Here is a 107,993-nt window from a genome sequence, read left to right on the forward strand (position 1 = left end):
GACAGCAGTTAAGTAGAGGCCGGGAGGGAGGGGCCTGAGAGCTGCCTGGCAGTTCCTAGGCTCCAGTGTTCTCTATTCATGAGAGAGCTGGCAAGCCTGAGAGGGCCCTAGCAGTTGGGACAAAGTGACACAGCTGTGAAAATCACTGTGGATCCCATGACCGGGGACCATATGGGGATGGGAGGCCTCATAGGATGCCAATGTGCAGGCATAACAATTACTGAGGGCCAGATCAGAATGTTCTCAGAGATGTCAATAGGAGCTGCTGATGTTTGAGGAACCCCACCTCCCTTTACACTAAAAGCTCTCATGGAAGGGGTAAGGAAGAAACCTCTGAACTGATGCCCAGAAATCTGAACCAATTCAGAAAACTCTGAAGTTCCTGAGAAAACCCCAGTTTGACTAAGATGGAAGTTTCTGTCACTAGGCTGAATGGGAATTTGAGATAGAAACTAAGTTGTTAGAGAAAAATAAAGTTCACGTTTTACACTCCTGAATCTGTGCTGAGAGTTGTGCTGCAACATATAAATGAAGATAATGATGTTGAGTCCAACATTCTCAGATTTAATTGCTATATTTTGGCTTTGGCTTAAGAGCAGCATTTAGAGTGATCTGAGAAACTACTGCCAGACCGGTGACATTCTTCTCTTGGCGTTGTGATCATAGAGGCAGAGCATGGGGGCCTCTGGGGGGGGGTCTGATTGACTTTCTCGGTTTGTTGCCATGAGCAAGTGTTACTAGGGCTGATCAGAGTTCTTGGGGTTATTATGAAGAACGTTTGTGTCATCAGTGGGCTTGTCATTAAAATCTGAATGGTAAACAAAGTTTATTTTATATTTTAATGAAGTGAAAAAAATAATTACAATATCAGTAATAATATTAACTAATATTTATTGATTGCTTACTATATGCTAGGCACCATGCTAAAGTACTTTACATACATCATCTCATTTAATTCACATAAGCGCTCTGAGGGGAAAGAATGATTATTACCTCTATTTTAGAGACAAAGAAGCTGGGGCTTAGTGAAGTTAAGGTTCCCTGCCTGTGGTCACCCAACTTGTAAGTGACTGGCTTGAACCCAGGTCTCTCTGTCTCCAGAGCCTGAATGCTCAGAAATATGCCATTTAACCACTTTAACCCCCTATGGGCAGATTCCCACTGCTGGAGGGATTTTAGGTATGGCATTTGGCAGGGAGAGTGCCAGGCTAATGTCCTGTGAGAGCTCTCGTGGAACACTTTCTTACCCCAGCAACTGGTAGGGGCTAATGACTGGGAGCTTGTTTTCCACAGAGTCAGCTGTGGATCTGGCTTCGGGAAGCTTTGGGGATAGGGATTGGGGGAACTTATGGATCCCTGGGGCTTACTTGGGCTTAGCTCATGGAGGTGGGGTAGGCAAGGATAGGCAAGGAGCTCAATAATACTGCCTTATATTAACCAGACTGACATTTTTTCAGTTTATATTGTCCATGAACTATTATAACATTATTATAACAGAAGCATTTTCTTAGAGATAAAGCTACATATAGCAATATTAATTACAGATACAGCTCATTGGATTCATGCAGTTCCTTCCCAACAATTTGAGGTGATTCTTGTGATCCTGGAATCTAAACATGGCATCACTATGACATTGTCCACCAGACATGTTGGTGTAGGAGGGATGCTAATCTTCTAGATGTCACATGATAGCAGCAGCGAGTAGGAGACCAAATATCTTATGGTTTTCATAAATAGGAGGGGACATGTTCACCTTATGCTCTTGAACACTTGAAGTTCTCTTCCCATTGTCAAGGTGCTGGGAAGCACTGATGATGTTCTGTCTTTCAGACTCTTAACTCTAGTGGTGGCCAGTCTGAACTTTTTTCACTCTGCACACTTTTGTGTCTGGGCCAGGCTGTCTGCAATGTTCAGGGCAGGCATTTCGGTGTTAAGAAAAAAAGAAGGGAATAGGTGGGTTACTAAAATCTTGGTTTTATATCTGGGTGGTTGGATGGGATAGAATGGAGGATGAGAACAGAGGAAGAGACATGAACAGCAAATCTGACTATGGTGATCTCAACACTCTGACATCTCCAACCACAGAAGGACACGGTTCTTTTTTTTTTCTTTTTAATTTTAGAGGGAACATTAGTCAATTCACTGTTATTTAAAGCAGTGCAACTAAATTTGAGGTGTTTGGCATGTCTTATTCCTCCTTCCACACACAGGGGAAAGGAGTCTGAGGCGATTCCTCATCCCTGTCAGAGAACATGATCCCAGGAATCCTCTCTGGATCCTCCCTGGACTGGCCACCTTCTTCCATTTTATGAATGCAGTATATTTTCTGTGACAGTGCTGCCACCACCACTGATGACAAAGCTTTGTGAACTGGACACTACAAGTGCTGGGGACATCTCTTCAGGGTCCTCCATCTCTGGTCGGAAGTCCCCGTCTACAGGCCCTTGAAGACCTCTCTCCTGGGCACTCAGTTCTGAGTCTGTCTCCCCGCACTGTAGTGGGAGTAATGCCTGGTGTCTGGTGAGGGTCTCATTGCTTTTCTGGGCCTCCAGGGAGTTCTGGTGCATAGAATTCCTGTGAGCCATGGCACTCTTCTGAGGCTCATCAAAGCTCAGTGAGAAGGTGACTGTGCCACTGCCGAAGATGACTTTCTGCTTGCATCTGGGCTGTGGCTGTGGCTGTGGCTGCTGCTGTAGGGACGAGGGCTGCTGTGGCTGCGGCTGCTGCTCTTGTTGGGTCAGGGCCAGTGGCTGCTGCTGCTTTTGCCTCTCGGGCTGTGGGAAGGGGTCTTCACTGTTGCTCTTACTGCTGATGGAGGAAGAGGGTGTGGATCCCGTGGAGCCCCCAAGGCTGCTGGACCGCTTGCGAGAGACGTTGCTGCGGCGCAGCGTGGCCCGGGCTGCTACTTTGAAAGCATGGGCAGCAGTGCTGCAGCGCACCTCCTCGATGGTGTTACGTGATGGCTTGAAGAGGATGATGTAGACCTTGTTGAAGAAGATGCAGGCCAGCAAGCCAAAGCTGGCTGCCAGGATGGCGATCACTTCCACGGCAGAGACAAACTTGCCATAGGTGCTGGCGTAGGCTGGGATGAAGGAGATCCAGACGATGAAGAAGATGAGCATGCTGAAGGTGATGAACTTGGCTTCATTGAAATTCTCTGGCAGCTTCCGGGACTTGAAGGCAAAGAAGAAGCAGATGGCAGCCAGTAGGCACGTGTAGCCAATTAAGAAGCCCAGTGCCATTAGCGAGCCCTCGTGGCATGTGATAAAGATGATCTCATCCTCCAGCTCGTGGTTGCGGTAGCTTGAGGGTGGTGCAGTGTAGAGCCAGATCACACAGATGACAATCTGCATGAAGGTGCAGAGGAAGACCAGCAGGAACTGCAGGTTGAGCCCCCACCACTTGCGGTGGAAGCTCGTGGGGATCTTGGCCTCAAACACCAGGAGGACACGGTTGGTTTTCACTAGGATGCATGATATGCAGAGCACAAAGCTGATGCCAAAGGCTGGCTGGCGCAGGCGGCATGTCCAGTCCTGCGGCTCACCAATGAAGAACAGGGAGCTGGAGAAGCAGCAGAGCAAGGAGAAGAGGAGGAGGTAGGAGAGCTCTCGATTGGTAGCCTTGACAATGGGTGTGTTACGGAACTTGAGGAAGACACCCAGCACGAAGGCTGTCAGGAAAATGCCCAGCACAGCAAAGAGAGTGAGTGCAATCCCAAAGGGCTCCGTCCAGGACAGAAACTCAATCTCCTTGGCAATGCAAGAAGTGTGGTTCTCATTGGACCAGAAGTCATCGGGGCACTTGTCACAGGCACTTGCATCTGTAAAATGTTTCAGGGAAGAGTTAGTCACTGTGGGGCATAGACTAAGACCTATGAGTGTAAACGTGTTGGTAAGGGTATACAGATTATTGGATGCGGTCACTTTAAACTTTCTTTGTTAGTGAAATGATCGAACTCTGACTTATGTTTATTAACATACTTATTTAATTTCATGTATTTTTAATAGTTCTGTTATTTTTTTCCTTTGTACATGGTGGGGGGTGGTGCTACCCCTATTAGCACTACTTGCTGATGGTCTTTAGCAGAGAATGATCAATCTTGCTGGGCAGGTGGCTGGCTGCCTACATACCAGGGGTCTAGCATAGTTTACCAACTTCTCACAGTATTCACACTCAGCCTGATTCATTTTGGATATATGGATGGACTTTGTGGACATGTCAGAGCAGACTTCCTCTTAGATCAAGGCAGAATATCCCACACAAACGACCTGTGCCTTCCTCACTCCACATTCATGGCTTTCCAATGAGGGAGGCTGCAGACGCATTCAGTCAGTAGACATTTATTAAGGCCCTACTATGTCCCAAACACCCTGCAGTTTTGGGGAGTTAAAGGAACTTGGGCTTTCAGTCAGAGATATGGATGGGAATCCTGGCTCTTCTGTTTACTAGCTGTTTGGTCAGGCTCCTTAACCTCTCTGAGCCTCAGTTTCAATCATCTATGCAAAGAAAGCAATAATCCCATTATTGTGGTAAGGATGAAATGAGATAATAACAGTAATAATAACAATTATAGTTAATATGTATAAAGCATCTCCAAATGCCAGTTAAGGTTTTTACTTAACATTTATCTAGAACTTAGCATGTGCTATAACAGTATTAACTCATTTAATTCCCCCAACTCTGTAAAATAGGTTTATTATTATTCCCACTTTGTAGATGAAGAAACTGAGGTACAGGAAAAGCGTAAGTAAGACAGCAAATACAATGCCAGGCACCCAACAGGCAATATATCATGGCCTATTAATTGTGTAGTGTGGAACAGACAGAACTTTGTCTATTTAGGGCTACTGAGCTGTAAGAAAAGGGATATAATATTGGAGAGTGGCATCAAAGTAAAACGAAAGATGTGTAACCTTTTATGGTATTATAAGGCATCCAATATTTCTTTTCTATCCCCCTCAATGCCCAGCCCAACGTGACTCTCAGACATACCTTGTTAAATGAGAAATTGTGCGAAGTACCTCCTCAGCCTACCCCTTCCAGGGACTTGGCTGACCCCAGTGCTCCAAAGTGAACTGAGCACTGCAGGAGGGCATGTTCCTTTACCTGTTTCATCACTGTACTCCCCATCAGGACATTCCACACACTCAAAGCAGCAGGTGGGCTCCCCCTCAATGATTCCTTTCCTGGTCCCTGCCAGGCAGTCTCGACTGCAGTTGGAGAAAGGTACCTAGAGAACCGAGAGCACAAAAGTGAAGGGCTGCAGCTGTGGGATCAATCTCCCCTTTTGACACAAGCATGGAAGAGGAGTTTGTGCACAAGGACCAGTACAACAGACTTCAGACTCATTCCAGACAGAGGAAGCCCCAGAGATCCTTGTTTTTATTATCAATGAAAGGGAGGTGGGAAAAAAAAAAGAAAGGGAGAGGTGTCCTTGGGCAAGTGCCTGCAGGTGTGTGCGCGTGCGCACACACACACACACACACACACACACATCCATGGGAGTCTGGGAAGATTAATTGTTGCCACTCTACATAGTGACCAAAATCCTCCTTAAATAACCCCCCATTCCATTCCCTCCAAGTCCCAGAATGGGACATCTGTTTGCTTTCCATGGAAACAAGAGTTTAAGGCAAGCTAAAAGATGCAGGGACACAGGTCTACATACATATAGAGGGATAATCACGAAGGGAGATGCTGAGATGAGAGGAAATTTGTTTAGAAAATGGGATTCTGAACTTTGCAGTGAATTGCAATTCCTGCAAGTTTATTTTAGGCTTTATAGGGTGACTTCTGAGATCCTTGAACCACTCAGCAAGGCAGGCAGGACAGGCATAGAAGAGCGAAAAGTAAATGGATCAGAAAAATATGTCAGGTAACTACTACCCAAAAGAAATCTGCAATAGTGATATTAATTTCAGGTAACATAGATTTTATTTATTTATTTCATTAGTGGACTTCAGGTGCATGGAATTTGATTAATCATAATCCTTGTTTTCCCATCATTACTTGTTCATATTTCAATCACTTTTAGCCAGTCATTTTTAATGACTACCCCAAAACAAAAGCTAGGACTAGAACAGTAACCTGCACTTAACTGTATGCTTTCCTCTAACCCCTTGCTTCCTTCCCTACTATATATTCATACCTGAGATGACCACCATTCTCTGTTTATCACAGGCAAATGACATTAAACATTCTTTCTTTTTTAAAAAAACACTAAACTTTCAAGGGACAGATGAATCTAATCTTATGTGAACTCTACCAGAGATTGGGGGGAAAAAAAGGGGAACATCTTCTAACTCATTCTTTTTTTTTTTTTTTAATTTTTTTTCAACGTTTATTTATTTTTGGGACAGAGAGAGACAGAGCATGAACGGGGGAGGAGCAGAGAGAGAGGGAGACACAGAATCGGAAACAGGCTCCAGGCTCTGAGCCATCAGCCCAGAGCCTGAGCGGGGCTCGAACTCACGGACTGTGAGATCGTGACCTGGCTGAAGTCGGACGCTTAACCGACTGCGCCACCCAGGCGCCCCTTCTAACTCATTCTTATATAAAGGCCAGTATAACTCTGATTCCAAAACCAGATGAGAACAGTATGAAAAATAAAAAAAAAAATTACAGGCCCATATCACTACTTTAAGTTGTCTTTAGAAGCAGACCTGAGTTGTGGATTTGTCTACAAGTGTTTGCAAGGAAAGTTCTCCCAAGAAACCAGGAAGAGAATGGAGCAAGTCAGACACAGAAGGGAAGAAGACAGCAAGGGTATGATCTTGAGCAAAGTCCCTCAGAGGGTAGCTTCTGCCTAATCCCATAGGGGAACTCTGGACTGTAAGTTATTCCTTAGAGCTGTCCTGACCTAAGGAAAAGGGAGCCAGGGTTTTTGTACTTCCACACCGCTCATTGTTAAGGATCTTTTTAGGGAAATGTAAATTTGTGGACTCTTCTGCCTTTCTGAGCCCTGTGGCAAAGTGGGTTCTATTAGCCCGCTGGTAGTTTTCTGAAAAAGTGTGGTGAGTTCTGTTGGAAGCAAAAATATATAGAAGTCCTGGAGGTATACTCAAAGTGTGAGGAATCTGAAAGGACCTGAGAAGAGTATAGCTACTTTTTATCACTTGAATATAGATGAAAACACTAAAACAATTAACAAACTCAAAGGACATAGGAAAGAATATGTAGCATGATCATGTTAGGTTTGTGCCAAGAATGCAAACAAGTTTAGTACTAGAAAATCTATACTGCATCTATATATATAAAATCCACTGCATTAATAAATTAATGGAGAAAAATCATGATCATCAGTAGATAAAGAAAAAGCATTTGATGAAATTCAACACAAAATAACAATTAAAAACTTACCTGAAAAAGGGAGATAGGAAGAAATATCTTTAACTTAAAAAGGGCAGTATAAAAACTTCTTAGGTAAACATCATTCTACATGAAAAAATAAAAGCATTTCTTTTAAAACAAGAATGCCTGGCACAAAAACAGACACACAGACCAATGGAATAGAATAGAAACCCCAGAACTAGACCCACAAACGTACGGCCAACTCATCTTTGACAAAGCAGGAAAGAACATCCAATGGAAAAAAGACAGTCTCTTTAACAAATGCTGCTGGGAGAACTGGACAGCAACATGCAGAAGGTTGAAACTAGACCACTTTCTCACACCATTTACAAAAATAAACTCAAAATGGATAAAGGACCTAAATGTGAGACAGGAAACCATCAAAACCTTAGAGGAGAAAGCAGGAAAAGACCTCTCTGACCTCAGCCGTAGCAATCTCTTACTCAACACATCCCCAAAGGCAAGGGAATTAAAAGCAAAAGTGAATTACTGGGACCTTATGAAGATAAAAAGCTTCTGCACAGCAAAGGAAACAACCAACAAAACTAAAAGGCAACCAACGGAATGGGAAAAGATATTTGCAAATGACATATCAGACAAAGGGCTAGTATCTAAAATCTATAAAGAGCTCACCAAACTCCACACCCGAAAAACAAATAACCCAGTGAAGAAATGGGCAGAAAACATGAATAGACACTTCTCTAAAGAAGACATCCAGATGGCCAACAGGCACATGAAAAGATGTTCAGCGTCGCTCCTTATCAGGGAAATACAAATCAAAACCACACTCAGGTATCACCTCACGCCAGTCAGAGTGGCCAAAATGAACAAATCAGGAGACTATAGATGCTGGAGAGGATGTGGAGAAACAGGAACCCTCTTGCACTGTTGGTGGGAATGCAAATTGGTGCAGCCGCTCTGGAAAGCAGTGTGGAGGTTCCTCAGAAAATTAAAAATAGACCTACCCTATGACCCAGCAATAGCACTGCTAGGAATTTATCCAAGGGATACAGGAGTACTGATGCATAGGGGCACTTGTACCCCAATGTTTATAGCAGCACTCTCAACAATAGCCAAATTATGGAAAGAGCCTAAATGTCCATCAACTGATGAATGGATAAAGAAATTGTGGTATATATACACAATGGAGTACTATGTGGCAATGAGAAAAAATGAAATATGGCCTTTTGTAGCAACGTGGATGGAACTGGAGAGTGTAATGCTAAGTGAAATAAGCCATACAGAGAAAGACAGATACCACATGGTTTCACTCTTATGTGGATCCTGAGAAACTAAACAGGAACCCATGGGGGAGGGGAAGGAAAAAAAAAAAAAAAAGAGGTTAGAGTGGGAGAGAGCCAAAGCATAAGAGACTCTTAAAAACTGAGAACAAACTGAGGGTTGATGGGGGGTGGGAGGGAGGGGAGGGTGGGTGATGGGTATTGAGGAGGGCACCTTTTGGGATGAGCACTGGGTGTTGTATGGAAACCAATTTGTCAATAAATTTCATATATAAAAAAAATAAATAAATAAAACAAGAATGCCCACTATAACCACTATTATTAAACATTGCAGAGTTCATAGCTAGTGGGATAAGGCAAGAAAAATAAGGGCATAAATATTGGAAAGAACTCAGTAAAACTTGTTATTTACAGATGATATGATTGTCCACGTAGAAAACTTAAAAGAATCAGCAACCAAATTATTAGAAATAATTGGGGAGCAGCCTCAGACTGCCACAGACTTTTCTTACTCAAGTTTCATTAGTCTTTCTTAGAAAGACACTTCAGCTTTTGTTTGCTTTGGTTGATTGCCAGATCCTTAAATGGTTGTTTTTGACAGTTTTGTCCAATTTATTGCTTTATTGTTTCAGAAGCTCTTCTTCTCATTCCATATGATCACGTCAAGTAACACAGAAGGGTGCATACTATTTCCAAAATGTTTCTTTTAAAAAAATTTTTTTAAATATTTATTTATTTATTTATTTTGAGAGAGAAATGGAGTGCAAGCAGGGGAGGTACAGAGAGAGAGGGAGACACAGAATCTGAAGCAGGCTCCAGGCTCTGAGCTGTCAGCACAGAGCATGATGCAGGGCTCAAACTCAAGGACCACAAGATCATGACCTGAGCCGAAATCAGACGCTTAACCGACTGAGCCACCGAGGCACCCCTCAAAATGTCTCTTTAATAAGACTCTTCCCTTCTCTCCCCACCTACCTGCTTGACTTGGAGACATCTTACAAAGTTAAACACATGGAAATCAACAAAGGAAATTTTTTACTATATCAGAAAAATAACTGGTTTGACAAGGATTTTTTAGAAAACTTGAAGAGAAAATAATTGGCATTATTTTCTAATGAAAGAGGGATATAAATGACAGTATTGGACCTGATGATTGCTAAGATTCTTGGGACCTTGGGAAGGAAAAGAAAGGAAAAGAACTAGTGAAGGACATTAGTACTTTCAACTATAGTAACACAGTACCCTCAGAGATGTTATCTTTCCCAAGTTACCAACCCATTTGATTTTCTAAGAAATTGTCCTTTTGATTTATAGGTCCTCCCGGAGCTATTTGGGTAACAGGGAACTACCTCTGTGTGAATTGTCCAGACCCTACCTTGAGTGATATTTCTGTTTGCTTAAATATTTCACTCTAGTTGGGGAAAGTTTTAGTCAAGGAAACTATTAGCCATTTAGCCAAAAGATCAGATTTGTAAAGAATAAGAATTTTCTGAGGATTATCATCTGTATACTAAACACTCGTGGATTTCATGGAGAACCTTGGCATTAGAGCTATATGACAAGAGCTAACAAGAGTTAGTGAGTTGAGGGAAGTGGTCTCATCATTTTGCAAGTCCAGTGGTGAAGCCTAAGGCCCTTCTGAAATCTAGCACAGTTTCCTGCCTGTGGTGGAGGCATCTGTGGTTCTGATGGACAGCACATACCTCCCTGGAGAATCCACTCCACAGGATTTTCTCCTCATTGATGAAGAGCCTTTCTCCTTTCTTGGCATAGACGTTGTAATATCCGACTTCCTTAAACACTATGGAGCCATCCTCTGGAGAGAGGTGCCAGTTGATGATGGAATAGTTCCCCACCAGGTCCCCACATTCATCGAAAGTCACCTGCTCCCCCATATTGTTGGTAAAGTTTAGGTGCCGTAGGTGCTTCAGGACCTAAAGAGGAACAGAGACTTTGAGTACAAGCCACAGGGCTACCACATATGTTTAAGTATGTTATGTACTGCATGAGGACAGTAAACTATCTTGTTCTAACAAAGTGGAAGGAACATAACTTTAGGAAGAGGCACCTTTTTCTAATTTACACTAAGGTAATTGTATGTGTTAGTAGTAGCCCTGGTAAGCCACAGGCTTTACTTGATACTCAAATTGTAACTGGGACGAAAACACCTTCTTGAAGTCAGGAAAGTAGACTGGGCACATCTCACCATGGCCCCTGGCCAAATCAAGTCTTCTTCAGGTACATCATCAACTGGTGGTGCCCCAAGAAGGGCAGGGTTTGTAACCCAGAGCCATTCCTGGTGTCTTCTGAGATGGGTTTTGGGGAAGGAGTGGAGGTATGAAGTACTTTTAAGATCTGCTCCATCTTTCTTTATGCTGCTGCCTCTGTGAAAGTGTCTTGCTGCCAAAAATCACGGAGTGGGGTGAGTGGAAGGAAGAAAGAAATGAGGCTGTCGGTGGAGCCCTCACCATCACTGTTGTAACAGTCATGGCCAATCCCTTAATCTTCGCAGGGTTTTATATGTCATATAACTCTTGTATAAAAAAGTAATGATAATAATTGTTAAACTTTATTGGTCATTTTACTACATTTTAGGCGCAAATGCTAAATGCCTTATATTTATTATCTAATCTTATCCTTACAACAAATAGTACTATCACCCCCATTTTACTGATGGGGAAAGTGAGGCATAGGAACAGTAGTATCTTGTTTAGGGTTACACAGTTAGCAAGTGGTGCAAAGCCTGCGCTCTTAATGGCTATGCTCTATTGTAGTATTGTTAGGCACCTGGCTTTGCTTCCTATGTGCCCCTGACATGGGTCAGGAGGAGACAGTGAACACTCAGCCCCTTCATGTGGGATGTGCCAGGGGTCCCAAGGCATCAAGAGAGAATAACACATGGTCCAGCCTGTGAATATAAGTGTTCTTGCTTCTACTGCACCTCACAAGTCACTGAGATTTTTCACCCTCCTCCAGCTCTGAGCATGTTTCCTCACCTTTGTAATGAGAGGGCTGGTCCAGAGAGGTTGCGGAATCTCTGCAAACTCTGGTATGGACTCTTCTCTCTGTTCTGTGGCTTCATGGTCCCTGAGGTACATCTAGAGGCACCTCTCCCTTTTATCATTATTTTTATCATTACCCCTAAAAAACCAACATCTAATCTGACACTGGGGAAAAGTTTGGGTTGAATCTGTCTAATGGATGGCTTTACTGAGGCCTTGCACCTATTATCCAGGTTAATATTCATGACAAACTAGGTGACTTAGCTAGGCCCCTTCAGGGCACCTTTAATATTCTACCCATTCCAGAGATGACACTGCTTTTTAAAACTATATATCTGTATTCACTTTACTTTCAAATAAACATTTATTGTAAGTAAAATTAAATAGGGAAAAGGAGTCACCTGAATTTGCTCATAAACAGCTCTGGGACAAGTTTGGGGACAGAGTCAATGGCAGACCATGTATGCACACAAACATACCACCCTGGGTGCCTCACCTAACCTTCTGTATGCAATTTACTGCTTTAGTGTCCTCACTGCTACCCTGGCAGACTCTGGCTGCCCTGACTTTTGCCCAGACTTATGGGGGAAGAGGGGGTGTCCTTCCCTTCCTGCTATCTGTTCTTCTGTTCTGCAGTCAGAACTGCTGAGCTATCCTCCAAAAATATGGAGAATGAATCCTACTGAGGATTCATGCTACTTGTGTTCTCCTGAGGCTTCCTTGATGGTCATCCATCCTATATTTTTTCCTCCATTTTTACTGAGCTTTTAAAACTGTCTGCAGAGCAGTACCCCAGATATGTTCCTTTTTTATACCTCCAGTTCTCCTTCCTTTTCCTCCATGCTCTTGGAATGACCTGGCCTCCTCCTATACAGAATGATGTACATTCTTTTGTTTGTACCCCAACACATCCTTGTCCTGACACAGCTTTTCTTCCCTGAGAGGAACATACAGTCCTTCTGCTCTGTACAGCTGAGCTTCTCTTGCAGCACTTAGAACCTCATTCCTTCCACCCACTCTGGAACCTCCATTCCATAGTCATGCTTTTCTTTTCCCACATCCTGCTGGGGATCTATCATGGCTCAAATGAAATATTCTTCAAACTTCTCTAGGTAGCTTCCAAAACCTTCCATACTTTGGTTTCATGTACCTACCATTACTTGTTAGTGCAAATGTTTTATCCTAGTCATACAGTTTCCACTGTCCTTTCCACAATCATGCTAACTCTGTCTTTGCTCTGATGTGTGTAAAAGGAGATGAGAAGAGTGGAGAGGTAGGGAACTACCTCTTATTTACACTTCCTATGTGCCAGGCATTGTACTAAAGCTTTACACCCAATATCTCATTTAATCCTCACAACCACTCTATTATTATATTCATTTTATAGATGAAGAAACTGAGGCATAGAAGTCAAGAAACTTGCCGGTCATAAGCTAGAAAGTTCTTGAGCTGTGATTTAAACATGAGCTTTTCCTGCTGCACTCTCCTGCCTCTAATATAAATGATTTAGAATGTCCATGGCAAATATTTGTCAGTAATATTTCCTCATTAAATATATTTTGAAAAAGCATCACTGTTATTTGAAGAATAATTTTATTTTTTTTATTTTTTTATTTTTTAATTTTTTTTTCAACGTTTATTTATTTTTGGGACAGAGAGAGACAGAGCATGAACGGGGGAGGGGCAGAGAGAGAGGGAGACACAGAATCGGAAACAGGCTCCAGGCTCTGAGCCATCAGCCCAGAGCCTGACGCGGGGCTCGAACTCCCGGACCGCGAGATCGTGACCTGGCTGAAGTCGGACGCTTAACCGACTGCGCCACCCAGGCGCCCCTGAAGAATAATTTTAAAAGCATATATACAGCAGTAAAACTGGAGTATTGAGCATAAATTTACTTCCTTCTTATTCAGGTTTAATTCCTTGGTTCTCAATATGCCAGGCAACAAGCTTTCTCTCTCCTTTTCTCTGTCTTTAAGTTCTCTGCAGTGAAAGTCTCCAGGCATTAGTGGATGAATAAGGAAGGGAACAGGGACAATCATTTTATAATTAAATTGTTATCTTCTACATTGGTCAGGCTGGACAGAAACGTGACTCAAAGATCACCACTGGCTGTAATCCTTTTGTGTTGCCATTGGCATGGGATGGAGATTTCTACCATAATCCTAACATGAAAGAAGAAGAAGTCAATCAAAAATCATTTTCTTAAAGTTTCCATTAAAAAAATTATTGTAAACACAGGGTGAGATGTGTGTGCTGTTAGAATCAATCAACAAGTAAATATTTATAGACTATTCACTATGTGTTCTGAGCTAGGCTGCAGTAGTATAAGACATAGTAATATAGTCCTCATGAGCTAACTTACAGGGTATCAGCTCTAAATACAGCTAAATTCAGAAGGGATGGAAATTTAAAAGGGCTGAAGAGGTCAATACAGGCTTGAGGCATGGTAGAAATTTGGATTGGCAAAGGACAGAAAGAAGGAGGGTGTTAAAAACAGTGGGAATAGCATGGACAAAGATCAAGTTAGGAATAAGTGTTATGGGGGCAGTAAAGAAACCAGTCTCTCAAAATTCGTGTACATGCTAGAGAACAAGGGGAAATAAAGTAGATAGGTAAAGAGGATTCAAGGCAAAGAGGCTGGATTTCATATTAAAAGGCACAGGATCACATAATAACAGGTTGATGAGAATGTAGAGAAATCTCCATACACTGTTGGTGGGGATGTAAAATGGTGCAGAGACTTTGGAAAATAGTTTGACACTTTCTCAAAAAGTTAAACATAAGAGTTACCACTTGACCCAGCAATTCCACTCTTATGTGTAATCCCAAGAAAAATGAAAACATATATCCAAACAAAAACCTGAACACTACTGTTCATAATTCATAATAATAAAAAATGGAAGCAAGTTAAATGTATATCACTCGAATCAATGGATAAATAAAATATGTTATATCCATATGATGGGATACTATTCAAGCCATAAAAAGGAATGAAGTACTGATACGTGCTACAACAAGGATGAACCTTGAAAACATGCCAAGTGGAAGAAGTCACACAGACCACATATTTTATGATTCGCTTTATATGAACTGTGCAGAAATATCCAAATATAGAGAGACAGAAAGTAGATTGGTGGTATTTAGGAATGGGGGGATGAGAAAGTAGGGGGTGACAGCTAAAGGGTATGAAGTTTCTTTTTGATGTGGTGGAAAGGTTCCAAACTGATTGTGGTTATGGTTATACAACTCTGTGAATATACTAAAAACCACTGTAGTAGGTGAACTTTATGATATGTGAATTATATATCAATAAAACTTTTACCAAAAAAGGAAGTATTGAAAGGGATTTCAAATGTCCAAATATGACTTCATTGGTGGAGCAGGTAGAGACCTTGATAACAAGGTAACCTTGAGGACATTTGGTATCAAGAGTTTACTAATGAGACATCGCAATTCTAGCCTCAGATGGGACAGGGAGATAAGGATAGGCAGAAGGTAAAAGCAGGGCAAACATCTTATCCAGAAAAGGAAGCACCCAGGATCTTTGTGGCTAGAAATTTTATACCCAAAATTTATTAGACAAATCTCCTCTAAAGTTAAAGACACTATCTTATTCCTTTCTGTGTCCCCAGTGATTTGTAGGGGGCCTGAATTTGAATGGATACTCAAACTATGTCTGTTGAATGTTTGGTTGATAGTCTAGGCATTAAACTAACACTGTTGAATTTGTCAAGTGGTGCTCATGATGAGGTGTTCACCAGCCTGAGGATAAGTAAACAAATAAATAAGGTCAATATGGTGTCTATATCAGTTAAAAGAGCAAGTAGGTAGAAAATCAATAAAGGTGTAAAAGACTTGAATAATACTTGATCAATAGCACTTGACCTAATTGATATTTATAGAACACTCAACCCAATAGCAGTAGAATACACACTCTTTTCAAGGGCACGGAGAATATTTACCAAGATAAACCATATTCTGGATAATAAAACCATGTTTCCATAAATTTAAAAATATTCAAACAAAGTATGTTTTTTGACTCCTGAGAATTTAAATTAGAAATCAGTAACAGAAAGATATTTGAAAAATCTTCAGATACTTGGAAACCAAATAACATACTTCTAAATAATATATGGGTTAAAGAAGAAGTGGAAAGGAAAGTTAGAATGTATTTTGAATTAAATGAAAATGAAAACATAGCATACAAAATTGGGGGGATGCAGCTAAAGCAACATCTAGAGGGAGATTTTTAACAATAAAATTATAGAAGAAAGGTCTCAAATTAATGACCCCACTTTCCAACCTAAGAAACTAGAAAAAGAAGAGCAAATTAAATTCAAATAAAGCAGGAGAAAGGAAGTAATAAAGCTCAGAGCAAAAATCAATGGAATAGAAAACAGAAACATAGAAAATCACTAAAACTAAAAGCTGGTTCTTTGGGAAGATCAATAAAATTGATGACTCTCTTCCCAGACTGATCAGTAAAAAAGATGAAGATGCGTATTTCCAAACAAAGAATGAGAGAAGTGACATCACTAGAGATCTTGCAGACATTTTCAGGATAATCTGAGAGTATTATAAATAATTTAATAAGCAATGTTCTAAACAAATTTATGCCAATAAATTCGACAACTTAGACACTGTCTTTGAAAGACACAATCAAAGCTGTCTTCAAAGCTGTATTCAAAGGAATAGTTCTGTAAGTATTAAAGAAATTGAATTTGCAGTTCAGAATTTTCCCACAAAGAAAATTGGCCCAATTCACTGATAAATTCTGCCACATATTTAAGGAAGAAGGTAATACCAATTCCACACAAACACTTTCAGAACATTGACAGGGAGGCAATACTTCCTAACCCATTCTTTGAAGGCAGTATTACTCAGATACCAAAACTAGACAAAGATATTACTAGAAAATAAAACTATTGACCAATATCTCTCATGAACATAGAGGAAAAAATTCATAACCAAATTTTAGTTGTCTACCTTCCTACATTGTTGTAGGAATGCAAGGGTGAACATTCAATTACATTAACATACTACAAAAGGGAAACCATATGATCATCTCGATAAATACAGAAAAAGTAGTTGGTAACATCCAATCTCCATTCCTGATAAAAACTTTCCATAATCTAGGAGTAGAAAGGAACCTCCTGAATCCTCTACAAAACCTACGGTTAACATTATGCTTAGTGGTGAGAGATTGAATGTTTTTCCTCTAAGATCAGGAACAAGAGAATAATGTCCATTCTCACTGTGGCTATAGAGTATTATACTGGAGGTGCTAGCCAGTGCAGTTGGGCTGAAGTCAGCTGATTCAGACTGAAAATATAAAGTTCTAAGTTCTACACTCAAACAAAAACAAAGAACTTTCAGATAAGGTTGAAAAGGTTTAGGATTCACTTTTTGAAAAACTTACCATTGAAGATCATAAAAATTAAAGTTTTATATAATCAGTTATAACTTAAACCTATTTTTAAAAGCAAAATACTCAAAATTATACTGTGGGATTAAGGTCCAATACAATTTCTCCCTTTGAGGTATCACTGTAACTTAAAAGTCCCCCCCAAAACTGTTCCATATAAGATTGATGACAGAAGTATGCCAGAAGATGAAGAGAGCAATCAACACTTGAGATATAGGACTGATATCCCCTTAATGTAGAGAGATCCAGAATTATTCTATTAGCTATAATAAATTCATTCAAAGTAATAGCAGGAAAAAATAAAATCAGTCAAAATAGATTTTTTTTTTAAGTTTCTTTTCTCCTTTTGGGTTTTTTCATTAGTACAAATTAGGCTAATTTTTTTTTTTTCCTGATAAGATTCTTAGGAAGCCTGTGTCAATTAAAAAACAATAGATGTTGGCAAGAATGTGGAGAAACGGGAACCCTTGTGCACTGTTGGTGGGAATCAAACTGGTGCAGCCACTCTGGAAAACAGTGTGGAGGTTTCTCAAGAAATTAAAAAATAGAACCACTCTACGACCCAGCAATAGCACTACTAGGAATTTATCCAAAGGATATAGGAGTTCTGATTCATAGGGGGCACATGTATCCCAATGTTTATAGCAGCGCTATCAACAATAGCCAAATTATGGAAAGAGCCTAAATGTCTATCACCTGATGAATGGATAAAGAAGATGTGGTTTATATATACAATGGGATACTACTTGGCAATGAGAAAGAATGAAATTTGCCATTTGCAACAATGTGGATGGAACTGGAGGGTATTATGCTAAGTTAAATAAGTCAGGCAGAGAAAGACAGATATCATGTGTTTTCACTCATATGTGGAATTTGAGAAACTGAACAGAAGACCATGGGGGAAGGGAAGGGGAAAAAAATTGTTTCAAACAGAGAGGGAGGCAACCTGTAAGAGACTCTTAAATATAAAGAACAAACAGGGTTGGTAGGGGGCAAGCGGGGGAGAGGGAAAATGGGTGATGGGTACTGAGGAGGGCACTTGTTGGGATGAGCACTGGGTGTTCTATGTAAGCGATGAATCACTGGAATCTACCCCCAAAACCAAAAGCACGCTATATACACTGGATGTTAGCTAACTTGACAATAAATTATATTAAAAAAAATAAAATAAGAATAAAATTTAATGGTTTCTGTATCTTCATGTCTCAATAATCCTGTTTATACTCTTAAAATCTTTATTGAAGTGGTGTTTTCCTCTGTCATTTACCTCTTTAATGAAGAGTTAAGTTTCAGCCCGAATTTTATTGTTTTTTTGTTTTTTTTGGTTTTTTTTTTTGCATGGGCATTTTCTACTGACTTCTTTCAGACCACTCACCTTCTCTTTTATCTGTGCCTATGGCTCTATTGTTTTGTTATTCACTTAACCTCTATTTACCCCTGTTACTTACCATTGTCTCATTCTCTTTATTTGTTCATTCAAAAAGTATTTATTAAGCACCTAATATGGGCCAAACAGGCACTTTTTTTAGTGACAAGAGACACAATTATATTCGAGATGGACAGAGAGATGTTTGCTATACTCTAATTTGGTCAGTTGTGTCCACTCTTACTTATTTTCACACTGTACTTTGTCTCTGTGTCTGTACTGTGAAACCATTGACTTACCCAGCAGCCTCTTAGGAGTTAGAAAGGATGTGCCTAAAGGGACAATTTGGCACATGGCTCTTTTAACAGTAACCTTGGTTGCTGCCTGGGGGCAGATGGGGCTAGGTACGTGACTTTGGGCAAATCATTTTGGCTTCTCTGGGTCTTACTTTCCTCACCTACAAAAGAATACTACTCAAGACTAGTGTTTGCTGAACACTTATTGTATATAGTCAGTATCCTGAGCACTTTATACATGTTAACTAAGGTCATCCTTATAATGAACTTCTACATCTCCATTTTTCAGGTGAGGAAAGTGAGGCACAGGCACATTAAGTGACTGCCCATGGTCATACAGTTATTAGGTAGCAATTGGGATTTAGATCTAGTTAGCCTGGCTCTAGAGTCCAAACTTGTCAACCATTACATTATATATTATCCATTCAGCTGTAGGAGTCAGATTAGGTAGTCTATCACATTGTCTATTGCTAGTTACAAAGGTTAACTAATATAAAATATAGGTTGAGAAGATGGGCTTATTTTTAAAGTGGGATCATGGAGGCATGTATAATGCTTGTGGCAACACAAGCGGCCTTAATTGGAAAAGTGATCCATACTAAACGACCTCCAGAACTCCATGCATGGCCTGTACTTTCCCACTCCAGGGTCTTTTCATTGTTTTATATTTTTAATCAACTTTATTGCAGTAAAGTTGACATAGGATAAAATATGTCTATTTTAAGAGTACTGAGTTTTGGCAAATGTACATGTCTGTGTAACCACCACTACTATCACCCCAAAAAGTTCCCAGATGTCCCTTCCAAGTTAATCTTCACCCCCACTTGCAGCCCTAGGGAGCTGTGGATCTCTTTTCTTTCTATCATTAGAGAAAGGATATCATATAAATGTAGTAATTACAGGATGTATTCTTTTTTTTTTTTTTAGTCTGGATTTTTTTCACTCAGCATGATGTTTTGGGGATTTACCTATGTTACCTTTGCATTTGACATTTTCTCCAAGGAACACTTTTCTTTTTTTTTTTTAATTTTTTTTCCTCAACGTTTATTTATTTTTGGGACAGAGAGAGACAGAGCATGAACGGGGGAGGGGCAGAGAGAGAGGGAGACACAGAATTGGAAACAGGCTCCAGGCTCCGAGCCATCAGCCCAGAGCCTGACGCGGGGCTCGAACTCCCGGACCGCGAGATCGTTACCTGGCTGAAGTCGGACGCTCAACCGACTGCGCCACCCAGGCGCCCCTACAAGGAACACTTTTCAAAAATCTTGTCCATCCTTCAAAGCCCATCCCAGATGATATCTTTTGTTTTCTTCTTTACTTCAAATCCTAACCTTTAAGGTACGTAGTGTTTCATCCTCACAGTCAAAGTTTTACCTTGTCCATTAATAATCACTTAATTGTTTTCTAAGGCATATCTCTAAGTCATCTCTTTAGATATCTTTAATATTTCTTTTGGCATTCTGACTGTCAAGTTTTGCATTTGAGCACTTAATTTTCTACATAATACCTTGCATATCAGGGAAGGTGGAGATGGAAACCATTTCATCCTTAAAAGCAATGACAGGGAATCTTTAAATTGATAATTACCCACAAAAATCAACATACATTATAAAATAATTTAGATATTTCCCCAAGTGAGAACACTCTCCTTTTGCAGTTTTAAAAGAGGGACTAATAGTTCCATTAAAAAAGAAAATATAAAAATTTCCTTGAGATTTGTAATCCAGCATAATATGCTTCTAAGTTATTTTATTTGGGGAGAAATATGAGGAAAATAAGAATAAATGAAGGGAAAGAGAAAGGAAAAAAGCTAAAAGAAAGACTGACACATAGAAGATAACATACAGGCAGAGAAACTGACAGGTTCTTAAAACTAAACACTGGGAAAGACACATTAAGAGAGAGACACATAGTTTACAACATGCACACACAGAGATGATCACATATTATCTTTTATGTGGTAATATTTCCATCTTGTGGCCTTTTAGGGTATTTCCTCTAAAGGATTTTAAAGTCAAACTGTTGCTCATTATAAGCATAAATGGGAATTACCTCTTGGCACATACTCTAATGGCTAATTGAAATAAACCAAAGACTAGAGACTAAAAACCCCCCCACTGTTGTCTAGGATTTCTAGCTCTTACACATGGCATCACTTAACACAGAGGGAACATGGGATGGGGTATACAAAGTACCCTGTTCACACAGAGGTGAATGAAGAATGGTTTGCACAGATAAGGAGTCTATTGTTTCCTGCCCGCTTCCTACACTAAGAGTGTTGGGAGATCCAGACTGATCCTTATCTCCCCTCCATTTCTTCTGGTTTTCATCCCAATTCACACCCCTCTCCAAATCCCAACAGTGTTAGCAATTTCTGGAAAGATCAATTCGATTTGGCTTCTGTTATCACCATGGTTTTGTCATCATGCATACCTATTTTTTGACTAGTGAGTGGTTGGTGTAAGGTGAGGGAAAGTAGAAAGCATGCCTTGTGCACAATCATCCTGAGAGAAGGAAGAAGGTGATTCCACACTTACATGATTTTCCATACAAATTTGATTGTTGGGCATGTGGTCCAGGCTTATCTAATCAAAACCAAGAATACCTAAACCAGAGTGATTGATGTAAGTAAGGGTGGGTTGTTAGATTAAACAGTTCTCTGCAAAGGGCTCTAGGTAGTGTTGTCAGGCCAAATCAACTAGATCACTACTCTTTCTTTCATTTATTCTACACATACTCAGGTGTCAGGCATTCTGGACACAGTGCTGAACAGTCCAGTGGAGGAGTCAGTGTGAAGAGAGAGGTGAGGAGCAGTGGAGAAGGACTTGGGGATCTCCATGGAGGTCAGGAGGGAATTGTGTGCTGTGCGCTCATAAATTATCTGTTAGTGTTACTTTTAAAGATATGAATTGATAAATTTAGTGGGAAAAACATCAACAAAAGAAAGAACTTGTGATTGACCTAATTTAATTAGAAGTTTAATTAGTAATCTATTTCAGTCAACTAAAGAGTTGTGGAAATTTAAGCTGAATATATAAATGGCAAAAATGAGGAAGAAAGAGAGATTGTAAAATGTGTATGTGGGAATATGACTTGAGAAGACTTCTAGGAGAAAGTGAGTTTTGAAAAAGAGTTAAAAATTTGTGGTGGACAGTATTACATGGGACAAAAATGGATGGTGCTTCAGGTGTGGGATATAATCTAAACAAAAATGCTATGCCAAAAATTCATAAGTGCTTTATGGGGAGGTGCCAGTCAGGTTGGCTTATGAGAGAATTGAGAGAAGGCAGGGGTTGAAATCTAGGCTGAGATACTTACATTAGATTGTATAGATTATAGGGGTGATACATTTCCATATAGGTCTTAATAATGAGAGTGAATAGGGGTGCCTGGGTGGCTCAGTCTGTTAAGTGTCCGACTTCAGCTCAGGTCATGATCTCACGGTTTGTGGGTTTGAGCCCTGTGTCAGGCTCCATGCTGACAGCTCGGAGCCTGGAACCTGCTTCGGATTCTGGGTCTCCCTCTCTCTCTCTCTCTCTGTCTCTCTCTGCCCCTCCCTCTCTCTCGCTCTCTCAAAAAATGAATAAACATTAAAAAAAATTTAAAAAATAATGAGGGTGAATAATTGCTGGTCTATCTCCTGATACAAAAGACATGGCCAACATCTTAAATTCTAGAATTCCCACCCAACTGCTTGGGTTCCTGAGGCTTAAAGGAAGCTTTTACAGAAAGCACACAGGACATTTTGGCCAATGACCACATGTTATTCCTCCCTAGAGCTGTGACCCTATTTTTCTGTCTCCTCTCCTGAATGAATTGTGCCAGACTGTGTATGAGCCAGGAGGGCACATCTTAACTTCTAAGTTGGGTAAACTGAGGTGTCTGTGTGGTGGATATTTTTTTAAATTTTGCCTGCTTTGCTTCTCTTTTTTCCTCCTTTGGTAACACCCTGATTTCCCTTTGGGGGTCCACTCCCCCTCTAACTCTCAGCCTATGTAATTTGAAAGGACTCCACTCCTAGCTTCAGTGATAGATATGTGATCTTGGACTGGTCGATCAGTGTGGTTTCTGGGACTTATACAGGAAATCTTGGGAAATAAGAGCCGAGTAGTAAAGATTTTATGAGCCTGAAGCTATTATAGAGGTTGAAAACTGCTAACCCTGAGGAATAAGGAACAGAGATGGAGATGAAAGCATCTACTTGTATCTGGAATACTTCTGAAATTTTCAGTATTATGGGCTACTAATAATATGAGTTTCTTCTGTTTAAGCCAGTTTGGTTTGGGTTTTCTACAGTATGGAACTAAAAGTCCCATTCTTGACTGTAGCCTCATTCTTACAGCTTTTTTCATATATGCCCAAGCTTTGGTCTTGACAATCTAGATCTTACTTCCTTGTTTGGAAAGGAGTCACTGAAGAACAGAAATGTCAAATTACCCACTGGAAGCCTCTTTTCCCTTCAACCCCACCCTGGTCTTGTCGGCTTTTCAAGAGCTGGAGTCTTCCTTTTAGGCGACATGGAAGGGAAGGGAGGAAAGAAAACAGTATTTGCTAAAAGATTGTCCCTTTGTTCCTCCATCTTAAAACTCCACTCTTTATCATAATGGCTCTTGAAGTCTTTTTGGTCTTTGACTGTCATTAGAGCGCTTCTTTGCCAGGCTGCAGGAAACAGGTGATGCAGTGCAAGGAAGGAGACTTTAAGTACCTCATAGAAATGAGAAACTTTAGCCAACAATGATGTCTGAGTGTGGTTTTCCCCACAAGAGAAGGGCTGAGAAGCACTTGCAGGTCCTGGCTCATTCTGCCAGCCTCGACACCGCTCCTTACCCTATGATAGTCTCTAAAATGACTGACGTAGGTTGTATATTCTTTGTTTCTTTATACCTTTTCCCAAGGGTCTGTGGTGGTAGGGTTCTACATACACAGCTGTTGTAGTTATCATTTTTAACCTGGTTGCCTAATTAGAAGCATATTGAAATGCTACTATAATAATCATCATCTGTTTAGAACTTGAAAGTTTATAATTGCTTTCACATATGTCATCACATCTCATCTTTAAAAGAACCTTGGGCAGAAAGTGGGCTAGATATTGAGGCCATTTTACAGATGAAGAGACTGACTTAGAACAGTGGCTTGCCAGTGATGATGCAGCTAATTTATGGGTGAGCTGGAGCTGAAGCTGGAGACTGGGTCATTCAGCTCATGTTCAGGAATGTCTCCTCTCCCCTCCCCCTATAATCATGCACTCTCTGATAGGTCAGTCTGGAACTGAGGAAAAAATAAAAGCAGTATAAAACAAGGTTTGATTGAAAAATCAAGGTAACTACACAAGACACGAACAACTATGTAGGATTTAAGTCAGACCAGACTTTTATCTTCAGAAATTTTATGAAATGAGAAAAATTATGATGTCTCTTCTATGTGCAATTCAATTCAAAAATACAAAACAAGACTAAAGTCTAAAATGAGTGTAGGAATTCCACCTAAGTTCCAGTTATTTTCTATGATAACTACTTCAGTGTTTATTTTTGAAATATCCAATATCAAATCTTTGTAAGGAGAGGTTTTTTTTTTTTTTTTTTCCCTGTGCCCTTGATTTGCTTGTGTCCTAAGCTTAGTTGGCCTGTTGGGTGGTCCATCACATTATATTGTGAATAATATTTTGGTAAAAGTAGTGGCTAAATGTGATAACACTAGCATATGGAATTTAATAGGTACTAAACTAATACTTGTTATAAGAGGACAATATCTGTAATTTACCATAATTGTAAAAATACTCCATGTACTCCATTTAATACATAGTATTAAATCCGTTCCAGGATATTTAAAAGCTCTTAGGGGCTGGGGCACCTGGGTGGCTCAGTTGGTTAGGCAACCGACTTTGGCTCAGGTCATGATCTCACAGTTTGTGGGTTTGAGCCCTGCGTTGGGATCTGTGCTGACATCTCAGAGCCTGGAGCCTACTTCAGATTCTGTGTCTCCCCCTCTCTCTACCCCACCCTTGCTCACGCTCTGTGTCTCTCTGTCTCTCAATAATAAATAAACATTAAAAAAAATTTTAAAAGCTCTTAGAGGCCATACTTCAGGTATTCTGAACCCCTGGACTAAAGAACAGTTGAACCAAGGCTTTAAACAGATAATCAAATTAAATTACTATCAATTTTGCAGAAGTCAGTTACTTAGAATATTTGAAAAGGCAATTTGAACCCAAAGCTATGTATAGCAACATCATTTAGATACTGTCTTTTTGAGGTGACCACTTTATCTGTCTTGCCTGGGTCAGCCCAATTCTGCTACACAGTGAACTGCTATCTAAGTGAAGTATGTACCTGCCAAGCCTCAACCTTCTTGATATCTGCGCAGGAACCATTGGTGAAGAGCCCTCTTCCAGGTAAGCATGTATATATATCTTGCAGGGCATGAGCAATGGAATAGACCGCTAAGTAGACATTGTAGGATATCCGTAAATGTGTATAATCCATGTAAGGGGTCTCCACGCTGCTGATGTTCTCGTCCCCTGTACAGAGAGGTCGCAAGGCAGTGGAGCTATTGCTTATCCTGCCACCACCTTCTTCATGACCTCTCAGGAAAGTGTCCAGTGCTAAAGGTCCTTTAGCACCTTCTTGGAGGTGGCAGTTAAAGGTTTCTTCCCAAAACTCCTTGGCAAAACCATTGTGGACAGACTTTCTGGGATGGACTTTCTGCAGGAATTCCCGGAAACCTGGGATCTGTCCAGCCTTCAGAGCGAATCCAATGGTGCCTCCAACCACATGGAAGTACTCGGGCATGGCAATCAAGGAAGAGCTGGCCCAGGCCTCGCTGGCCAGCCAGATCCTCCCTGTGATATTACGCCGGACAATCTCCTTGATAAGGGGTTCAAGGTCTGGGCCACTAGAGAAAACAACAATGACTTTGGCTGTGGAATTCTGGATCACCTCCACCACTTGCTGGATCTCTTCTTCATCAGAATACTGGGAGATGAGTTCACTGAAGTCGATGCAGATGTCCCTCTCCTCAGCTTCCTCTCGAAACTTCTCAATCCCTGGCCGGCCGTAGTCATCATCAGCAGCAATTGTGCCCACCCAGTTCCAGCGGAAATACTCGATAATGTCTGCCATGGCAGTGGCCTGGTGTTCATCATTGGGGATGGTACGGAGAAAGGACTTGAACTGATTTTTGTTGCTGAGGAGTCTGCTGGAGGAGGCATAGCTGACCTGGAAAGAACATAGGATGAATGAGTGAATGAGGTGCCAGATGAACCTTAAGGCTCTGTGGGGTTGGCTTTTTGAGCATTCATTAATTTATCAAACATGCTGTTCATTGCAGATGGGATGAAAGGATGAAGACAACCAGAATATGTTCCTCTCCAGTGTGAGCACTCAAGCATCAGTCAGTCTTTGGGGAAGCATTCTAATTCCCAGTGGGTGATTCTTCACAATGCCACTTTCAGAAATGGGTCTGGCCATAAAGTCAACCCAATAATAGTAGAATCTACTTACCCTTTCAAGGAGAGTCTTTACACACTGTTGCAAAGTTGCTCCTAACTTCCTTTGAGATGCCTCATTGTTTATCATGTATCCATGTACACATCTTCCTGTTATATCCAGGTTCTGATCTAAACATTTAGCTTCCCCTTTACTATGATGAACACTGTGTCCATGACTCACTTCTGGAAGGAATGCAATTCTCTGTGGGTGATAAACCTAAGGCTCTTCAGAGGAGCCCCAAGGGGTTCCTCTTTCCTAGTCTGTCTAGGTTCTCTCCTCCAGTCTCCAGTTAGTCTCCCTCTTGTTAATGAAGGAGTGTTTAATATTTCTTTTCTCTAGTTTTCTAGAGAGATTTTAAAGGAAACTAAGTTAAAAAATTGGGGGGAATGTCTTTAATATTTCTCACCCATTGAAACAATTAGTTTTCTATGTTTAGTGTTTTAAAATGAATTTTCCAATATATTTCTTCTTACCAATGAATAGTTTCTACATCAAAAACATGAAAGACATTGGTGTATGAAAGACCACGACCAACTTTGCTAAAAAGCATGATTTTTCTGACAAGAGCTTTGATTTTGGAAGTTACAATATAAAATTGACAGTTTTTTCTTTTATCAGCAAGCCCCTTCTTGCTCTGAGAGATCATGAGGTGTAGGTAGATTAAGTAATTTATTGAGATGTTGTTGTTTCCACAGAGCTCTACTTGCAGACCCAAACAACAGGCTTCTGTCAGATTTTTGCAAATGAAAAACCTACTCAGGCATTTTGTAAATTTATCCATTAGTGTTTACTTCTTCTTTTTGAAAAATGGGTTGAAAAGGGTTTTAAAAGGATTAAAATTACAAATATATCTACTATGAATATGTTTCTCTTAAAGAATGCATTTATAATATTTGTCTAGTTTTTAAAAAGAAACTAGGAATGAGGGCGGTAAATACTACTTCACTACCTGTTTACCCCACAAAGAAAAAAAAAACAACTCTTAAAAATACACAAAACTTTCTTATATTGTGAGAGGGGAGAATTTCATGAATGAGTCAGAAAACTTCTGTCCAGTACTTTTCTAGCTGGTCTGCTTGTTCCATCCACTTGGTGGCATGAGTAGCATAAGAAATACCCTTGGCCTCTGCCCCTACCCTGCAGAGCAGTGGCTCCCAGTTCTGGTGCACATTAGGATCACCTTGGGAGCTTTCAAAACTCCTGATGCCCAGGCTGCATCTCATATCAATTAAACCAGGATCTCTACGGTGTGAAACCCAGGTATTGGTTTTTAAGGCTCCCCATGTGATTCTAACACGCAGTCATGGAAGAGAAACACTACTGTAGATATACTTACATTGTTTTGACTGAGAATTATAGTCTCATGACACTTTAATAATTCAAATTTAGCTTAACCTTGTCTTTCATCCAAACCATAAAGAATTAAAACCTTTACATTTATATTCTTTATTTACCTTACCCACAATTATACCTTGTGCCTCTTGGCCACAAAAACTTACTTTCACTGTGAATTAAAAAAATACTGTACAATATGCAAAATTTATAAGATGCATATTTGCATCTTACCCAACACATTTACCGACCATTATTAGATCATTTTGTGCAAAAGTTATAAAGCCAGGGCTTCCCCATGGGAAACACCTTTAATTCCCTGAAGTAAGGATTCGGGAAATGATGACAAGTCTTTTTCAGTTGCCACATGAATATAAAAGGATAATGTCTATCACCAAAGAAATGGGGACCTCCCAACATATAAATGTGAATTTATCAAAGGTACTCTTAACAAATTTTAAATATTAGACATTGAAAAAAATAAATTTAAAGCATGATCTATAATTTTAAAATTGATGTAAAGGATGTATTACAATTGAGCTGATTCTCTCATCCACGGACATTTAGGTTGTTTCCAACTTTTCACTATTATAAAATGATGTCATAGATCTATAAATATTAACATGAAAAAAGATTTGCTCCATAGGGGGAAAATATGCAATTTTGAACAAATGTTTATTAAAGCACTTGTTTCAGTGACTTGTTAGCATTTGAAAATGCAGACATCTCCTCATCTAGGGTGAGTTCCTGCAGGGTGGACACTATTTGTTCATATGTGCTCTATAAATATTGTTGAACGAAATAGAATATTTTCCATTCTGGAATGTGCAAGACAATGATTAAGTTCTTGTTCTGTGAGAAAATATACTCTGCTTCCCCCTGAGCTAAACTTTAAGCCAGAAGTTAGAGAGGCAGAATTTTAAAGGAATAGGATTAGGGACAGATTTTGAGTTTGAAAGGTGAGTTTACATCATATGGCCTCATTCCTTTTAGTAAAGGCAGAAGAATGGTCATTTACTAAAGGAATGGAATGGAAAATAAATCACTGGCAAAAAAGGCAAAGTTTTACACAAGGTATGTTTAAAAGAATTTTGGAAGAGTTGTGAAGGTTTAGTGGACATGGTTGATATTGGGGTCTCAGAAATCCCAAATGGTCATGATACAGTGCCCCTACTAATTAGAAGGTTTTTTTTTGGTGCCAGTGTAAAGCCAGAGATAGGAAAATAGCACGCTGTATGGACACTGGGCATGGAAGTCACTCGAGTCCTGATCCCTGCCCGCATTGCCCCATATAAGAAGTTATGTGTACCTGGGGAATATAGAAGAGGCCCAGCAGGTTTGCCACCGCTGTGGAGATGCCCGAACCAGTTGCTCCCACCACAGCGATAGTAGAGGGGATATGCTCTGAGCAGTTGCAGAACTCGTCGAGGTTCAGAGAATCAATTTTATTTTGTGCCACAAAACTCAGAGTGGCTTCCAAGGCTTTAGAAACAGTGTTGCAAGTGTCAAATATCCTGTATCCCAGTGTCATGTTGGGAAGAAGGACTGGGCTGCTGTTTATTTCCTCGATGGCAAATATCATTGCTTGTAACCAGCGAAACCCACGGAAATTATACCTGCAAGAAAGAAGAAATGGAAGAAAATGGGAGGCTTTCTGGTCAACCACTTAAGAGTAGGGACTGGGCAAAGCTGGGTTTGAATCATGGCTGTGTTATTCTTTGTTTTCATGATGTGTTCTTTGAGACTCAGAGCACTCTCTGTAAAATGGGGACAATGCCTACCTCATATGATAGCTGTGGACATGAGATAATTATGTAAAATTCTCAGCCTGGTGCCTTACACAGAGGAAGCAATGGTAGCAAAGATTGTTATTAGTAATAGAATGAATAATTTGTATCTGCTTCATCCAGCAAAAAGTTTGAAGTTGCTGATCTAAAGTATTAAAAATAATACAGATATTTTAAAAAAAGGACTACAGAAAATATAAATAAGATTAGGATTTTAATATGTAGGAGCCTAAAACTAACCTCAGATTTGCAGAGTCACAAATTTAGATTATGACATTACTGGAGGTCAAAGGGGAAAGGGAGATGATAGAGCTCATATTTGTAAACAAACAAACAAACAAACATGTAGGAAGGCTGTTTACAAATAGTGATTATTTCTGAGTGATGGAGCAATGGCTTTTAAAATTGTGGGCTTTTGGTTTATTTATATATTCTGTTTTAAAAAATGAGTATGCATTGCTTTTCAAAGAACATTATTTTAAATAAAAATCGAGCAAATTAAACAAAGAGAAGTAGGGTCAGTTACATAGTTTTCACTCTCCCAAGATTTAGCTCAGAGTGAGGGCTAGTTAAGTATGCTAAATCAGTGTATCAACGTCCAAAGGAGGAAATGTAACAACTCCACAGGTTCTCTCTTTATATGGTAGGTTATACTACTTGAACTCAATGGCAGGAGGTAAGAAATATTTGCTGTACTCCACTGTGTTGTTTAGGTTCCAAAGTTTTATTTTTATGTATTTATTTTTTAAATGTTTATTTATTTTTGAGAGAGAGAATGCATGCAAAGAGGGGCAGAGAAACGCAGAGAGAGAGGGAGACAGAGGATCTGAAGTGGGCTCTGCACTGACAGCAGAGAGCCCAATGTGGGGCTTGAATTCATGACTGTGAGATCAGGACCCGAGCCGAAGTCAGACACTTAACCAACTGAGCCTACCCAGGTGCCCCAAGATTCCTAGTTTATTACCCTCCACCCAGTTTCCTAACTTTTAATGTGACCTTTTCTCTTAGTCATTTTCTTTATGTTTCCATCATTTTTTTGTTGTTGTTTAGTTATTTGTTTTAAACCTTAAGTTAAAAGTTAAGTTTTAAGTTAAGAGAGATTATAGAATTTTTCTTTACATAAAACATTTATACTGCTAAACTGATTTTACTATCTTTCTTTAATATAATTTAAAAAATATAGTATTCCAGGGCTTTTTGCTTAACCTTAGGTATATACATGGCACACGCACAACTCTGGTCAGCAGGGTACAACAAAGAAGATATTTGTCCAAATGGGTTATATGAAGAATATGATCAGCATAGTTGAAATTCTGTACTTAGTTTTTCTGTATTTATGAGAAAAATGTGAAAATGCTATCTAATTTTAAAGCTCTAATTAGAACATGAACAGAAATCCAGTTTTGTTGGAGCAATTCTAGTTTTCATTTTCATTTTCCAGCAATCAGGGAGACCATGGAAGAGTGCTGGATCCCTTCTGAACATTGTAAGTCTTAGAGAGAAAGTGTTATTTTCTCTTAGAAGTTGGGTAAAGACTTGGGGTGCAGTCATGGTCTCTGATATTCTTGTGAAGGGAGGTGATATACAGTCCATTCTACTCTGTGGAAGTCAGATTTTGTTTGAAGGAACTGCCTAATTCTAGGTGCCATATTCTACTAGAGTCATGATAAATTAGGGAGCCTCAAATGGAGGGAAATCAAGTCATGAAGTAATTGTTCAGAAAACTGAGATTCAGGCCTGGAAAAGAAGTGATTCAATGGGATAAGTTAACTGTCTTCACATGGCTGAAGAAAGAGTTCAGTGACAGATTTAGATGGATTCTGTGGTTTCTCCCATCAGTGTTAGGTATATTCTGTGTTAAACAAGAGGATTTCAGCCTTCTATACGAAGGGCTTTCAAAATACTATAGACTGCATTTTGTAGATGCCTGGGTCATGCCAGCCACTGACATTTCTTTCAACTTTAAAATCCTTTAAAAAAAAATGAGAATAAGGCAGCTAACACTCAAGTATTATTGACCTTTGGGGCACTTAAGGTAAGTGGGAGATGTTACTACTCAGGTTTGCAAGACCTATAATAAATTGCCTTCTAGGTACTTAGTCTTCCATTAAGCAACACTGCCGCCAGATATGAACAATGACAACTCAGTTACCAAGTGACTGGCACATACTCCCAACAGGCCATGGATTTTTCTATTCAGTATATTTGACATTTTACTTTTTGAAAACTTTCTTTTAAAGAGGGTCATGGAATAATTTCAGCATGACTACCACTCACCATTTTTGAAAAAATAAAACCAAGTTTGAAAAAAAATTATTTTGGGTTTGATACAGCTTTTCTCCAACCACCAGAAGAGACTCTCTGACTTGGCTCCTTTCCTTACCTGATACATTCCACAGACTCTGGCCTTGACTTTAGATCTTGATCTTTGGCTGCTACTCCAAAATGAATAGGAAAGAGCCCCCCGAGGATAATGTCCCCTTTCTTCTGAGCTCGTTGGTCAGGCCCATAGGCAGAAGTGCACCAGGTAATTGCCAAGAGGATCAAACAGCAGCTATAAAATGCCATAGTTCTGCTTTCTCTCCAGGGGGAGAAACAAGAGTGCTGGTGGTTCGGGGGCCCCTGGAACTTTTCCCCCTTGGTGCAGTTCACTCCCTGTAGTGGTGGCACATGTCTACAGAGTGATTAATAACAGAATGGAAGCTGTGGTGTTTAAATATCCATTTCTGCCTTTGCCATTGCAGACTGGTAAGGTGGGTGGTCCTTGAGTCTTTAGAAGCCACATCATGTGAAGACTGTGATGCTTTCTAAAAGAAAAGAGAGACAAAATGAATTCAGCTAAGCCTAAATCCCATCTTGTTATAATGACTATAACTGAGGTAGCTTAGAATTTCCATTTAGAGAGGTTGAGGGGTAGCAGGAGGAGACAGCATGACTTAAGAGTCTTAGACTATGTTTTTTTGGTACTTCATGTAAGATACAGAAAACGTCAGTTGCCCATATTGGAGAAGGACTATGTTCAATTGTGAGGCCACATTTTAAAGAGGTCATTGATAAGCTAGGGACCCCACTGATGTTATTGCTGGATTTTAATCCATTCATTTTTCTGCGTGAATAATGCATAGAATTTTCCTAGTAGAAGCAGTTTCTTGCATTAGTATAATATAAATAATATTTTATTCACCACCTATGTTCTTATAGAAAATATAAAATGAGTCATACTCAAGTTTAAATCTGGCTTTAAATCAAACAAAAATGTCAGAAAAGGCCATTTATTCTTTATGCTTTCTTTCTTATGGTGGCTTCCCTTTTTTGTACCTCTTTATCACAGATATCTGGTTTCAGTTTGTAATAGGACACTCCATAAACCTTTGAGGAATAGTTCTTGTAAAAGGACACAGATAAATCAAAGCTCAGATTATGTTATAAGACTCGACCACTAGATTTAAGGAAAAGTTTCTACTTTAGCATGATTATCCTAGTAGGAACTCTTTGCCCTCTATCTCACCCTCTCTGTGAGTCAATTACCAATGATACGTTGATGTTGGGTAACTATACAGCTTCTCCTGAGGTTCAGGACCAGCCCTGAACCGTCAACTGGTCATCTCTACCTGGATGTCCCACAGGTGCTTCCAACTTGACAGGCTCTAAACTCATCTTCCTCCCAGATTTGTTGCTGCTTGTTTTTTAATCTCACCAAATGACGTACCATCCACAAAGACACAAAATGAAGAGTCATCCTAGCCTCCACCCCTCTCTCCTCATCATTGCCTTTCATATTTAAACAACCACCAAGTCCTGTAGATTCTCCTTCCGAAATCTCTGGAATCCATCTACTCCCTTCCATTTCCAAGGCCATCTTAAGTCTGCCAGCATTTCATACCGGGATTTCTGCAACTATTCCCTAATAAGCATTCTTGCCTCCGGTTTTATCCCTTTGCAGCCTGCCTTTGCAGATCTTTGGATGTCATGGAACACATGGTTTGGAGCACAGGCTCTGAAGTTAAAACTGGCTTTGAATCATAGTTTCACTGTTTTCTAACATATGACTTTGGTAAAGTCACTTTCTGTGATCTCATTAAAATAATGCATGTAGAGCCATTAACATAGTGTAACTAGTAAACTCACAGAAAATGCTAGCTGTAATGAATACCTTTCCAGCCTCACTCTTGGTGGTCTTCTCTTTGAACTCTACACTCCAGCCACACTAAAATTCTTTCAGTTCCTCAATTACACCAGACCCTTCGTAAAATCCCCAGACCTCACACATGCTGTTCCCCCTCATTGGTCCCTCTGGCCTAAACCTTGCCTGGAAAACATCTACTTATCTTTTAGCTTTCCGATGCTTATAACCATGAGGCATAGCTTGCCAAACTGTGGGGTCTTTATGTGAATGGAGAAAAAAATCTCCTGTGGGGTAGACACAGCCTTGTACTAAGGCATCCAGCTTGGGAGTGGAGCACAGGCTGGATTTCCACTCATACTAACCCCTCAGCTATACAGTGAGCAACTTATAGGACTCTTCAAGGAGGTCTTATCTGGACCCTCAGACTAGGCAGGTCTAATCTGTTATAATCTTTTACATCTTGGATCTTGGAGTTCTCCTCTTGGGAGATTTTTCACACTTTATTATAATTACCTGTATAAATGTCTGATTCTAGAGCCCAAACCCTTAATCATTGTCGTATGCTATCTCTTGCCCTTTAGGAACCCTACCTCCTCCTCTATCAGCTATTCTAGCAGAGGGTACTCGGCGCCATATGGAAGGAGCACCCCAGCAGACACTCAACATTCATAGAATTGTCTCCAACAATGTCTGGACACCCATGGCTATCCTAGTTTTCAGACTCTGGTCCTGTATTTAGATTTTGGGCTTCATTTCTTGGTTGTGCATTCATAAGTACATGTGCTAAGATCTGAGAATACAAAGATAACAAACATATGCAGTTCCCTAGCCTGAGAAACCCCCAGTACAGGGGCAAGTACAATGGTGTAGAGGATCAGAATTTACCTCAACATTCAGAAGTGAAAAAGAATATTATAACTTTGGTTTCACTGACTGAATTCAGCTGTGCTCCTCAGCACTTAGCCCAGTGTCTTGAAATAGTAACTGCTAAGTAAATGTCTGTTGAGTCAATGCATAAAAAAGAAAGCACTTTGGAAGAAGACAGAAACTAGCATTTATTGAACCAGGCATTGTGTCAGGTCCTTTAAAACATCTAATGTATTTTAAATTTCACAACTGTAAAGAAGGCAGTACCAACTCCACTTTCAGCTTACTCAAGTGAGAAATTCTGGCACTTGAATTAAGAATGCCTCAAGAACTCAGAATTTTAAGGAGTTGCAAGTAGTGTACTGAATTAGGAGAGGGAACATTATGACTGGTTAAGGTAGGTCACTAAGAACTGTTAAACTTTTCCTGTGAAAGATTAACTACTTGGAGAAGTTTATTAACTTCATTAGTCCATTCAAAAGAAAATTCATGGCAAGAAGTAATAGATCAAGGGGAGATTTCAGGTCAATTTGCAGCCGTTAACTCCACCAGTCTAATGCAGTCTCCAAACCACCCTTTTTAGTCCAATTACTAGGGTCTAATTTACTTTAAAGCTGAATCATTCTAGATCCTCATTCTCCCTTTTCTCCAATATCCAATCACTTTGTCCTGTTGATTCTACCATCTCTCTCCACCCTGCCATCCCCTTTCCATTGCTGTTGTCACTGCCTTAGCCAGATTCCCCTTGCCACCGCCCCCCCATTTCTTTTTTGCAAAAGCTTTCTTTTCCTTCTATCTCACTGCTTCTGTCATTGATAGTGACAATCAGACCAGTACCAAGTGTGATCATAGCATGGTGGATTAACAATTAGAGTTCATCATTGTGACTTCAGTTTGCAGTAATTAGAATACTAAAGTTCTTGAATAATCACTAACACTTCAGTTTCAGTATCTGCAGTAGAGACATCTAATTGTATCCGTCATATCTGTACTCCTTTTATGACACACTAAAATAGTTTTTAGCTGGATAAATCGTTATCTAAAATAAAAACCACTTTCCTCAACTTCCTTTATAATTATGTGTTGTCATATGACTAAGTTTTGGCCAGTGGGATGTAAGCTGATGTGCTCTGTGGTAGCCTCCAAGAAACTGCCTGAGAAAGAGTGTTTGTCCTTTGTCCCTTCTTCATACCCTCTTCCTTCATTCTGAGGCATGGAGGTATATGTGACAGCTGGAGCCCATCTTGAACCATGAGCCATATCTTAGGGAATGATGGTGCCATGAGCTGACTGTTTCATGGAGCAGAACATTTGTATCAGACTGTTTCTGGACTTTTACGTGACATATAAAAAAAGCTTCTAGCTTGTTTAAGCTATTGTTATTATATTTCTTCTTATATTAACAACATCTATCCAAGAGTCACAAGTAAACTCATTTGCTTTCCTTACTATAAGTTCATTTCATTTAAATCATATAATAGTGTTTGCCTTCTTGCAAAAAAATATTGTAAACACAAGCTGAAGCTAGTATTTGTTCTTTATCTCAATGGAAAATATATTTGGAGGAAGAAATGACCCATGTACCAGCTGGTTTTATGTTTAGAAGGTCCTTGAAATCATAAGGAGTGTTTTAGTACTAACAGATGATGGATCACTAACTTCCTCATCCAAGAGACATGGGATGGCAGGTCAGGGCAGACTGGTCTCTGGCTCCATAGATTTGTTAATTTGTAAATTCATGCACTTATTTATTCATTCAAAAACATTTATTGGGCTCTCCTACGTGTTAGACACTAGGGAGTGCAAGGTACCCAGGAGAGAAAGTTGAGATTGTTGCCTTCAAGGTGTTTATGGCTTAAAAGGAGACAAAGATATGTATTACAAGTTCCATGAGGCAAATGCTAGGAAGAGGCATGAATTAGGTGTTGAGGGAGTGTAGAGGGAGGAGATGTTTCCAGGAGAACAATTCACAGTGGGGACTGGAAGCTTCTTGAGGGTAGGGCCTATCTCTTTTCCTCATCACTGTACCTTGGCACTCAGCACAATATGTAGAACTTAATATGTGCTTCACAAATATTTGCTGAATGAATGAATAAAGAAGGCATGATCAGTAAAAATGGGGGCTGGTTGGGCAATTCTAGGACAGAACAGAAAAGGGGTCACCCCACAAGACCAAAGGTTTCTGAGGGCAGGGTCTTTGTCATGATCACAGTTGCACTACCAGCACTGAACTTGGAACCTGGTACTGAAAGGATGTTCAAAAAGTATCTGTTGAACTTGCATTTGTTCCAAAAGTTCCAGAATCAAGGACAAATCAACAGAGGATAGAAGGGCAAGGTTAGAAGGCAACATTGCAACATTTCAATTTTAATCAAGTTAAAACCACCTTGGCTCTTGCCCCTTGGCTTTAACATTTCCGGAAATTATGTAACTCTACAGAAGAATGATTTTACCTACATTTCAACTAGAGAAAACCGAAGCACAGACCACCTGAACATAAAACACACTCAGTAAATTAGAGGCATGGCAAGCTCAAAAACTACAATTTCTTGATTCCTAGGCTGCAGAAATAAAAATTCTGGGTTGCCTAGAAAAAAAGGTGGTTATGAAACCAAAATTGATTTCCAATAGAAATCATTTATCTACATAGAGTGAGTACCTTGATTTCTCTGTGATTTATTGTACTGTAATCTTTGTCCTCTTTTGTCATGCTGATCGTAAAGAATACTAACAGTAAGGTGTGAAGCCACCATTACAGAAAGGTGAGACTTGTATGTTTTGATGAGGGTGAACAGGGAAAAACCTGAGAAAGTTCAACCAATAATCACAAAACCCGTGTATCCGGCTCTGGTTACAGCTTTCTTTACCTCTTGCCGAGGACATAACCACAATGTGGGTTTTTAAATGCACCTGGTGTGCATTTGCTAAAGAATTAGGGACATCTTATCCGTCATTATTAATGTGACCATCCTCAGTTCTGTGTCAGACTTCATTCCTTCTGTATTAAAGCAAAGGGTGTCTTGTTTTGAAATGAGGGCCTTCTTTCAGCCCTGGGAGAACACAGACTGTAGAGTCACACTCGGCTGCCTCCCTCCAGCCCTGCTTGCTGTCCGCACGCCAGCTGCACAGGTTCTTACCTTCCATCTCCCTGACAACAGGTGTGACTTTTGGAGAGTCTATGCCTCATTTAGCCCTGGTAATGACTTAATTGAGTTGGAAAAATGCAAGGACAGGATCGTGATAAAAACCAGCTGAGCTGGGTTCCTGTTAGTCATTGGAAAAAGCTATCAAGGAAGGGAGGAGAAGGATGAACAAGAGTGGGGAGGAGCAGCATGGGGTGTTGAGCAAAATGGGGAGAAAGAGCCAAGACAAAGCAAATAAAGGAGATAAGTAGGAGAGGAAATGGACATTCATTAATGTTGTACTATAAGCTCCTTGACAACATGGCCTGGTTTGTTCTGTTTGTGGCCCGGAACCCAGAGGAGCCCTATAAATGATTAAGTGAGTAAATATATGTGTGGAGTGCCCACAACACAATAAACCATCTTAGGAGTTTATGAAGCTATCTCAAGAAGAAAGGAAAAGACAGAAAAAGAAAAAAGACATAGAATGGGAGTTGAGGGAAGGTGAAAAATTCAAGGTTAAAAAATGATGAGAGGGGCGCCTGGGTGGCTCAGTCAGTTAAGCATCCAACTTTCACTCGGGTCATGATCTCGCGGTTTGTGAGTTCGAGCCCCGCGCCAGGCTCTGTGCTGACAGCGGCAGAGCCTGGAGCTATTCTGTGTCTCCCTGTCTCTCTCTGCTCTCCCTCCCTTGCTCATGCTCTGTCTCTTTCTCTCTCTCAAAAATAAATAAACATTGAAAAAAAATTTTTTTAAATGATGAGAAACGCTCATTGTCTGCTATAGAATCTTATGAATTGAAATGTATGCTGGCTTTGGGCTTTGACATTGCCAGTGCCTGGTTTCCATGATAGGACTGAGTTCCTGGGGACACAGGCAATGAGGTAAGAGATTTCTTGTCCTGAAATGATTCTCTTCATGCCTTATGTAAGCTCTGCTGATGGATGTGTGGACACCCATGAAATGGTTCAGGTGAAAAGCAAAGACACTCAAGTCATGTTTTTATAAAGAAAAAATGCCAGAGCTTCAAGTCCTACATGAGAAAAAGATTTCTGTGGAATAATGTCCTGGTATCACCTTTCAGAACTGTAAGGAACCCTGATTAGCCAGAGTGGTATCTTTCAGTCTGGTGTCCCAAGATGTGCTACCACAGCCTCCTCAGGTAAAATAAGTTTGGGAATTGATGTACATACACTCTGTGTCACAAGGACACATTTGCCTTGGTTGGTGACACATCCTCATCATTGGTCTGTGCCTGGTCCATTTTTATTTCTTTTTTTCTTTAAAAATTTTTTTTTTAATGTTTATTTATTTTTGAGAGAGAGAGAGAGAGAGAGAGAGACAGAGACAGAGAGACAGAGAGACAGAGCCTGAGCAGGGGAGGGGCAGAGAGAGAGGGAGACACAGAATCTAAAGCAGGCTCCAGGCTCTGAGCTGTCAGCACAATGCCTGACACGGGGCTCGAAACCATGAACCGTGAGATCATGACCTGAGCCAAAGTTGGACGTTATCCTACTGAGCCACCTAGCCGCCCTGATTTTTATTTCTTTATTAAGTTATTTTTATTGATTAATTTTTTTGTTCATATATCTTTCTCCTTATTCTATCAGTTTTGGTCTTTTTTCCCCTCAAATTTTAAGAGTTCTTTATACATTATGGATACTGGCCCTTAAGCTGTGATATATGTTACAAATATTTTCATATAAGTTGGCAGTTCTTTGACTTTATGTTACCATGCAACTTTAAAAACATTTTTAGGTAGTCAAAATTATGAATTATTTCCTTTATTGCTCCTGGATTTTGAATTAATGTTAGAAATCTTTTCCTTATACTAAGTTTATAGAGGAATTCACCGTAATTCTTCCAATGTAATTCATTTAATTTATTTTCTAATTTTTTCTTTACGTTTAGTTTCTTGATCAGTGTGGAGTTTATTTTTATGTATGGTATGAGGTATGGATCTAATGTTGTCTTTTACAAGTAGCTGCCTAGTGTGCCAGCAACATTTATTAAAAAGTCCATCTTTGCTTCTCTGGTTTAAGATGCCACCTTTATCTATTCTGTTCTTATCTGTATGGCTCTTCTCATGGCAGTGGCAGTAGCACCTTGTTTTGTTTTGTTTTGTTTTTTAATTTTTTTAAATATTTTTATTTATTTTTGAAGGAGAGAGAGAGAGACAGAGCATGAGTGGGGGAGGAGCAGAGAGAGGAAGGGATAGAATCCGAAGCAGGCTCCAGTCTCTAAGCTGTCAGCACAGAGCCTGACACAGGGCTCGAACTCACAAACTGTGAGATCATGACCTGAGCTGAAGTCGGACGCTTAACCGACTGAGCCACCCAGGCGCCCTGCACCTTGTTTTAATTATGGGAACTCGTAGTATAGTTTAATACCTGGTAGGACTAGTCCACCTTTGTAGTTTTTATTTCTTAGTGTGCTATTCTTGCATGCTTGTTTCTCCTTTTGAACTTTAGCATCAACTTGTCCAGCTCCATAAAAAAGCCTGTAGATATTTTTATTGGGATTGTGTTACATTGACATCTTTATGGTGTTGAGTTGTCCTATCCAGGAACAAGGATGCATGTCCTTTTGTTTCAAGTCTAATTTCGTGTCTTTTAAGAGTATCTCCTCTCATTAGTTTTGTACATTTTTGTCAAGTTTATTCCTAAGTATTATCTTTGTTACTATTATAAATGGGGCTTTCTTTACCATTATGTCCCTTGGATGGCTATTATTTGTGTTTATGAACTCTATTGATTTTTGTATGTTTAATTACATATGCTGATACTTTTCTGAGTTCTTTTGTTATTTAAATTAATTCTATTGTTCATTGATTCTCCAGTATTGTCTGGAGATATTTTTACTTCTTCTTTTTATTGAGATAGAATTGACATATAACAACATATGATTTCAGGTGCACAATATAATGATTCGATATTTGCGTGTATTGTGAAATGATCACCACAGTAAGTCTAGTTAACATCCATCATCACACATAGTTACAAATTTTTTTTCTTGTGATGAGAACTTTTAAGATCTACTCTCTTAGCAACTTTCAAATATACAGTACAGTATTAATAACTATATAGTCACCATGTTGTGCATCTGATGACTTATTTATTTTATAACTGGAACTTTGTGCCTTTTGACCACCTTCACCCACTTTTATTTCTTTATTTCTAAGCTATTTTAAATAACAAACAAGCATCCCAAACAAAGAACATCAGTAGGACCCTACCCGAAGGTTCCCCTTGCACCTTATGCTCCTGCTTCTCTCTCACCAAAGAAACCATTATCATGAACCACACGTTTATCATTTCTTTGCTTTCCTCTCCACCCCTCCAACCTCTGCTTTAAAAATACCTTTTTTTAGGGGTACCTGGGTGGTTAGGTGTCGGGTTCTTGATTTTAGCTCAAGTCATGATCTCACGGTTCGTGAGTTTGAGCCCTGCATTGGGCTCTGTGCTGACAGTGTAGAGCCTGCTTGGGATCCTCTATCTCCTTCTTTCTCTGCCTTTCCCCCACTCGTGCTCCCTCTTTCTCAAAACAAACAAACTTTAAAAAAGGCATCAACTCAATATTATAAAAAATAAAATAAAATATTTTATTTTTAAATATTTAGGGAGAGAGAGAGAGCATGTGCAAGAGCATGTGCGAGTAGGGAAAAGGTGCAGTGGGGAGAGAGAATCTCAAGCAGACTCCATGCTCAGAGTGGAGCCCAGTATGGGGCTCCATCCCACAACCCTGGGATCATGACCTGAACCCAAATCGAGAGATGGACACTCTCCTGACTGAAGCACCCAGGCACCCCCCCCCAAATTTAAAAAATCATGGTAAAGACTGGGAGGATACACATCAAAATATTGAGTGATTAGATCTATGATGGAATTGTGTATGTCTTCCTTATTTTGCTTTTTGTTTTTGAAATTAACAAAAATATATAATTTTTTAAAAATCAGAAAAGATGTTATTGTAAAATGTTATTTAAAAGGTGGCTATAGAGGTGCCTGGGTGACTCAGTCGGTTGAGCATCTAACTCTTGATTTTGGCTTGGGTCATGATCCCAGGGTCGTTGGATTGAGCCCCGTGTTGGGCTCTGCACTGGGTGTGGAAGCTGCTTGAGATTGACCCTCCTCTGGCCCTCTCCTCCACTTGCACACTCACAAACACACACTCTCTCTCTCAAATAAAAAAATAAAAGGATGGCTATAGACATAAACATTAAACATGAAGGAAAAACACTGCAAAAATGATTTTACTATCTAGTCATACTATATATACTTCAAAATATATTTTGAAAAATTTGTTTATGGATACTTCTTCATATCTTCCATTCTTTTTCAATAAAATTTTTACCTCCCTCTTTTCTCTTCTCTGTCTCTTAAACTTTTAATTGTAATACAAAACATCAGACATATACACAAATCATAAATGAACTTTCACAATGAAAACACATCCATGAAACCAGCATCCAAGAAAGTAGATTAAGATATAGAACCAGAACCCCAGAGGCCCTACTCACATCTCCTCTCACTTATTATCCTCAACAAAGGTAACCAGTAGCCTGACCTTTACCATCACAAATCACACATTTTCCATGTTTTTGAACTCTATATATATGGAATTAGGTAGTATATACTCTTTTGTGTCTGGCTTCTTTTTTTCCAACGTTGTGTTTGCAAGATTCATCTATATTGTTTTGTGTAAACATTGTTTGTTTTTTCTCACTGTTGTATAGTTTATATGTGATTATATCACATGTTATTTATCCATTTCCCTGTTAATTTTTTGGTAATGTTTATTTATTTATTTTTAATTTTTTTAATGTTTATTTATTTTTGAGAAAGAGAGAGAGAGAGAGAGAGAGAGCGAGCGAGCTGGCAAGGAGCAGAGAGAGAGGGAGACACAGAATCTGAAGCAGGCTTCAGGCTCCGGGCTGTCAGCACAGAGCCTGATGTGGGGCTCGAACTCGTGAACCGTGAGATCATGACCTGAGGCGAAGTTGGACGCCCCATGGATTGAACCACCCAGGCGTCCCAAATGTTTGTTTTTGAGAGAGAGAGAGAGAGAGAGAGAGAGAGAGAGAGAGAGAGAATATGAGTGGGGAGGGGCAGACAGAGAGGGAAACACAGAACCTGAAGCAGGCTCCAGGCTCTGAGCTGTCAGCACAGAGCCCAACATGGGGCTCGAACTCGTGAACCTTGAGATCATGACCTAAGCTGAAGTCGGATGCCCAACTGACTGAGTCACCCAGGTTCCCCATCCATTTCCCCGTTAATGAAGAGTTTGAGGTTTTAATAAATAGTGCTGCTGTGAACATTCTTGAACACATCTTTTGGTAAAATATGTTGAGTACATGCCTGAAGTGGAATTGTTGGGTCAGTTTGTGTATGTTTAGCTTAGTAGATAATTACCAAAAAGTTTTTCAAATGGTTGTAATCAATTTATCTTTCCACCCAGAAGTATATGAGAATTTCCACTGATCCAAATCCCTACCCACCTGTGATATTGCCAGTCTTTTTCACTGTAATCATTTCTTGCTTTCCTTTTATGTAGTTATTTTGTATTTACCTGTATTCCCAAGAAGCATTAATTTTTTAGTTGTTTTAAACTTTATAAAAGGGCATCATACTGTATGTAATCTTCTGAGACTTATTTAAAATTATATTAATAAGATTCATCTATAATATGTGTTACTGTAGCTCATCATGTTGACTGCTGTGTAATAGCCCATTGTGTGAATATGTCACAGTTTATTCATGCACTTTCCCATTTATGGATATTTGGGCTCTTTCAATGATATGGCAGTTCTTTCCTTCAAGTTTGCTCTATGCAAGAATCATGGAAGAGTTCTATGAAATTCCCAACTGCTACTAACTCTTTGCAAAATCCAAGGCCAAAAATGACATACACCCAGTGTTTTATCATTCTGTTTTTTCTCAATGTTAACTAAAATCACATGAATTTTAAAAATTAGGGCCATTTCATTTTGCTTAATTTATCACTGCAGCAAAAGACCAGAGGCAGAAAACTCTAATTCATGTAAAGGTACAAGAGAGTTGCCTTCATTTTTCCAGACTTAACAACCCAAATTTCTTTTAAAACTTTTTGGATAGGTCTAGTTCATATTTTTCTAGAGATATATGTTACTATTCTGTGAGCTTTTTCTAACTTCTTCATGCCATTTTTTAGTGTATGCTAACAAAAAACGGGACCATGCTTGAGACTGGCTAGAGGCTGAGAGGCATTGTGTCCCAGCCCTTTTGTGACAGATCTCAGGACATATTTGTTGGCTTTTGTCCATACACTGTAATTAGGCTGACTCATATTAACATTCTGGTCATCTAGGTTCTCCTTGTTTTCCTGATATGCATTTGTTTTTACAGTCCTTTCAGAATGTATATTTGTATTTTTTAAAATCTCCAGATATATCACATTGTAGCTGTTCAAGGTGAATTTTATTTCTGAAGAATTATGGCCCCCTGTTAAATTCATTTTGAATTTTGTTCCCATGTTTGAAGGACCATGTAGTCCCCCTGGTAAGAAATGTCAGGAAATAACTGACCTCTCCAACTTTGCACTTGGTGGAGAATCACAAATTATAATTTAAAAAATAAATGCTGGAACAGTTGCCCCTATGAGAAGACTCTCCATTGGACACCTGGAGCTGTTCTGGAGGAGGACTATCTCAAAGTAAGGAAATCTTCCCCAAATAAAGCTATTTATGTTTCCATAAACCTGACTTTGAAGCAGATTATCCAACATACCCTCATCTCACATGCTGGAAACCCATCTAATTGATTCCCTCCAATGTGGTAAACCTCAAGCAGAAATGTCATGTTATTGAATAGTGGGTCTTATATCTGTCAGGAACTGGGCAGGATGTAGGGCAGTGGGTCTCAAAATGAGGTCCCTGGACCACCACTAGCAGCAGGAGTATCATCACCTGGAACCTGTTAGAAATACAATTTTTTTTTTGCCAAAAAATGCGGATTCCTCTGCCCTGTCCCAAAATATTGAGGGTGGAATCCTGAGATCTACATTTTTTTTAAATATATGAAATTTATTGTCAACTTGGTTTCCATACAACACCCAGTGCTCATCCCAAAAGGTGCCCTCCTCAATACCCATCACCCACCCTCCCCTCCCTCCCAACCCCCATCAGCCCTCAGTTTGTTCTCAGTTTTTAAGAGTCTCTTATGCTTTGGCTCTCTCCCACTCTAACCTCTTTTTTTTTTTTTTTCCTTCCCCTCCCCCATGTGTTTCTGTTAAGTTTCTCAGGATCCACATAAGAGTGAAACCATATGGTATCTGTCTTTCTCTGTATGGCTTAAGAAATACAAATTTTTACATTCCACTCTGACCTACTGAGTTAGACACTTTGGGGGGTGGGGCCCAGCAATCTGTGGTATACATTAAATACAAGCCATGTATACTCAAGTTTGAGAACCACTTCTGGACTATCACAACAACTCTTTTTTATCTGCACTGGTATAGGCTAGTAGAGTCTGTTCCTGGCCCTGAAAAGTCTATTTCCTAGGAATAGTTTTAAAATGAACCTTTTTTCCCAACACTATAGTTTTTTTTCCCCAAGCATAATCTAGCAAATTAGAAATGCATTGGAACACATACACAATAGTTTCCTGTCAATGTCAATTTCTTCTTCAGTTTTTCTGAAATCTTTCTCATGCAATAATTCTTAACATCCAATCACACCAGTATATACCAGGAAACATAGTTCAGAAATCATTGCTCTGTAGCTAGGGTAACTTTCAGAATCTGTAATCAGTTTGCATGATTTGTAGAATCAGAGAAAATGGCCATTAACCACAGATTGGCCACTTCTCGTCTTCTCTCCCAGCCAGATGGAGGGGATTTACCTATCCGGTGATCATTCTCTTCTACCTTTCTCTGGAAGAAGCTTGGGAGTTCTATTTTTAAACTTATATCTTTTGGGGCACCTGGGTGGCTCAGTCGGTTAAGTGTCCGACTTCAGCTCAGGTCATGATCTCACGGCCTGTGAGTTCGAGCCCCGCGTCGGGCTCTGTGCTGACAGCTCAGAGCCTGGAGCCTGCTGTGGATTCTGTGTCTCCCTCTCTCTCTGGCCCTCCCCCGTTCATGCTCTGTCTCTCTCTGTCTCAAAAATAAACAAAAAACATTTAAAAAATAAATAAATAAACATATCTTTCATTATTAAATTCCCCTTTCAAATTTGCCAAATGGATATATATGCTTCACAACCACTGGATTATCTCCAGATAATAAGGTCCAGGATCCTGTTTACATGTGACCATTAGAAGTCACTTTCACAAATCTCTTCTGTCCAGTACCTCCTGTTCCCTTCTTTCTCTGGCAGCCCTTCTGGGGCTCAGAAAGGCCTCTCCTTCAGGAGCTGGAATAACCCTGAACATTCTGCAATCTGTAGCTATCCAGTGCACTCTCAGTGTCTCTCTGCCTGTTCCTGAGCCTGTGAATGGCTTCTGAAGACATGGTCTGGATAAGAGGAGGCCACAGAGACCTAACAAAGAACTCTTACCACGTTGATTCCTCCATTCCTCTTCTATTTTTTTAAAAAAAATTTCTTTAATGTTTATTTATTTTTGAGAGAGAGAGAGAGACAGAGCGTGAGCGGGGGAAGAGTAGAGAGAGAGAGAAGGAGACCCAGAATCTGAAGCAAGCTCCAGACTTGAGCTGTCAGCACAGAGCTTGATGTGGGGCTCGAACTCACAAGCCACAACTGAGCCATCCAGGTGCCCCCCTCTATTCCTCTTCTGAAATGAAATCCTATTTTCTTATTTTGATTGTTTCTCTCTTCTCTTCCTCTTTTGCTGTGTGTGTGTGTGTGTGTGTGTGTGTGTCAAAAGTTTCCGAACTGGTTTTTAAGACTTCTTCCAATCCCTCTGATGAGAAATAAACTCTTTTAAAAGCTATGGTAAAGGTTACTATTCCTGTTCCTATTTAGCTACGCCCATGCGCTGACTATCGTAGACCAGGGGGCAAACTATGGCCAGATTTGGCCCACCCATTTTTGTAAACACTCCATTGAAATAATAGGAATGCCTATTAATTTGAATATTATCTGTGGTTGGTTTTATGCTACAAGGGCAGATGGGCCTACAAAGCCTAAAATATTTACTATTTGATCCTTTACACAGAAAGTTTGTTGACCCCTGAATTAAACTGAACACAGAGAAAACTCTGCCTTTATTATGACTGTATGCCAACAGCTTTGGAAATAGCTATGTGCCTGGTGTGCACAATGGTTTCTGCAGATTAAAAGAAGCTGATTCCATCAGCCTTTCTGATTAGAGGGATGGGTCCAACAGCCTGTTTTGTGGCCAGAGAAACAGGTCACTTCTTCCCCTTGGTTGCCATCTGACTCAGGAGGCATCAGGGGTCTTGTTTGTTTACCATTTTCTCACATGAAGAGAATGGAGTGGGTTGTGTGGTGGGGATTACCCCAGTGAAAAAACTTTAAAGATGGGAAGTCCAAGCTGAGAAGCTGAATCACCAGCAGCAACCATTTCTACCCGCTTTGATACTGCCAAATGAGTCAGTTCCCTGGGAACCAGTTACCTTCCTGTGAAGATGACCTTAAGAAAGAGTATGATTGGTGTGGTTTGGTTGGGAAACAGAAAAACCACTACCTCCCATCTAGCTCATGCCTGATCTGGGTGGGGTGTAGGCCTGAAGGGAGGAAGCTCAGCACTTCAAGTGAGGAAGAAATGTTTGGTGATCATTTTAATTCTGCTCCCTTATCATTGGATGGATGTAAATTCTCTGGTGAACTTGTCCTCTTGCATTTCCCTCATTTTTCTTCTCCCCCTCCACTTCATAGCTCCACTTCCCACCACTCTGAGGCTCGGATAAGGGCTCCTGACATTAGATTAGAGAACATCAGAAGAGGAGGGGGCTTATGTCAATGCCTTTTAGCCAAGCACCACCAGGACAGGGGAAAGAGAAGCACCTAGGGTACAGAATGTGAGAGGCACTGCTTGTTATGGCTGGCCCTAGTCCTGGCCCTTCTGGAGGAACAGCCTTGTGGTTGGGCAAGTTAGGTTTGTTACTTATTTCAGAGAAGCAGAACTGTGGGTCATCTCAGAGAAGGTGGTAGAAAGGACTACAGGGCTGAAGCTTGAGTGAGGGGATTTTGCAGAGGTTTTAAGGAAGCAGGGCTTGGGATGCTGCCAGGAAGCAGGGGTCATTCTATGATTGGGCATCTTAGTGACTCTTGTCTAAAAGGAAGGAAGACTAGAGTGAGGCTGAAGCCGTAATTGGTAAAGAAGCAGTAGTAATCTGAACCAGGATAGGGAGATGTTTGGTCATTTTTGTGGTTTGGATAATGTTAACGTTTTGTTTTGTTTTGTTTTTATCTGTGCTCAGACATGATTGTGGAGTGTCCATCACAGTCGCAGAGTGGCCTTGTTTGATGGTGATGTTCTATGAAATTGCATATATTCAGCATGAAAACACCCACCCAGCTCCCAGGTATTGGGAGCCATTTTTCTCTTTCTCACAGATCAGTTACTCATTGCCTCACTCTTTTTCACTTTCCTTAAAGTCACAAGATCACAGGATAGTGGAGCCAGAAAGGACTTTAGAAACCAGCTAGTTCAAACCTTGAATGTTTAAGTTAAAGAAATGGAAGATCAGAGATGTTTCCTGCCTTGCCAATATCACACAGCCAGTTAGTACTGTGTCTCACACACAGCATCACACAGCTGGTACTGGGACCCAGGTTTCTTGACTCCAGAAGCCCTGAATACACTGACCCTAACTCCTTCAGCAGCCTCACCTGTAGATGTAGGGAGAGCCTACACCTCTCTCCCTCTTCCTGTGCTCCATCCAGTCTGCCTTCACTTCCTCCAACAGGCCACGTTCTTAATTGTCTCAGGCCCTTCCCACAAGCTGTTTTCTCTGCTTGGAATGCTCTTCAACGCCTCTGACCTGCACCTCTGGCTTTCTTCATTCCTACTCACCCTTCAGGGTTGGCTCAAATCCCATCACCTCTCAAAGAAGCCCCTTCTGATTCTCTAGGCCTTACTCTTCCTAGTGCTCTCTGCATCTTCCTGGCATTTCCCTGCCAGTCCCTCTGCGTGTCCAGGCAGGCAGGGATCTGGTCTCTTTCACTGCAGTATGCTCTGGACATAGCAGGTACTCGATAATGAACGGACAATTTACCCCAAGCCTGGTGGAGATTCCACGGCTAGAATTCTTTTTATAGAATAGAAAAAAGGATTCTGAAATCTTTTCTTTGTGCCTTTATATAAAGTCTGATTGCAAGTAAAAAATACAACAGGCTAAAGCAAAAATGCTGAGGTGTTGCAAGTAGGTGGAGGATGAATTTGATGATTCCACCCCAATGTCGTCCTTCCTGTGATCACTATCTGGACATGCGGGTGTGCTGGAAAGGCCAGCATGCAGCTGGGAGCCCTTCACATCCCTGAACCAGAGATGGGTCCCAGAGTCTGAAGCTGCTATTGCATCATTATGTAAAATGTTAGAAGACAATTAGAGTAGGCTGTTTGTCATGAAAAATGCTATAAAGATGAGATAGTCCAGACAGCTTATGTATATGGATCTCTCTGACATGCTGATGAAAACTATGGCTGCTCTTCCCAGAAAAATGCACATCTGCACGTAATTCTATTTGTTGCAGGTGTTTCATATACCTGAAAAGCAAGGTTATATGATTTGAGGTTTTTCTCTCTGTGGAGAAGTATATCTCTGTTACCTCTGTGGAGAGGCAGAGCAAAAATGGAAGCTAAGTTTCCTTATTCTCCATATACCGTCCTTTCCCATAATATCAAAATGTTTATTCCATCATGAGATGGAACAGGGCATAACAGTTGAAGGCACAGGTTCTGGAAGAAGCCAGGGTTCCAATCTCTGCTTTGACTAGTTGGTGAGTTGGGGCAAGTTGTAATTTCTGTGCTTTTGTTTCTGCATCTATAACAAAGGAATATAACAATGGTGGGGTTGCTGTGGGGATTACATTAAAATAATCTTGTAAGAACATATCACAGAGCCTAGTTCGATAAACATTAGTTCTTAACATGATAGAGATGCCCTCCCTCCCCCGTCTTTGATGAGAAAGGTCACTTTGCTGTTTTTCTCTGGTCCCAGAATATACCTGGTTTAGCTCACCCACAGCATAGCTACCTTCAAACAAGTGTTTGATAATGAGAGAGGCCTGGGGCAGAAAGCCAGGCAAGCCACCCAACTAGCTAGATTAGAGATGCAGTTAGCATCCTGTCCACAGGGTGGATATTAGCTGTATGGCACACTCCTACCATGGGATCACGATCAGGACATTTTCTGATGTCTCCACGGTGACCACAGGCCAGATGATGACACTGAGAGAGCTGAGATGACACTGAGAGAGCCAGATGATGACACTGAGACTCGGACGATGTCGATGGCAAAGAAAGCAAGCAAAGAAGGTCGTCTCAAGATTCCACAGGGAGAGATGGGTTTCAGGTTTCAAAGTGCAAATCTCTGATCTTTATGTATCAGCCTGATAGGTCTTTGCAACAACTTGGAAGCGTGTTTGTGAAGAAACCAAGAAAAAAGCTCTTTGGCTGAAAAAAACTGTTGGAGACAGACGCCTAGGAGGGATCAGGAGACCATAGTTTTTAGTCTCTGCCCTGCCACTCGCCCTCAGGACCAGCTGTTGCTCTTCTCTAGGCTTTGGTCTCTTTATCTGTAAGGTTTTCTGAGTTGGGCAGCAAAGGTTTGGTGAGTCCTGCAGGCGGAGCCTCAGTAGAGGGCTGGGCTTAGAAGTGGCCACTGTCCCCTCCCCTAGCCTTCTACAGGTGAGCGACTGTCTGGGGGACGGGGTGGCGGGAGGGGCAGGGAGAGGATGCCCTTAGGGGAAGCGGGCTCCTTTCTCCGCCGTCAGCAGCCCCCCGCCGGCGGCTCTGGCGCAGCCCACCGTCATTCCGCCCGAGCGCCCACGCGCCCGCATCAGCCAGGGTGCCGGCTGTGCTGGAGCAGAAAGATCGCAGATCGATTTCCAGCCCTGCCTGGCCGTGGCGTCAGCAGGGAAGAGAGGTTGTTTTGACTTGTAGTGCGTGGAGCTAAGGGAGAGGCCTTCTAATGGCCTTGGGCACCGGCCTCGGGCGAGGGGTCACTGCCTTTGCACTTTTCTGCGCCACGAAGGCGACCCATGCAAAAGGCTGCCCCTGCGTGCCTCGGCTGGGTTTGGGGGATCGCGTCCCAAGGTCCTAGGCTCTTCTAGGGGGTATTGATAACTTAAGACCAGAGACACACTCTGCGCAAAATAAATACATAATAAGGACTTGTTACTTTGAAGTAGCCATATTGACCTGGCCAGAGAGTTACTTAGATGCCATTAGAAAAAGTTTTGTTTGCTTTAAGAAATGATGCAATAATGTGCCCAACAGAAGCCCAGTTCTGCTTCCTGAATCTCTCATGGGCGAGTGGTGTGGGCAAGCTGCCGGGCACTTTATGCACACACCCTGTGTACATGGGCTATTAGAGCTAGTGGGGACTTTGGGAATTACTTAGCTAATGAGAAACCAAGGGTCGAGACAAAGTGAATTGTTTTTATCCCCAGCGGGTCATGGGTCTTCCCAAGGGCCTCTTTCAGTCTCCATTACTTCACTCTGTAGAATCTTTTCTGAAATAATGATACTGTCTTTTGGAGGCTGTCTCAGAAAAAGACCAACACAACTTCAGTCCTAGAAGAAAGTGGCCAGCCCAGTTCTCCCTTTCTCATAGAATTCTCAGTTAATGTGCCTGTGGCAGAAAGGAGGGGTTTGAATAGCTGTGGATTCAGGTGGTTGTGTGGAAAATGGATAGCTTAATGGATCGAAAAGGAAGTGGGAGGGGCTCCTGGGTGGCTCAGTTGGTTAAGTATCTGACTCTTGATTTTGGTTCAGGTCATGATCTCAGGGCCCTGAGATGAGCCTGCTGAAGATTCTCTCTCCCCCTCTCTCTCTGCCCCTCTTGCACTGTCTCTGTCTAAAAAATAAGCAAATAGGGGCGCCTGGGTGGCGCAGTTGGTTAAGCGTCTGACTTCAGCCAGGTCACGATCTCGCGGTCTGTGAGTTCGAGCCCCGCGTCGGGCTCTGGGCTGATGGCTCAGAGCCTGGAGCCTGTTTCCGATTCTGTGTCTCCCTCTCTCTCTGCCCCTCTTGCACTGTCTCTGTCTAAAAAATAAGCAAATTAATTAATTAATTAATTAATTTAAAAAAATGAAGTGGGAGAAGATGGGAGTTAAATGACAAATAAGACAGAGGTGAGTAAAACCTATTTTATATTTGCCATAGTTGTTTAAGATTCATTGAGTTCAGGGTTCAGTTCTCAAGGTGGCTTAATAAAAACTGCAGGAATACAGCTTCTTCCATACTACCAGGTTAATTCTTCATATTCATTGTACAAAAGATTAATGAAATCAGAGTTCTCTCTGAACCCCTGTTAGATCCCCATTCTGCCCCATGTGGACCATCTAGGTGAAAATTTGCTGTGGGTAGAGATATCCTAAAGCTTGGGTAGGGAGGCTGGGTTGGATCTAAGACAAGAAAAATTTTAGCACCAATATGGTAGCTGGAACAGTGAAGCTTAATGATTCTCCAAGGAAGGGAATGAGGGGGGAAAACATAAATGGTAGCCTTAGAGTACAATTTCCTAAAGTGTTCTTGGTCAAATATAAACATTGTGTGAAATAAAAGTAAACATGTTTGTTAACCATAGGACTTATCAGTGCTTTTAATAGCCTAATATGCATGGTAGAATCTCCAAGAAAAGGACATAGTAAATAAAGTTGAAAGATAAGAAAAATATAGTTTCATTCTGTTAATTTTATTTATTTTAAATTTATTTTGAGGGGGGAGGGAGAGAATGCACATGCTTGTGTGTGAACGGGGGAAGGGTGGACAGGGAGAGAGAGAATTCCAGGCAGTCCCCATGCATGAGTGTGGAGACTGATGCGGTGCTTAAGTCCATGAAACGTGAGATTGTGACCTGAGCTGAAATCAAGACTCAGATGCTTAACTGACTGAGCCACCCAGGTGCCGCTCATGCTGTTAATTTTCTTACTCTTATTTTTTCTCTCTTCTCCTGGATCTCAAGTTCATGGTGCTGAAAATCCTTGATGTAATACGATTTATTTATTCGTATTTAGCTGTGATTGTCAGGGATACTCATGATGACGAACAGGGATGCTGCTCTATATTTCCCGTGAAAATTTCAGTCTGTGTCACACCGGATTCCCAATAGTTGGAAATCATCAGTACTATCTTACACTTCCCTGGATCAGACTTATTGTCATAACTTGCCAAACTTTCTACATGTTGCTTGGTAGCATTAGCATTGGCTGGGGATTGAGACTGGAAGCAGAGCAAGAAGGAGTAGTCAGATGCAAACAAGCTCTGGGAGGAGGTGCATTGCTGCTCCCTGTGATTGATACCAGAATGGACTATCCTTCTTTTGTCTTGTTTGCCTCGGGATCAGGTATCTCTCCTATTTCTCTTTTTAATAAAAACATTTTTGTTGAGGCATAACTTACATATAATAAAGTTCACAAATCATGAAACTACAACCTGATGAATTCTTACAAATGCACAACATCCATACAAACACCATCCAGATCAAGACGTAGAACATTCCCAGCACACCAGAAGACTCCCTCATGCCTTCTCAGAATTATACCCCCAAATTTGATTCTATCACTCTAGATTAGTTTTGCTTATTCTTTAACTTGAGAGCAAGCATGGAGACGCTTATTGCCCTGAAGGTTAATGCATCTTGATGTTGCTATTACTCAGCTGCCCCAGCTGTTACATATGCATGTATGCATATGTACATGCAGATATAGCAGTATGGCAGCACTGGGATGACACTTGTCACAGAATTCTGAATATTTTACTTCATGTGCATAATGTTGTTGACATGGCAGAGAAACAGAGAATGGGAATAGGAAGGCAAGTATGTTTCTAGTGAGGCTGCCCAAAGCCTCACACTCTAGATCAAACCAAGTCTGTAAGGCAGGAACTCCTTTTGTCTAAATCACAAGAAGCTAAGCAACATGGAAACTGTAGTATTTGGTATTCTACAGTAGATCTCAGATGTCTGAATTATCCACTAAATGCGTCATCAAACTGGTGTGATAGGTGGTACATCTTCATCCCTCTAACTTTTGACTGGTGTCTTTGTCACTCTAACCTTCATGGTTGGCCCAACCCTAACCCAGGGTTTGAACTAGTTCCCACTTTTGGCTCCAGGAAGGCACCGCTTGTACAGACCTAGCTCAACAGATTCCCCCTTCATTTTGGTCTGCTATGACTTTGGTGACCTTAGTCTTGGTGATCCCTGATCCCAGTTACCCTGGTGTCAGTTTTGGTCTCTGATCCCTGATCCATGGTGGCTGTCCCTAATGCCAACAACCTGCTCTTCTGGAGCTTGGACAACTGCAGCCTTATGCTTGTATGGACTCAGGAGATGAATTGAAGATCCTGTTTCTATAGGTGGGTTACATCATGCTGACAACTTCTGCAGCTGAATCAAGCCCTCACTGCTTTTGGGGCCATTTGAATCTTAAATGAAGCTAGTTGGATTTATTTATAAAATGCATCTGTCCACCTCATATCTGTCTACTTCTCCTTGGTTCACACCCCCAGTCCAAGCCATCATTTTCTTTTTTTTCTAAGTTTATTTATTTATTTTGAGGGGTGGAGGGGCAGAGAGAGAAGGAGAGAGATCATCCCAGGCAGGCTCCACACTGTCAGCACAGAGCCCAATGTGGGGTTTGATCCCACAACTGTGAGATCATGACCTGAGCTGAAATCAAGAGTTGGACCCTTAACAAACTGAGCCACCCAGATGCCTCCACCCCAAGCCATCATTTTCTATACCTGAATGACAGTCTCCTATCTGGTCTCCCTGTTTTCAATCTTACTCTAAAATAATCAGTTTCCCCCCATTTTTCATATAGCAGTTAATCTTTTAAACACCAAAAGTGATCTGCTTCTTCATCCCCATTTTGTATGACTCTCCCTTTGTTTATTATTTTTAATCACCCTAATTTCTTACCTGTTCCTGCAACACAGCAAGCTCTTTGGCCTTGGCGTTACCTCTACCTGGAATGCTTTTCTCCTGGCTGCCTCCTTCTCATCCTCTGATCTGACCTTAAATGTCACTTCCATAGGTAAGTCTTTCCTGACTACTCTGTCAGAAGTTGCCCTCACCCCATTTGTCTGGTATCCCTGTCTGTTTTTTCTTCATAGCACTTATATCTATAATCACCCACTCTGAAACATGTAATTGTAATTTGCAAATGCAAACATGTGATTGTTTATCTGTTTGCTTATTATCGACTCTCTAGCTCCAAATCTAGATTCTAAGTCCTTGAAGGTAAGGACCTGTCTCTCTTGTTCACAGCTGAATCCTCAGGAATTAGCATAGTGTCTAAAATTTTGTAGGGGCTCAGTACATATTTATGATGAATGAATGAGTAGGTTATTTATACCCCCACTCCTTTCCTACCTTCTACATCCAGTTCATCATGAGATGCTGTAGATTTTGCTCTTAATTAACTCTTGATTTTTTCCACTTCTTTCCAGCTCCACCACTACCACCCTAGGTGAAGCTGCCATCAGCCCTCACGTGGCCTGCTGTAATGGCTTCTCACATTGCACCCCTGCATTCAGTTGGGCTCTCCTCCAATCCATTCTTCTCCTTGCAGTGGGAGTGATCTTTGAATACAGAAATTTAGTCATTTCATGTTCTTGCTTAAATCACTTCATTGGCTTCCTTTGCTGTGAAGGTCAAGACCACAGTTCTTATGGTGGTCTGCAAGGCCTGAGCTCCCAACCTCATTTTCTTCTCTACAACCTTTATTCTCATTATTCCAGATGTGACCATGCACTGTTTCTTCCAGCCGCAAGACCTTTGCATCTATTTATCCATTGCGAATCTGCTCCTCCCCATTCTTTGCTACACAAGTCCTGTTCATTATTTGGATCTCAGCTCACATGTCATGTACTTAAGAAAACTCCCTGAACCCTCCTTTCATCCACACAAGATTGGGTCCACTCGGCTACATAGAATTATACTTTCCCATCATTGCACTTAAAACAAGTTCTTTTTTTTTTTATTTTTTTTTAACGTTTTATTTATTTTTGAGACAGAGAGAGACAGAGCATGAACGGGGGAGGGGCAGAGAGAGGGGGAGACACAGAATGGAAGCAGGCTCCAGGCTCTGAGCCATCAGCTCAGAGCCCGACGTGGGGCTCGAACTCACGGACCGTGAGATCATGACCTGAGCTGAAGTCGGACGCTCAAACGACTGAGCCACCCAGGCGCCCCTGCACTTAAAACAAGTTCTAATAGGACACTTATTTCCTATTTGTTAAATTATTTGTTTATGGCTTGTTGCCTTCATAGTAAGCTCTATGGGGATAAGGGTTATGTCTGTTTGGTTCACTGTTATATCTCCAGTGGATGGCATAATGCCTTATATGTAGTAAATACATAAATATATGTTGAATGAATGAATATAAATTAAAAAACAAAATTCCAAATGGTGAAATTAAATCTATAAATTATATATGAGTAACATTAGCTCATTATTGATGAGGCACTCTTTCATCTGCCAAAAGTTGCTGATAGTATATACACTGACATCTTTGTAACTTACGGAGTCTATACATTTCAATTTTTGTATTAATAAGAACATCAAAAATACTAGCTAACATTTATTGAGCACTTTTTATTTGCCAGACTGTACTAGTGCCTGAAAGTTAGTCCTCCCAACCACCTATTAGGATGATACAGTTATTATTGCCATTTTCGTAGATGAGGTAACTATAGTTTCTAATTTTTCTAGCCCTTTTTAATGCATCATGGGAACTCCTAACTGTTCTCAGATTCCCTTATTTTCTGAAAGACAATGTCAAAAAAACCTTTCAGGTAAATATTAAATTGACCAGATCCTTTTAAAATTCCAAAACAGACACCCCAGACTGAGATCATCACTACCGCCTTCCCCTAGGCTACTGAAAGGGAGAAATGCCAGTGGTGGTGATTCAAACTATGCCCCACCCATTCCCTTGCCCACACTCCGGTATTGGAAAAATCAGGTAAAATGATCATGAGGTCAAGGGCAAGGCATCCTTGAGGGATAAACCTGCAGCCCAAGGAAACTAGAAAGGGAGAGAGTAGTTCTATCCACTTATGCTTTGATGATGTGGCTGTCCATAGAGTGACTGTAGGAGGTGTGCCCATCAAGAAACAAGATTAATTTGACAAACATACTTAAATAACAGTGCCTTACATTTGTATAGGGCTTGACAGTTTACAAAAGTGCTTTCGTGTCTGTGACCTAGTTTGATTCTCGTAACAGCTCATGAAAAGTAGACATTATGAACATCCCATTAAGATGAGCAAACAGAGGGGCGCCTGGGTGGCGCAGTCGGTTGAGCGTCCGACTTCAGCCAGGTCACGATCTCGCGGTCCGTGAGTTCGAGCCCCGCGTCGGGCTCTGGGCTGATGGCTCAGAGCCTGGAGCCTGTTTCCGTTCTGTGTCTCCCTCTCTCTCTGCCCCTCCCCCGTTCATGCTCTGTCTCTCTCTGTCCCAAAAATAAATAAACGTTGAAAGATGAGCAAACAGAGGCTCCTCAAGGGTAAGGACCTGATGGAGGCCCACAGCTCTCAAGGGACAGAGTCCTGGCTTAGTTCCGGAGGTTATGGTTCCCAAGGCTTCTGCCATCCCATGCACACATCCTTCAGAGACAGCCCCTCGAGGGCAGCTCTTGTTGGAGTTCAGAGCACATCTGACATGGGTGCCTCTCATAGAGCCAATTTCTGAGCTGTCCAAGAAAACCAATTACACCTGACTTGGCACCAAACTCTTGTCACTCAGCTTAATCATTACCTTATTTGCCAGACTTAGCTGGCTCTTAGCAACTTTGACCTATTTCCAAAAGTCAAATCCTTCCTCAAAGGTGGACACTTTGTCAAAACTGATGATATTCAAAAGAATGGGATATATAGAGAAATGGCTGGATTATCCACCAAATATTAATGATGGACTTTTAGCTGTTTAAAAGCCTTTTAATTTTTGTTCTTTTCTGCCTTACTTGAAATCTCTATAATAAACTGTGTTTTGCTTTAACATTTATTTATTTTTAATGTTTATTTATTTGTTTTTGAGAGAAAGAGAGAGACAGCATATGTACATGAGTGGGGGAGGGGCAGAGTGAGAGAGGGAGACAGAGAATGCCAAGCAGGCTTTGCACTGTCAACATAAGCCTGATGCCAGGCTTGAACTCACGAACTGTGAGATCATGACCTAAGCCAAAATCAAGAGTCAGATGCTCAAATGACTGAGCCACCCAGGCCTCCCAGCCATATTTTGCTTTAATGAGAAACAATAGGAACAGATTTCTTACAGAAAAATGTTGGAAGCAAATATTGCAGAATATTAACAGTAAGTAATTTTGACTTGTAGATATCAATGATTGTCACTTGTGTGGGCATGTGTTTTCCTGCACTGAACCCCCCAATAATCTTTTGATCTTTTGAGCAACAGAAGTGTCATCCAATATATGGAAAGCCTTTCAAGGTGCTTTACTTAAAAGGAGACAACACTCATTTGGCCGTGCACACACCGGTGTGTTGATTTAAAATAAATTAGTAAGTCATTTTATGCCTCATCCATAGCCCACCTGTACAGTTGTGCCCTTGGTTCACTCCTGGAGGCAGAAGGCCACAATCATGGCATGGCTCAGCTTTCTCATATGTGTGGGCAAAGACTCTCTTTCCATCTGTTATTCCGAGTAGTGAGGCAGCCATATTTTGGAGAATAGCCAAGGCAATGATAAAACTACTGCTTCCTTTCTTCTACCCTCCCCCTTAGTGGTCCAGAAAACTCTGGTTAATGTCCTTCCAGTGGCACAAATTAGTCTCTTGGTGATGCATTCCACACTCTTGAGGTTAATAAATGACTCTAAAGAAAAGCAAGTAATTTATCATGGGCTTTTGTTGTGACCCTTAATCCAGTCAATGAAAAAATACTGTGCTATGGGTGCTTTCAAACAAGGAATTGGTCTCACTGCCCCATTGCCATGTGTCCAGTTAGGGAACATGGACTTTTCCTTGTTACTTTCATTCCAAGAACTCCTTAGCAGCCAAGAGAGATTTTATTTGGCTAATGTTTCACCATTAGAATCTAGACTGTAAAGCATTCCTGTACAATCTAAGTACAAAGTGAATGACAACTGAATTTACCTGAATAGTAGTATATCTTTCTCTGTAGGGCTAGAGTTGGGACTTCAATGTGTTCTGCCTATGTCATAAGATGATCTTGATGTTCTGGGTCCATTCCCATCCCTCCTACCCAGTCCACTCTCTCCTTGGGATTTTTTAACATTTTGAACTAAGAACAGTAAGGTTGTGTCTGCATCCTCTTGTCTGAGTCATCCAAGTGATAGACTGGAGAACTTGGTTCTCTTCCAGCTCTGAAACTGCCTGTCCATACCCCCTTTTAAGATACCATAAAGCTACAATAGATGTTCTGAGGAAAGAAAGCTTTTTTTTTTTTTTTTTCCAGAGGCCAGCACAAATTGCAGACTTTAATGAGCAAAATGGATATTCTCCATTAAAGATTCTCTAAAGAATCTTCAAGTAGATACTGTAGATAGACTGGAGAACTTGGTTCTCTTCCAGCTCTGAAACTGCCTGTCCATACCCCCTTTTAAGATACCATAAAGCTACAATAGATGTTCTGAGGAAAGAAAGCTTTTTTTTTTTTTTTTTCCAGAGGCCAGCACAAATTGCAGACTTTAATGAGCAAAATGGATATTCTCCATTAAAGATTCTCTAAAGAATCTTCAAGTAGATACTGTAGGTAGAAAAAAGACAGCAGAGTCATAAAGTATAATAAAGACAGCAGAGTCATAAAGTAATTTGCTAAAAGAGCAAATTAAAGAATCTGGCAAATGAAAGATCAGAAGGACAAAGGGATAAGGAAATAGTATACAACAACAACAAAAATGCAAGTACTTCCAAAGGTCACCTTGGAGTTTTCAAAAAGAGAGGATAACACAGGGTCAAGTGTTGAGGAGCTAAATGTGGGTAGACAGTGCACTGATATAGGTCCAGGATAATTGGCAGAATTTGGTCAAGTGGAACAAGCACATGGAAGAAAATAGAAAGATATCTTCACGTGGGGGGCTTGTACCTCTTAGAAACCACAGCTGAAATAGTCAAGAACCAGCTTGTGCAAGTTGTCTTAAATTATCTTTGACCTCTCTTTGCTATGGTTGTCAAATTGGCACATAAAAATGAATGTTGATTTGAGTAATTTAGATAGGTGTTTTTGATACTGGCTTAACAACTATACCCAAATAGTAAGAAAAAGATAGAAAGGTGTCTATAATGCCTATAGGCAATATATGGGCCCCAGGGTCAGGTGACTACTAAAACAGTGGTTTGTTAACAAGGACCAGGAGGACCAAGAACACTATCATACCCATCCTTGGCCTAGACTTCTTATGTCGTATGATGTCCAGGTATATATATTTCAATCTTTTTTTTTTTTTTTTCAACGTTTATTTATTTTTGGGACAGAGAGAGGCAGAGCATGAACGGGGGAGGGGCAGAGAGAGAGGGAGACACAGAACGGAAACAGGCTCCAGGCTCTGAGCCATCAGCCCAGAGCCCGACGCGGGGCTCGAACTCACGGACCGCGAGATCGTGACCTGGCTGAAGTCGGACGCTTAACCGACTGCGCCACCCAGGCGCCCCATATATATTTCAATCTTAAAGAAAGGGATCCAGATAAGCTAGTTCATGTCTAGAGAAGGCAGACAGGACAATGAAAGCTTGAAAATGAAGCCATGAGGAGGAAACATTTGTGGGAATGAACTGTGATAGTTTGTCAGGAGAAAAGAACTCTTAGTTGGGACATGATTGGAGTCCTCAGGATGCTGAAAGAGGTCTTAGGTTTTTTTCTCAGTGGGACCAAGAATAGGACTGGACAGACAGGCAGAAATTCAAGGGAGCCAGATTTTAACGTGATGTAAAAAAGAATTTCCTATCAAAACTGTACAGCAACGTACTAGGTTTTCAAAAGCATGAGAAAAGTTTCCTGTTACAACAATTAAGACTATGCAACAATGGAAATACAGGCCTCCCAGAGTGAGGGTGTAAAAGTATTCAGAAAGAGGCTGGATGACCAGGTGTGAGGGAAGTGGAGGGCCGTAGGTGAGTGTGGATGGGTGATTTGCATGTCCCACTGGAAGAATCTACAATTCTAAGAACTATATTGAATTTATACTGTACCTTTCTTTTTTGGAACTTAAAGTACTTTTACTTCTAGCCTCACGAGAGTAGTGAATCACAGAATAATGAAGCAATTTGCTTAAAAACTGTTTGTAGCTAATTTGGAATCAAAACCCTTCATAGGGGTATATTTCTCCATGTTTTCTATACACATACACATATGAAGCTACTTGAGTTTACCTAGAGGCAACATGCTACATATATCCAAGGCTTTTCAGATTTTATAGGGTAAATATAGGGATACTGATTTATATGTTTTAATGTGTCAGTAAATTGAATCAAACAGTCCTAATGACAAACACGTAAAATAAAATAAATGAATGCTGTTACCTAGGTTGACTTCTGGCTAATCACTCTTGCTGTATAGGCCCAACAGGTGAGGACCACCTCTATGGTTCCTTCCAGCTCTGCTGTATTATACACTAACTATCAAAGCTAGAGACAGCATTAAGACATGATGTCCCAGACAGCCGGCTAGCCCTTGACAGGAAGTTGGCAGGCAGCAGGCATGAGAGGGGAATGGAGACCTTACCCTCTTCTTATTTTTTAGCAGTTGCCGATTTATACCATAGATGAGTAAAAACCCAGTATCAGAAGCATCCTCTGATCTCATTACTATGTGCAGAGTTAGTCTTTGGTTCTCCCTGGCACCTCTGGTATTGCTTTCCCTCCATTAGGGCAATGGATTCAACTTCTTCTTTAACGTGATTCTCCATGTTCCACCCCTGCCACTTCACTGGCCCTGAGCTCATGTAAAAGTGTCTGGCAGGGACTGCAGCTCCTGCAAAGATGAACATGACTTTAAGGCTTGTACTCTTGCAGTACCTTCCCTTTTCTTATCTACTTTAAGAATAAACCCAGTTTAGGGTGGCGCAGTCAGTTAAGCGTCCGACTTCAGCCAGGTCACGATCTCGCGGTCCGTGAGTTCGAGCCCCGCGTCAGGCTCTGGGCTGATGGCTCAGAGCCTGGAGCCTGTTTCCGATTCTGTGTCTCCCTCTCTCTCTGCCCCTCCCCCGTTCCTGCTCTGTCTCTCTCTGTCCCAAAAATAAATAAACGTTGAAAAAAAAAATTAAAAAAAAAAAAGAATAAACCCAGTTTATCTGCTTAATAGGAAACTTGCATTAAGTTTGTTACTTCCTGGGGCTTGGGCTTCTGATTTACCCAGCACTTACTGTCTTACTTGGCAGAGGCCCATCTCTGTGGGGAACAGATCTTAGCAAGGAATTGTCACTTAAATGGCCACCCTGTCACTGCCCCTCCTAAAAGCTATGCAGGTCTCACTGTCATCTTTCCCCTCCATGTCCTTTGTTGGATGCAGACTGAATAATCAGCCCCACCTGATTTATTTGCTTGTTTGTGGTCTCCCTTCATACTTTCCCATGAGTTCCTTTCATGTTCTGTCCCAAATCTCCCATTTCCTCCTGTGTTTCCCTCTTTCATTTCTCCCATGTTTGGAGTGGCCATCTGTCATCCTCCAGGGATGGTACTCATGGTTGCAGTCTCCCTCCTTCCTTCTCAGGCACTTTTTTTTTTTAATATTTATTTATTTTGAGAGAGAGAGAATGAGTGGGGCAGGGGAGAGAGAGAGGGAGACACAGAATCTGAAGCAGGCTCCAGGCTCTGAGCTATCAGCACAGAGCCTGACACAGGGCTTGAACTCATGAACCGTGAGATCATGTCCTGAGCTGAAGTCAGATAGATGCTCAACCAACTGAGCCACCCAGGCACCCCTCAGGCACTTTAATAATTTTGTTTCCTTGTCTCTGGATTGTCACTGTTGGGATGTTTTAAGGAGCCGGTTAGGGCAGCGTTTCTCTTTTTTCTTTCTTTCTTTCTTTCTTTCTTTCTTTCTTTCTTTCTTTCTTTCTTTTTCTTTCTTTCTTTCTTTCTTTCTTTCTTTCTTTCTTTCTTTCTTTCTTTCTTTCAAAACCAGAACATTTATCTTGTGACTAATCATTGAATCCTTCAGATGAACTGGATGCTGCAACAGTCACCCTCTTGGGTTTAGGTGTGTTCCTTCACAGAATCCATGTCTGAATCTGCGGCACACAATTTTTGGGTGCCTCTTTTGACCAGTCCCAGTGGTATTTCATCTTTTAGCTTTGCCACTCCAGTTATACTTTCTCTTCTGCTTGGCAAGATAGACACATTTGCCACAGGTCAATTTCTGAAGGTGGTAGGACTTAGAGCCACAGCAGCAGCACAATGTGTGCATCTTATTGCAATGCTTTTCAAATGATGACATCCCCTTCATCATATTGTTTCCATGGTGGAGACCAAAAAGAAGACTAGTTTTCAAAGTGTGGTTCTGGGACCAGCAGTATCAGCATCACCTGGGAACTTCTTAGAAATGCAAATTCTCAGGGTGCCTGGGTGGCTCAGTCAGTTAAGTGTCTGACTTCAGCTCAGGTCATGATCTCATAGTTCATGAGTTCAAGCCCTGCATTGGGCTCTGTGCTGACAGCTCAGAGCCTAGAGCCTACTTCAGATTCTGTGTCTCCCTCTCTCTCTGCCCCTCCCTGCTTGCACTCTGTCTCTTTCTCGAAAATAAACAAAACATTTTAAAAAGTTAAAAAAAAAAGAAATGCAAATTATCAGTCCCTACCCCAGGGACTCCGAGTCGTAAACTCTGGGTTAGGGCCCACCAATGTGTGATTCTGATACCTACTCACTGCATTAGGAGGTGGTTTTGGCTGGGACTCAAAACTACTCAAATCCTGACTTCAAGGTTTTGGAGGGAAATGTATCTACAGAGAATATTAGCTGGGGCTCTGGCCCCAAACCCCAGTGTCAAATTCTAGTGGGCCACATAGAAAATCCTTCTTCTCTACTACACTAGCCTAAGTAATCTAGATCTAAGGCATATGATTTTGCCTCTTGCTCCAAGGCTAAACTTGAGTTGAGCTCTTTCCAATCAGGCATGAGAAAAGTGTGCTCCAAAATATAAGGCAGTTCAGTCACTAGAGATGCCAAACACTATATGTAATGATGAAATGTTAAAAACCCTCCTTTCAAAATCAGGAACAAGACAAGAATGCCCCATCATCATTTCTCTTTCACATTTTCCCAGAGGTTTTAGACAATTTAGTGATATGAAGGTATCAAAAGTATAAGGTTTAGAAAAGAAAAATAAAATTATCATTAATTATAGACAAGATAATTTTAGAATCTACATAAAAATAATTAGAATTAATAAGATAATTTACCAAAGTTTCCAGATATGTAGTAGGTAAAAGTCAATTGCATTTCTATTAATCATCAATAACAGAAATATATACTTTGTAAATAGATACTATTTATAATAGAAAAAAGTAAGTTTCTCAAGAAGAGAAGGAACTAAATATGTATAAGATTTCTTTTTGGAGAGAACTTCACATTACTGAAAGACACTGAAGACAATCTAAATAAACTGATACCTCTGTTCACAGAAGACTCCATATTGTTATCATGTCTATTCTTCCCAAATTGATCTATAGAAACACTACAATTCTAATAAAAATCTCAACAGATATGTGTATGTATACACTTGCCATCAGGTGTGTGTGTGTGTGTTGTATGCACACACCTTGACAAACTGCTTCTATAACTTATGTGGATGAACAAAGGCCTAGAATATTCAATATTTCTGAAGAAGAAGAAAATGGAAGGGAGGCTTACCCTATCCGCTGCCAAAACAATATTATGCTGGAATAACTGAGATAGTTGATAATGGCAGGGAAGACAAATAGTAAAGAGCAGAGAACACAGAAAGAGACTCATGAATACACAGAACCTTGATAATTGACATGGTGTTGTATTGGTGGGAGAAAGAGTGGACTTTGCCTCAACAGTTTTGAGACAGCTGGTTAACCATGTGGGGAAAGTGAATTTGGATCTCTACTCAGATCATGCACAAAAATCAACTGCAATGGTTTGAAGATTTAAAGGTGACAGGCAAAGGACCGGGGGCAGCAGAGTCCCACACCCCCACCTCTATCCCCACCCCTACCCGTACCCCCACTTCACCTGCCGCTACTAAACTCCACTCACTCCCAGTTTCCAGGTCGGCAGATGTACTGTTGAATCTCAACAGAGTTACCTTGAACTTAGGGAATCTTTTGAAACAAAAGCAAATCCTGCCATCATGTTGCAGCCCAATACAATGTGAATTTACTTAAAAAAAATAAATGTATTCTTCTCTGCCATTTTTAAGACAAGATTTCCATTAGCAAGGCATTCTATTTTCCATTAATCAAAGTTTATGGTTCACACAAAAAAATTTAGAAGAAAATATAAAATGTCTTATAACCCCAAGTATGGAAAGATTTCTAGAAAAAGTTTTAAAAAGCACAAATAATAAAAGGTGACAAATTCAATTACATTAAACTAAGAACTGTTAATGAAAAGATCAAAAAAAAAAAAAAAAAAAGATCCTAAAAGGGAAAAGACAGGCTGCAAACAGGAAGGGGATAGTTGTAGCAATGTAACTGAAAAAGGAGTAGTATCCACAATATACAGCATTCCTATTGAAAGAAAAAATAGAAACCTCCCAATGTCAAAGCAATGGGTAAAAGACGTGAACAGGCATTTCAGAGAAATATGAATAGACAAAGAAGCACATATACATTGGTAATCAAGTTAAAACAACAATTTGGCAACAACTCAATTATTGGCAAGGATGTGGATAAAGGAGAACTGTCATACACTAATGATGGAAGTTTCAATTGGTAAAATCACTTTGGAGATTCATGTCACATTACCTAGTAAACATGAAGATGTGCATACTCTGAGCCTAGCACTTTTATCCCTAGGTAGAATGCCCTAGAGACTCTTGTATATGTGCCAAGGAATCATGTACAAAACTGTTTATAATAACATTTAAAAAATAACATCAGAAAATTTCAAATACCAATTGCTGATCTACAGGAGAATAGATAAGCTTTGGCACACTCAGAGTGAAATTCTGTACAGCAGTGAAAATGGAACCAGAGCTATAGTCATTAACATGGATTATTTAACAAATACAATATTTTAAAAAATGCACATTGGAGAATGCAAACAGCATGATTCCATTTGTACAAATACAAAATTCAAAACAATGCAAATTAAACTATTGTTTAGGGATACAGATGTTTTTGATATAATATAGGCATTTAAAAAAATCACTCTCATTCTTCAAAACCATGCATTAATAGTAACAGAAATTATGGACTGTTTTCCTTATGGAAAAAATTCTAGATAACTTTGTAAACAGAATATTAATAAAACCAATACAAATCCTAATAAAAACATTAGTATAATTACAAGACATATTACATTCTTAATAAGTAAGTATGTCTGCAAACATTAGAATTTATCTTATAGAAAAGAGGAAGATAGCTTTTTAGAAGAAGGCTTAAGGAAGGTTGAGGAAGCTGCTTTCGGGCAAAGATCCTAAGCCTGAAAATCAGGAAGAACTGTGTAACAAGCACTTCCTATTTAGGTATAAGCACTTCCCAGATAGGGTATAAGTCTAAAAGAAGTCAAGAGAAGAACTTGGGATGGGTAGGTTTTGTGTACAGAAATTCAGTTTGATGCCTTCAGCTGTGTTAGTATACTTTGCAGTTAGCTACTGCTCCTTAGTAGTACAGAACATTTATGTGTGGAGAAAAACGTTATATAAACAATGTAACTTTTGTGTATATTGACACAATTCCCTTACTCATTGTATTAAAGTAACACAAGTTGTAGCATAATGAACTGAACATACATATATTTCATAAAACTATAAAGTAAAGGAATGTGAAATACAAATTTGGCAGTAGTTCATCTCTTTGGAGAAAGGAACAGGATGGGCTTGATTAGAGGCACAGAGGGGTTCCAAAGAATTAATATTCTTAAGCTGATTATGGGCATGCAAGTATCCATTTTATTATTATTCTTTAATATTCATATAATATATATACATTACATATCTCTAGTATGAATGTTTCATAATAAGTCAAGCAATGTTTGATATTTTCATTGTAAAATGTTAGGAAAATATAAAATGAAGAATCAAAAATTGAAGTTAGTTATGTAATTTACTAGGAAAAGAAAATAAGTGTTTTTTGGTTTAAAAACAAGAATTGCTACCTGTAAAATATGCTAGCGATGTACAAAAGTATAAAGAAGAAATCAAAAGAAACAGAAAATTAAAAATCACCCCAAAGTCCATCACCAAGAGATCTTTTGATGACTATATATACACATACATGTATAATTTTACAGAAAAAAAAATTTTTATGTATTTTTTTTATGACCAGAATGTCATAAATTCTGGTCTGCAACCCAGTTTTTTTCATTAAACAATATGTATTTCTTTCCATACATATGTAATAGTCATATTTAATGACTTCATAGTGATTAGTGGTATATCAAACTTACATAACCAAGCATTTACTGCTGGGTATTTAAGACATTTCTTAGTTTCTTTTTGCCATTACAACCAATATTTCAATTAACATATTTTCAAATACTTCTTTAGCACTTGTTCAGTTAAATTATTATTATTATTATTAGAGATGGAAATACTGTGTCATGAGCTTTTTTGTGTTTGTTTTTGGTCAAGGATAATTTTCTCTTTTCAAAGATCACTTGCTTTAAAAAAAAAAAAACCAATATAGACATTTTTTAAATACAAGGAGTGCTAACTGATATTTTGTTTTAGTAAGTTATTTTCTAAGGTTAAACTATTCCTTCTACAATTGGTTATGCTCTAAAGAAAAAGCATGAACTAGAAAGTTCCACACCCCCCTCAGGGAGCCTGAGTGGTGGAACTTGTTTTTAAAATATCTGAAAAAAAAAAAAAAAAAACCACTTCAGAGAAGGTCCAAATCAAAGGCTGAAATGATTAGACTAAGGATTACCAGCTGAATGGAAAGTATAAATAGATGAAAGACAGACAGTTGGACTCTCTGGAAGCAGAAATGGGGACTTAAAAGGGGTCAATGAAGGAAGCCAGCAGAGAGATGATCAAAGTGATGAGAGCAGAAGGAAAAGCTGAAGGAAGAATGGGAGGCACTTTCCAAAGACACCTTGAGACCTGAAAGAAGGGGAGGCAATGTGATGAGTTGGAGGAGATGGATGTGAGTCAGCTGCAGGAGGCGGTTGGAAGGTGATCAGGTCAAGAAACCAAAGTGCACTGAGTCAGAGAAAAAAACTAACGAAAGCCTGCATTAAAGAAACCAAGAAGATGGAACTCAAATGTCAGTAGAAATGGTTGTTTGTGGAGGAAATAACAAATATAAAAAAGAGCACTGGTAAATATGAACAGCATTCATAGATCTTACAATTTTAAAAAAGTGTGAAATTTTCTTCACAGTGTGAGTGAAGTTAAGGAAAAGTGGCTACTGCTCTAGAGGAAAAATGAGGGCTATCAGGGTTCACACAACCAGGTAGCAGAGGGAAGAGAGGATGTTTAGTTAGTTTAGACCAGGAAAAGGATTTGGATCAAACAAGCTCTGAATTTGCTACCTGAACCACAGGGCACAAAATACCAGACAAGAACTTAGTTTCATGCAGACATTTCCAACACATATGATCAGCTCCCCAGCTTAGCCCCACAGGTGGGTGGGCAAAAAGAACAATCCAAGAAGTCTTTAGCATAAAAACATTAACAGAGGGAATGCCCAAGATGGAGTGCCAAAGATTCTATGTCTTCAAACAACACACAGACATTTTTCCAATTAAAGAAGAAAAATAAGTTTTAAAAAGCTTCAATGTCAATTTGAAAGGTGCACAATAAAAACAATAAAAGAAAGTAAAAATTAATCTTAGTTCTATCCCCTTAATCTCACAACTCTTTGCATTTTTGATGTATACTTCATATCTGTGTCTCTTGCTCTGTATCATTTCTCTTTGAATCTATTTTGTAGTATCTGTTTTTACAAAAATGGGTGTAATCTGAAATCCTATAGTAGTTACTATATCCTGCACACATTTCTATGCCACTGAATATTCTTTTTCCAAATAATTTTTAATGACTACTTGGTACTTCATTACCTCTGTGTATCATATTTACTTTCCTCTGTTGGACATGGAACCTATTTCAATTTTTCATGTTATGAATATTGCCTCCTTGAACTCCCTTAGGGTTAAATCTTTGCACACATTAATGATTATTTCCTTAGCATAAATTCAGTCATGGGAATTGCTAGATTAAAAGGATAAGAACATTCAAAAAGATTATAATATGTGTCGCCAAATTGCCTTCAATAAGGGTGTTTCCATTTATACCATCATGGCAGTATATGAGAGAACTTTTGGCAAAATTATCGCGTTTTTTGAAGAATAGAACAAAGCTCCCAGAAACTAAATTTTGACTATGGGCTTTGGAATTATGTGACAAATGTTTGAATGTAGGCTGTTCCACTTACTGGCCATGAGACCTCAGGCAAGTCACTTAACCTCACTAAACCTCAGTTTCTCCATTGTATTGGGATAATACCTAACTAAAGTTTTTGATAGGATCAAACAAAGTAAGGTATAAAAATTCTTAGCACAATACATTGTAAACACTAAGGAAACAATAAATGGTATTCCTTAGAATTTTTTTCTTAGGGTTTCACACTGAAAGCTACCAAGAATAGCACATGGAATGAGGCACCAAATAGAAGGAATTCAGACTACAGGAGGTACTGAAGGAAAGCATCAGGGCCACCACAAAAGTGGCTCACAAATGTGGGTCAGAAAAAAACCTTCTGAAAAAAAGAAAACTAATTGAATCTACCATAATGTACTAGTGCTGTCATTTTAGCAGTGTAGCTACATGAGGCTATAACACAAACACAACCTGTACTTTCCTACTAATGGACAGGGAGGAAATGAAAGCACCATGGGAAATCTCACTCTTTGGCTATGAGGCCCAGCTGCTCTGCAGACACCTTACAAGGAGATAATGAAAATTACAAAAGGAAGATTTTAAACCCTGAGATGTATAAGCTGTCATAGGGGGTTGATAACACCATTCAAGCAATAACAGGAATAATGACCTCAAAAAGAAGGAGGAACGCAGGAATGGAAGGAGGGAGGGAAGGAGGGGAAGAAGGGAAGGGAGAAAATACCAAAGTGTACAGACCAAATGGATGGGTCCCACCATACTGGCCCTAATAGATTTCATTAGGGGAAATAGTTCCACAGATGTATAAATTGGAAATAGGCAGTTGAGAACTCCTGACATACTTGAATGAAGACAAGGATGCAGAGTGAAACTGGGAAGCAAAATAATGGAAATGGAATTTGAGTAAATATGGAGGGAGAGGGGTGGTACCTGGAAACCCTCAAGAAGAACCAAGTGTTATAGGGCATTGCTAGTGCTTCTCTGCCAAATGTAGGGCCTCATAGAAAAGTTTCTTCCCATAATACTGTGGAACAACAAGGCAAGTCACCCACAGCTGCAGTGGAGGGAGGCGGGAGATTAAGAAGGGTTAAGGTTGGCCTTTTTTTGGTCTTCTTGTTGATGTGGCTTGATTTCACCAAATTAGGAAAGGACAAGGTGGAGATAGGGGGCTAGGAAAGGAGAAGAGTAGGAAGGGGGGTGGGTAAGGGAAGCAGTCAGTCCCCACCATTGCTAGTCCAAGGGGAACCCAGAGATGCATGAGATGGGCCTGGATTTCAAGGAGTTCCAAATTCAGTTAGGAAGACAAAAATCCCTTAATATGAAAACATAAACACATGATAAATCCCCAGGTAAAAACAAAAGATGTGGCAGGGTGTTGGCTGTGGGCAGCTGTAGCTGGGAAAGCTTCCTGGCATAGAAGGCCTGGCTGGGATCTGGATAGGTGATGAGAAGACGAGGGGGTTCTAGATTGGAGACTAGGCAAGAGCTAGGCAGCTGAGGCAGGACCGAGAAGGCATGTTGACTAGAGACCTGGTGACAGGTACCACCATGTGAAAGGGACAGGACGGTAAAATAGAAAAAGCTTGGGCTTTGGGGCCAAGAGGACTTGTTCTTCCACTTACTAGGTGTCCTAGGACCTCAGTTTTATCACCTCTAAAATGAGGATGTTGGAAGGATGAAAAAAAAATAATATGGATAAAGCACTGACCATTACTGGAGCATCATAAGTGCTTAGAAAGTGATATAAAATTTTATTAGATTACTACTTCTGGAAATAGAAGCACAGTGTAGTAAGGAGAGAATAGGAGAATGATAACATAAAAAACAAGTTGGGGTTTCCAGAGATTAAAGTGTTCAAATAAGAAAGGTACTATAAAAGGGGTGATAAAAATGAAGGAAAGGATCAGAGCAGGGCTACCTAAAGTGTGGTCCATGGATCAGCATCCCCAGCATCACTTTGGGAGCTTGCAAGAATTACAGACATTTGACTCCACCCCAGAACTACTTAGTCAGAATTTCCGGGTGTGGAGCTCAGCAATCTACATGTTAAGAATATCCCCAGCCTTAAAGTTTCAAAGTCCTGGGCTGGAGGAATCAGAAAAATTTCTTGGCCAAGAGATTAGCTCCAAGTATATACACCTGATTCCAGTTAGGTTTGACCTCAAAGTTAGTCTTTTCACAAGTACATGAAGGTTATTTATGAAGAGAACCTTAGAGATTCTGCATGGAAAGTAAAACCATGGAAAAGGATTAAGATTGACGACAGTCACAGAATATGGGTACAGTAAGTGGGATAAGGTTGTGTCAGTTTATGTCAGTTCAATTATATTTTGCTGGTAATAAAGTTACAAATTTTGGAATCGTGAATGATGTTGATTCATTTAAGCCACAAAACAACCCTATGTGATAGGTACTCTTGTCATCCCCTTTGTGTAGATGAGAAAAGTGAGGCAATGGTGAGGTTTCCAAGGTTACATGCTAATATGTGGCAGAGCCAGGATTTGAACCCAGGTGGTGAGGCTCCAGAATCCATGCTTTTAGCTGCTAGACTATGCTGCTTTCCCCCCACCATAATTTATTTAACTACTCCCTTACTATTGGACATATAGGTTGTTTCTAGTATTTCACTTTCGTTCTTTAAAAAAAAATTTTTTTTTATTTACATTTATATATTTTTGAGAAACAGAGTGAGACAAAGCATGAGCGGGGGAGGGGCAGCGAGAGAAGGAGACACAGAGTCTGAAGCAGGCTCCAGGCTCTGAGCAAGTGGTCAGCACAGAGCCTGATGTGGGGCTCCAACCCACGAACTGTGAGATCATGACCTGAGCTGAAGTCGGACGCTCGACCGACTGAGCCACCGAGGCACCCCTACTATTTCACTTTCATAAATAAACACTGTGAAGAACATCTTCAGATATAAATCTTTAATTCCTGATGACTTCTGTAGGACAGAGTCTCAGAACTGAAATCCTTGATCAAGGGCCACAATTTTAAGGCAATTGTTTTCCAGATAATGTTACAAGGATAGCCATTTCATCCCACTCCACCAGCATTATATTTAAAGTCTTAGTATTCTTGATAAACAAACTGGCATACCATTATAAAAATTCTTATTTCTTTTATTCAGGTAAAGTTAAAATATTTTTATATGTTCACCAACCTTGTGCTTTTCCTTATTTGAAAACTGTTAAATCCTTTGCCCACTTTTTTGAAACCACAGTTTTAGTGTTCTTCCTATTCAATTCTGTGAGCTTTTTAAGATACCAAAACTTAGGGGCACCTGGGTGGCTCAGTCAGTTGAGTGTCTGACTTCAGCTCAGGTCATGATCTCACAATTTCTGGGTTCGAGCCCCATGTTGGGCTCTGTACTGACACCTCAGAGCCTACAGCCTGCTTCAGGTTCTGTCTCTGTCTCTCTCTCTCTAACCCTCCTCTGCTTGCACTCTGTCTCTCTCTCTCTCTCCCCGAAAAATAAACAATAAACATTAAAAAAATTTTTTTTAAATAAGATACCGAAACTTAACCTTTTGGCATAATTGGTACAATTTGTTTTAGTTTACTTTCCTTTTAATTTAGTTATGACTTTTATAGATAAGTATTTTTAAATGTTTATGTAATAAAATCTATCAGTATTTTTCCTTCATGATTCTCTGCTACTTTTACACTTAAAAAAAAAAAAAAAAGAATTTCCTCATTCCCATAAAATATCCTCTGTTTTCCTCCCCACACCCCCCAAAAAGAAACTTTCCAAACTTCAAGTTTAACTTGAAGTTACAATTTGATGGAGTATATTTACAGTAAGAAGTACATTTCTTCAGAAGGCTAAAAGAGCTATCTCTGTGTGTTCACTTTTGCTGTTGGTTATCCTTTGAATTCCATGAAACCTGCATAAGATCAAGAGACAGCCAGATAGTGGCAAGGGTAGAGAGCTGGAAATAAATGAAGACCGGAGTGTTAATCTACTCTGTCATTTATAGTCACGTTTTCTCAGGCAAGTTATTCCACCTTTCAGTGCCCTCACTTGAGAAATGGAGATGATGATACCTGTTCATTTCCCTTATTTATCCCTTGGGATGTTCTGAGGATCGTGAGTTAATATTAGGAAAGTAGACTGGTTTAGCAGTCTACAGTACTGAGATTTGTTCATTCATTCAGCTCTTCCAATGTACTAGTCACCAAGCTGGATTCTGGGGTTTTAACACCGAGTAAGACATGCTGTCTGTAGTTGATGAGGTTGAACAATGTGTATTGGCTCATTTAAATCTTTTAACAACCAATAAGTGGGCAAAATGAGGTGGGTGAAATGGGTGAAGGGGGTTAAAATGTACAAACTTCCAGTTATAAAATAAGTCATGGGGATATAATGTATAGCATGGTGACTGTATTGCATATTTGAAAGTTGCTGAGAGTATATCTTAGTTCTCATCACAAGGAAAAAATGTAACTATGTATGGTGATGGATGTTAACTAGATTTATTGTGGTAATCATTCTGCAGTATATACAAATACCAAATCATTATGTTGTATATCTGAAACTAATATGTATCAATTGTAAGTCAATAAAAAAATAATCAATGAAGTGGGTAATATTAATAATCCCAGCTTATGGATAAAGAAACTGGAGAACAGAGAGATTAAATAACTTGCCCAAGGTTACACACTTGTAAGTTGTAGAGCTGGGACACAGGCCCAGGCAGTCTAACTCCAAAGCCCAGACTTTAAACCACCATGCTGTGCTGCCTCTCAAAAGATGATGGTGAAAATTAGATGATAATTGCAGAGTGAAACTTTGTTTGGAATATTTTCATTTTTAAGACTACAGAAAGACAAGACCATTTGGCCTCCTCACTACTTTTATCTCTTGGTTTCTCCATTGACAAATAGCACAAAAGGGCTCTCTTGGACAGGGCCTTGGGGCATAGTGAGGAACAGACCAGGATCCTGACTTGAAGGAACTCATGATCTGATGAACCAGGGGTCTGAAGCTGTGGTAGAGAACCTCAGTCCGAAGGTTCCCTTCTCAGTGGCTTTCTCTGATCAGCTGGCAACCCCCCCCCCCAACACCTTTGCCTACCCATCCTCTTCTGCAAGGGCCACCAGACTGGAGATCTGGGTATCAATGCTGGCCTGAGTGTGTAGTGCTAACTTAATGCCTGACATGCAGTTGGAGCTCAACCAATGTTTATTGAACTAAACTAAATGCTTATGTCAAATTATAGAATATTTAGAAGGACTAAATGGATGATATGATAATTTTTTCAACCATTAACTTCTGTTAAGAGGAAAAAAACAACTTTCTTTCTAAGGACAAACAGATCATAATTATTATTGAGGGTTGGGGGAAATGGTTACAATATTTTTGAGCCTGCTTCTCTCTTTCTACATGAAAAACAAGAAATAAATAAGAAACTTGCTTGTTAGGAATGCTGAACAACAAAAAAACATGGGAAAAAGAAGTCAAATCATTTCATTTTTCTTACTATTAGTAATTTTTCTTGTATGTACGTGAAAGACTTGTTGAAAGAATAGCTAAAATTAGTCTTCTCTCCGCGGGTATCATATTACCTTTGTCCCCATCATACTGATAAGCATTCCCCGAGGGTGGAGGAAAACAGATTTCCACCCCAGTTCCCAGGGGAAAAAAATCAATTATGGATGAGAAACACATAAAAGCCAATTAATTCAGGTTACTTAACCTAAGAAATCTTTATTCTTCCTGCTTTTTCAGTGTAAAAAAAGATTTCAGACAGGAGCTGAGCCAAAGGATACAGACCAGTTAAACAGCTACCTTGTAGGCATTGTGTTAAACACTTTCCATTTATAGTTCATTTAAACCTCACAACCACCCTTTGAAGGAGACACTACCTCAGTTTTACAGATATCCAAAGGAATATCCACCAGTAAAAACTGAGGCTCAGAGAGGTGAGCTGTGTTGCCCAAAGTCACAGAGATTGGAAAATCCACTTTCATCCAAACTCTCTGTCTCTGGCAGAGGCAGACCTTATTTTTTCTCATTTCACACTTTACCACCTAACTCATTGGCCCTGCCTAATTATAATGTCTGTTCATTTCTGCTGCTTCAAGTAATTATAAAATTGTTCAGGCAAGTGAATCCAACATTCAGTCAGCATTTCCTAGGATCCAGACTTGGGGGAAACAGGCATAAAGTTCCCAGCAACTTTTCAGCAAACACTATCACACATATCTGGATTATTTTCCATCTTAGGAACGGATGATGTGGTTACCAAGACTACCTTGCATTATAAAATAGGGAGCATCTCAATCCTCTCATTCTCACTAGCTTTGATAGAGGCACCTCAGCCTGTGCATATTGGATTCTGAGAGAGCATTTGAGAAAAAATTCAATCAGGCTGGTGTCAGGCAAGAATAGAAACAAAACTACAAGGCATGAGTGCTTGTTGTACGTGCCACTTTATGACAGTGGCAAATGGATGAAGTCTACTGTTCACTCACCTTGAACGAAAAGCCTCCCAGAGATGAGAGAGATAATGGATTTTATTTGTTATGGATCAACTAAGCCTTCCCAATACTATTTTACGTTGTGACATAGAAGTTGTCAAGGAGTCTTCTCAGTTACAAAGACAGCTTTTTTTGGTACCAATCATTAAGTCCTCTGCTAACACAGAAGCACTTCCTAGATACCTGATCCCTAGTCCCGGTTGACACGTGGCTTCCTTTCCTTTATCCTAAAATCACTTAGATGACAGAACCAAAATATGACAGAGCAGAGTCCCACTCCCCACAAGGAATGAGTAATTGAGTTTTGTGGAGTTTACCTTGCAGACATCTCTAGCATTGGTTCCTTTTCTCCATGGCCACTGCTATGGCCACCATGGTTTGGGCTATCCTCATCATCATCTGAATGGTTATAATTTCTGTAAGTGGTTTCTCTCTTCCAAACTTGCCCCCCTTTAATTCAGCATCCATATACAGCCAGGATGATTATGATCTAACCCAAAACGCTCATTAAGTCTACTTAAAACCCTACAGTGGCTTCCTTTGCATTAGGGTAAATAATAATAATAATTTTAAAAAAGCCAATATTAACTATACGCGTAATCTTGCCACGTACCACATAACTTATCATTTCTTGCAGGAACCTAATAAGGCAGGTACAACCTTCACCGCTATTACTTATTGAGGTCAAGTTACTTAACCAAGGCTCCGCATCTAGAAAGTGGCAGAGCCATGACTCAAACCTGGGTCTGTATCATTTCAGATGCATATTTTAACCACCAAGTTATCCATGTGATGGCATGCAGGTTCTCTGTGACCTGGCCTGCCCACCACTCCAGCCTTGTCTCTTCATGAGTCCCTCTTTGCTCCTAATGCCTCAGCTCTTTGAGCTGCTTACAGGTCCTGGACCTTGACATGCTATTTCACACCTCTGGTTTTGCACATAAATCCCTTCTCTATAATGCCCTCTTCCCTTTGTTTATCTTGTGGAGTGTCTCATCTTTCAAGATTCATCTCAAGTGTTAACTCCTCCATGAACCTTTCCTCAGCCCCTCCTCTCCTTGGTAGAATTGACTACTCCATTCCCTGTGTATCACTGTACCTTAATTATGCTTTCATTATGGCAACCACAACACTTTCCTATCCTTCCATGGACAAATGATTCCCTCCTCTTAGATTTCTATGAATTCCTTAAATGCTGAGACCATGTCTTACTAATCCGTTTTATCCATAGTATCTAGCCCAGTGCTTGGCTTACAGAAATTTAACTGCAAATATTGTTGAATGAATGAAAATATTTGTTTGTACATGAAGTATGCTGCTTGGTCAGAGCACCCCATGCCAATACATTGTGAGATTTATATTGCTTTTATTTACAGCATCAGTGTAATTAGTAACCTTTTTTCTTTACTGAGGGACTGAATATAAAACTCTGAAGAAGTACATGCAGCTTTATGATAACTAAACATTTTGACATCCTCCCAATTAGAGCAGAAGATAGGAGTGGAGAGAAGATATTGTAGTCTACCTACCACACTTATTTTCACTTGAGAAAGTACTGGGAAAATGATAACAATGAGTTGTCACTGTACAAGCCAAATTTGGTATGGCAGTTACATACCTATCTGCCTGTACAATGGGAAATATTCATATTTGAACCACAATGCACATATTTTATTATGCATAATAAAATAAACTAATAAAATGAAATTAATTTGAAATTTTAATTTAAAAGCAAGAATGACAGCAATGGAAAGCCACGACCAACTCAAGACGGCATAAATGATGTTGTGTGAACAAGGAATATCTCCCCAAATTCCAGAAATGCCAGTTCTACATGTCTACACATGCCACATGGAAAACACTACATGGCAGCCAGACTTCTTGATTACTAACTCACTAGCAGCCAAATGCAATGTCTAGCCGATACATTCTGGTCCCATCTCAAAACCATATATCTCCAATATTTCCACCTACTCTTGAATCTCAGCTCAAGGGAAACTTCCTTGAGAAAGCCTTCCTTGGTCTTTGCAGTAAAGTCTGTATACACCCTCAATGAACTAACATTCTTTTCTTTAGGGAGCTTATTTTAGTTTATAAAAATACATTTAATAGTTTGTTATTTTACTAACAGTTGCCTCCCCAAAGCATCTATAAGCTCCAGGAGATCAAAGATCTTGCCTGGTTTTTTCACCACTTTTCCCCCAGTTGCTGACACATAGCCAGGCACTCTTATAAACATTATGAATGAATGAATGAATGAATTAATGAATGAATAGAATGATTCCTTCACCTCTTATTCATTGTCCAGTTCTCTGAAGAATTATACCTGATTCCTTGGGAAATACAAATCAAAACCATGATGAGATACTACCTCACACCTGTCAGAATGGCTAAAATCAACAACATAGGAAACAATAGATGTTGGCGAGGATGTGGAGAAAGGGGAAACCTCTGACACTGTTGATGGGAATGCAAATTGGTGCAGCCGCTCTAGAAAACATTACAGAGGTTCCTCAAAAAGTTACAAATAGAACTACCCTACTCTCCAGCAATTGCACTACTAGGTATTTACCCAAAGGATAAAAAAATACAGATTTGAAGCGGTACATACACCCCAATGTTTAAAGCAGCGTTATCAACAATAGCTAAACTATGGAAAGAGCCCAAATGTCCATTGACTCATGAATGGATAAAGATGATGTGGTATGTATATACAATGGAATATTTTTTTAAATGTTTATTTATTTATTTTGAGAGAGAGTGAGAGAGCATGAGTGGGGAAGGGGCAGAGACAGAGGGGGAGAGAGAGAATCCCAAGCAAGCCTGTGCTGACAGTGCAGAGCCCGACGCAGGGCTCAATCTCATGAACCTCAAGATCATGACCTGAGCCAAAACCAGGTGTTGGATGCTCAACCAACTGAGTCCCCCCCGTGCCCCTACAATGGAATATTAGCCATCAAAAAATGAGATCTTGCCATTTGCAACTGCATGGATGGAGCTAGAGTGTATGATGGTAAGCAAAATAAGTCAGTCAGAGAAAGACAAATATCATATGATTTCACTTGTATGTGGAATTTAAGAAACAAAACAGATGAACATGTGGGAGGGGAAAAAAGGGAGAGGGAAACAAACCATAAGAGACTCTTAGAGCAAACTGAGGGTTGACGGAGGGAGGTGGATGGGGAAAGGGCTAAACGGGTGATGGGCATTAAGGAGGGCTGTTGTTATGATGAGTACTAGGTGTCGTATGTTAAGTGATGAATCATTGAATTCTTGAAACCAGTATTGCACTCTATGTTAACTAACAGAATTTAAATAAAAATTTGAGAAGAAAAAACCACAAAGATTCCTTATGAGACTCAAGCTGGTACTCAATTCATTCCTCCTCATTGTTTCCTTACCCTACAACAAGGATCAGTCATTATTTTCTAATCCATTCTCCTCTCAACCTCCATTCAAAAAGGCTTCTTAGAAAGGGCAGTTTCTAACCAACCTGAACTTTCTGACATGTGTGGGATCCAGGTCTAGGTCATGCAACATGAAAAAAGTGAACAAAATAAAGGAAAATGTAGTGACTTGGAGTACCTATTAGGTTATTTTAAACACTCTGCATAATTCCTAAAAAACTTATTATTTCATTAAAAATAATTTAAACCACTTATATTTTCTCATATAGATAAAAAGGGGTTTATTTGCTGATTTTTTCCATTTCTCAATATATTTTGGCCTTGCATAGTAAAAGCCTTGGAACAGAGTTGATTGTGCTGATTGTTGGCAGAAATAAGCCACATGTGTGGTCTTTTAGCAGAATTATCTGATGATTGTTCCTAAATGACAGGGCCCTGTGCTCCAGGATTCTTTTCCACTCAAGAGTCTTGGCCTACTCCTCCATTCCTACTTCTCTGTTGCCCTCTAACTCTTCTACATCTTTCCCTCCTGGTGGTCTGCCACAAAGCTATGTCCCTGAGCCCCTTTACAAGTATAAAACACCTATTTTCTGAGATTCTTACGGAGGAAGAATACTATGCCTGCCACTCTGTTGGTCCTGGGTGGAGAAGGGACAGGCAATGTAAAAGTGTAATTGGCCAAGTTCTGCTTTCTGGAATTCCTGGAAATCTAGTGCATTTTAGGAAACAGCCTTCATTAATTCCCCTCAGTACCAGACTCTACTTAAATTACACTTGGAAAGACTAGTTTAAGGGAAAGAACAGATAGTATAGTACTCATCATGGATTCTTCCCAAATGCTGGGACAGTTAAAGAAAGTAAATGAAATGTCATGGTAGTGGGCTCCCTACCCCAAGGGCCAGCCCAGTGAAAGATTCTGAAGACAGCAGGGGTGGTGCCAGTTGGGAACACTGGAGATTATGGGGTGTGGGCAGTGGCAATGATGTCATTTTCCTCTGGTACTTTCATTAGGCAGGAGGTAGGATAAAGAATCAAGGGGCGCCTGGGTGGCTCAGTCGGTTAGGTGGCCGACTTCGGCTCAGGTCATGATCTCGCGGTCCGTGAGTTGGAGCCTCCGCGTCGGGCTCTGGGCTGACGGCTCAGAGCCTGGAGCCTGTTTCAGATTCTGTGTCTCCCTCTCTCTCTCTGACCCTCCCCTGTTCATGCTCTGTCTCTCTCTGTCTCAGAAATAAATAAACGTTAAAAAAAAATTAAAATAAAAGAATCAAAAGGAGGGGACAGAGCAAGAGAGAAAGGATATGAGTAAAAACAATGAGCTATAGATACAAATGCTGGTATAAATATTACCTCTAGAAGATTAACTTTTGCATTGTTTGATTTTAAAAATCGGGTGCCTGCGTGGCACTCTTGATTTCAGCTGAGGTCATGATCTCCAGTTGCTGAGATCAAGCCCCTTCTCAGGCTGTAGGATGACAGCACAGGAGCCTGCTTGGGATTCTTTCTTTCCCTCTCACTCACCCTCTCTCTCTGCCCCTCCCCACCTCTCAAAATAAATAAACCTTAAAAAACCCATGCTCATGTGTTATCTGTTGAAATTATCTCTTAAAAATAGTTTTAAAAATAATAAAAAACCGCATCTGGTTCTTTTTGCTCTTTTTTCCTTTGTCCTCAAGACACCTGGAGGCTTGGGCCAAGGAAGATGGGTGCTGACACTGTGGCCCTCCCTTAAATATCCGAAGACACTAGAAAGCTGCCTGTTGCCTTGTTAACATACACGGAAAGGTGTGTGTTCTTTCTGACCGCGCCACAGGCAGAAACAAGGCGCAGGCACCAGACACTACCCACAGTCCGTGTCTTCGCACGCACTTCGGTTCATCAGAGAGGGCGACCCCCAGCTCCTTCTGGGGGTAACTGAACAGTCTGGTCCTGTGCCCAGGAAGTCTTTTTGGTCTTGAAACCTGGCCCTGACTTTCCCGCACAGACCCGCACCCGGTGTTCCCGGGGCTGAGGTGCTCCCGCGTGCGCCCTTCCTTTGGTTCCTGGGCCTTTGTGGTCCCTGGACCCCGCCACTGCCCGCCCTGCGTTGGGGTGCTTTCCGGCCCACCCTCCTCCCCGACCTTGGTCCTACCTGCCGCCCTGGCCCGTGCTCCCTCACCAGGGGCAGCGCCGGCCCGTCAGCTGTGGGTCTACACGAGAATGGGCTGGAGGTTGAGCTCAGGACGCCACGCGGGCCCAGCTCCCGATGCCAAGGTCACGGTCTCGGAGAGGCGCCAGCTGTCCGGTCCGGCCACAGCAGCCCCCCCACCCCCCACCCCCCGCGCCGACCCTCTGGGCAGCTGCCGCGGCCCGGGCCTCGGAACTCCGCCCCTCTCCCGCTCCCCGCCCGCCTGCCCCCTCGGGGTCCCAGACTGCGGAGCCCGGCTCCCTTCGGAGCCCACTTGCCGGCTGCTCTGTTATCTTGCACTCCTGGCAGCCCCAGCACCCTCACCGTCTTCCCCGTCCACATGGAGCTGCGCTGACTCCTCTGGAGCCCAGCGCCGAGGGCGCGTCTTTTCTCTCCCGGGGGCCACTCGTTGGGTCTGGTTCCCGGGGACCGGGCGCCCCACGCTCGGGTCCTCTCCAGTCCTCTCAGCGCTGGGAATTCCTGGACCCTAGATCCTGCTCCTGCAGTCTGAGAGAACCCCTTCCTTCCTTCTTGGAAATGGAAAAAGGCTTAAGACGGTGGGGGCTTACGACTCCACCAACGTTCTCCGTGCCAAGAGTGGGAAACTTTTTTTTTTTTTTTTTGATAAAAGGCCAGAGAGTTAGAGTAAAATAAATATAAAACCCATGCTCAAACTCTTACTCATTCTGCAAGACTCAGGTCATGCGCTGCCTACGCAGGGAGACTTTCTCGGTGCTCGCAAACAGCTCCCTCCTCTCTTCTGTCCACTCTCCGCGCCAAAGGGCTCCCAGTCCTCCTCGGCCAGAAGCAGTCACCGCTGGCGTGTCATTTCCTGTACGGAACCGACCCTGCGCTCCTTGAAGACGGGGACCCACCTGCCTTGATCATCCCAGTCCCCATCCTCTGGCATGACGCCCGCCGCCTGTCAGGCGCTAGAATATTTTTTGAAAAAGGGGAAAATTAATTTATTTTGTAGAAACCCAGTTTTTTTCTTTTTACCCTCAAACAACATGTACTCTTTTGGGTGAGCAGCTTGCTGGTGTCTGTAAAGAGCCACAAAAATTATTATCCCTTTGATGCAGTAATTTCATTCTTGGGGAAATTTCCAGAACAAAATAATGTTCATGGGCAGATGATCATAGCAAGATTATTTTTTTAAACATAAGATAATAGCAGTAAAAAAAAAACACTAAGGCAAACAAACAAAGCAAACTGTCAACAATAGGAAATTGGTTAAATAAATTATGGGAGGGTAACTTAATGAGATATTGCACAATCTTTAAAAATGAAAAACATCAGGGCAGAGTGCTCAAAATGTTTTTTAGAACAAGAGGGAGTATTTATTTTTAAAGCAAGCAAAAAAAAAAAAAGAAAAAAGAAAAAAGAAACCTAAAAGAAAATATGAAGTAACATGATGATGAAGTGTTTGCAAAATAACATTAAGCCATAAGAGTGAAAAGTTGCATAGTTACTAAGCTTAACAACTTTAAGTAACAACGCAGATTTCTCCTCTGTATTTCCATTTTCTTGCTTCAGAGGAGCATAGACTCACATCTGGACTCTCAAATACATCCTTATCAGACCCCAGTTCTGCCCATTGACTTACTTTCCTTCCAATGCAGCACAAGGAGAGGTAAACAAATGTTCCAATACCAGGATAGAGTGAAGAGAAGAATCTAGTTAATAAAAATAACTTGTTGTGATGAACACTGGGTGTTATATGTTAGTGATGAATCACTGAATTCTACTCCTGAAACCAACATTGCACTGTACATTAACTAAAATTTAAAAAATAGTAATAAATGCCAAGTCCTCCCTCAGGCCCAAACACCCAGCAATACAAATTCACAGTGGGGGATTTGGTTCAGTAGCAGTAGGTATTAAAATGTCCTAACGACTGTACAACCTAGTCAGTGCCAAAAGGCTGAATTAATTCAACTCCAAAACTGAATGATGCTGCGGCCTCAGGCCGAATTAATTCTTCTCAGGGATTAGCTTATACCTGGGCATAATGTTCAAATGCCTTTGATTAAGAAAGTTTCACTCTGAAGAGCTATTATTACATTTTAAAGATGAAGAAACTGAAGCTTACAGCAGTTAGGAGGTGGTGGAAACATGACCAGCCAAGGTGTTTGACCATTTTGCCCGTGGGTCTCAGTGCATACATCTCCCACTAGAGGTACAGTAGATGGTTTTGAGTGGTACACAGTTGATGACGTTAAATAACTAGATCATGTGGTGAAAAAATTTATGTCTTTTTCAGTTCTCTTGATTCTATGGATTATGTCTGGGAAGAACTATCATTTTTGTGATTCTTTATCTTTACACCTCTCTACCACTTGCTAATGTGTTTTAACAAAGAGAAAGCCTGCCTCGGGCTCAGCACCTTTGCTAGGCAACAGTTCCTAAGTAGAATTTAATATCATCACTTTCTCTTCCTTCTGATATTATTCCTTACACTATTAATTTCTAATTGATACAGGCTTTCCACTTACAAGGTGATGTAGTTTCCATTTAAGGTCAATTTACTTGCGTAAGAAAATGGGATAATTTTCAAAGAAAGATATTAAAGGAAGAAGAAGACCAGTGATATTTGGATATAGTAGAAATGGCAACATAATGAAGGTGGGACACAGATGCCTGACATTTAGGAAATACTGCCTCACACTCCATTATGACCAGTGGATGGAAGGTATGGTGGGGCATGTTTCAGTTGAAAATGAATGGATACTCGAAAAAGAATGTGTATTCTTTTCTAAATTCTAAATAATTCTAATTTCTGCTGCTTTAGGGTGAAATGCTCTGAATGTATCTGTTAGGTCCATGTGATCCAGTGTGTCATTCAAAGCCATTGTTTCCTTGTTGATCTTCTGCTTAGATGATCCATCCATTGTTGTAAGTGGGGTGTTAAAGTCCCATTCTATTATTGTATTGAGTTTCTTTAAGTTTGTTATTAATTGACTTATATATTTGGCTATTCCTACATTGGGGGCATAAATATTTGCAGTTGTTCAATGTTCTTGTTGGATAGCCCCCTATATTATGATATAGTGCCCTTCTTCATCTCTTACTACAGTCTTTGATTTAAAATCTAGTTTGTCTGATGTAAGTATGGCTACTCCATCTTTTAATGTCCATTAGCATGAAAAATAGTTCACCCCCTCACTTTCAATCTGGAGGTATCTTTGGGTCTAAAATGAGTCTTTTACAGGCAGCATATCAATGGGTCTTGTTTTTTATCCATTTTGATACCCTATGTCTTTTCATTGGAGCATTTCAAGCTGTATTACAAAGCTTTACTCATCAATACAGTATGATACTGGCACAAAAACAGACACATAGATCAGTGGAACAATATAGAGAACCCAGAAATGGACCCACTACTATATGGTCAACTGACCTTTGACAAAACAGGAAAGAATATCCAATGGAAAAGAGACAGTCTATTTAGCAATTGGTGCTGGGAGAACTGGACAGCAACATGTAGAAGAATGAAACTAGACCACTTTCTTACACCGTACACAAAAACAAACTCAAAATGGATGAAAGACCTAAATGTGAGACAGGAAATTATCAAAATACTAGAGGAGAACATAGGCAGCAACCTCTTTGACCTCAGCTGCAGCAACTTCTTACTAGACATGTCTCTAGAGGCAAGGGAAACAAAACAAAAAATGAACAATTGGGACTTCGTCAAGATAAAAAATCTTGTTCACAGTGAAGAAAACAATCAACAAAACTGAAAAACAACCAACAGAATGGGAGAAGATATTTGCAAATGACATATCTGATAAAGTGCTAGTATCCAAAATCTATAAAGAATTATCAAATTCAACACCTCAAAAACAAACAATCCAGTGAAGAAATGGGCAGAAGAAATGAACAGACACTTCTCCAAAGGAGACATGCAAATAGCTAACAGATACATGAAAAAATGCTCAACATTACTCATCATCAGGAAAATACAAGTCAAAACCACAATGAGATACCACCTCACAGCTGTCAGAATGGCTAAAATAACAACTCAGGCAACAACAGATGTTGGTGAAGATGTGAAGAAAGGGGAACCCTTTTACACTGTTGGTGGGAATGCATACTGGTGCAGCTACTCTGGAAAACAGTGTGGAGGTTCCTCAGAAAGTTAAAGATAGAACTACCCTATGACCCAGCATTACACTAATAGGTGTTTATCCAAAGGATAAACAAATACTGATTTGAAGGGACACATGCACCCCAATGTGTATAGCAGCACTATCAACAATAGCCAAATTATGGAAAGAGCCCGAATGTCCGGTGACTGATGAATGTATAAAGAGGTGGTGTACACACACACACACACACACACACACACACACACACAGGAATATTACTCAGCCATCAAAAAGAATGAAATCTTGCCATTTGCAACAACATGGGTGGAACTAGAGGGTATTATGCTAAGTGAAATTAGTCAGAGAAAGATAAATGCGATATGATTTCGTTCATATGTGGAATTTAAGAACCAAAACAGATCATATAGAGGAAGGGAAGGAAAAATAAAATAAGATAAAAACACAGAGAGGCAAACCAAAAGAGACTCTGAACTATAGAGAACAAACTGAGGGTTGCTGGAGGGGAGTTGGGTGGGGGATAGGCTAGATGGGTGATGGGCATTAGGAAGGGCACTTGTGATGAGCACTGGGTGTTATACGTAAGCCATAAATCATTAAATTCTACTCCTGAAATCAATACTGCACTATATGTTAACTAACTTGAATTTAAATAAAATCTTGGAAAGAAAATAAATTAATGGCAACTCTCTGACAATCAGAGCTGTCTGGGAGGATTTGAAAGGGCTGCCTTAGAGGTATTTACCACATTCCCTTCCCTCCAAGGATTGAAGCAGAGGTTAGGTGCCTACTTGTCACTAATGATACCATGGGAGGTCACACACTAGATAGGCTATAAGCTTTGAAGTTCCTGCCAACCAGGAGCATCTGAGATTCTTGACATCAAACTTCCCAGGGAGCTGACCACTGGAGAGACTGCATTTTGAAGTAAATTACATTAACTTCCCTGAGGAAAAATCCCAAGAAGGGTTTCAAATAAGCTTAGAGCAACAGCAACCCCAGTGTGACAATTGTATTATATATAGAACAGTAGCAGATTATTCTCAAGGTAGTTGCTTTGAAAGAGATAACATTTGGGGCTATTGAAACTGTTAAGGTGTTTGCTTACAATTCAATCATTTTCTCTATAATTACACTTTCTTCTGGTGTAGCCTCTATTCATAACCATCCCTGAGGGCTGGGAGGACAAGGCTGCTCTTCCTTCTTTCAAATATCAGCATCTCTCAGCCTCAGGCTTCATTTTGTGTGGTGTCTGCTTACCCCAAAGCAGCTGCCCCTGCTGTTCATTTTAACCCATTTTGACCAGTATAAAAATGCATGTGTGGTGAAAAAGGTACACAGCAGATAAAAAGTTACTTTGGTGTGGGAAATTTACTTTGCGACTGCATGGCCTAAAAATTCATGATGTACAGAATCATGATCTGACTGCCTTAAAGCTCCATAATGTTTGGCACATGCAATATCTTAGAGGTCACCCAGCCCATTGCTTCTAAGGATCTTACACAGCAGGTAAACTAGAAGGAGACAAACATTCAGGTGGAATGAGTAAACTGCCTATGCTAGAATAACTGCTCCCAGGGAAGCTCATTCAACAGACAGATCTTTAGGTTAGAAAGTTCTTTCCTGAGGCATCCCTGGAAGGACTCTTTCCCTCACATTCCATATCCAATTCATCTGCAAGTCATGCTGGCTCAGATTTCAAAATAGAGCCAGAATCAACCTCTTGTCTCCACTTCCACCACCACCAGCCTCATCCAAGGCAGCATCTCCTAGAAAACTTTCTAACTGTTCCTGCATCCACCCTTGCCTCTCTGCAATCTATTCTTCCCATAGCAACGGGATCGATACATTTGGAATAACTTGGATTATGTCATTTCTATGTTCAAAACCCTGTCTGTAATGGCTTCTTATTTCACTCGGACTAAAATCCAGTAAAACGCATTGTTCATAAAGGCCAGCATCATCTGGCTATTTCCCTGATCTCATCTCCTATAATCCTTCTTGGTTCCCACACACTGGTTTCCTTGTTGGTCTTTGAATGTGGTCAGCAGATCCTGCCTCAGAGACTCATTTACTATTCCCGGTCTGGAACACTCTTCTCCCTCACTTCTTTTGCTCTCCATTCAATGTTACCTTTCCAGAAATGCATTCCTCTGGGATTCATATCACCATAGTGTAGCCCCTCTTTCACCCCACTCCATCACTATTTCTTTATTCTTCTTTACCATTTTTTAGGGTGTTGCAAACTTTATTTATGGCTTGAAAGCAATAAAGTTGGGGGTAGGTGATAGGGTCAGAGAAGTTAGAGCAAATTGCACACAGAAAACAACTTAAAAATGAATATGTAATACTCTGTTCTTTAAAAACATGTAGGGGGGCGCCTGGATGGCGCAGTCGGTTAAGCGTCCGACTTCAGCCAGGTCACGATCTCGCGGTCCGTGAGTTCGAGCCCCGCGTCGGGCTCTGGGCTGAGGGCTCAGAGCCTGGAGCCTGTTTCCGATTCTGTGTCTCCCTCTCTCTCTGCCCCTCCCCCGTTCATGCTCTGTCTCTCTCTGTCCCAAAAATAATAAAAAACGTTGAAAAAAAATTAAAAAAAAAAAATAAAAACATGTAGGAATCCAGCTGCCATGAATTTCTCATTGGCTGTCTTTCCTCCTGGGTTCCGACTTTCCTGTCTCATTGCTAGAGGGTGTTTTCACACTCTCATCTTTAGCCCCTGTCCTCTTTTCATCCTGATCCCTCTCAAGATGCTCTAAGAAACTCAAATAGGGCCTAATCATTTTCTTTTTGTTTTAATTAATAAATTTTATTGAAGTAGAACACATGTTTAGAAATATGTACAATTTGATCGGCACTTGTACTTTTTTCCATTGTCCTGATTTATAAAACCATAGATTATTTATATTTATATCAGTGGAATCATTCAGTAAATACTCTTTTGTATCTATTTTTTTTTCATTCAACAACTTGTGAGATTCAACCATATTGTGCAGTAACTTGCTCCTTTTAATTGCTGTAGAATATTCTGTATATATCACAATTTATTGATCATTTCACTTGATGAGCGTTTGAGTTGTTTTCAGTTTTGAGCTATAATGAATAATGCTGCCATGAATGGTTGTTGGTGTACATGTGCTTGAATTTCTGTTGGGCAATATATCTGAGTAGAATTACTGGGTTAATAAGATAAATAAGAACTCTCGGGGAACCTGTGTGACTCACTGGGTTGAATGTCTGACTTTGACTCAGGTCATGATTTCATGGTCCGTGAGTTCCAACCCCACACCAGTCTCGCTGAGGTCAGCACAGAGCCCAGTTCAGATCCTCTGTCCCCCTCTCTCTGCCCCTCCCTGACTTGTACTCTTTCAAAAGTAACTAAACATAAAAAAAAGATAAATAAGAACTCTCATTTACTACTGGTGGAAATAGAAATTAGTATGACCACTTTTGAAACATCTTTGGCAATATCTTCTAGTGTTAAACACATGCATACCTTTTATATTCTAGGTTCTTTGTCAATTGTTGATATTAAAAATATTTTTTCCAATTCTGTAGTTTGCCTTTTCACTCTCTTAATAGTGTCTTTTTATGGACAGAAGTTCTTATTTTTAATATAGTCCAATTGGGGCGCCTGGGTGGCGCAGTCGGTTAAGCGTCCGACTTCAGCCAGGTCACGATCTCGCCGTCCGTGAGTTCGAGCCCCGTGTCAGGCTCTGGGCTGATGGCTGAGAGCCTGGAGCCTGTTTCCGATTCTGTGTCTCCCTCTCTCTCTGCCCCTCCCCCGTTCATGCTCTGTCTCTCTCTGTCCCAAAAATAAATAAAAACGTTGAAAAAAAAAATTAAAAAAAAATATAGTCCAATTAACTATCTTTTCCTTTATGCATAGTGTGTTTTTATCCTGCTTAAGAAAGCTTTGTGGACATCAAGTCATGAATATATTCTGCAGTGTTCTCTTCTGGAAGCCTTATGTTTTCCTTTTACTTTAAGATATATAATCCTCCTGGAATTGATTTTTCTATGGCCAACTTTCATTTTTTTCCCAATGAATATCCAATTGACTTGGCACCATTAATAAAAAAGATAAACATTTTTATTCTGTGTGTCATCTTTGTCATAAAATACCCAATTATATGTGGGTCTGTTTCTGGACTCTCTATTGTGTCCTATTATGTCTTTGTCCTTTCTTTTGCCAAAACTCCACACTGTTTTTTTTTTAATTGTGGCTTTATAGTAAGTTTTGAAATCTGGTACAGTAAGTTCTTGAACTTTATTCCTCTTTAAGATCATGTGGGCTGCTATTGGCCCTTTGCATTTCCATATACATTTTTAGAATCAGCTTGTAAACACACACACACACACACACACACACACACACACACGTCTGGATTTTTTACTGAGATTACATTGAATATATAGATCAATTTTGAAGAAAATTAATATCTCATAGTTAGGCTTGTAATCTGTAAACATGACATATTCTCCCATTCAGTTAAGTCTTCTTTAATTTCTCTCACTAATAATTTATAGTTTTCTGTGTATAAGTTTTTTGCACATATTTTGCTAGATTTATTCCTAGGTATTTGATGCTTTTTTGATACAATTGTATTTGGCATAATTTTAAAATTTCATTCTTAATTGTTTGTTGCTGACACCTTGCTGTATTTCTCTTCTTAGGATACATCATCCCCCATCACCTGTCATACTTATGTGTTATTGTATATCTCTCTTACAAAATGAGAATACAAATTTTGTCCATTTTGATTACTGCTTTATTCCCAGTGCCTCAAACAATTCCCAGTACATAACAGATTCCATAAATATTTGTTGACTTGAATTGACTTATATTGAACTGAAATCTTCCTGCAGTTCATCCTTCCTTCCTCTAGAACAATACAGAATAAGTCTCTTTCTTGTTGTACGTGCTGGCTCTTCTACTGTTCTCCAGCAGCACTTCCTTCCCACAGCCAAGTGCTTTAGTTCCTTCAGCAGTTCCTCAACGGCAGGTTTTAGAGACTCTATCATCATATTGCCTTCATTCCTTAGTATGAACTCTGGTTTGCCAATATTCCCTTTCAATCTGGGCTCCCAGACTGATTTGACTGATGTCTATGGTAAATTTGGAATATTACTTGCCCGAGATGGCTCATTTTTATTGGCTCTGTCGCAATATTGATGCACAGTAAGATTGTGGTCAAGCAATATCCCGAGCCTGTATTTTTGAAATAAAATTCAGTTATCTTAACATAAATGTAGAACTTTTGCCAAAGGTAATTATACCTTCAAACTAAAAAAGTTTAAACATCAAGATCCTTCATTTGTATAGCTCCTGTGAATCTGCACAGGGATGCTGGGGGTTAAATAAAAGGACCTAAATAAAGCTGTAGTGATTTCTTTATCACACTAATAAATACTCACTGTATTTTTTGTATTCATAATGTTGCATTTTTTAATTTAAAAAATTAATTTAATCTTATTAATTTTTCCATTTTATCAAGATAAAATTGACATAATATTGTATGAGTTTTAGGTGTATGTAAATATGAAGTGATATATGTATATTATCATGAAATGACCACCTCAATAAGTTTAGTTAACATCTATCACCATACATATCTATAAATTTTTTTTTCTTGTGATGAGAGCTTTTAAGATCCGATCTCCTCACAACTTTCAAATATGTAGTGCAATATTGTTAACTGTAGTGACCATGCTGTACATTACATCCTCAGAACTTATTTATTTTCTAATTGGAAGCTTGTAACTTTTTGATCATTTTTGCCCATTTCACCCTGTCCTGTCTCTGGCAACCACCAATCTGTTCTCAGTATCCATGAGTTTGGCAGGGGGCAGGTTTTGGTGAGTTTCTCCCCCTAGATTCCATATATAAATGAGATCATACAGTATTTGTCTTTCTCTGATTTACTTCACTTAGCATAATGGTCTCAGGGCTCATCCATATTGTCACAAATTTCAGAATTTCTTCTTTTTGTGGCTGAGTAACATTCCATTGTATACATATACTACATCTTTTTGCATTTTTTTTTTGTTGATGGACACTTAGATTGTTTCCATGTCTCGGCTATTGTAAATAATGCTGCAGTGAACATGGGGGTGCAGATATCTTTTTAAGATAGTAATTTAATTTCCTTTGGATACATACACAGAAATGGAATTGCTGGATTATATGATAGTTCTATTTTTCAATTTTTGAGGAACCTCCATTTGGTTTTCCATAGCAGCTACACTTGGGAAATGCCCTTTTCTCTACAACCTCACCAATACTTATTATCTCCCGTCTTTTTGGTAATAGCCATTCTAACAGGTGTGAGGTGATATGTCATTGTGGATTTGAAATGCATTTTTCTGATGATTAGTGATGTTCCTGTTGGCTATATGTATGTCTTTTTTGGAAAAATTCAGGCCTATTCAGGTCGTCTTATCTGAAATTGTATTGTACACCTGAAACTAATATAATGTTTTATGTTAATTATACCTCAGTAGAAAAGAGAGAAAGAGAACAGCTAGAGAAAAGCAACTCATCACATATAAGGGATCCTCAATAAGATCAAAAGTTGATAGAATTCTCAGAAGCTATAGAGGTCAGAAGGCAGAGGGATGACATACTCAAATACTGAAAGAAAAAAAATTGTCAACCAAAAGATATATTCAGCAAAATTATATTTCAGAGCCAGAGAAGAAATTAAGGTGTTCCCAGATAACAAAAAGCAAGACCTGCCTAGAAGAAATACTAAGTGTATGTTGTGATGGACATTAGGTGTTATATCACTAAAGTATTTAATCACTAAATTCTACACCTGAAACTAATATTACATTGTATGTTAACTAACTGGAATTTAAATAAAAAACTTGAAAAAAATCCTAAGTGTAGTCCTTTAGGTTCAAATGAAAGGACACTAGACAGTAACTCAAATCCACATGAAGAAGTAAAGAGCACCAGTAAAGGTAATTACATAGATAAAAGGTATAGTGGGTATAAGTGTAGTTTTTGTTTTTAACACTTTTTTCTCCTATCTAATTTAAAGACAATGCATAAAGCAATGATTATAACGCTGTGTTGCTTACCTTATATGTCTAAAGATACAATTTTTATGACAATAATGGCACAAAAGATGGTGGAAGAAAAGGACCTGTACCGGAGCAAAGATTCTTATACTGTGGAAATTAAGTTGGTATTAATCTGAATTAGATTATTTTCAGTTAAATTGTTAATTGCAATCTCCAGAGTAATCACTCAGAAAATTAAAAAAGTATATATAGTAAAAAAAAAAACCAAAAAGGGAATTAAGATGGTATGCTAGAAAGCCTCCCTTTCATCTAAAAGAAGGTAGTAATGGAGGAATAGAGGAATGAAAAGACCTAAGATACATATAAAATAGCAAAAAGGCAAACATAAATCCTATCTTTGCAGTAATTTAATTAAATGTAAATGGATTAAACACTTCAATCAAAAGGCAGAAATTGGAAAAATGGATAAAACATATGATCCAACCTTTATGTTGTGACAAGAGACATATTTTTTTCTGTTTGTTTGAGTTGACACACAATGTTACATTAGTTTTAGGTGTACAACAGTGATCTGACAAATTTATACATTACGCTATGTTCACCACAAGTATAGCTACCATTTGTCCTGTTATATTGCTATTACAGTATTATTGACTGGTCCTTGCTCTGCCTTTTATTCCCATGACTTGCTCATTCCATGACTGGAGGCCTATTCCTCCCTCTCACCTGTTTGGCCCAAACCCCCACATCCCTCCCCCTCTGGCAACCATCAGTTTGTTGACAAGAGACATACTTCATTTATTTATTTATTTATTTAAATATCAAATTTATTGTCAAATTGGTTTCCATACAACACCCAGTGCTCATCCCAACAGGTGCCCTCCTCAATGCCCATCACCATTTTCCCCTCCCTCCCACCCCCATCAACCCTCAGTTTATTCTCAGTTTTTAAGAGTCTGACAAGAGACATACTTCAGATTCAAAGATACAAATAGGTTAAAATAAATAATGGGAAAAGATATACAATGTAAATAGTATCCAAAAGAGAACTAGAGCAACTATCTTAATATTAGACAAAATACATCTTAAGACAAAAAGTATTATTAAGGACAAAATAGGTCTTTTTTTAGTGGTAAACAGTTTAATTCAACAGAAAGATACAACAATTGTACACATACACATACATAACAAGAGATTTTCAAGATCCATGAAGAAATAAATTAAAAGAATGAAAGGAAAAATATAATTTTAACAGTGATATTTGGGGACTTCAATACCCCACTTTCATCAATGAATAGAACAACTAGGAAGAAAATCAAAAAGAAAATAGAAAGCTTGAACAACAGTGTAAATCAATTAGACCTAAACAGACACCCATAGAATATTCTACCCCAAGATAGCAGAATACACATTCTTTCAAGTACAAATGGAACATTCTTCAGGATAGACTATGCTATAGACTGCATGTCTGTGTCTCCCCCAAATTCATATGTTGGAACATAATCCCCAGTGTGATAGTATTTGGAGGTGGGGCTTTTGACAGGTGATTAGGGCTCTGAACTTATAAATGTGATTAGTGTCCTCATGAAAGAGGCCCAGAGAACTCCTTTGCCTCCTTCTCCCTATGTGAGGACAGAGCAAAAAGACACTTGCCTGTGAACAAGTCCTTACTAGACACTGAAACTACTAGAGCCTTGATCTTGGACTTCCCAGCCTACAGAACTGTGAGAAATAAATTTCTGTTGTTTACAAGTTGCCAAGTTTATGGTAGTTTGTTATGGCAACCTGCATGGACTGAGGCAGACCATATGTTAGGCCAGAAAACAAGTCTCAATTAATTTAAAGGGATTGAAATCATATGAAGTATGTTTTCTGACCACAATGGAATGAAATTAGAAATTAATTATATGAAGAAATTTGGAGATTCACAAATATATGGAAGTTAAACACACTCTGAAATAAATATGTCAAAGGAGAAATTATAAGGTAGATTAGAGATTTTTTGAGATTAACAACATAACAAACATAAGGGATGCAGGTAAAGCAGTGCTTAGAGGAAAATTTATAGCTGGAAACATCTCTATGGAAAAGAAAGAAAGATCTCAAATCAATAATCTAGCATTCCAACATAAGAAACAAACAGAAAAAGATGTGAAAACTAAATACAGAGCAAACACAAGGAAGGGAAAAAGGACCTGAGTGGAAATAAGTGAAATAGATAATAAAAAACTAATAAAATCAATAAAAGAAAAATTTGGTCCTTTGTAAAGATCGATAAAATTAACAAATTTTTAGCTAGATAAACTAGATAAAAAGAATACACAAATTACTAAAATAATGAATGAAAGAGGTAGCATAACTACCAACTTTGCAGAAATAAAAATGATATAAGAGAATATTATGAAAAGATGTATGTCAATAAATTAGAAAGCCTATATGAAATGGATAAGTTACTAGAAAGACACAAACTACCAAGAATAACTCAGGAAGAAATAGAAAATTGGAGTAGACCTGTAATAGGTAAAGAGATTTAATTAGTAACTAAAAAACTTCCTACAGGCATAATACCTTTCAGTTCCAATATGCTAAGTGAAATAAGTCAGTCAGAGAAAGACAGGTATCATATGTTTTCACTCATATGTGGAACTTGAGAAACTAAACAGAAGACCATGGGGGAAGGGAAGGGGGAAAATTGTTTCAAACAGAAAGAGAGGCAAACCATAAAAGACTCTTAAATACAGAGAAAAAACTGAGGGTTGATGGGGGGTGCGTTGGCAGAGGTGGGGAAAATGGGTGATGGGCATTAAGGAGGTCACTTGTTGGGATGAGCACTGGGTGTTGTATGTAACAATGAATCACAGGAATCTACTCCCAAAACCAAGAGCACACTGTATACACTGTATGTTAGCTAACTTGACAATAAATTATATTAAAACAAAAACAAAAACAAAAAAACTTCTTACAGGAAAATGTCCAGGCCCAAATGGCTTCACAGGTTAATTATACCAAACATTTAAAAAAAAAAATTAAGTGGTGGTATCAGTAATACTAATAAACATATCTGCCTTCAATACTTAAAAAAAATATATATATAAATTAAAATAAAATATATTAAAATAAAAAAAAAAAGAATTCATACCAAGTCTTCACAGACTCTTCCCAAACAGAAGATGAGGAAACACTTTTCAACTCATTTTATGAAGCTACTATTACTCTGATACCAGAAGCATTCAAAGACATCATAAGAAAACTACAGTTCAGTATCCCTCATGAATATAAAAACAAAATCCTCAACAAAATACTAGCAAACCAATCCAGCAACATATACAAAAGATTATATACCATGAACAATTGGATTTATCCCAGTCATACAGGGCTGATTTAGCATCTGAAAATCATTTATTGTAATATGCCATATTATTAAAAAAAGGAACAAAAACTGCATTCTCATGTCAACAGATGTAGAAAAAGCATTTGACAAAACCCAACTCAATTTCATTAAGATAGAAACACTGAACAAACTAGGAATAGAAGAGAACTTCCTTAACCTGACAAAGAGCATTTTTGAAATATCCACAACTATCATCATACATAAAAATGAAAGACTGGTTCTTTAGATAAGGAACAAGATGAGTATGTCTGTTCTCACCATTTATATTCAACATTGTTCTGGTGGGTTTAGTGAGGGCAAGAAAAATAAATTTTAAAAAATCCAGGTTGGAAAGAAAGAAGTAAAACTATCTTATGACATGATCTTATATATAAAAACAAAATTAAGGGGCGCCTGGGTGGCGCAGTCGGTTAAGCGTCCGACTTCAGCCAGGTCACGATCTCGCAGTCCGGGAGTTCGAGCCCCGCGTCGGGCTCTGGGCTGATGGCTCAGAGCCTGGAGCCTGGTTTCCGATTCTGTGTCTCCCTCTCTCTCTGCCCCTCCCCTATTCATGCTCTGTCTCTCTCTGTCCCAAAAATAAATAAACGTTGAAAAAAAAAATTAAAAACAAAATTAAGAAACCTACAAAAATTATAAGAATGAATAAATGAGTTCAGCAAGTGGCAGAATACACAATAAATATGCAAAATAAAGTGCATTTCTATACACCAACAATGAACAATCCAAAAATGAAAGTAAGAAAAAATTCCATTTTCTGATAGGATCAAAAAAAGAGAAATACTTAGCAATAAATTTCAGCAAAACAAGTATACTCTGAAAGTAACAAAACATAGTTGAAAAAAGTGAAAGAAAACCTCAATACAAGGAAAGAGACCTCATGTTCATGATTCAGAAGAGCTAATATTTTTAAGATGGTAATACTCCTCAAATTGGTCTACAGAGTCAATGTAATCCTTATCAGAATCTCAGCTGACTACAGAAATTGATGAGTTGATTCTCAAATTCATATGGAATTGCAAGGCAATTAGAATAGTCAAAACAGTTTTGAAAAAGAACAGGGGTGCCTGGGTGGCTCAGATGGTTAAGTGTCCGACTGTGGCTGAGGTCATGATCTCACAGTTTGTGGGTTCAAGCCCCACATCAGGATCTGTGCTTACAGCAGAACTTGGAGCCTGCTTTGGATTCTGTGCCTCACTCTCTCTCCGCCTCTCACCTGCTTGCACTCTTGTTTTTGTCTCTCAACAATAAATAAACAAAATAAATAAAAAAGAAATTTAAAAAAAAGGAACAAAGTTGAGGACTCACATTTCTTGATTTCCAAACTTACTACAAAACTACGGTCATCAAGATCATGTACTAACTACTGGCATAAGAATAGACATACAGATCAATGGGATAGAATGGAGAGTCCAAAAAATAAACCCATGAACCTGTGGTTAACTGATTTTTTTTTCTTTTTCTTTTCCTTTTTCTTTGTGATGTTTTTCTTTTTCAATTTTTTATTTAAATTCCAGTTAGTTAACATACAGTGTAATATTAGTTTCAGGTGTAGAATTTAGTGACTCATTACTTACATACAACACCCAGTGCACATCACAAGTACCCTCCTTAATACTCATCACCCATTTAACCCATCCCCCACCTGCCTCCTCTCCAGCAACCCTCAGTTCTCTATAGTCAAGAGTCTGTTTTCTGGTTTGCTTCTCTCTTTTTTTTACCCTTATGTTCTTCTGTTTTGTTTCTTAAATTCCACACAGGAGTGAAATCATATGGCATTTGTCTTTCTCTTAGTGACTTATTTCAGTTAGCATAATATTTTCTAGCTCCATTCACATCATTACAAATGGCAAGATTTCATTCTTTTTGACATCTGAGTAATATTCCATCGTATATGTATTGCACATTTTCTTTCATCAGTCGGTGGACATTTAGGTTATTTCCATAATGTGGCTATTGTTGATAATGCTGCTATAAACATCAGGGTGCACATATCCCTTCAAATCAGTCTTTTTGTGCCCTTTGGGTATATACCTAGTAGACAACTGATTTTTGACAAAGGTGTCAATACCATTCAACAGGTGAAGCAATAGTCTTGTCAGCAAATGCTGCTGAGAAAACATGATGGCACATGCAAAAGAATGAAGGTAGATCCACCATATAAAAATTTTAACTTAAAATAGATCACAGACCTAAATAAAAGCTAAAGCTATAAAGTTCTTAGAAGAAAACACAGGAGTAATGGTCAATAAGCATATAAAAAGATGCTCAGCATCATCAGTCCTTTGGGAAATGCAAATCAAAACCACAATGAGATACAACCTCATACTCATTAAAATGGCTGTAATAAAACAGATGGAAAATAACATGTGTTGGTAAGGAGGGGGAGAAATTTGGATTGTCATAAATTGCTGGTGGGGATGTAAAATGGGTGTAATCAGTTTTGAAAACACTTTGACAGTTCCTCAAAATGTTATAGAGTTATCGTATGACCCAGTAGTATGTGTAAGTGTAACTGTATATACCTAGATGTTAGGTATATGCCCAAGAATTGAAAACGTATGTCCACCAAAATCTTGTATATAAGTATTCATAGCAGTGTTATCATAATAGCCCAAAGTGGAAACAACCAAAATGTCTCTCAACTTATATATGGATAAATGAAATATGGTATCTCCAACTAATGGAGTTTATTTGGAATAAAAAGGTGTAAGTGCTGATAGCATCCTATAACAGGGATGAATATTGAAATCATACAGAATGAAAGAAGCCATACACAAATGGCTATACATTGTTTAATTCAATTTATATGAAATGTCCAGGATAGGCAAATCCATAAGACATAAAGTTTCCAGGAGCTAGGTGGAAAAGGGGAATGAGGAGTGACTATTAATGGATACGGAGTTTCTATTAGGGGTGATAAAAATTTTCTGGAATTAACAACTTTATTAATATTCTAAATACCACTGAGTTATACACCTTAAAAAGATGGATTTATGGCATGTGAATTACATCTAGATAAAGTTGTTATTAAAAATAACCAAGACAAAGTGAAAAATGTGAAGATATCAATAAAAAGAGAAGTAGTCCAATAAACAAATGGAGAGTGATGTCATTTTATGCATAGAAAGATTTAATATTATTACTAGGGTATATTACCAAGGTATATTATTTGTCCCCAATTTGACATATAAATTTAGTGTAATTTCAATGAAAATTAGTTGCTTTTTAAAAAATTAATCCTGGGATGCCTGGGTGGCTCAGTTGGTTGAATATCCACCTCTTGATTTCAGCTCAGGTCATGATCTCACAGTTTATGGGCTCAAGCCCCACATTGAGCTCAGTGCTGACAGCACAGAACCTGCTTGGGATTCTCTCTCTCTCTGTCTCTGTCTCTCAAAACAAATAAAACAGAAATAAAAAAGTAATCCTTTTCTAGATGATTCTAAAGTTTATTTGAAAACATAAATACATAAGAATAAATAATAACATTTTAAAATAGGAAAGATATCAAGGAGATATCTTCCTCCAGAAGAACAAAACCTATTATGAAGTTAGAGAACATAAAACTAGATCTAAGAAGACTACGAATTTAGTTTGTGATAAATGGACAATTGCTCATATATTTTAGAAAAAATAAAATCACTCTTCACAACATACACAAAATGAAATTCCATACAGTTTAAATAGCTAAATATAAAAAAATCATTATACTAAAACTTCTGAGAGTATTTTTATAATCATGGGATTGGTAAGACTCTTCTAAGGTAGATAAAAACATAGTTGCCAACTTGTTAGGATGAGCACTGGGAGTTATATGTAAGTGATGAATCCCTAATTTCTGTTTGTGAAATCATTATTACACTATATGTTAACTAGCTTGGATTTAAATTTTAAAAAGTAAAACAACAAACAAACAAACAAAAAACCCATAAGTGGCAAAAGGGAGAGACAGATGGATCTGACTATATACAAAAATTAAAAATCTCTGTACACAATGGAGTACTATGTGGCAATGAGAAAGAATGAAATATGGCCCTTTGTAGCAACGTGGATGGAATTGGAGAGTGTGATGCTAAGTGAAATAAGCCATACAGAGAAAGACAGATACCATATGTTTTCACTCTTATGTGGATCCTGAGGAACTAAAAGCATAAGAGACTCTTTTTTTTTCAATATATGAAATTTATTGTCAAATTGGTTTCCATACAACACCCAGTTTTCATCCCAAAAGGTGCCCTCCTCAATACCCATCACCCACCTTCCCCTCCCTCCCACCCCCCATCAACCCTCAGTTTCTTCTCAGTTTTTAAAATTTTTTTTTTCAACGTTTATTTATTTTTGGGACAGAGAGAGACAGAGCATGAACGGGGGAGGGCCACAGAGAGAGGGAGACACAGAACCGGAAACAGGCTCCAGGCTCCGAGCCATCAGCCCAGAGCCCGACGCGGGGCTCGAACTCACGGACCGCGAGATCGTGACCTGGCTGAAGTCGGACGCTTAACCGACTGCGCCACCCAGGCGCCCCTCTTCTCAGTTTTTAACAGTCTCTTATGCTCTGGCTCTCTCCCACTCTGACCTCTTTTTTTTTTTTTTTTCCTTCCCCTCCCCCATGGGTTTCTGTTAAGTTTCTCAGGATCCACATAAGAGTGAAACCATATGGTATCTGTCTTTCTCTGTATGGCTTATTTCACTTAGCATCACACTCTCCAGTTCCATCCACGTTGCTACAAAGGGCCATATTTCATTCTTTCTCATTGCCACATAGTACTCCATTGTGTATATAAACCACAATTTCTTTATCCATTGATCAGTTGATGGACATTTAGGCGAGACTCTTAAAAACTGAGAACAAACTGAGGGTTGATGGGGGGTGGGAGGGAGGGTAGGGTAGGTAATGGGCATTGAAGAGGGCATCTTTTGGGATGAACACTGGGTGTGGTATGGAAACCAATCTGACAATAAATTTCATATATTAAAAAAAATCTCTGTACAATACAAGGCATTAAAAACAAAGAAGACAAAAAGGAAACATTTGCAATATACATTACAGGCAATATATTTTGGTAATATTTAAAATTTTTTTTTTCAACGTTTATTTATTTTTTTGGGACAGAGAGAGACAGAGCATGAACGGGGGAGGGGCAGAGAGAGAGGGAGACACAGAATCGGAAACAGGCTCCAGGCTCTGAGCCATCAGCCCAGAGCCTGACGCGGGGCTCGAACTCACGGACCGCGAGATCGTGACCTGGCTGAAGTCGGACGCTTAACCCACTGCGCCACCCAGGCGCCCCTATTTTGGTAATATTTAGAGGCCTTCTGTAAATCAACAAGTAAAATATGAACAACTTAATAGAATAATGGGCAAAGTACCCATAGTCTGCAACGATAGGAGAAATGAATATATGTGGTTGATATATTAACATTGTGGTTGAGAGTTTAAATGGTATAGCCTATTTGGAAGGCAATTTGGCATTGTCTCCCCCAAATTCAAATATGTGTACCTTTTGACTTAGCAATTATACCTCTAAGAATGTAATCCTCTAAAAATACCTGTCAGTCTAAGAACATCTCCCTCCAGGAAATAAGTGGAAGTTAATAGACAGCTTCCCTTGTGCATAGTAACTGGGATCCCCATCAGTAGTGGTGGAAATAGAAACTATATCAATATTTATCAAAAGTGCAAAAATTTCATACCATTTGACCAGGTAAATTCCATTGCTCGTAATGCACCATGAGGGAATTACCCTATGATAAAAAAAAAAAAAACTGTATAAAGATATTCATAGCATTATCATCCTTTATAGCTAAAAGTTTGAATGTATTTAAAATAGCCTAGTATGGGGAAATATCAAATAAACCAGAGCATATTTTCTCAGTAGACTATTCTGACACCATTGGAAATGATATTTTTGAAGGTAATGTATTAACATAGAAAGTACTTTTGAGATTATATTTTGCAAAAAAGTCAAGGTACTAGATTATACATGAATTATCACCACAGATGTGTTAAACAAATAAATATCTACTACTTGGAAAACCTCTTCCCATATAACAGCTCCAAGGCCCTCAGCCCCAATCCACCTATTTCCCCATTCCCTGCCCCCTTGCCTGCAGGATTCTCTTGTGTCTGCTCTCTCTGAGTTTATCCACACTGCAGCCTGCCTCTCTACTGTTTCCTGGCTTCTACCATTTCTTTCAGCATCTGTGGTCCTGTCTCCTCTGTGCTTCATTCCACAATAGGCATCACCCTTCTTCCTTCATTCCCCCAAGGCTGCAGGAATATAAATATATAATATACTCAATTCTGACTGAGGAGTTAGGGATTTGGCGGGGGGATTTGAAAGTAGCCCTTGAAAAGAGTGTCAGAAGAGTGTACATCACTGTTGCTAGTTGTTCTCTTCCCTTAGTAGAATTCCAGTGCTGTTTTTTCACTCTCCTAGTGAAAAAATAATATGCATTGTTTAACTGAGGAAATATGTGGTGATTTTAATCAGACATGCCTACTCTGATTGGCGGGGCTGCCAAGAGTTCTGTATTTTGAGGTTGGGTTTAGGTTCAGTGAGAAAGATTAGCACTGCTCTCTGCCATGGCCCAGGGAGGGCCTCCAGTCAGCCATCTTAGGTTAGTATTAACATTCTGTGATTAAATAGGGTCAGACACTGAGACCATTTCCACAGGCAAGAAAGGAAATCAAATTCTCCAGCCTCAGAATAGGGACAGCTTGTGCTGTTCCAGAAGCACATTAAACAAAATTAAAAAACAAAATTGTGCTTTCCTGTGAGATGGTGCTGCCCTCATATCCATACGCTAGAAGATAGATGAATCATGTAGCTCCATGCCCTGGTCATCCATGTCCACAGGCTGCAGCCAGGAGTCAAGGACAGGGCAGGAAATGACTGTGAGTTGCTTACCACAGTTTGTTGCTAGAGAGGAAAGCTGCCAATGTCTTCAGGATACTTATGGGGGGATGCAATCTTATTAAGCTCCTGTTAATAAGCACAACTTCCTTATTTATCAGGATAATGTGGTCTGGGATTAGAGAGAGAGCCTAGTGTTTAGCTTTCAGGAAATCAACTATTTTTTTCTCTTTTACCCCACAGCTGTGAACCCAAGATTAACTATTTTACTGTCATGGTATTGACCTTAACCATGATGTACCAAACTCATTTTTGAGTGCTTAATTCTGTCTCCATTCTTGATTTATAAAATTGTTGCCAACTGATTATTAAGAAACCCATAATTGTAAATATCAAACTTCCTTTCCAAAGAGTGACTTAGGCTGTTTTGAGAAGAAAAAATTCTGACCATATTTTTCTTTGTGATAAGAACAAATCTCCTTGAATTTTAGATGATTTATTGATTAGGTCCATCAAATTTTCCAGCAGAATTTCTAAGGTGAACTTTACCCTTCCAGGTGGGGAGCCCTGCAGAATGTCTCTTTCCTTCCCTGAGAATCCCTTCTTATTCTGTGTCACAGACTAGTTTGAGACCAAGTGCAGTTCAGAGGGAGCCCCCTTCTACCCCATGTACTATGCCACCAAGAGCAGAGTTTCCTGTAGAGCTGAAGGTTCCATTAAACACTCAAGGAAGCAGCCAGAAATGATGACCTGGTGGGCAGCACCCTACCCCATACTCTGACAGTTTATGATTGGACATTTCATAGCTATAGAGGTAAAGCAGATGACAGAATGCTGCATGGAGAAAGTTAAAACATATGAACTCACTGAAGACCACCATGGTGTGGGATAGAACTCTGGTCAGGAAAGAGATTCATTCATGGGGCCTGGGACTGGGTAAGTGGTCTGCTGTGGAAAGCTAATGCCATGCAACTGTTATTGGTGGGAGAGTCTGCATTGTATGAATGGAGGTCTTAGTTCGTGGATTCCCCGTGGAAGATTTACATGAGGATCTGTGCTTGATTAAAGACAACCAGGGGCGCCTGGGTGGCTGAGTCGGTTGAGTGTCCAGCTTTGGCTCAGGTCATGACCTTGTGGTTCATCAGTTTGAGCCCCGCATAGGGCTCTGTGCTGACAGCTCAGAGCCTGGAGCCTGCTTTGGATTCTGTTTCTTCCCCCTCCTTCTGTCCCTCCCCTGCTTACACTCTGTCTCTGTCTCTGACTCTGTCTCAAAAATAAATAAACATTAAAAAAATTAAAAATAAATAAATAAACAAACAAACAAAAAAGACAGCCAGAAGGAAAGTAGCAAAGCACAAAGCAGTTCTTTAAGACAGTACACTCTCAAGTAGGGAGAGTGTGCAGGTCCAGAGGAGGCAACTAACCCGAGGCTACAGGGTCTTTTTCTTTTATGTGAAAGTGGGGTGGGCTTGGGTCATGGAGGGTGGTCTCTAATGAAGGCTGCTTCCAATCATTTGGGGGATTCTTCCTACAAGCTGGGAGAAGTATTTTTGACCCTACAAGATTTGTACCAGAACAGTCATGGCAGCCTTCCCCATGGGGGGACTAAAATTGCAATACAAATGTATTATAATGAGTCTAGGGGTTACCCTAACACAGAAATGGAAGGGGATAATGCATGTATTGCACTGGTGGCTCTTGGTCTGCTAGCCCTGGGGTCTTGGAAACCACAAGGCCATGATATGGTAGGGTCTTGGAAGGCACAAAGTCAGGATGTTGTGTCCCCAGCCTGCTAATGTGTAACCTATTTATTGCTGTTCTTGCCTCCAGCTCATGTCTATCACAACCTTCTATGTTGAGCATGTGGTTAGCAAAGCTCCTCTAGCCAGCTTGAGTTTTCATTTTAGCTCACCTTGACTAAGAATGTTAATATGCATTAGCCAGTGCTTTTGCTTTTTTTATTTAAATAAATAAAGCAAGGCACTTGGCCCAGGTAAATGGAGGAAGTCTTTTCCTTTCCATGCTTGGGGGTCTTAGCTAAGAGTATGTGTCTTGGAATGCCCTTGTGTCACTCTTTGCAGACTTGGTCACCAGGCCTCTGAAAACCTCTGTGGGGCTGCAGAGACCATCTACAGAGACCAACTACCATTTATCTTAGAGAAGCATCCTCACTATTTGAGAGAGGCCTCAATAATAAAAGTATAGCTGATTGAACAATAAACATTTATTGAGCATCTAATATATGCTCAACACTGAACTGGGTGCTGAAAATTATATATTATAAAATTATAATGCTTACATAGATTAAGTATTAAAACCCTCTAGAAGGCCCATTATTATTAAAATTTTATGATGAGAAATTGAGCTTAAAGTGAGGAAGATTAAATAATCTCCCTAAGACCATGCAGCTGGTGTTGCAGAGATTTTAATTGTAAATGTCAAGCCCTTGGCTTGAGGAAGACACTAGAAGGCCCTTTCCTGTCACTTTAGGACTTCTTCTAAGATCCTGAAACCCTAAGGATATAATGGCTTATTTTCCAGACTATAGTGATACAGAAAACGTGGATTCATTGACTGCATGTTCGGTCTTCTGTTTTTTTCACAGTCCAAATACTTAGGTTTGTTTTTGTCACGAGATCTCTATTATTATTGTGAGGACTTTAGGTTTGTTTTTGTCACGAGATCTCTATTATTATTGTGAGGACTTTTCTCAAGGCACTGGAAGTATTTATGTGCCACTGTTTCAAACAGTACTCAAAGTGTACTTTTATTTACTTCACTATCTGTTTGCTCATCTAAGCACAGAGTATTTTATCTGGATCAGGTTCATCTGACAACTTCAGGGTGATTTTTCCACCCCTACATGCTCCAAATCCCTTACGCTAGGAGTTTTATTTTTCTGTCATATCTTCACTGGGTCAGTTTTCTCAGAACTTCGTTTTTCAGAGCAAGAGTGACTCATGCCATGCTAAGTCAGCAAGGTGGCGAGGAGAAAGGGATGCAGAGGCAAACTTGAGTCTATCCTTAGGGATGATGGCTCAAAGTGGAATAGTGTCAGACAAAAGACATGTTGGTAGCCAAGGAATAATAGCCACAGGTATCAGACAATTACAATAAATCATGGTGCAAGCTTTTGTGGAGGTAAATGAGGCACAGTGAAAGCTCCAACACCCATTCTCTCTCCCAGAATTTTGTGTTTCTCTTTCATCATATTTACTACAATATGAAATGAGTGTGCATGTTTAATTACCTGTTAAATGTATGCTCTTTCCACTAGACTGTGAGCTCCATGAGGGCAGGGGTCTTGTCTGCTCTATTCACTACTGTATATCCAAGTTTACTCATCCACTGTGCCTGAAACATAGCAAGTACTCAGTATTAATTGAACAAATGAATGAGTGAATGGCAACCATTCTATTCTAAGAAAGATCAGGAATTGCCTTTCATAGTAGATGCAATGCAGAAATGTTGAAGAGCAAATTAGATATAGGTAAAATGTTAGCAAATTAAAAGATGGGGCAAAAAAATGTTTACAGGAAAAAACTCTGGGAAATACAGGTGGAAAGTTAAGAAGCAAAGAGGGTAGTGTGGGAAGACTTAATCAGTTAATCAGAACTGCAGTAGAAGAAAGAGAAATTTGAATATGAAGAGATACTGTATGAAAATTTACTGGAAATGAAAAAGAGATATCAACACAGCAACTAAGAAGCTTCAGGAAACCCAAGCAACATAAATAAAAAGAAATCTGTATCTAGATCCATTATAATCAAACTTCAGAACCCCAAAGTCAAAGAGATTATAAAATAAGTCAGAAGGAAAAAGAAGACAGATTGCTTTCAAAGGAGGGACAGATTATCAGTTGACTTCTGAACATAACAAGGAGAGCTAGAAGACACTGGAATAATATCTCCAATGCATCAAAAAACAATTGCCAACATAGAATTTTATATCTGCGTCAAGTATAAATGGTAAATAAACAAAACAAAGAGCTTTTCAATAGCAGACCCTCACTAAAAGAAGGTCTAATGTATGTACCTTAGATAAACAGAAAATGATCCTAGAGGGATCCTAGAAGGCCTACAATTTAAGAAGAAATAAAGAACAGTAAAAGTAGTAAATATGTGGATAAACTGACTATATAAAACAGTAATTATGTCTTGTGCTATTAAAAAAAAATAAAGATATAATTAAAGTATATGACAAAACTAATATGTAAGTTGGAAGGAGTTTAAATGGTATTAAAAGTGTACTGTTAGCCTTGTATTGTCAAAGAGGAAACAGTGAATAATTGTGCACTTTGATAGGTTTGTATATTGTTATTTCTCTAGTAATCATTAAAATCATGGAACCAAAATGCCTAATTTCACACCTAGTAGAGGATAAAACTAGAATATTGAAAGATACTTAACCTAAGAGAAGCCAAAAAGGAGAGAAAAATACACATAGAACAGGTGGAAAAAATAAAAAGCACAAAATAAAGCGATATATTTAAACCAAAATGTATCAGCAATTATAATAAATATAATAATAATTGATAAACTGGATTTATAAAAACTAAGAATAAATGTATAGACACATCTAAAACATAAGGACACTAAGAGATATCTTAAAAGGATGAAAAAAGATATGGTATACAAATACTAACCAACAAATCTGGCATGGTTAACTAACATAACACAAAGTATACTTAAATACTTAAGTATACTTTAAATACTTAAAGAATTACTATATGTAATATATGTATTACTATATGTAATGAGATTCACTCTATAACAATAAAAGGCTCAATGCACCAGGAAGACAATTACAATTTAAAATTTACAATGCATTTAATTATATAGCTTCAAAATATACAAAGCAAAAATTGACAGAATTATAAGAAATGGAAAAACGCTTAGCTATATTGGGCAATTTAACTAGTTTCTCTCAGTAGCTGATAAAATAACAATACAAAAAAGATCAAAAGGATTTAAATGATTTAACTAACATTGATTAACAGATTTGACATACTGAATTTATATAGGACCCAGCAACTACAAAAGTACAAACCCATAAGGAGCATATTAAAAAACTTGACCATATACTGAGCTATAAAGAACAACAAAACCAAAGGCTGGAAATCATGCAGATCATGTTCTCTGACTATGATGCAATTAATCTAAAAATTGGTAAAAATAAAACAACAAAAACAAAAAAACTTAGAAAATCTCTAATTGTTTAGATAATGAGAAATACATTTATAAGTAACCCACAAGCCATATAAGAAATCATAAGAAAATAGAATTTAGAAAATATTTTGAACTGAACAATAATGTAAATGCTGCATTTAGGGACACAATTAAAGCAGTTTTTAGAGGGAATTTTATAACCCTAAGTAATAGATCAGAAAAGAAAAAAACCTGATGATCAATGGTTGAATCATCTATTTCAAGAAGTTAGAAAAAGCATGACAAAATAAACCAAAAGTAAGTAGAAAGAAAGAAATAATAAATATAAGAGCAGAAATTAATGAAGTA

The 107,993-nt window shown here is 39.5% G+C and overlaps 1 protein-coding gene and 1 pseudogene across 2 annotated transcripts; both read right to left on the reverse strand.

The window, feature by feature from the left end:
* Window positions 1-874: 874 nt before the first annotated feature.
* CASR (calcium sensing receptor) lies at window positions 875-81,939 on the reverse strand. 2 transcript variants are annotated; one of them, XM_030330001.1, is made up of 7 exons: window positions 81,776-81,939; window positions 31,670-32,093; window positions 28,809-29,115; window positions 25,010-25,894; window positions 10,295-10,525; window positions 5,107-5,230; window positions 875-3,820 (listed from the first exon to the last, which is right to left on the reverse strand). In XM_030330001.1, the coding sequence occupies exons 2-7, from the start codon at window positions 31,852-31,854 to the stop codon at window positions 2,307-2,309; spliced, it is 3,246 nt and encodes a 1,081-aa protein (XP_030185861.1). In that variant the 5' UTR covers window positions 31,855-32,093; window positions 81,776-81,939; the 3' UTR covers window positions 875-2,306. The 2 variants fall into 2 exon arrangements, with proteins under 2 accessions (XP_030185861.1, XP_030185862.1); XM_030330002.1 differs by lacking the exon at window positions 81,776-81,939 and adding an exon at window positions 81,059-81,101.
* LOC115523749 lies at window positions 62,612-62,962 on the reverse strand (annotated as a pseudogene).
* Window positions 81,940-107,993: the final 26,054 nt, after the last annotated feature.

Source organism: Lynx canadensis, chromosome C2 (assembly GCF_007474595.2).
Source record: "Lynx canadensis isolate LIC74 chromosome C2, mLynCan4.pri.v2, whole genome shotgun sequence".
Lineage (NCBI taxonomy): Eukaryota > Metazoa > Chordata > Mammalia > Carnivora > Felidae > Lynx > Lynx canadensis.

Coding starts and splice junctions, on each gene's coding strand:
- CASR (XM_030330001.1), bottom strand. CDS start 31,854: ATGGCATTTTATAGCTGCTGTTTGATCCTCTTGGCAATTACCTGGTGC. Junction 25,895..28,808: donor GCCTCTTCTATATTCCCCAG/GTACACATAACT, acceptor TGTTCTTTCCAG/GTCAGCTATGCCTCCTCCAG. Junction 3,821..5,106: donor GGAGTACAGTGATGAAACAG/GTAAAGGAACAT, acceptor AACATTTTACAG/ATGCAAGTGCCTGTGACAAG.